Genomic DNA, 111,732 nt, shown 5'->3' with positions numbered 1-111,732 from the left:
GGGCGCGCGGCCTCCCCCAGACCCAGGGGCGCATGGCCTCACCCGGGCACAGGACCCAGCGTCATCCGGGTCCAGGGGCACATGGCCTCACCCGGACCCGGAATCCGGCCTCACCCGGACCCAGGGGCACGTGGCCTCACCCAGACCCAGGGACGTGAGGCCTCACCTAGACCCAGAGGCGTGTGACCACACCCGAGCCCAGAGGCGCGCAACCCCGCCCACACCCGGGTCCCAGCGGGGCCCCGTCCTCCCGATCCCAATTCCTGCCGGTCAACCCCCCCTCAGCAATTCCCCCGGCCATCCTCCCAGAGCTCCAGGACGGCCGCTGCAGAACTCGTCGGGCGGTGGCTCGGCGAAGCTCCGGTGTGCCTGGTGCACGGCGGCGGGCCGGTCCGGCGTCGCTGCGTCGGCCCTTGGGTCCGCAGCGGTGGCCGGTCGCCGAGCATGCGCACCTGGCTGCTTCCGGGGCATTGAGATTCTTGAAGGACTCGGAGGTCAGCAAGCGCGGAGTCTCCCACCCCATGTCTCATAGGGGCTCATCTGTCCGTGCTCGGCAGCCAGTGGAGCCGTCCCCTCAGCTGGAGACCGCCGGGGGAACTGCGCCGAGCACGTTCCAGGCCGCCATTGTGTCGCCTGAGCCGTAGTTCTTAAAGTGTGGTCTTTGGGTCACCGGCATCAGCATCATCCCGCATACCCCTCTTTTATTCTAGTTGTAGAGCATCCACTCAGCCAGCCCTCTGGTGGTCCTGGATGGTGTCTGCTCTGCTCTCCTGTCGTAGTCTCAAAGTTGTTGTGGTAGGCAACAATCAGGCTTCCGCCCTATGCCTCCATCTTGGTCCTCCTTTGTATAGTTAAGTCTTGATTGTTGTTGGTGTCACTGGGAGGGCCCTCTTTGTCTATAAAGGAAGAGTTGCTGTGCAGGAGACACGTTTATGGGCCGGGTCTTGGTGCAGCAAGGCTTTGGCGCTCACTGAATCTGCCTGTTGAATGTGTCCCTTATGCGCGTGGTTGAAATCTGGTGTCATCTCCCACAGACCACTAGATGCCCTCGTTTCTGGGTCTCCAATGGGGTGTAGATCAGCTACTGCCTTAGGCACTCAGCAGGGATTACAGCAAAAACTGTAGTTTCCTCCTCCTGTCTGAGTGGCCCTGGAGCAGTCCGACTAGAACAGCAGTTCATCTGGTCAAGCTGCCAGAGGGCAGGCCACCCACATGCATAAGCCGTTGCTTGGAGCGCAGGTGCGCCTGCAAGACTTGCGGGGCGGGTCTTCAAAACGTGCTAGGCGGGTCCCAGGGCGGGGCGGGTCCCCGGGCGGGGTGGGGTCTCAGGGCGGGGCGGGGTCTCAGGGCGCCAACAGGCCATGGCGCGGCGAACTGCAATGGCTGCGAGTCTGCTCCTTCTGCCTTCCACGTTTCTAAGCCCCCTCGTTCCGCACTCCAGCGCAGCAAACACTGATTGCTGGGCGCACCTCCGCAAGAGTCCCGCCTCTCCCCGCAGGCATCTGGGTCTCCTCCGCGTCCCCAGAAGCTGGATTTCAGGGTGATGGGGAGCTAATCTCCCCTAGGTTTGGAACAAAAGCCCCCTTCCCCCGCCACCAGCCCGACCCACGCGCCTCCGCACCTCATCCCCTCTGATTTCGCTGGTTTCCTCTTCCCTCTTAGCTGTAAATCTACCATTCAGCCATCTCTCCTGTAGTTCTGGGTGGCAGAAGCTCTGTCCTCCAGTCGTGCCCCTGAAATTGCTGTGTGCGGCGCAGTTCGCAGTTCCTTTGTTTAACTTTGCCGCCTTCTTGGTTCTCCTCTGTCAAAATGGCTAAAGGACTTGAATGTAAGATGGGAAATCCTAAGAATCCTCCAAATCGGTGTTGGCGGCCTCCGGGGCCCCGAGGATCTCCCTGGGCAGCTCGGCCAGGTCGGTGGTGCGGATGAGCCCCTCCTGCAGAAAGATGGTCTCTTCCTTCACCGAGAGCCGCTGCGCCGAGTCCGCGGCCACCGCCACAGCAGCTGCCGCAGCGCCCACGAGCCCATGGCCCCGACTGCGGTGCTGACTGAGAGGAGCAGCCGCCCGGTCTGGGGAGACGCGAGCAGCAGTCGCCACCCTCACCAGTCCATGTTTCAGTTGTATTTCCGAAACTGCCATGCGAGGCAACAGATCAGCCTTTCACCTCCGCCGCCATCTTTCTCAGTCTCGTGATTCTTATAATTGGTTTGAATATTGGTAAATACTTTTTCAACCAATTCTTCTTTTGACGTCACTAAATTGCAGAAGTTATGAGGCAATGAAATTCGTCCTGAGGTCAGATCAACCGGCACCTTTCCGTTCCCAATTTCCAGCAATTGATGTGAGAATATCTCAGCTGATCGATTGTTTTGCAGCTGGACATGCATATTTGTAGTTAATTTTAACATCTTTACGTGTGGCCACAAAGTAGAGTATTTCAGGCAAGCATTTATTTCGTCTGCTGGTGTCGATCGAGGAATTACAGGTAATGTTTGCCTGAAATCTCCTGCAAGCAATATTAATGCGGTCCCAAATGGTCTGATGTTTCCACGCAAATCTTGCAATGATCGATCAAGAGCCTCGAGCGATTTTTTGTGCACCATTGTGCATTTATCCCAAACAATAAGTTTGCATTTCTGCAATACTTTTGCCATGCCGGATGCTTTGGAAATGTTGCAAGTGGGAGTTTCAATGAATTGCATGTTCAATGGCAATTTCAAAGCGGAATGAGCAGTTCTTCCACCTGGTAGCAATGTCGCAGCTATTCCAGATGACGCAAGAGCTAAGGCTATGTCACTTTGGAATCAAATTGCTGCCAGAATCAATCTAATTAGGAACGTTTTACCAGTTCCTCCTGGCACATCTAAGAAGATTTCTCCAACCCCATAATCGACAGTTTGCATTATTTGATCGTAAATGCCTTTTTGCTCAAGCGTTAGCTTAGGAATATTTCATTGCACATACGACAAAAGATCACCGTGTTGTAATTTTGTTCACGACACAATTCTACATCAAACGAAGCAGCAGCAGATCGATTCGGTGATGGCATTCCCAATTGATTGAGAACTTTGTTCGTGATTTCTAAGCACAAATCTTCAATCATTATCAACATTGAAATGGAATCGTAAAATTGGAAATTTGGAAATCGTAAATGGATTGTAAATCAGAAACATTGAAATGGAATCGTAAAATATGTATAGTGTGTGTTGCTTTTACGTCCAATAGATGGGGCTGTTTTAAAAAAAAAAAAGCATGTATTTACCTGTCACAGGTGTGACATCTATATAATAGTATTTATAAAGTATATAAAAACACGCGCATATTCGAATGCAATGTTGTGTCAAAATTTCAAAGCAATCAGTGAAGAACTTTCGGAGATTTAAGATTTTGAACAAACAAACATTTACATTTTTATTTATATAGACTAAAGGCCCAGTGCACAAAATTCATACAAGGGGCATGGCACCCACTACCTTGGCAGTTGCCTCAGTCCCCTGCCACTGCGGCTTTGTCCGGAAGGTCATCCAGTCTAATTAGCATATTATGCTTTTATTATTATGGACTAGAGGCCTGATGCACGAAATTCATGCTGCCTTGCGGCCCTGTGGCCTTGACCCCCACCCACTGGTCATTTCGGAAGGTCATTCCAGAAGGTTGTTCTGCCGTCTGGTCTAATTAGCATATTAGCTCTTTATTATATAGGATAATGAATTCTCAGAAAGAGAAACTAAACAAACAATCCCATTTACCATTGCAACAGAAATTAAAATATTGGGAAATAAGCGTAACCAAGGAGGTAAAAGACTTGTACTCGGAAAACTACAGGGCATTGAAAAAAGAGATAGAGGAAGATATAAACAAGTGGAAGAATATACCATGTTCATGGATTAGTAATTAGCATCATTAAAATGTCCATACTACCCAAAGCAATCCATAGATTCAATGCAATCCCTATTAAAATACCAACAGCATATTTCACAGATCTAGAACAAATACTTCAAAAATTTATATGGAAGCAAAAAAGATCCTGAATAGCTGAAGCAATCTTGAGAAAGAACAAAGTTGGACAGATCACAATACCAGATATGAAGTAATACTACAAAACCACTGTAATCAAAACAGCCTGGTACTGGCACAAGAACATGCACATAGAGCAATGGAAAAAACAGAGACCCCAGAAATTAACCCAACCCATTACACTCAATTAATATTTGATAAAGGAGGCAAGCACTTACAATGAGGTCAAGACAGTCTCTTCAAAAAATGGTGTTGAGAAAATTGGACAGATACTTGCAAAAAAATGAAACTAGACCACCAACTTGTACCATGCACAAGAATAAACTCAAAATGGATAAAAGACTTAAATGTAAGTCATGAAACAATAAAAATCCTATAAGAAGCCATAAGCAGCAAAATTTCAGACATCTCTTGTAGCAATATGTTTACAGATACATCTCCTAGGGCAAAGGAAACTAAGAGAAAATAAACAAATGGAACTACATCAAAATAAAAAGCTTCTGCACAGCAAAAGAAACCATCAACAAAACGAAAAGGGAGCTCACTGTATGGGAGAACATATTTGGCAAAGATACATCTGATAAAAGGTTAATATCCAAAATATATAAGGCACTCATACAGCTTAACAAAAGGAAGACAAGTAATCCAATTAAAAAATGGGCAAAGGTCCTACATAGACACTTCTCCAAAATGGACATACAGATGGCCAAAACACATATAAAAAACCTTAGAGGCCCGGTGCACAGGATTTGTGCACTGGTGGGGGCGTGGCCTGTGGGGAGCGGCCTGCTGTGGGAGCGCTGCTCATCCCAGTCAGCCAAGCAGCTGTGGACCCGCCCTCTGAGCAGCTGCTCCCTGGTCCGGCATCTTCCGTGGAGCCGGAGCACTCGCCTCTCCAGGGTACCCGGTCGGGGCCAGGCCCAGGGACAATAGCACCGAGAGGTGGTGGAGTAGGCCTCAGTCCCACGGCAGCCACAAACCCGCCTCCCAGCCTCCAGGGTCAGCTCTGCAAGCCCAGCAGCGGGGCTGCCCAGCCTGTGGGCATCCGGAGGAGGAGGAGCCTGGGGCGAGGAGGCAATGACCGGTTGGATCATTCAGGAGTGAATTGAGTGGATCCAGGTTCCTGCCCATCAGCCTGGGGTTCGCAGTGGGAGCAGCTGCTCATCATGGTCAGCTGAATGGTGTACCCACTGTGGTAGCTCACTGACCACCAGAGGGCAGCTCCTGCATTGAGCACCTGCCCCCCTGGTGGTCAGTGCGTGTCAGAGCAACTGGTCGACCGGTCGTTCTGGTTGTTCCGCCATTCGGTCGCTGGGCTTTTATTATATAGGATGCTCAAAGTCACTGATCATCAGAGAGATGCAAATTAAAATGACAATGAGGTATCACCTCATATCTGTCAGAATGGCTATCATCAACAAGTTAACAAATGACAAGTGCTGGCGAGGATGTGGAAAAAAGGGAACCCTAGTGCACTGCTGGTGGGAATGCAGACTGGTGCAGCCATTATGCAAAACAGTATGGAGTTCCCTCAAAAAATTAAATATGGAACTGCCATTGGACCCAGTGATCCCACTTGTAGGAATATATCCTAAGAAACCTGAAACACCAATCAGAAAGAATGTATGCACTCCTATGTTCCCAGCAGCACTATTTACAATAGCTAAGATCTGGAAACAGCCCAAGTGCCCATCAGTAGACGAGTGGATAAAGAAGCTGTGGTACATTTACACCACAGAATACTATGCAGCAGTAAAAAAGAAGGATCTCTTACCCTATTAGACAGCATGGATGGACCTGGAGAACATCATGGTAAGTGAAATAAGTCAGTCAAAGACAAGTATCACATGATCACACTCAGATGTGGAATCTAATTAACAAAGTAACCTGGTGAATGGAGTGGATCCAGAGACATGGAAGCATGGAACAGAGTGTGGAATCTCGGAGGGAAGGTGGGGGAGGGTGGGTGGGTGGGAGTTAATCAACCAAAGACCTTGTAGGCATATGTGCATAGCCCACGGACACAGACGATAGGGTGGTGAAGGCCTTTGGGTGCGGGGTGGGGGTGGGCTAGAAGGAGTCAGTGGGGGTAAGGGGACATATGTAATACTTTCAACAAGAAAGTTTAATTTAAATACATATAATAATGTAGCCAACTGTAATTGAAAAATAAAAAATGCTTACAAATAAAAAATTAGTGGCTGAAAGAATTACTTAAGATGATATTTGTTGGATAAGAAATGAGGTCATTGGAGTTGGGCCCTAACCCAACATATTTTACTTTAATGTTTCCATAATTAATATTTATTGCTTTGGGAAATGGATTATCTTTAAACACCTGAGATAATTCCATTCATATATGTTAGTATATTCATCCCTATCATGAATTTTCCCCTTATTTCATTTTTAAAGGTTTACGAGTACTCTGAAGCACAGTAAACTAATAAAACATTGGTAGGTTGAGAAGTCAATCGCATTACAATATTTTTGCACAAAAGTGAAAGTCAAACTCCTGAATTTCAGAACCCATCTGTATATCTCATTAACGTACAGCCCTTTAGACATTGGTTGCACAAAACCATATTTCCCTCCTCTGTTTGCTGAGGGCAGTGCAGACTGGGGTAACTCCTTTGAAAAACCCACCTGGCCTAGTGAAATGATAGCAATAGGAAAGAAGGCAAAAGATTAAACACACACACACACACACACACACACACACACACACACACACACACACACAGAGGTAATTACTAGATTAAAAAAAATAAACGTCAGATACTCTGAATACTCTGAGACAGTAACCGTTTGACTAGTAATGCTAACTCCATGGGAATGTGTGAAGGGGGCCACCTTGGGATTCCAGGGGGCGTTGCCGGCTCACCTTCCTGTCCGCCGCCCGGACTTACTGAACCGACTGAGACCAGCCCGCAGGTCAGCTGCGGGCGGAAAACAGAGGGTCGTGGCCAGGCCCGGCCTGCGGAACGGGGGCTCAAGTCCCGGTTTCTGGTTAAGGTCGGTCTGGGGTTCTGGGGAGGGAAGAGCGCGGGGTGGGCGGTCGCCGGTTCCCTCCCGGGTCCTCCCGCCCCCGGACGCCCTGGAGGCAGAGTGGACGGGGCGGGCGGCTCAGGCGCGGAGCCGCTCGAACCCGGAGCGGGAGGGGAAGGGACGCGCGGCCGCCCGGTGCTGCCCGAAGCCCCAGCCTCCGGCGGGCGCTGCTGAGGCCGGAGCGGTTCCGGGGCCCGGGGGTCGCCGAGCCCCTCGGCCGGGAAGCGTCCCGGGCGCGCGTCCTGCCCGCGGGCCTGGCGCCCTCTGCGCTCGGCCGTTCTGGCCGCGCCTCGCACGTGGCCCTGCGCCGTCAACGGAAACCCCAGCCCGGACTCCGGTGGACCGGCCCGACGGCGCCGCGCCGCGCCATGGGCAGTTACCTGAGCTGGCCTCGCCCCCGGCCGCCGCCCTCCGCTCCGCCCGGCCGGGACCCGCCCGGGAAGCCCGAGAGCCCGGGGCCCGCGCCCGCCGGCCGCTGCGCTAACCGGGTTCACTCGGGGGCCCCGCTCCCGGGCGTGGCCCGCAGGCTGTCGTACGAGGACCTCGTGGCCTCGCCGCGGCGGCGGCGGCAGCACCGGAGGCTGCAGGCCGTGCACCAGCGGCGGTACCCCGCCCGGCAGGCCCGCTGCCTGCTCCTGGGGCTGCTCTCCGCGGCGCCCCGCGGGGCCGCGCCGCCCGGGCTGCCCGCCGGCGGCTCCAGGCTGTTCTGCGCCGCGGGCGTCCTGAGGATGGCCTCCGCCCGGGGCAAGCCGACCCTCCGCCTGGCGCTGAAGCGCACCGTCGTCTGCATGTGGTCCTCGCTGTCCGGGCACCTCGCCGGCCCCGGCGCGAAGGCGGCCCCGGCCCTCGGACCGGGCTGCCAGCCGGGGGCCGAGGAGGAGAAGGGCCCGACCGCCCCGGGGGCCGGCGGCCCGGGCCGGGGCCGGCGCGGCAGGAGGAAGGGCGCCGGGCCCCCGAGAGGCGGGAGCCTGGGAGGAGGGGCTCCGACGGCGGCGGCGGTGCGCGGTCCGCGTTCCGGCGCCTGGTGGTCAACGGAGTCCCGTGCTCCTTCGTGCCCAGGCCGGGGCCCCTTCGGAGAGATTTCGGCCCCAGGGCCCCGCACGGCAGCTCGGGGAGCCCGTCCCGGACCAGCCTGCTGAGCTCGTGCAGCAAACGCAATGCCATCACCAGCTCCTACAGCTCCACCCGAGGGCTCCCGGCGCCGCAGCGGCTCCCGGGCCGGGCGGCCGCCCTGCCCCACGCGCCCGCGCAGAAAGCCGGCGGGGAGAGCCGCCCGCCCGGCTCCCGCGTCTCGGCGGAACCGCCCGGGAGGGGCGCGCAGGAGAAGGTGGCAGGTGTCGCCGAGGGGCAGAAGCAGGGCGGGCGTTGCTCCCGCGCAGCCGACGACGGCAGGCCCCGCAAGCGCAGGATTCCGCTGCTGCCCCGGAGGGGAGGCGCCGGGCGGCTCCTGCCCTCGCCCCCGCAGTTAGGCTATCGGGTCACCGCGGAAGACCTGGACCGAGAGAAGAGAGCGGGGCTGCAGTGGATCCGCAGGGTCTTGGAAGGGTAAGACGGGTCCCTTCACTGCCGCGCCCTCAGCTCACACGTGCTATGTGCGTAAGTATGATCACATAAGTATGTGATTCACATGTAACCAGTATATAATAATACAATGAACACGCAACACATGCCTGTTATACGCATGTGTCACATACATGTTATACATAATATGTATCACTCTGCATGTTACATATATGTGCATACAGCATATACATGTGTGTGTATGCTGTGTTACATATACAGTACATAGTATGTATTATATTACATATAATAATACATACTGAGCCCTAGCTGCTTTGGCTCAGTGGATAGAGCATCAGCCCATGGACTGAAGGGTTCCAGGTTGAATTCGGGTCAAGGGCACATGCCAGGGTTGTGGGCTGGATCCCCAGAGGGGGGCATGCAGGAGGCAGCCGATCAATGATTCTCTGATCGTTGATGTTTCTGTTTCTCTCCCTCTCCCTCTCTGAAATCCGTCTGTGTGTGTGTGTGTGTGTGTATATATATATATATATATATATATATATATATATATATATTGCTCTTTGAATCCACAGTGGAGGAGCAATTGGCTTGTGCCCAGACTTACCTTGCGTTTTCTGTGGCCCAGCTAATGGGAAAGCGGCACCACTTCATGCCTGTGGATGCGGACTGCCGATATCTGTGTGAGTCTGCTAGTGGCCCGGTGCATGAAATTCGTGCACATAAAAGGGAATTAATTTGAAGAAATATTTTAATATTCCTATTTGTCCTTTCTCTATAATAGAAGTGTCAGAAATGAAAGATTAGTAAAATGTATATAAAATCTCCCTCCTGTCAGTTCTGGGGCGGGCCGCAGGATCTAGAGTCAAGTTCCCGCCCACCACCCGCACACACTTCCAACACGCAGGAGACCCTGACCCGGCCGGCCCCACCCACGTCAAGCCCCTCCCGGCGGGGGGCACAGCCTCAGGTCCCCCGTCAAGCCCAGTCCCCCGCCCCCGCCCCTGCCCCTGCCCCTGCCCCCGCCCCCGCAGCATCACATCAGCGCTGATGTTCCAGGGGCGTTTTGGGCTCACGTACCTTCCCCGGGGATGCAGGCAGGCAGCTTCACCTCAGCGCCGGCAGGGACACACACAGGCAGCCGGACGTTAGCGCTGGGGGCAGAAGTCCCCGCCCCCGTCCCGCCCACAGACTGGTCCTGACTGGGGCACCGTAATGGACAAACTAGCACATTACCTCTTTATACGTATAGATTATACGTATAGATGGGATGGCAACCTATGCACTTACTTTTCCCTCTTCTTCTCACCTGCCCACTGGCCTCACTTTGAGCCAGATCATACATACCTACTGTATGTTAGGAAACGACTCGTGATAACTTTATTCTTTAAATTTTTTTCTAGTTTTCTATATATTTAGATCAGATAATGCCATCTAGTTTTCACCAAGCTTTTTCTTATGGTAACATCTTATAGAACAATTACTGAAACCAGAAAATTAACACTGATAGAGTGCTATTAGCTAAACTTGGGGCTTTAATAATTAGATTTCCCGTTTTTCCAGTAAAGTTTTCTGTCTGCCCCAGTATCAATCTAGAATCTAACATTGCATGTTCTTCATGTCTCTTTAGTTTCCTCCACGCTGTGACCATTTCTCCACCTTAACATCTTGGGTGACCATCCATGTCTATACTTTAAGCTGATAGGCATTTAAGTTCAAACACATTCTTTCTTTCTTTTTCAAATATATATTTTATTGATTTCTGAGAGGAAGGGGGAAGGGAGAGAGATAGAAACATCAATGATGAGAGAGATTAATTGAGCGGCTGCCTCCTACATGCCCCCTAATGGGGATCGAGCCCTCAACCTGGGTATGTGCCCTTGACATGAATTGAACCTGGGACCCTTCAGTCCCCATGCCGACACTCTACCCACTGAGCTAAACTGGCTAGGGCCAAACACATTCTAAAAGCACTACGTTGTTATTCACCCCCATGCTTTATGTTTATGATGTCCTATTTTACATCTTTTTGTTTTGTGTATCTCCTGACTATTATTGTTATAGTTAATTTTGCTACTTTTGTTTTTTAACCTTCATACTAGCTTTTAAGTGGTTGGTTCACTATGTTTATTATATACTAGTGGCCTGGTGCATGGATTTGTGCACATTGAAAGGAAATTAATTATAAGAAATATTTTAATATTGCTATTCGCACTTCTCTATAATAGAAGTGTCAGCCAAATTCATGGTCAACAATGACAGATCGAAACACATATGTGCTATTGGCACCAGCGAGAGCTTTATATGTATTGCGCATGCGCAAGTCAACATTTATTTTTAAATTGCCAGTGTGCATCATATGTACCAGCCGGTCAGTCAGTCAGACTGTCAGACGGATGGTCAGTCACTTAGCCTTTTATGTGTATAGATTTGCCTTTACCGGTGAGATTTTTCTTTTCTGTATTTTATTATTTCTGGCTATGACCTTTTCTTTTCTACATAAAGAGGACCATTTAACATTTCTTGTAAAGCTGGTTTAATGGTGATGGACTCCTTTAGTTTTTGCTTTCTGTGAAAGCCTTTATCTCTCCTTCCATTCGGAATGATAACCTTGCCAGGTACTAGTATAGGGTTCTAGATTTTAGGTTCCCTTCTTTCAGCACTTTAAGTATTTCTTGCCACGCCCTTGTGGCCTGTAAAGTTGCTGCTTGACCCTGTTCCAATCTTATATTTATTCAGCAGTTTAGGGTTAGCCTATATTTTGTAAGCTTGAGTTTATCTCTCAGAGCCCTGAAATGCTCTCTGGCCGCCTCGTTCTCCTGGGGCCGCTGGGCTCCTGCTTTGTCCCCACTAGTGCTGTCCAGAGGGACAGAGAGGGCTCCCAGGCTGCCCGAGACCCCGGGGCCGGGGGCTGGCTCAGAAGCCATGGTGTCTGGGTCTCCTTATGGCACTGGGAGACCAAGGGCTATTATTGTTGTTGGGTTCTTTTCCTTTTCTTTCCTTTTCTTTCTTTCCTCTCCTTTCCCTTCCTTTTCCTCTTTCTTTCTTTTTCTTTTTGTATATGCCTGTTGGTAGTTCCAGACTGACCTGGCTGCAAGTCCTAGAGGTTTTTAAAATGCCCCACAGGGAACTCATGCCATGCCAAACCTCAAGTCCTAAGGTCCCCTAGTCAGCTGTCTTTCTTCTTTCCAGCCTTCAGTCACCTTTACTTCCTGCGTGATTGCTCCCGAGGCAGCCGAAGGGAGAAGCAGGGAGAAGTCCGCCTGCAGCATCTTGTGTGGAGCTGGTGCCTGGAGCGTTGCTTGTGAGGAGAGGCTGTGTGGGCCTCCCCGCTCTGCCATCCTGAAAGTGCCTCCTGAAATCAGCTTAGTTACAAATGCTCTAACAGAAGTTACATTTATTCCATATGCACCCTTTCAAGGGTCCTAGCACAGGCCAAATACCCACTGACTATTCCCATGAGTTCTTGTTATTTAGACATTTGTTTTTTAAATGGGTAAATAAACTAATTCTATTTCTATTCGATGAGTACACATTTCTGGGCCGTTTTTCATGCATCCCTGGTATATTCTCTAGGTTCACCTTGGTTCTTGCTGTAATTATTTTTCAGTAGTTCATCGAGTGAGGCTGTATGGAAGTAAGGTCTCTCAAACTTTCTGTATCTTTAATGACTCTCTTTAGCCCTCAGTTTTGAAAGATAATACAGATGGATAGGTGCAGAGTTTTTCGATTACTACGTAAATGTCCTTACCACCTTGATAGTAGTGTGTGATCATTTGACGACACGAAGTTGTGAGTGTGTTGGGCAAGTACACTTTCGTGGATGAGATTTTGTGTTTTGGTGTCAGGATCAGTCATTCAAATGTGGATGCTCGTACATCCGGTATGGGCCTTAGGGTAAGTCACCGATCCTGTTTACTTACAAATAAAACTGGGAGAATAAGGGAGAGTCACTCGGTGCTTAGATAAGTCCTCCGTGATGTCAGTGCTTTGTCTGTATTACCCCCTTTAGTTTTCACTACATAGTCACTGTCCTTCTTGTCTTTTCCAGGTGATGGAGCTTAGATCCAGAGCGAATAAATAACTTGAGGGTGGCAACATCGTGACTCATCCCTGTATGAGCTGACCCTTAAGCCTGAGGCTGTACTCTGTCTTCATAGTGCAATATCATATTCCATGTAGGGTCATTTGATACTTTAAAAATACAATCACCTAAAGAGCTAACTGTAGTGTCTGTCTTATACTTAAGTGCTCGTACATGTTATCTCTCATTACGACTTCCTCCCTGCTCCGCCCGCCACATGGGTGGCCCACATGGCCCTTTAGAGAGTCCCCCCTCCTCCCATGGCATCATGAGAACACTCACGGTCACCTGGCTCAGGTGCTCCTCAACCCTTTCCTCCTCAGTGCACCCCAGTGGGGCCAGTGTCCAGCAGAGCCTGGGCGAAGCCCCCTTCCTCCCCCTGGAGCCACTCCACGCCTCGTGCCACGGAAGCATCTGTGCCTGTGTCTTGAGCATCTTAAAAACCCTTCTCCAGTGGCAGCAGCAGCTTCAACCTCTGACCCCCTGTACCTAGTGCTCAACTCGGGTGTGTGGGACCAGGTGGAGGACAGATGCCAGTCCACTGTCCTGCACACACTCTCCTCCTCCTGTCTTGCCTCTTTCTCCAAACTTCCCCTGTCTTCCCAGGGCACTGTCCCACTCCCAGGCACCAATCTCATCAAGCTTTATCAATCTAATTTAGTTTCCTGCTCTAGGATAATGAGAACCACAGAGCTGAGCTTTAGTGGGGGGCTGAGGGGGGAGAGAGAGAGAGAGAGAGACCCCCAGGATCTGAGACCTGAATCAGAGATGAGTCCTGAAAGAGGAGGGGAAGGCTGAGGCCAGATGTGCCACCAACAGAGGGCTCCGTGAGACCAGTGCCAGAGGAGGGAGACTTTTCTAGATTTGGGGAGGTCAGGTCTGGTGAGGAGAGAAGCTAGCACAGTGATGGGCAACCTTTTGAGCTTGGTGTGTCAAACTTCGCCAAAAAACTGAGCATAACTCGAGTAGTGTGTCACTTTGAGGAAAAAACATTATTTCGCGATATTTATAGTTTAAATAACATAAATGTATAATTGTTATATATAATTGTATTTAATAAACCAAAAACTAAATATTTAACTTACCTGCTTAGTGACTTCTTTGTTCATCCGTCAGTCGGTTTCTTTTGTTGGTCTTGATATTATTTAGCTTGTGTGGGGTGCCGTGAACTAAGATAAGTGAGGGGGAGGGGGAATTCTTTAACTAACCTGCCTATTAGTGACTTTTTTGTTGCTGAATTTCATTGGCTAAATCTTCAGTTGAAGGTTGGTATTTTGTACACTTGAGGCCCAAGCAAGCGCTACTAACTTCATCTGTCAATCTATTTCTTTTGTTGGTTTTGATATTATTTAACGCTGAGAATAAGGCCTCACAAAAGTATGTAGAGGGAAAAATTGTGAGTAAAGCCATTGCTATACTTTTCAGGGTGCTAAAAGTGTCTGGTAGTCGGTTCCAGGCACTTCAAATTTCCTGTTCATAGTGGCACTCCTCTTGATTTTCCAAGCGGCACCTTTCCAGATTCTCAAGCTTTGACCTCAAGTCGACAAACACCTGAGCCCAGATACTGTCTTGAAATTCTGCAAGTTGCATCTCCAAATCATCAATTTGCATCCATTGGAAACGATTTAATTCCAAACTACTGTAGACTACTATATCAGGATACTTAATTATTTTCATGATCTGTTCTAGACTTCTAAATTGACTAAATCTATCACTAAACTGGTCAAGTAATGAGTCTAAAACATGCTGGTACTTCATATGCAAGAGTTACATTTCATTTTGTACAGCTGCACTGGCCTTCTCAAAATATTTTGTTACTCGAGGAAAATACTTATAAGTTTTAGTTCTACATCTCGCTTGAAAATTTTAACTTTACTTTCCAAAGCTTTTATGTATCCACATAATGTCAATACTTTTGCCAAAACCTTGTAACTTTAAGTTCAGTTCATTAATATGAACAGAGAGATCTGTAAAAAACATCAGGGTGTTGACCCACTTAACATCATTAAGCTGAGGAAAGTTTCCCAGATCCTTATCATCAAGAAATACCTTAATTTCTTCAAAGCACTCCACAAAGCGCTCAAGAACTTTGCCTCGGCTCAGCCATCTTACATTATTGTACATCAGCAGTCCACTGTAGGTGGAATCAACCTCCAGTAAAAGTGCCGAAAATTCTCGCTTGTGAAGGGGGCGAGCAGCTATTAAATTAACTGTTTTTGTAACAACTGACATTAAGTCGTTTAAGTCGGTGAATCCTGCCTTGGCACATAAAGCCTCCTGATGGATAATACAATGAAAAGGCACAATCGGATGTCCAATAGCTTCTGTAAACAATTTGACAAATCCGACTTTTTCCCCCACCATATTTGGTGCCACATCTGTTGTCACTGACACAACTTTAGAGATATCAATGCTTAGGTCATGAAATGTTTGTATAACAACCTTACATATTTCGCTTCCTGATTTACTTGTTGACACTGATACTAACTTTATCAACTCTTCTCTCATTGTGAGACCATCAGAATATCGACCAATAATGGCCAACTGAGCATGTGATGTGACATCAGTAGTTTCATCAAGAGAGATAAAAAAATATTTACACTTCCTTATGTCTCTCTTTAATTGATGTTGTACATTTGTGTTCAGTCTCATTATTTGGTCTTTTATGATATTTCTACTGAGTGGTAACTCAGATATTCTCTTAATAATTGCATCTTTATTGTGCATATCGTGAAATAGAACTGGTGCACATCTTAGGAGAGTTTCTTTAATAAATTCTCTCTCACTGAGCGCTTTTCCATGCTGAGCTATAGAGTGAGCAATGCTCAAACTTGCAGATGTTAAATTTGTAGAGCCTTTCATAAATTTAAGGATGGAATTAGATTGGCTCTTATAAAGGTGTAGCTGCCTGGAAATGTATTCTTTCCTTTCATCCTCACTTTTTTCCAAGAGCTGGGAATGATTAGTTTCAAAATGTCTATTTATATTCCACGTTCTGCTTACTACCGTTTCAGTACATAGAACGCAAAATGATCTGCCGTTTTTTTCTATAAAGCCATACATCTCGGTCCATGTCTCTTGAAAGGGTCGGCCACTGCTACTACCATTTCCTTTACTTAACCTTAGTTTTTTATTTTTTGGGTTCTCCAGCAGGGGGGCAGTGACAGAAGATAGAATTATAGATAGCTTGTTAGGCGTGCAGGCAATTAGGGGTTAACTAGCCTAACTAACCACAAAATGGTGCATATAACTGTCTTTTAGGAAAGGGCAGGGTTAATAAGCAGAAATAGGGGTTAATAAGGATGCACAACAGTAATAGTGGTGAAATGGAGTCTGCACTATGGAGCAAGATGGTGTTCCTTATGTGAATTAAAATGGCTGCCGCTATTTCTAATGGCGGGAAACGGCACCCATAGCACACCACAAACCCTTGCCTCTCCCAGCCTCCCCCTCACTTATCTCAGTAATGATGGATTAGAAATCCATGACACCCCAGAACAGTAGATAATGGTTGCTGTGGTTAACTGTTATTTGGTTACTGGTAATGGCAGGGCCCCCAGAGATGTGTCCCCCGCTGCGTTCCGCTGCTTCCTGCTCTGCCGGCGGAAGTGAGGGCAAAGATCCCGGCTTAACCGCAAGTCCCAGAACTAGACGCTCTGTGCCGGACTTCTGTTGTTTTGGCCTACAGACCTCCGGCACAGAGTGTCTAATAGGGGAGGATGAAACATTTGCGACTAGAGTCTTGGAGTTAGTCTAGTCGCAAATGTTTCATCCTCAGGAGCAGCAAATGTTTCATCCTCGGCATGCGGCCGCCTCAGCGGCCTTGTGTCATCAGAAATGGCTACGTGAGTCAGTGCTGACACGCATGTCATAGGTTCGCCATCACTGAGCTAGCATTAGGTAGAGAGGGGAGCTGCACCCTAAGTCACCCCCCTGCTCCCCTCCACAGGGCTGAGGAGTGGCGGTCCCATGGCAGCCTGTCTTGGGCTGGAGTCACTCGAATGACAGACACCAGAGAGGCAAATGTGAATGACCCTGCTGCGTGGGGTTGGAGCCGCATTTGTTTCCTGTCGCCAACGCTGAGCAGCAGGGACGGCAGCACCAGGGACTCACAACAGGACAGGGACTCAGGGGACACCTGGCAAACTCCACAGGCTGAACTGCAAGGGGAGTACTCGGGGCAGCAACTTCCCGGGCGAGCAAGTGCAGACGGGGACGTCCCCCTGCCGCTCCTCTGAATGGTCCCCTACAAAAACAAGACCTGGGCTCCTACAGGTGATCGGAGATGTTGCAATAAAAGATACATGTAATTTTTTATTGATTTCAGAGAGGCAGGGAGAGGAAGAGAGATAGAAATATCAATGATGAGAGAGAATCATTGATCAGCTGCCTCCTGCAGGTCCCCCATTGAGGATCAGCAGCAACCCGGGCATGTGCCCTGACCAGGAATCGAACCCGTGACCTCCTGGTTCAGAGGTTGATGCTCAACCACTGAGCCACGCTGGCCGGGCTGAGATGTTGCATTTTGTGTTGTATCTGTTTTGTCCGTTGTGGCCATGAGAGGCGGGTCTGGGTTGTTCCTGAAGGATGTGGATATCACTTGCATTCCTCACCTTGTGAATCAAGGTGCCCACAGACAGGTGACCGGACATGGAAAGGTGGGCGGAGTCAGGCAGAAGAGGGAAGGTGGGGACCAGTGGTTGCTTCCTGTGAGGTCAGTGAGGTCAAAAGAGTTGCGTGCCTCTTCTTTCAAAGTACAGCTTTGAAAAAATTTTTTACTCTCCTTGCCTTTTATCCAATATTAATGACATTCACATGTGAATGTATATGTATAAACATAACAGGGTGGGGCAAAAATAGGTTTATAGTTGTTTATAGGGAAATAGTACACTAATTAATAAATAATAATACAAGATAACCTATAATAATAAAAGCATAATATGCTTATTAGACCAGACGTCCTTCCAGACAACCTTCTGGACGAAGCTGGGGCTGCAAGAGAAGCCCAGGTCCCGGTTGCCTGCCAGCAGCCGGAGGGAAGCCCGGGTCCCGGGTGCCAGAGGGAAGCCGGTGCCAGCAGCCGGGGGAAGGAAGGCCTACTCTGGCACGAATTTTGTGCTTCAGGCCTCTAGTAACTAATAATAAAACAATAAATAATAAAACACTGTTTCATGTACTCAAAATTGTAAACTACTTTTGCCCAACCTTGTATGGCACACAGAAAAAGGTTGGTCACCATCTGTTTTACAAAAATGGGATGGTAGCCCAGCCAGTGTGGCTCAGTGGTTGAGCATCGACCTAGGAACCAAGAGGTCACAGTTCGATTCCATGTTTTTATCTATCCCTCTCCTTTCCTCTCTCTCTAAAAATCAATAAAAACATATTTTTAAAAATAGGATTGTAACATATGCATTTCTCTGTATCTTTTTTCCCCTTAACATCTAAGAGATCTGTATGAATCAGCACATTCCTTTTATGACCCTAATCCTGACAGTCACCTTAACCTAAGGTCCTGACCTTAAGGCAACAAGCCAAATCCTAACACCGAAATCCTAAATCCAATGCCCTAACAGTGAGGCCTTAGCCCAACCCTAAAAGTAGGGTCCTCAAACCCCACAAACCCTAGCACTGACCCTGAGGCCCTAAGCGCTGGCAGAGATGAACCACAGGGTGCTGGGCCCTCGGTACTGAGGAGCACCAGGAATGTTTGGCAATAGCATCCTTGTATGTGACCTTAGTGATTCTTTCCTTGGAATGGATATCCAGGAATGATTAAAAAATAAATAATATAAATAAATATATATATGTATATTTTTATTGATTTCAGAAAGGAAGGGAGAGGGAGAGAAATAGAAACATCAGTGATGAGAATCATGGATCAGCTGCCTCCTGCACGGCCCCTGCTGGGGATCAAGCCCGCAACCTGGGCATGTGACCTTGACCGGAATTGAACCCGGGACCCTTCAGTCGGCCAATGCTCTATCCACTGAGCCAAACTGGCCAGGGCCTATCAGGAGTGATTTAATTGGGTATTGGGTAGATATAGTCTCATGCGACTGGACGTGGCCAAATTGTTTTCTGAAAAAGACGGAGCGTTTCCTTCTGCAGCGGTGAGAACCGTTTGCTGCCTAACCACCAGAAGCAGGGTTTATCCCCTCGAGCTTCTATCCACTGGAAGTTAACCATCGACCAGGGGAGGCAAGTAGGGGGGCAGGTAGCCACCACTCATTCCTAAGCCTACAGGCTCAGGGGCCCAGGAGCCCCTCCCCAAATTCAAACCCACAGGAAGGAAGAAGGCTGGGGAAGAGGGGGCTCTGATCCGGCACTAGCGCGCTCAGCGGGTCCCTGGAGACCACCCCTGGAAGGAGGGCACAGGCCAGGACAGGTTGTGGGCTCACCACAGGGTAAGAAGGGGAGGAGGGGTCTCCTGGTGCCACTCGGGCAGGGCGCCGACCCAGCTCTCCTTGTCGCATGCCCAGAAGCCTCCAGGGCACACCGCTGGCGTCTGTGAGCCCCACCAGACAGGCCATGCCTGCTTCTCTGAGCCAGCCACCTGCACGTTAAAAACTGGAGCACATCGCCCTGACCGGTGGTTCAGTGGTTACAGCATCAGCCTGCACCGCAGGGTCGTCCAGGTTTGATTCCCCATCAAGAGTATTTTTGTGTGTCTCGGTTGCGGTTTGATGCCCGCCTGGTTGGGGCGGAGGCAGAAGCAACCAATCGAAGTGTCTCTCGCACGTGGATGTCTCTCTCCCTCTCCTCTCCTCCTCCTCCTCCTCCCACTCTGTTTGACAATCCATTAATGAAATCAAGTTGGTAGGTCACAGCAGCATTGAAATAAACTGGTGAATAGACACTCTAGGAATGCATTACACAATATGGGTGAATAGTTCCAGAAAACGTTAGCCAGTATGTACACTCTGAGTGGCAGTGTAAAAGGCATTCACACGGGGGCCCTGGTCACTGCCACAGCTTACCAGGAGGGCATGAAAAGTGCATACTAAACCTGACACGCTCTGAGGCCTGCATGGCAGCCTTAAAAACTCATAGAGACTCAAAGTAACCACATAGGATGGTCTGAAATGAAAACTTTTTTAAAAAATCCTCACCCGAGGATATTTTTTCCATTGATTTTTTTAGAGAGAGTGGAAGGAAAAAAGGAAGGAGAGGGAAAAAGAAGAAAATCTATGTGAGAGAGACACATTGATTGGTTGCCTCCTGCTCGTGCCCCAACCAGGGCTGGGTATCAAACATGCAACTGAGGTAGGTGCTCTTGACTGGGAATCGAACCCTTGACCCACAGACCACGTTCTAACTACTGAGCCAAACTGGCCAGGGCTGAAATGAAGCCTTTTAACTAAAAGCAGTTTATGGTGGTTAGTCATGTCCTAGGCTAGACTATTCCCTGACAAAGGTCAACTTTCACCTGGAGCCTATACCTTTGGAATGTCAGGCAGGGTAACTTGCCTTTTTCCTGACCGCTCAGGGCAGACACTACAGATCCTCTCATTGTTATAGTTAATTGCTGACGGTTAACTATCCTGCACCCACCTCAGTAAAAGAAGCACGTGTCTATCGTTTTACTCTTTATGCAGTCCCAGAGGTTTCCCGCTTTGCTTTCTCCCACCTCCCCTACTGTCACCAAGGATCTCATGTAACCCACCCACTCAGGTCCTCTCTTTTGATTGTAATGTATAAAATAACATGCAAACTGCCATTCTCTGGAGCATCATCTCAGTCCGTTGAGATTTTGCTTCCAGGCACTTGTCCGTTTGGCTCAAATAAACTCACAACAACTCTCTACAGGCCGGAATGTTTCCCGGCGGTCAGGGGCAGTCCCCAGGCCCAGAAACGCTGCCTGAGCCAGCAGAGGGCACCCTGCACACAGCACCCACTTGAGCTCTCCTCCCGCCCCAGGACTCACAGGAAGCCAAGCCCACTGAGGCCCCACAGCCCACCTCTAGAGAGGATTCTAGTCTTGGATCCTGTCCATATTCAGGCCTGGACTTTGTTGACAGCAGACTCCTCAGCTTTCCTGTGCTTTGCCCCGTCCTCGTCATCTGCTTTCCTTCCTTCAAACGATCCACTTCCTCTTGCCTGCTCAGCCCTTCCTGTAGTCTTCATTCTTCCCTCTTTTCCTTTCTTCCTCCACCCTTCACCTCCTTTTCCATCCCCTCCTCCTTTTCCAGGACACACACACACGTTTTTCAGACAATTCAGCCTTTTATTTTTGAAAATAATTCTGCAGCTTCAACTTTCTTCCATGAACTGAGGTCGGGCAAGAAACAAAAGCACAGACATTGCTCTCCAAGCCCCATCTGCATCCTAACCTGAACAGATACAGGGTGTTGGGGGCGGGGGGGGGAGGGGGGCAGGAAGGAGGGATGTCTGGGTCATCCTGTCCTGGCTGCTTTGCCTCACACTGAGGGGACCTCTAAAAGCCAAGGGCTCAGGGAGGGGCCTGTGCAGCAAACCCCAGGGGGAAAGCAACACAGGAGCTGACCTCCCTCCCACCAAGCCAGCTCAGAGCCCTCCTGGAACGACAGGAAAGGACCCGCTTGCAGAAAGGAGGGGCTGAGGGGCAGCTTGTTTCTTTGAGGCAGGATAAGAGAGGGTGCCCCTCACACCAAGCTTCCCCCATCCCTTCCCCCACTGCCAGGGATGAGCGGAGGAGGTCTTACTTTTCCCCTTCAATTTTCCATCTTAGAATCATAACTGTTAGGCTGCAGGGGAAGAAGAGCTGTGATAAGGAGAGAGGAAAAGGGGGAAAGAGGCGGGAGGCATAAACCCTGACAACCTAACAAACTCCGCCCAGACCTAGGTGACGAAACCCCTTTGCTTGGTCTCGTTCTGGCCACAAATCTGTCTGTTCTCTTCTCACCGGACCCAGCTCCCGCTCCAAAGGGGGACGGGGTCAGGCACAAGAGAAGGGCCCATACTGGCTGTGAGAGCCAGGACAGGGAACAGAGGCCTGGGCAAGAGAACTCCCGTTGCCAGCCTCTCTGCAGACGCCCCAGGAGAAAAGTTGGCACATACAAGCTTGTGGCCCCAACGAGCCCAGTCTCTGCCTACCACACATGACTTCTTGCTCAGTACCCCCCAACGTACCCCAGAAAGTTTCCCCTGATTTGAACCTCTCAAGAATGGGCGAATCATCTTCACCTTCTCATCTGTGCACTCGAATGCCACTCAAAAATAAAATAAAATAAAATAAAATAAAAAGATAAATGGACCCAAGAGAGACACAGAGAGGAGGGTGCAGCCAGGACCCGCAGTCTGTCTCAGCATGTGACGTGGCAAGGCAAGGGCCGGGAGAGACAGGCAGCGCTAATTCCAGCTAGGATCGTAGCCCTCCCAGGTTTGCGGGGGTGCCAGGTGGACACGGCGGCCCCGGAACAGAAAGCTGACGATGCCCCTGTAGCCGGCCCTCGGGACCCCCGACTTGAGGTCATCCATGACTCCTAGGGCCTTGGCAAAGGCTTTGAAGCTGTCCCTGCTGGTGTACTGCACCCGCACCTCCCCCAGTTCATTCCGCTCACTGGTCCTCACTTTCTCCACCTGCAACAGAGGGGCGCCATAGACGCGGGCAAGGAAATCCCTGTCATAGGCCTCCTGCCGCAGGTACGACAGATTCAGCTGGGTGAAGGGCACAAAGTGCTGGTTCAGCTTGATGAACTTGAGATGCTGGTCAAAAAACTGCCCGTGGCTCACCCCCTTGCGGCCGAAGGTCATGGTTCTGGAGATCTCGGGCCGCAGGCAGGCCCGGCCCTGCCGCTGCTCAGGCCGCCGCATCCAGTCGTCCCAGAAAGCCTTGGGCCACTTGGGCTCCAGCTCGGCCCACAGCTCGGCCAGCAGCAGCCAGCCCAGGCCGGGGAAGAAGTCGGTGCGGTAGAGCAGCTCCGGCTTGCTCGAGTCCACCATCTGCTCCTTGCCGTTGTCATTCCAGGCGGACACACACCACAGGGAGGAGTCAGCCCTCAGCAGCGGGTATGTGGCCTGGAAGTACTCGAAGAAGTCCGGGGCCACCTCCAGGTCATCCTCTACCACCACCACCGCGGGGAACTTGAACTTGTGGAAGACCTGGCCCAGCGCCCAGCGGTAGTGGCGCGCGATCTTGTAGTAGCCCTGGAACTTGCGGTGGTCGGGTGGCACCGCGATCGTACTCAGGTCGGGCTGTCGGATGTGTGTAATGGCGCTGCCATAGGAGGCTATAACCTGAGCTGTCTCCTCGTGCCCACAGTCCTGGCTGACGATGATGGGGAAGCGCTCAGCCGAGGGCCGATAGTGCAGCAGCTTGTCCAGACAGCGCCGGACAGTGCTGCGGTCACAGGCGATGACCAGGACGGGGATCACGGCTGGCGGCAAGGTCACAGGCCCTCGTGGCGGCACAGGTGGGACCGCAGTGGGCCCCCTCCACCGCTGGCCACGCCGCACAGAGTACTCCCAGATCTGCTGCAGCAGCCCCCGCTGCCGCTCCAGCTCCACCTCGGTGTCCTCGGCCAGGCGGATCACCTCGCGGGTGAGCCTGGTGGGGTCGTCATCCAGAGCGCTGTCTGAGGGCAGCCTGCTGGGCACAGGGCGCGTCCAGAAGAAGAGCAGCAGCAGGGCGTTCCAGGCCACAAAGAGGATGGCGCCCCACAGCACAAGACCTGCAGACTGCTTCTTCAGCATCCTGGCCCCCGCGGGGAGCCACGAGGGGGGCGCTCAAGCTGCCCTGCTGGCCGGTCTCACGCCCACCGTTCTAGGGATGTGTCCTCTGGGCTTTGGGATTAGGAAGCAGCATGCACCTAGGGAGAGAAGAGAGAACAGCAGCCATCATCACAAAGGCATGCGGCAGCATGGGGTGGGGTGAGGGGTATGCCAGGAGCAGGTGAAAAGCACAGGAGGCACGCACTGCAGGGCTCTTAGAAAAGAGCTGCCCATCCCCCAATCTGGGTGGGCATCTGAGTAAGAGAATAGGACTGGGACAACATGCTTCCCCATTCAAAAATGAGTTTGGCCCAGTCACGGTGGCTTAGTGGTTGAGTGTCGACCTATAAACCAGACCAATTCCTGGTCAGGACACATGCCCAAGTTGCAGGAGGCAGCCAGTCAGTGATTCTCTCCCATCATTGGTGTTTCTGTCTCCCTCTCCCTCTCCATTCCTCTCTGAAATCAATCAAAATACATATATATATATATATACTAGAGGCCCGATGTATGAAATTCGTGCAAGAGTAGGCCTTCCTTCCCCCGGCTGCCGGCACCAGCTTCCCTCTGGCACCCAGGACCCAGCTTCCCTCGCAGCCCCGGCTTTGTCCAGAAGGACATCCAGTCTAATTAGCATATTACGCTTTTATTATTATAGATATTTTTTTAAATGAGTTCGTGAGTCCTCAGAAAAGCAATACCTGTATACATTTGAAGGGTAAAGTGATATCGGTGAAGAAAAGAAGCAAAGGAACCCCACCTCCCCCTTCCCTACAGGACAGATTTCATTTCCCACATTCTAGCCAGAGCTTAGGGGAAGGGTGGGTGGGACCAGCTGCCTCCCATTAGCAAATGAAAATGCTCCAAGAGCCGAAACCGGTTTGGCTCAGTGGATAGAGCGTCGGCCAGCGGACTGAAAGGTCCCAGGTTCGATTCTGGTCGAGGGCATGTACCTTGGTTGTGGCACATCCCCAGTAGGGGGTGTGCAGGAGGCAGCTGATCGATGTTTCTCTCTCATCAATGTTTCTAACTCTCTGTCCCTCTCTCTTCCTCTCTGTAAAAAATCAATAAAATACATTTTTTTAAAAGAAAATGCCCAAATATTACTGAATTAATCAAAGTCAAATATCACACTTCAGGACTAAAGCCAGCACCTTACTCAGTAAGGAAAGACCGGGGCATTCCCATCAGCAATGCCAAGCACATGCGATCTACATGGCTATTTAACATTCTGTTGGAGGGATCAGCGGTGCAACTGGAACGCAGAACATAATTAAAAGGGAAGGTGTGGGAAAGAGGCAAACTATCCTATTTGCTGATTCTGTGAGAATATGCCTGGAAAATTCTAAGAGAATCAATGATAAAACCAACCCAAACAATCAAAGAAATGACCAAGGTTTCAGGATATAAAAATTAACATACAAAAATCAATAGCCTTCATACCCACAAATAACTCATTAGAAGAAACCATACATGAGAAAACCCTATTTCAACAGCCAGGAAGATAATAAACTATTTAGGAATAAATTTAACAAGGAATATTCAAAACTTATATGAACAAAACTATATCTCCTAAAAGACACAAAAGATTTAAAAATCCCTTGTTCTTAAACAGGACATCTCAGCATAATAAAAATTCTCAATAAGGATACCTTTCTATGGAGCTAGATAGACAGATACTAAAGTTCACATGAAAAAATTAACCTGCAACAATATCTAGAAAAATAATGCAAACAAGTAGGGGAGGGACTAGCTCTACCAGATATTAAAATGCTACACATTACAAAGCCTCTATCATTAAAACTACGTAGCCCTGCTTTGGCCTGTGTGCTCGGTGGTTAGAATGTTGGCCTGCGCACTGAAGGGTGGTGGGTTCGATGTCTAGTCAAGGGCACATACCTGGGTTGCAGGTTTGATCCCCGGGCCCCGGTTGTGACGTGTGTGGGAGGCAACCAATTGATGTGTCTCTCACATCAATGTTTCTCTCTTTCTCCTCCTCCTCCCCGCTCCCTTTCACTCTCTCTAAAAATCAAGGGAAAAAATATCCTCTAGTGAGGATTAACAATAACAAAACAAAGAAATTATGTAGTGCTGGTATGTAAATAAACAGATCATTCAATGGAATAGAATTTAAACTCCAGAAATAGACCCAACTACACACAGAAATCTAATGTTTAGAAATCCTGGGGCAAAATATGGCCTTATTACTAATAACAACTATATAGATATTTGGAAAAAATAAAATTAGATCTGTATGCAAGAATAACTTCCAAGTAGCTCAGAGATTTAAGTATAAAAAACAACAACGATAGCCCAGCAGGTGTGGCTCTGGTTGAGCACTGATCCATGAACCAGGAGTCACAATTCCATTCCCAGGCAGGGCTCATGCTCAGGTTATGGACTTGATCCCCAGTAGGGGGCATGCAGGAGGCAGCCAATTCTCTCTCATCATTAATATTTCTATCTCTCTCCCTTTCCCTTCCTCTCTGAAATCAATAAAAATATATTTTTAAAATAAAATTAAAAGTAATATTAAAGATAAAGTACTAGAAGAAAACATGGATCAAAACCTCTAAAATTTGGGTATAGGGAAAGGTTTTTCTAAACATGATTCAAAGTCCTGATGCAATAATAAATAAAATACTTTCGCACGGCTAAAAACACATAAGCCAGTGTGGCTCAGTGGGTAAGAGCGTCATCCTGTACACCAAAGGGTGCGGATTCGATTCCTGGTCAGGGCAGGTGCAGGAGGCAACCAATTGATGTTTCTCTCTCACAGTGATATCTATATCTCTATGTCTCTCTCTCTCTCTCTCTCTCTCTCTCTCTCTCTCAAATCAATGAAAAATATCCTCAAAAAACAAACACACACATAAGCCAAGTAAAAAGTCAAATGACAAACCAGAAGAGAATATTTGCAATATACATCATAAAGAACACCTTATAAAAAACTTAAAAAAAAAAACCAAACACCTGAGAGCAAAAATGGCTAAAAATATTTGTCTAAAAAACAAGGGCAAAGACACTAAAAGGTCCCTAGACATATGAAAAGATGATCCATAATAAGAAAAATGTAAATTAAAACCAACTGAGATAACATTCCTCACCCATCAGACTGATACAAATGCAGAAACTTGTCCTTCCATTCTCTTAAGCGTCAACAGAGAAAGGAAATTCTTAAGTTTGATGATGTCCAACTATTAGGGGCTTTTTCTTTTATGGATTATGCATTGTATCTAAAATCTCTGTCTAACCCAAAGTCACAAAGACTTTTCCCTGTTTTCTTTTTTTTTAATTTTATAGTTTTAGGTTTCACACTTAGGTTCATGATTCATTTTGATTTAATTTTTGTATATACTAATAGTGTGAGGTATGAAACTAATATCCTTTTATAGCAGTTTGTCAGTTTGTCAAAATGCTAAACAAGAGAATTACCATATGACCCAGCAAGTCTACTCCTAGATATATACCCAAGAGAAATGAAAACATATGCCCATACAAAACCTATATGGAATGTTTATAGCAGCTTTATTCATAATCACCAAAATCTGGGAACAACCCAAAAATCCATCAACAAGGCACTATGAATAAACAAATTGTGATTTACCCATACAATGGAATAATATTCAGCAATAAAAAGGAAGAAGCTACCGATATACACAATACATGGATGAATCTCAAGTAATTAAGCAAGATGTGAAAGCCAAAAAAAAAAGTACATACACTATGAATCCACTTATATAAATCTCAAAAAATACAAAGTAACCTATAATGATAAAGAAAATCAGTGGTTGCCTGGGGATGGGGGCAGTGAGGACAGCGGGGGAGGAAACTGGGGGGTGGATATGTGACAAGAGTTTCATGGGTATATATACACGTCCACACTTATCATATTGTACTTTTTAAATACGTATGTGCAGTTTACTATATGTCAATTACACCTCAATTAAATTGTGGGTGTTTTTTTTTTAATGACATATTTGGGCCAAATGACAAAACTGGAATATGGCGTGGGCAACAGTAGGTTTACAATTGTGATGATTGAAAAGCACAGAGTTTATTCTTTTATTCTTTTTTAAAAATTATTTTATTCTCAATTAATTATTGTATTTTCCAAACAAACAACTGTAAACCTACTTTTGCCCACCCCTGGGCACAGCAGTTAAGGGCAATGGGATAATCCCTTTGTCCTGAATTCCTCAATCACTCAACGACATGCAACACACACAAGCTCTGGAAAGGGGCTGGGACACACACCCAACAAGAAAAACGCAGTCCCACTAACCCCTCACCCTGCCAGAGCCCATGGCCTGAAAGGATCTACTACACCCTCCAACTCCTGGACAGCGGCCATTCCTGACCACGTGAACTCTCTCGTTGGCCTTCCTGCCTCTGGTCTTGCTCCTTTACACCCCAAACAGTCAGGTATGTGCCTTCCTATGCCAGCTTCTCTGCCAGAGACCCTCCTTCCCACAGCCCAGTTCTCTAATCCTAGTCAAAACCTTGGTCCCAGATGCAATCTCTGCTCCTGGGCTCTCAAGCAGGCTCAGTACCAAGGGGGCTGATCCTGAAGAGCCTCTAAGGGACCTGGAGACTCCCTCAGTGCCTGCCAGCACCCAACACCTGTCCTTCCTCCCAGAAACCATCCACCTGCGGCTCCACACCCCCAGTCTTCTCAGAAACCTCAAGTCCATTTCCGTTTCACGGGGTCATTAACTTCCTATTTTATCAGTGATCATACACCAATCAGGCTTTCCTACAAGAGACAGACACATGGATTTCCAGTTTCTTCCTCTCCCCCCTCAGGATGTGGTCCATGTTTGAACCTTCACCATGCAGATCAAAGCAATTTCTGAAGGCCCTCAGCAGACCGGATTCTTAGCAAGTCCGTAAACATGACAGTGGCCCCATGGCCAACAGGAAACAGCTGCCACAGTACAGCCAGGCCTCCGCCTTAGCACTCCGGCCCTTGTTCGCCAGCCCAGGACCCTTTTCTCTAACTTCCCAAACAGAACTTGCTCCTCTTGCCATAAAAGAACACAACACACCCACCCCCAGACCCCACAGCTTCCCCACACAGGCTGTTCCAGAGTCCCAGTGCCGTTTCCTACTGCTTGTCCACATATTCTCCAGAGCAAGACTGCCCACCCTCTGGTTGTGGTGCATGCACACACGTGGGTGCATGCACTTCTAGTAGCTGGCTGTACCGTAGGGATGAGCAGGCCCAGAAGGCCAGGCTTTTGGCCAGCAGAGCCCACATACTCCTCCAGGAAGCACTGCTCTGAGCCCTAGCATCAGGAAGATATGGGAGTAACAAGGGCAAGCCGGAGAGCCTGGGGCCATGCTTGGCATCACCCCACATTTCTTCACATCTCAGAGACTCAATTTTCTCACCTCATCAATACCCCATTGGATTGCTGTGGGGATTGGGTGAGATAATCCCTACCAGGTGTTTAGAACAGTGCCTGGCACATGACAATATACACACCAGCCAGTCACTCATTTGTCCCCTGTCTGCGGGCTCGCTTTGCTCCACTCGACTAGTTTCCTTCCAGGCCCCAAACACCCACGCCCACCTCAGGGCCTCTGCATGTGCCTGATGCCTGATCTGCTCTTCCTTGTCTTCGCCTGGTGCGCTCTGACTCGTATTATCTACCAGGACAACTTTCCTGATGTCTAAAGACTAGGTGAGCTCCCCTAGTCTTCAAACCATCAGCACCAGCACCTCTAACTCAACATCTGTCAAATCTCCTCTTGGCTACAAGCTACTTGGGGATGAGGATCAGCTGCCCCAGTGTGCCAAACTGCTGTGCTGGGATCCTCAACATTCAAGAGATATGCCTGTGACCTAAACACTGGCCACACACCCACAATCCCTTAACTGCAATTCCCAAGTCCACAAAGAGCTGAAAAACAGAAGTTTTCTACACTCATTTGGCAGTAAAATCCAACTTACCTTCATTTGGTGAAATCTGATCTAATCTAATGTGAGGCTATTTATAGTCTTTATTAATCCCACTTAGTGTGACTAGTCATGCATTTTGCTACAGAAATAAATATGTTGGATTATGGTGTGCTGCTCCAGACCTTACATCATAAATGCACCAGATTGTTATTTATTTATTTATTTACACACATGGGGGTGACATTGGTTAATAGGATCATATAGGTTTCAGGTGCAGATTTCTGATACAAGATCTATATATTATGCCCTGTGTCCCTCACTTAAATTCAAATCATCTTCTGTCACCACATATTAAGCCCACTTCACCCTCTCCCTTGCCACTGGCAACCACCACACTGTTGTGTCCATGAGTTTCAGTTTTATATCTCACATATAAGTGAAATCCTATGGTTCTCAGATCATCTTTTTTTTTTTTCAATTTAATATGTTTTTATTGATTTTCAGAGAGGAAGGGAGAGGGAGAGAGATAGAAACATCAATGATAAGAGAATCATTGATCGGTTGCCTCCTGCACACCCCTACTGGGGATTGAGCCAGCAACCCAGGTATGTGCCCTTGGCCAGAATCAAATCTGGGACTCTTCAGTCCGCAGGCCGATGCTCTATCCACTGAGACAAATTGGGTAGGGCTCAGATCATTTTTTTAAAATCCAAAAAATTCTAAATTCTGAAACACATTCAGCCCCAAGAATTTCAGAATTATGAAAATAAAAGCAAGTTACTCACTGCCATCATCCCATTTGAAGGCCTCAAACCCTTTAATCTGAACTGTTTTTTCCTATTATAAAACTAGAGGCCCGGTGCATGAATTCATGCACAGGTGGAGTCCCTCGGCCTGGCTGGAGATCGGGGCTGTCACGCCCAGTCCCGGGGTCTGCTGGCCAGAGGGGAGGGACCAAGGGAGGTTAGCCGGCCGTCGGAGGTTGAGCATCTGCCCCCTGGTGGTCAGTGCACATCACAGCTACGGGCCAGTTGTCCGGTTGTAACAGTAACTTAGGCTTTTATGTATATACGAGAGGCCCAGTGCACGAAATTTGTGCAGGGGGGAGGGTGTGTGTCCCTCAGCCCAGCCTGCACCCTGTCTAATCTGGGACCCCTTGAGGAATGTCCAACTGCCCGTTTAGGCCCAATCCTAGTAGGATCGGGCCTAAACGGGCAGTCGGACATCCCTCTCACAATCCAGGACTGCTGGCTCCCAATTGCTCACCTGCCTGCCTTCCTGATTGCCCCTAACCGCTTCTGCCTGCCAGCCTGATCACCCCCTAACCACTCCCCTTCCAGCCTGATTGATGCCTAACTGCTCCCCTGCTGGCCCGATTGCCCCTAACTGCCCACCCCTGCAGGCCTGGTCACCCCTAACTGCCCTCCCCTGCAGGCCTGGTCCCCCCCAACTTCTCTCCCCTGCAGGCCTGAGTCCCCCCCCAACTGCCCTTCCCTGAAGGCCCGGTCACCCCCAACTTCCCTCCTCTACCAGCCTGGTCACCCCTAACTGCCCTCCCCTGCAGGCTTGATCACCCCCAACTGCCCTCTCCTGCTGGCCATCTTGTGTGTTGGGAGTGATGGTCAATCTGCATATTACTCTTTTATTAGATAGGAATAGAGGCCTGGTGCACGGGTGGGGGCCAGCTGGTTTGCCCTGAAGGGTGTCCCGGATCAGGTGGGGGTTCCCTTGGGGCGTGGGCCACATGGACAGGACACCTTTAGGTATTCCAGTTGACTAGACATGGAGGAAGCCTTTCAGATGACCCCAGCTCAGCCACATCTGATTGCAACTTCACCAAAGACCAGGAGCAAGAACCACGTAGCTGAAGTAGGAATAAAATGATTCTGTTGTTTTAAGTCACTAAGTTTTGGGGTGAGTAAAACAGAATTTATGCAGCCTTGACAAGCAGGGCAAGAGTTCTTCCTGCCTCTGTGCTCAGGCTCCACGACCAAACTCTGAAGGCCTGCGTCTACTCACATCCCCTTCCTTATTAGATATCTACTGCTGAATGGAAACACTGACTGGCTTAAAACAAGAGCAATCATGTATTCCCTCTCACAGTGTCCATCGGTCAGGAATTTGGACAGTGGGACACAGAGGGCATGACCTGCCTCTGCTCCACAATGTCTGAAATCTCAGCTAGAAAACTCAAAAGCTGGGGATGAGCTCCCCTAAATGCTTATTCTCTCATGTCTGCAGATTGATGTTGGTGTTGGCTAAGACAGTAGCTTGGAGCACTGGCTGGAACCCTCCACGGGCCTCTCCATGTGGCCTAGGCTTCCTCTGAACGTGATGGCTGAGTTCCAAAGGTGCGAGTCCCAAGAAAGACAGCAAGCTAAGGATCGTTTTCAGGATCCAGCCTTGGGGCATGTCTGCCTTACTCACAGGTCAGCAGAATCACAAGTCCCTGCCCACAAACCCCACCACCGGGTGGCAGGAGGACAATGTCTGATTGTAACACGTGGAATGGGATATTTATGGGTGTGCCATTCTGGGAAAATACAATCTGCCACACCTTCCTTTCTAAAATAGATCAACTGTCTATAGCACTGACTTGAGTCTCTCATGTTCTGTAATTAATGACACTTGTCTACAAGGCACAGACTCAAAACTGTTTTTGACTTGCTAGAGTTTTTCTTTAGGGAAGTAACACACAGCTGGTCCACACCACCAAGTACAAAGACACCTGCACCATAGTGGGAGCCTTTTTAGTTTATAAAACCCTCAGCCAAAGCCCAGGAAGCACTGGGCAAGCCCCACCATCCCTTATGGGTCTCCCTTTCTTCATCTGAAGGGCTGCCTAGGAGCTGTGAGATCCCTTTCTAACACTCTAATTCCACGGCATTCTCCAGCCAGTTCCCTCTTTCTGGTAAAAATGTTTCTTAAATAGCAAGAGAACCCCAGAGAGTCAACTTCCCATTGTAGGCAATAATGGAGAAGTCAGATTTAGTTTTTTAAAAGTAGAGGAGTTGAAGGGATATTGACAGACTTTCCCTTCTATTTCTGCCTTGCTTAGTATGTTAAAAAGCACTACCTAGCTCTAGACAGTTTGGCTCAGTGGACAGGGCATCAGCCTGTGGACTGAAGGGTCCCGGGTTCAATTCCAGTCAAGGGCACATGCCTAGGTTGTGGGCTCAATGTAGGGGAAATGCAGTAGGCAGCCGCTCAATGATTCTCTCTCATCATTGATGTTTCTATCTCTCTCTCGCTCTCCCTTCCCCTCTGAAATCAATAAAAAAATCTTAAAAAAGCACTACCTAAAATATCCAGAAAACAGAGAACATGGCACAGGTAATGAAGACCTAACTGAATTACTTCTTGTTCATTATTAGACCGCCACTAGACTCCTGTATCGCATACCAGGCTCCATAATTTCAGAAGGATGGAAGAACTGAAAGGGAGTCAGAGAAGATACACTAAATAATTCAAGGGCTTAGAAAATAAGACCTAGGACAGAAAGGGTGCAGGTTATTATCCTGGGAAAGAAAAGGCAAGGGGGAAGTATGATGCTAGCCCAGTGGTCGGCAAACTCATTAGTCAACAGAGCCAAATATAAACAGTACAACGATTGAAATTTCTTTGGAGAGCCAAATTTTTTAAACTTAAACTTCTTCTAGTGTCACTTCTTCAAAATAGACTCGCCTAGGCTGTGGTATTTTGTGGAAGAGCCACACTCAAGGGGCCAAAGAGCAGCATGTGGCTTGCGAGCCGCAGTTTGCCCACCAGTGTCTAGCCCAACAAAACCGGGAAGGCCTGGGATTCAGGCCATCCAGCACCAGCAAACAGGTAACCCTGGGCAAGTCACTTGACCCCCTTGTGACCTGGTTCCCTCATTTGAAGAGAGAGAGGGTTGATTTGGATCACCAAAGTCCCTGATCTCTGATAATGAAGAGAAAGTGAGTTTGACCTGTCACACATACCACTGAGGTTAGACAATGCGTTCTAACTATAAGAAAAAGGACACAGAAGTGGGGACCCAGAGCTCAATGGTCTCCAGGAATGGGGTCAGGCAGCAATGATTCACCCCGGGAGGCAGGTCCTGGTGGATATGACATCTAAGAGAAAAGGCTACATATTCTGAAGTGCGCTGCAAGAATTTTTAACACATGCAATACCTCGCTATGTAGTCAGAGGCACTGACCTCTTTTCCTTAGATTGTCAAATACAAAAAGGACAACAGCCACCACAACAATAACCATCTGGTGTGAATGAATCAAAATGATACCTACTTTTTTTGTCGGATCATAAACATTTTTGGAAATTAGTTTATGTGTGCCATGAGATGGAAGAAGATTGAAAATCGCTGTTCTAAAGCAAGACTAATTAAACACACCCCAGGAGCAAGGGTTAACCCCGGTGGAGCCTCGCCCGGGCTTCGCGGCTCCGTGGAGATGCAAACCAGCCCGCACGGTCCCTCCTGCTCCAGTTTACAAGATGGGACCTCGCACGTCTCAGGAGCCCCTACTCTACACCCAGCAGCAAACAGGAAAAAAGTTTTCTTGCCAATTTACATATTTTCACATTAAGTTCATTCTTCCTTACGGCTGAGAAGAAAGAACCCCTGTAACTTGTGGACAGGATGCTGGGGTGGGTTTGGGGAAAGGCCACCTCGCATTCTGGCTCCCCAAACCCTCCCCGGCGACCCCACCTCTCCGGCCCGCACCCCCGGACGCCCTGCGACCGAGTTTCACAACCGCCTCCGTCCAGCAGCTGGAGGCCCGCCTCCCAAAGCGGAACCACGGCGCGACTTCCAGCTCGGGAGGGGCGGCGGCCGGGCCCCCGGCGGGGCTCGCGAGCACCGTAGCTGTCGGGGCCACGAAGGGCTCGGAAAGGGGCAGCTGCTCCAGCCGGGACCGGAGACCAGAGGCGCCCTCTCCACTCCCGCGGGGCCTCCCTTAGTCGGACTCCGTCACCTCCCGGGACAAGCTCCCGAGCTGCCGAACGCCGGCTTCCCGGCCCCTACTCACCAGGTCCTCCCAACTTCCCGGTTCTCAGCTCGGCCCGCCTCGGGTGCGGGGAGCGAGCCTGGCGCCCGGCGCCTTCCGCCTGCCCGGGCCGCCGACGGGCAACGTGGCCCTTCCCCGGGGGCGGGGTTGTCCGGGGGCGGGGCCAGAGGGCGGGGCTGGCCGCCCCGACTCGCCCAGGCCGCTCCTTCCCCGCCCCTTCTCGCCCTGACAGCCGTTTCCCCGGGGCCCCCATTCCGGGAGGCGCTGTGGAGGCAGCTGTTAGACTGGGCCCTTCCCTGCTCGCAAATGCAACTGCACCGGTCGCTACCCGACCCCTCCAGGCCAGACTTCTCCCGCCCCTCTCCCTCCCCAGCCCCGGAGTTGGGGAGCAGAGCCCTGCCTGAGATGCGGGGCAGTCCTGGGTAGTGCGTTTGCCAAACTCTAGGCCAATAGTCTGGGGTCCAGCTCTCCTGAACCCGCAAACGCTAGCTGGCTAGCTTCCGGGAAGGAGTCAGGGACAACAGAGGGGCCCTCGAACAATGTTAGAAGAGGAACCAGGGCGCCAAAAGGGAAGGGGGGGGAGGGGCGGGTATGACACCTGTTGCCCAAAGCAGGAGAGGGCCAACTGTGGTTTCTTTCTTTCTTTTCGGTGGGGATTGGGGGTGGACGAGAGCTGTTAGTCTGAGTGAAAGCAGAGACAGACATGTCCCTAGGGTAGAACCACCCACCCAGCTAGGGAGGAAAGGACTCCATCACAGGATTTTGTGAGAGCCCTGTGAAAGGGGGTGGGGGCAGCATCCAGAAAAGCCTACATGCCTGTGTCTGACATGAGAAGTGAGGGTGGGGAGCTGAGTACTGACTGCTCTGTAGACTTTCCTGGGAAGGGCCAGTCCAGGGCAGCCCTAACATGTGGTCAGGACATACTGCACTGGCACCTCCCTCCCCACCCGCTTCCCTCCCTGCGGTGCAGGGCAGAGCAGGCTGACCTTTGTGGTGCTGGTTACTCACTGACTACTTGTTTCGACATGAAACGTGGATTTTGCAGGGTTCTAAAGAAACAAAAGGCACGGCATGCCCTAAAGGCCCTACATGGACTAGAGGTGCTAAAACAGAAGTACACAGAGGCCTCCACAGGCCAGACCCCTCCCTCAGCCTCTCTCCTTTAACCCTCCTAGCCGCTCTGCATTATCATCCTGTTCCACAGATGAGGAATTTGAGGCTCAGGGTGAAAGTGCCAAATGATGAAGGTCATAAGACCTAGTAGGGACCTGGCTGAGTTTTAGACCCAGGCACCCCTGCCTCCAAAGCTGGAGTCCTCATGCACCCTTTCACGCAAGTGCTCTCTGAGATGTCTGTGTGTCCAGCATGATGGGCGCAGAGTGGGCAGCAGGGAAATCTTGGTAGAAGTAGTTCGAGCTCAGCCCTGAGAGAGCAGAGTGAGAGAAGAGCTGACACATCAGTGAGGCTGAACTGTGTGTGTGTCCCAGGTCTCCAGCTTAGCTGACTATGTGGACTATGGCAGGAGATGTGAGCCCATGCTCATGTGCCAGCCAGTGGCCAGTGTCTGCACCTCTGCCCTCTCTAAGCTTTCCTCCTTAAGGGTTAGGGGAGGTCTACACACTCACACTCCATGTCAGAGCAATCTATCTATACCTAATAAAAGGGTAATATGCTAATTAGGGCGGATGTCTTCCAGACAAAGCCGAAGTGGCTGCTCGAGGCTTAGGCAAGCCACAGACAGGCGGCTGCCACTGCAAGGGCCCAAGGCTCAGGCAACGAGGGCCGAGGCTCAGGCAGCCGCAGCGGCCGGCAGTGGCTGCAGCAGAGGCCTGATGAGGGCATCGCCTTTCCCTGTTTGGCCAGTTGCCTCCCGCAAGGGAGGCCAGACTGTGGCTTAGGACATCCCCTGAGGGCTCCCAGTGAGAGGGGCAGGCCAGGCTGAAGAACCCCCCACTCCAGTACATGAATTTTCATGCACTGGGCCTCTAGTAGTTTCATAAAAGTGCAAAACGTTGGGAAACAATGGTTTATAGATCCAAGATATCACTCTTCAGGACAAAGGATATAGTGGGATGCTGAAAGGTGGGGAGACCAACCAACCCATGAGATGTCAGATTCCCACCTCTAACAATAATTCTCCATCTAAGGCAGTTCAATGGGGAATAAGACGGAGGACTGTCTGTGCACCAACACTCACACCTCATCACTACTGTCCTTTGTTTAAATTCCCAGGCTCACAGGAGGACCTAAGTAGAAACCAGCCACCTGCAAGAGGACTGTCCCAGACAGAAAAGGTTGTTAGACAACTGCGATGGGCTGATGGAGGTTCATGGGGCGGGGTTTTGGGGGAATGGGACAGAAGAAACAAGGAGCCTGATTCCAGGGATGAAACTCAGAATTGATTATGTGAAAATGGAAGGACTAGAAGAATCTGCTTAGAGGATAAGATAGCACAGAAGGGGCAATACTGTATCCTGTTCACCCCTACCACTTCTAAAAGATGACTGGAGGGATAAGGTGAAGGAAGTGAGAATTATTCCAGGAAACTGCCCTCCTCAAATCATGCCCAAGATCACCTGAATTTTTTTACAATTTGGAAAGAATTCATGCTCTGAACTTCAGACAGATCTTGGCTTGAAACCATCAGAAGTAAAAGAAACGTTTTAAATCAATGTTATTTCTACTTTCCTCCTTCCTTCCTCCCAACATTTCCCACTCCCATGGAGAACCAGAAACTCAGCTCCTCAAGATCAAAGAAAGGAGAAAAGGTTAACACAATTGTTACTGAGTAATGTGTGTGAAGTGGAACTTTTCACCAGCCACCTACAATTCCTTTTGGAAAAAAGGATATAAATAAGTTCAGGTAACACACACTCACATTTGGTCAAATCGGTCACTGGTCCTGGCCAATTGGCCTAAGTGAAAGCAGAGACAGACAGACACCATCCTTCCTGGTGCCTATGTGGGAAGGCCGACGGCTGTCTTGAGGGGACTGTCTTGTGGAAGGGTCAGGCAGAGGGCAGGACTAGTGCTTTCTATGGAAATGACAGGGGAGAGGAATTCTGGCTCACTCCAAAGAAGAAAGCTTACCAGAGAGGCTGCATGGCCAAGTTCCCCTCCTGGGGATTTACAGCAGAATCCAGCCGGCCCTTGGCAGGTCAGATGCTACAGAAGCAGCGTAGTACTGGGCAGGCACCCCCAGGCCTGACATTCCACACTCAGGCAAGCCTTTCTTGCTCAGAGCTTCTGTAGCTTCCCTTCACATATCAAACTAGGGAAATAATCCCTCTTTCCTCCTCACATGTGGTGACAAGAACTGACACAGCACAACAGCCTGGACACTTCATATAATGTAAGCACTAGGTAAATACAGCACAACTCCATGGTACTTCACGTGTTCTGAAGTACTCACAGGGCCACAGAGGCATCCTGGGAACAACATCTACCCGAGGGATTGTTGTGATCCCAGTTCTAAGCAATAAGTGACACAAGAATTTGCTGGGCGAAGCTGGGAGAGATGGCATCCCTTCCTGAAATCTGGACCTTCTATAGTAGAAACCTGGCCTCAAAGAGAGCTCCCCAGGCATCAGACCACAAAAGGAACAACTCAGGACCAGTGACTCCACCCAGACCTGCCTGCCCCGCCCTCGGGCCATTAGGGAAGTCAGGGACTCCTATGGCAGGGAAGGATGGAGGGGTAAAAAGAAACTGAATCACAGGTACAGGATTTTCAGCTTGCAAATGACCGTATTATTGTGCCACTGAATGTGAGGCCCAGATGTTTACACAGCTAGTTGGATGGAGGGATTCTCTAGTAGAGGGATGCTAGAAGCCAAGCTTCCTGCCCCTCACCCAGGCCACTATACCCCACTGTCTGTCAAACTTCCCAATGCCTCTCCTTTCTCCCAATACTTTCTCCTTTGCTGTCACTGAGAAAAGCATCTGGGCCCAGGTAAACTGGAGTTCCAAGAAGGAACAGGCAGGAGATGAGAAGGTAACTCTGAACAGGTCTTCTTTAGGCGGGTACAGAGCCTGTGAAGACATAAAGGGCTAAGAGATGGCAGTTAGAAAAAAACTGTCATCTTAAAGGGCAGGAGAGAAGACTAGGAAGGAAAGGCCCAGTGCTCACTCCAAGAAATGGAGCTCCATCTCCTAACCAGACACCTGGCCCTAGAGGCCTTGGGACTTAGACATTCCTCCCCGCTCTTGAAGAGCCACACTGCACACTGGCTGGAGAACCTGAGGGCTAGAATCCCTCCATCTAAGTTCTTGGACCCATATACCTTTCCACAACTTGATGACCCCCGGTATTATTTAATAACAACAAGATGAGACAAATTCAGGGTAGGATTTTAATTGAGGCCATTAAGGCTTTGCCAGCACGCTAATTCAATCAAAGAACAGAGCTTTTCTCTATGTAACAATTATACAAGCATATCAAACTATGTCAGTGTTACTGTGTTATATGTACATGGCCCTGGACACTTGTCAAAAGCTATCATTTCCTTTGCTCCTTGTAACCACCTATGAGGGAGGGACTTGGAAAGCTAGTTATTCCCATGTTGCAAGTGAAGAGAGCATGGCAGAGATGAACCAACATATGTAGCTAGGGTTGTACAATAAGAAAGCAAGAGCTAGAACACAAATCCTGTCTGTTCCTCTGCTCTTTCCATGAGGTTTCATAGCCTAAACTCCCTTGTAGGGGAAGGAGGAGAGGCAATTTAGGAGGTTACAGAGACCATCTCCAACCCTCTCTCAAGGCAGTTCTACTCAGCTCCTCAAAACATAACAGCCTGCCTCTGCCTGGGTAATCCACACCAGCCTCTTAGTTTGGCCCCAACAGACTTGGAATCCTACTACCTCAGTGTTGGAAAGGTCCTTACAGGTAATCTAACCCGACCTCCCTTCAGAGGGCTCAATTCTTTTCATGTTCTCCTTGGCCTAACCTCATAATTGCTGTTGCTCACAACCCCTTACAGGTCCTCCTTCCTCCGGGAGGAGTGGCTGGGAACAAGTCTGCACCCCAAGAGTGAGGGAGAGGTGAAGCTTCCTGTTACCCAGCGGGGCAAGGGTACTCATCGGGGCACTTCCTGAACGGCAGCATCCCCAGACTTGCCCCACTCTACACTTTCTGCAAACGAGCAGCAAGACACACAAGTGGAAAAGGAGACAGGAACCTTACCTTTCTTCTCTTCTCTTAGCTGCTCCCCTGGAGATCATCAAACCCCATCCAGCACTCCATTTCCAAAACTGAGAATCCCAAACCAGAGACACCAAACAAAGTGCAGCTTCTCTCCTCTTATCCGAGTCCAAAGTCCATGGCTGAGTGTACTCTGAGGGGGAGGAGTCTGGGGGGGAAGGGGTATGTCCAGACCCCTCCCCCCCCTCGGCAGGCTTCAGTGTCCCTCCCAGGCGTCTGTTATAGCCCTTCATTCAGCTGGCTTATTAAGCCCAGATTCTGGTGATAGGCAGAGCCCAGGTACTATCCCATCTCTTGCTCAGTGAGGGGAGGTCATCCACTGTGAAGACTGGCCCATCTGTCTTCTGCTGGGGTTCGTGAGGAGAAACAGGCCTTAGAACCGGCATGGCCCAGGAGGCTGACTTCTGTGTTAACCTGCAGAATATTTAAACATTACGACACTTTCTAATCTATTCTATTCCCAAATGGATTCCCAAGAGTTCCTACCTAAATTAGAGCCCTTTATTATGCTCTACCATGAAAAGCCCATCCTTACACACTCAAGATACACAACGTATCTTTTTCACTCACATGTGACCCCACTGTCACCCCATCAGTATGGCTCGGGATAAAGGAAGGACTGCACCTGCTCTCACAACAGAAAAGTAGCCAAAAGCACTGACGGTGTGTGGAGACTGTCTTCTAAGAAACGTGGAAAAGAGCATGCCCCTCCTGTCCTGTCCTGTCAGTGCTGCACTAATCGCCCTACATCTCCCAAGCTCCTTAAGGTGTTCAGTGCTCTAATCGCCGGCTCTCCTCGACGGAACTACATCCATTCAGACCTTCCACATGCTTTCTTTGCAACCGTCCCTTCACCCTCACCTCCCCCTCTGCTTCCAAAACTGTGCCAGGGATGTAATTCCTAATCGCTGTCAAACTCCTTCCCGGGGCCACTCCCAAGAGTGCTGGAGGCCCGCCCCAGCCTGCAGTAACCCCACAGTGTTCCCATCCCTCAGTCCCGGAGCCCACCCGCTCGCCCCTCCCCTCTAAGTTTATTCTAAACACACACACAAACACACACTCTCAGTTCCTTCCTGCAGGGGCGTGGCGTCCACAAGACCCCCACCCACACCCCCCGCCAAGAACTTAACTCCTCCCACTCCTCTTCTCGGAAACGCGGGCTCTGGGTTCACCGGAAAGGGGGGTGACAGCGACCCTCCCTAGACCGACCCCCACCCCTCTACCGCCGGGGCGACCCTCGCCCTATCTGCGCGGGGTCGTTACCTCGGTCCCGCCCGACCAGTCTCGGCAGGAAGCCGCGTCCCGCCCCGGGTCCGACCACAGGCCCCATTCCGGGTCCCCAAGGCCGGCCCAGGCCCCACCCCCTCGACCCTCGGCAGCCCGGCCCTCCCCTCGCGCTCCTCCCCGCCCCTCCCCATCCACCGCAGCCACTTCCGCTTGTCCTCCGGAAGTGAGCCCAAGGCAACTGCCGCCTCCCCTCTTCCCGCCTTATCTACCCCACAACCCCTGCCCATCACCACCGCCAACACGGGAGCATGAGACGTGGGTCTGCAGGGCCTGAGGTGGTTCTACAGTCACTGTTCACAGGACTGACGGCCAGGTGTGGACGCGGCGGGGCCTGGGTGGGGACAGAGCTGGGGGGCTCAGGTGCTGCCGCGCCAGGAGGGGCGGAGCAGAGTGTGGCGAGAGCCGGCGGAGGCTTCTCGTCCAGCGGCGCGGGAAGAAGGGCGCATGCGTCACGAGCCTCAGCCTGTCGCGAGTGTTGATGCTAGGACGGCGTGGCTCGGCGGGACGTTGGCGGGGAGGGGGCGGGGCGAGGAGGGCGGAAGTTGGGGCGGGGCCTGCGCGCTGCCTCCTAGTCCCTTTCCCCGACCTGACATCACCTAGCGACCCTCCGCTGGACCTGGGTTCTGGAAAAGGCTCCGGCTGCTGCTCTCCCGGACGGCGGTCTCCCGGCGAAAAGCAACGCAGAAATTATTAAGGCCGTGCTGACCGCTGTCGTGCTGAGAACTTCGTGGCAGTGCCAGAGGAAAGTTACCTTTTGTTCATCACTTGCTTTCTCGCTGCGCCCCGCGGACCTTCCTCGAGTATGAAGAGAGAGAGAAAAGGGTGAGAGGACTCAAAGCCCCTTGTCCCCGCGCGCACTGTGCGAGCTGCAGAGAGATTTGCGGGCGGTGACGCGACTCGAAAGCCCTACAGGCTGGACGCCAATCTCCCGAGGGGGCCGACCACGCCGGAAGCACCAGCCAGTGGTGCCGCTGTTGCATGCCACCTGAGACGTGTCTCCTCCAAAAAACCTCTCTCTCCATCAAACGTTATGTAACTGGACAACCCAGGGCTTGGGGCCGCCTGTCACTGCTTGAGCCAGTGAAGCAGAGACAGGGTTGAATCATATTCGAGCGCCGGCCGTATGGGAGAGCAGCAGGTCTTCCACAGAATCTGCTCTCCCCTCCCCATAAGCCAGCTGCTTATATTGCGCAGAAGGGCAAAGATGAGGTGAAAGTAAGAATTATAGGCCTGGGACAGTAGACAAGGTATAATGGTTGCAGGCAGTGGGGCTGGGGTTGCCTGTGACCGTTCTACCTCCGGGACTACAAGGTTGTAAATATTTCCATAATGACAGGCAGCTCTGGGAAAAGGAGGATGGATTGCATTCCGATGTTAGCTCCCATGTCCCAGGGTGTACGGCTCTCAGCCAGGTTAGAATGTGCTTTTTCTAATCCGAACAAAACAGTCACGGTTAACAGAGCATGATGAAATATTTTTGTAATTATAGCTAGTCCCCACTAGTCTATTTCTGCCCCTAACAATTAGACTTACAAGTTCCGAAACTGCCCTGGTTGCATTTTTTCTAAATCTATTGAGCTGACTTGACCCTGACTTACCACTGAATCCAAGAGGAGTTACTGCTAAATTTTGGAGTTTATTATGTCATCCATTTAATGGCATGTTCTAGAATCTTGCCAGGACTCTGGATAGATTTGCAGGCTGTTATTTTTTGTTTGTTTGTTTTCAGGGGGGGTTACCCTTTTTGAAAACTGGAACCTAGAGCACCCCTTTTGGCATATCTTCTGTGATGTTGTGATGAATTTGTGGATGAAAAAGGGGCCACATACTAAACCTGACAACTTCAGGGGAGGCCTGCAAACTCAGAGACCTAACGTAACCATGTAGGATGGTCGGAAATGAAAACTTTCTAACTAAAAGCAGTTCATAGCAAGTAGTCATGTCCTAGGCTGGTGTTTCCCCTAACAAAGGTCAGTCTTCACATTAACTGAGCCTGTCTGGGTGTGTGTGTGTTTTTTCATCTCTGAAAACATACCTTTTGAATATCAAAGTAATTTCCTTTCCCCACCCCTCAAAGCCTGAGCCAGGGAAAAAAACACAAATTCCCCCCCCCCCCCCCGCCTTTTTAAAAAATATATATATTTGTATTGATTTCAGGGAGGAAGAAAGAGGGAGAGAGATAAAAACATCAATGATGAGAGAGAATCATTGATTGGCTGCCTCCTGCACGCCCCACACTGGGGATCGAGCCCACAACCACCGGGAATCAACCCTAACCTCCTAGTTCATAGGTCAACGCTTAACCACTGAGCCACACCGGTCCGGCAATCCCCTCATTCTTATCATGTTGATTGTTAACTGTTAACTGTCTCATACCTACCTTTGTAAAAGAAGGATATGTCTATTCCTTATCCAATCCCAGAGATTTCCCCGCTTTGCTTTCTCCCACCTCCCTAATCTATCATCAGTGAATTTCATGTAACCCCATTACATGTCTTCCCCTTTGATTCTGATGTATAAAATAAGTGGTAAAACTGCCATTTTTGGGATCACTTTCTCAATCCGTTGAGATTTTGCTTCCCAGCAATTGTCAGTTTGGCTCAAATAAACTCATAAAAAATTCTTACAGGTTTGGGCAATTTTAAGAAATATGTATTTGGCCTTCACCCACCCCTCCCACCCTCCCTGTTTCTGGCACAGAACCCCTAAACCCTTGGAATTTCCTAAGTGATAAGAGCACTAGGAGCCTCTTTTGTTTTAATATTTGGTCTTAACTGCTGTTCCTGACACGCTCCTTAGACTCTCGTGAGTTCTGGGTGATAAGAGTGTTTTTGTTGTAATGAGCTTCTGGATGAGGCCTGGTCACCAGAAAGACCAAGCGGTGATTGCAAGCTTGGATTTCTCAGCCCTCCTTTCCCCCTTCCCCTCCCCCCCATTCTCTTGAGAAGGGAGAAGTGTGGACAGTGGAGTCAATGATCAAGCATGCCTATTGTGACGCCTCCATTAAAATCCCAATAGTACGGGGCTCAGAGATCTTCGAAGTTAGTGAACACTTCAACTTCCTAGGAGGGTGTGCACCTCCAACTCAGCCGGGAAGGATGCTCCAGTGCTCAGGACTCCCAGACCTCGCCGTATATATATCTTCATCTGGCTGTTCACCCTTTGATAAACCTGAGTTTTGTGAGCTGTTTTAGCAGATAATCAGGTCTAAGGGGGAGGGCGTCATGGGAAACAGATTTGTACAGAAGTTGTGGATAACCTGGAGACCTGCTACTTGGGATTAGCAGCTGAAGTCGGGGGAGTGGGAGCCAATCTCATGGGACTGATGCTTACCCGGTGGGATCTGATGCTCGATGTTTCTAAGTAGATAGTGTCAGACTTGAGTTAAATTGTAGGACAACCAGCTGGTGTCACAGAGAATTGGTTGACACCCCACATATTTGGTGTCGGAAGTGAAGTATTCGTATAGTAAAGGAGGTGCACAGGTGGAAAAATTGGTTTTTTTGTTGTTGTTTTTGGTTAATCCTCACTTGAGGATATTTTTTCCATTGATTTTTAGAGAGAATGGGAGAGAAGGAGGAAGAGTCAGAGAAAGAGAGAGAGAGAAACACCGAAGTGAGAGAGACACATCTATCAGTTGCCTCCTGCATGCACCCTGGCTGGGACCAGGATCAAACCTACAACCTAGGTACATACCCTTGACTTTGAATCAAACTTGAGACCCTTTTATGCACAGGTCAACACTAACCACTGAGCAACACCAGATAGGGTAACACTAGGTTTTTCTAGTACATACAGGGTGGGACAAAAGTAGGTTTACAGTTGAGTATGTGAAATAGTTTATTCTTGTGTTATTTATTACTGTATTATTTTCCATATGATCAACTGTAAACCTACTTTTGCCTCATCCTGTATATTGGTCTCACTCTTTTTTTTTTTTATTAATATATTTTATTGATTTTTTACAGAGAGGAAGGGAGAGGTATAGAGAGTTAGAAACATCAATGAGAGAGAAACATCGGTCAGCTGCCTCCTGCACACTCCCTACTGGGGATGTGCCCGCAACCAAGGTACATGCCCTTGACCGGAATCGAACCTGGGACCCTTCAGTCCGCAGGCCGACGCTCTATCACTGAGCCAAACCGGTTAGGGCATGGTCTCACTTACTCTTGACTTCTAACTGAATCCTAAAGGAGCTACTGCTAATTTCTGGACTTCATATGTCAACCATTACTGATAGGTGTGTTCTGGGCTGCAAACATTGTACAGCTCCTCCGTTGCCTGGAGGCAGGATGTCTTGGGACAGAGGGAGGTAGAGTAGGTCACTGAACAATGGGCTGGTTGGAGTTTAGAGGGAGTTAGAGGTTCAAGCTCCGGCCAAGCGTGCCCAGGCGTTGCACCTGTGCCCTGAGTTCCTTGGAAACGGCTGGAATAACTTTGTAACCTTGGAATTGTCATTGTGAATGTCCTAACTCCCTCTTGTGGTTTCTGAGGATAAATTTGCTGTAACACCTGTGGTCTGCACTGCAGTTCGGCCTTTACCGCGGTGAAGTGCTGCAGCTGCAGTCACTGCCAGTTTATTAAAGGCTCATACATTTTGATCTCTGTCTCTGGTGGCCGTCTCTTGCGGGTCGCCCCACAACATGTGGAATCTTAGGACTGTGGAAGGATGTGCAGCCTGTCTCCTCACCTCCCTCCACCCTTGAAAACTGGAGCCTGGCTCTAGTGTGTTCTGGCATATCTTCTATCCCTGTGATTTCTTCATATTCCTAGAAGTGACTAACTTGCATATTTTCCGTACTGGGAATATAATAGTTGCTGGGTCAGGAGTCTTGAAATTACCTTTTTATTTGGAAAGATGTCATCATTAGAAACGGTTGAACAAACTCAGAGCCTGGAGGCTTTGGATAAAAATAAATGATAAATTTATTCAAGGGTCTTAGTTTGCACACTGAGAACACAGCTATGCAAAAACCCAGAAGTGTTCTGAAGAAGAAAGAAAAGTTAAGATCTTTTATAGTACAAAGTGCATTCTGGAGAATAGTCAGCCCTCACTCTTAGCCCTAGGAGTGGTCCAGGACGGTTGTCAGTCAGATGTCAGGCTGTCTGGGTGATGGGTGCCAGGTGGTCTAGAGGATGGGCGCCAGGGGGTCTGGTCACATCGATGGTCTGGATGATAGATGTCAGGTGACCTGGATATGTGGGTCCTTCAGGGGGTAATCAGAGGGTTACCTGGAGGGGGTAATCAGAGGGTTATCTGGAGGGGGTAATCAGAGGGTTATCTGGAGGGGGTAATCAGAGGGTTATCTGGAGGGGGGTAATCAGAGGGTTATCTGGAGGGGGTAATCAGAGGGTTACCTGGAGGGGTAATCAGAGGGTTATCTGGAGGGGGGTAATCAGAGGGTTATCTGGAGGGGGTAATCAGAGGGTTACCTGGAGGGGTAATCAGAGGGTTATCTGGAGGGGGGTAATCAGAGGGTTATCTGGAGGTGGGTAATCAGAGGGTTATCTGGAGGGGGTAATCAGAGGGTTATCTGGAGGGGGTAATCAGAGGGTTATCTGGAGGGGGTAATCAGAGGGTTATCTGGAGGGGGTAATCAGAGGGTTACCTGGAGGGGGTAATCAGAGGGTTACCTAGAGGGGGTAATCAAAGGGTTATCTGGAGGGGGTAATCAGAGTTATCTGGAGGGGATTAATCGGGGGGTTATCTGGAGGGGGGGTAATCAGAGGGTTATCTGGAGGGGGTAATCAGAGGGTTATCTGGAGGGGGTAATCAGAGGGCTATCTGGAGGGGGTAATCAGAGGGTTATCTGGAGGGGGGTAATCAGAGGGTTATCTGGAGGGGAGTAATCAGGGGGTTATCTGGAGGGGGGTAATCAGAGGGTTATCTGGAGGGGGTAATCAGAGGGTTATCTGGAGGGGGTAATCAGAGGGTTATCTGGAGGGGGTCATCAGAGGGTTATCTGGAGGTCTAGTGTCTGTCCAGATATATGTCTAAGCATTGACACAGGACTGGAAAGTACAACAAAGCTGAAGTTCAAAAAAAGAAAGAAAAAGCTGAAGTTCCCAGGCTACTTAGAACAAGAATAGAGTCCTTGTGCCTCTGTCTTCATGATGTTAACAATTTTAGAAACTTGGTTAAAGTGATTCCATTTTACATATTCCCTACTTTACTCTTTCCTCAAAACGTTCTGCAAACAAAATTGATATTGCTGCTACATCCAAACATAACACGTCCACAGAGAAGTTCCTAATCCTTCCCCAACTCCAATACCTACTCCACCCAGTTGTCTTTCTTACCCTAATTCAGTGATGGGCAACCTTTTGACCTTGGTGTGTCAAACTTCGCCAAAAAACTGAGCATAACTCGGGTAGTGTGTCACTTTGAGGAAAAAACTAACTCCAAGACTCTAGTCGCAAATGTTTCATCCTCAGGAGCAGCAAATGTTTCATCCTCGGCATGCGGCCGCGTGTCATCAGAAATAGCTACACGTGTCAGTGCTGACACGCGTGTCATAGGTTCGCCATCACTGCCCTAATTAATAGCAACTCCACTTCACTTACTCAGGCCAGAGCCCCAAGAGCCATCCTTGTTCTCCTCTTTCTCACATTCTCCACCCAATCTATCTGGAAACCCTGATGGCTCTACTTTCAAAGCTATGCTTAGAATCCTACACCTCAGCATCCCCTCAGCCACCTTAATCCCTCACCTGAAAACCAGATCTCTCTGCCCTCCTTCAACCCCAACCCCAGTAGTCTAGTCACAGCAGCCAGAGAGATTCTGGAATTTCTATGCTCAAAACCCACAGTGACTCCCCACTTCCCTTGCAATAAAAAGCCAAAGTTCATACAGTAGTCTACAGAACCCAACACTGATTAACTAGCTGCTTACCTCTGACTTGCTCTGTCCTTGCTAACTCTGTCTCAGCCTCACTGCCTCATTGCTGTTCCTTGAACTCACCTCAGGGCCTTTGCACTGGCTTATCCCTCTGGTCAGAAAACTCCTCCAGATATTTGCATAACTCTCTCTTTTTTCAAATGTTACCTTCTCAGTGAGGCCTTCCATTGCATTTACTACTTAACTACCTATCTCTCCCTGCTGGAATGTAAGTGTCACTAGGGGGTGTGTATTTGGTTGTTTTATTTCTTGCTGACTCCCAAGTGCCTGGAACAGGGCCATGTGCCTGGCCTATAGTAGGTGCTCAATAAACATTTGTGGGGAAAATGAATGAACTTGAACAACTATTTTCATGATAGAGTATTCCCATGCAGGCCTCCCATCCAGTCCTCTCTCACATGCAGATCCATGAATATAGTCATAAGCATGATATACATATTTTGCATTATGATTTTGTATCATCAAGCCATGGATACTATCTGTGTTTCTAAATATTTCTATAGTTATAACCATTTTTGCTTTTTAATTATACTTAGATTTTTGCATGCTTGTTATAACAAGTCCAACAATACAGAGTTGTGTAAAGAAAAATGGTCTTCCCTCTCCCTCGAATCTCACTCTGCTGAAGGGAACCATTTTAAAATTTAGTGGAGTTCAGCTGGTGTGGCTCAGTGGTTGAGCATCACCCAGGAACCAGAAAGTCAGTTTGATTACTGGTCAGGGCACATGCCCAAGTTGTAGGCTGGGTCCCCAGTAGGGGGCGTGCAGGAGGCAGCTGATCAATGATTCTCTGTCATCGTTGATGTTTCTATCTGCCTCTCCCTTTCTCTCTCTGAAATTAATCATGTGTGTGTGTGTGTGTGTGTGTGTGTGTGTGTATCTATCTTAGTGAATATCCTTCCAAATATTTTCTACACATATGTATACATATGTAACAGGTATAAATTTCACAGTTAAAAAACAGGTATGTCTGAATTGTAACTTTATTTTCTATAACTCAAGTCAGTTTCTGTTTTAGGCCTTAATCCCTCTGATGGCAAAAACTAAATCTAGTTAATTCAAGCGATTTGCTTCTTTATTAGTGATCAAGTTGTTTAATTCCAGTGAATTCAGAATTTATTAATTGTCCTTTCTTCTCTCCTATCAACTTCATGTAATTGCCAGTTTTTAAAACTTATTATAAAAGAAATAGACATTCATTACAGAAGAATATTAAACCATAAATAAGAGAAATGAAAAAATAAAAATCATCTGTAAACCCAGCAGCCAGAAATAATCAAACCTTCCAAATTTATCCTCTTTATATATTTGCATTTTGGGGGTCATATTATAACTAGTTATTACTGCTTAATAAGAGCCAACCTTTTTCCATGTTGCAAAATACAGCATTTTTAATGATTGCATTGTATCCCATTATGCAAATGCACCATAATTAGTGTCTCTGTTTTTGTATATTTGGGTTGTTTCCAACCTTTCACTTTCACAGAATTACTTGTAGACAAATCTCTGTGCACGTCGCTACTTCCTTCCTCACAATATGATTCTGGAACTGGTGTTGCGGCGCACTTGTTGCAGGGTTTTGCATCGCGCTGTCAGCAGACCTGCAGAAAGGTGGCACTGCCTTGATACCGCGGGCAGGATGGTCCTTTCTCCACGCCCTGCCGGCACCATCTCACTCACTTTTTGTCATCTTTGTTAATTTGATGGAACAGTGGTTTGCATTGTTGTTTCAAGTTATATTCCTTCAATAACTAGTCAGTAAAACCTGTTTTTAGGCAGCACTTATGTGAATGGCCTACTCCTATCTTGCCCATTTAGACTTATGTTTGTCTCCTTCATTTGCAAGAACTCTTTGTTAACTGTGTTGCATGTGTTTTCCCAGGTTGTTACTTGACTTAATTATGTCTGTGTGCTCCTTTGAGATTGTAAGAGGCCAAGCCACTGGGCCAGAAGTCTGGTCTTTCACAAATGCTCTGCCTTTGAATTAACTTAGAACACATAGAGATTTTGTATCAGTGACTCCAGCTGGAGGACCGGCAGGCAGCCTCCTGGGCAGTCATCTGGATTGGGGGTGGCAAGAGGCTGTTTACACCTTGTGGGTCCTGCCTCCCCATGGGAGCCCCACGTTTCCATCAGAAGCAGCAGGGAAATGGCCTCCACCTTTCGTCTGCCTTCCAGATCTCACTTAAGGGCCAAACCTAATTGCAAGGGGGTTAGCTTTCCAAGCTCCCCAACTAGAAGGAAGGTAGTCAGAGACCAGGGAGCTAATACACATTCTCACTAATGTATCGGGGCGTCCCATTCTGGTTTGGTAGTTACCTATTCTGGAACCTGGCAGGAAGAGTCTTCCCCCGTTGCCTTGTTTTTCCATGTTTTCTTGACTGTTTTCACAGATATATTTTTTAGATTTTTTTCAGGCATGTTTTTCAGATGATAGTTACTTTGAATTAAAAAACACACCTAGATACTATTTTGTAATTTACTGGGCCTCTCCGTACCCTGGTTAGTATTCTTTGTGCTGTTTTTAGTCCCAAGTCTGACAGGTACAGAGGCAGTTTGTATATTTGCCACTTGTCATGTGCTGTTTTATCCTTGGACGTATTTTAAAATGCTGACCCATAAGGAAACAGCACCACTCATTTTCCCCCCTTGTCTTATTGTACTTAGCATCTGAGGGGGAGCTTCTCCTTCCAGAGCTCTCACCCACTCCTCCTCAGCCTTCCCATCTAGCTTTCCCTCCTCCCTCTTTCTCTCTCCCCAACTTTCTTTCTGTGTGACCCACAGAAGCCACAGGGCTTCCATTGTCACCTCTGTGCCAGACACCCAAGTAAGTCCCCCAGCTGCCTGCTTGGTCCTCTTGAAACCAAAAGGTGGTGTTTGAGTCTGAGTTCATTGTCCCACAAAACTGAAGAATGGATTCACGGACAAAAACAGTTTACGGAAGCAAAGTTTATTGGGAGAAGGCAGTCCTGGAAAATGTGCAGCTGGGGTTCCAAAAGCAGGCCGGTGTCCAGAGCTTCCATTCCAGCTGCAGTTGATGTCGTTCAGCATCCAAGCTAATTAAGGTCTATCAGTCCATGGCCATGTGGGCGGAGGGGAATGCACCCCCGGTGCCAGAGAGTGAGGGAGAGGGGGCATGAGCTTTTATCTAGGGTAGGTACATGCCTTGCTAGCTCCTGAAAGCTCCTCTCAAAGAATTCGGCCTTAGCATCACCCTTGGGATTGGTTTACTGTATACGCCTCCCTGCCTTGTGATTGGTTATCTGAAGCTGCCTGTCTCAGCAACATCCCAACGTTTTAAAGCTAGTGGGCCCCTCTTTGCCCAGCTGGGTTTTCTTAGTAACTCTGCCTAGCTGGGTTCCCTGGTTCTACTCCCTACCCCCCCCCCCCCCCCCATATACCTAGCTTCCCTCTGTCTCCTCACTCGCACAGGTATTTCTAATTAAGGTGTCTTAAGGTGTCCAAACTTAATTTCAGAGAGGAAGGGAGAGGGAAAGAGAGAGAAACATCAATGATGAGAGAGACGGCTGCCTCCTTCATGCCCCACACTGGGGATCGGGCCTGCAACCCGGGCATGTGCCCTGACTGGGAATCGAGCTGTGACCTCCTGGTTCAGAGGTCTATGCTCAACCACTGAGCCACACTGGCTGGGCTTGGTGGATTGATTTTTAAATTTGCTTTTAACCCAGGCGCATTTGCTCAGCTCAGTATTTCCTTAGATCAGCTCTGTCAAGTAGGGGTTGTCAGTTACCTACTGAGCATTTGACACCTTGGATCCTATGTTTCCTGTACTGGGCCTCCAGTAGCGGGGGATGGTGGGGAGAGGGGAGAAGAGGGAGAAGGGAGCAGTGGAGAGAGCACACTCCAAAACCGAAGTGTCTGTTGCCTTCAGGATATATCCAGTCACAGGAAGAAAGACTCATTCTCAACAAAGAACAAAGAAATTTGCAAGCAAAAAAAATGAAGACAGTCCAGAAGTGCTGATGAAAAGAATCCTTTAGACGGGCTGGAAGAGGCTAATGGAAGAAAAAGGAGGACCCATGTAATACTTTCAGCAATAAAGATTTTAAAAAAAGAAGAAGAATCGTTTAGAGGAATATAAAGTTAATTAGGAATACCTCCGGGGTAGGTGGATCAATGTGAACCTAAAAATAAAAAGCCAGAGTGAGAGACAGCAAGCTTTTCTTTGAGATCCCAAAGATTCATGTAGGAACCCAAACTGTGTCCCGAGTATGAGGTAAAGAAGGGGTTTTAGGAGACTAGGAAGGGAAATAATCACATGAATAGGATAACTCCCGTTGCTGCTGACCAGCTGTTACTCAAGCTCTACGTGGCTGGTTACTGATTCTATCTTAGAAAAAGATTCTGTAATCAACAGTCCTTGTGTCAGGATGTCAGCTATCCTGTTAGTTTTACAAATAGTTGTTTGGCCCAGTCCAAAGGTTATTTTGTCCAGTTCAAACATTCCAAAGGTTCAAGGAGCAAGACATGCAAGCAATTCCTCTGGAATGGATCCCCTTATGTCAGCTTTTCACCCCAGGAAGGTCTTGCAGGGAAGCCCTGCTGGGAGTAGTAAGTCCTTCACTTCCAGCGGAACCCAGCTGCAGTAGGAATATGTATGGTTCTCCTTATGCTCTGAGCTGGGTCTGGAGCGGGGCACTTGGATGCTGGTCTGGCTGCGTGACCCGCTTTCACAGACCCTGTCAGTCCTTACAGCAGCGCCTCGAGTAGGAACACTGAAGAGCTTTGGAGAAAAAAGTACAACTGTTACCCCCAAACCATAAGTATAACTTTATCATAACGAAACACGTACATTAATGTTTTAAAGAGCCACCTCTGGTCTCTTGTTAGATTCACTGTTTTCCACCTTATTTTGGGACAATCGGTTGCCTCCCACATAAGCCCCCACCAGGGCCAGGGGTTGAGCCTGCAACCTGCAACCGAGGTATGTGCTCTTGACCAGAATTGAACCTGGGACTTTTCATTCCGAGGGCTGAAGCTTTATCCACTGAGTCAAACCAGCTAGGGTGGCAATTTGGTGTGTTTTTTTTTGGTTTTTTTTTTTTAATAAATCTTTATTGTTCAGATTATTACAATTGTTCCTTTTTCCCCCCATAGCTCCCCTCCACCCGGTTCCCACCCCACCCTCTGCCCTTACCTGCCCCCCCCCGTCACTGTCCTCATCCATAGGTGTACGATTTTTGTCCAGTCCCTTACTGCACCCCCCACACCTCTTTCCCCCTGAGAATTGTCAGTCCACTCCCTTTCTATGCCCCTGATTCTATTATATTCACCAGTTTATTCTGTTCATCAGATTTTTTATTCACTTGATTTTTAGATTCACTTGTTGATAGATATGTATTTGTTCATAATTTTTATCTTTACCTTTTTCTTCTTCCTCTTCTTAAAGAATATCTTTCAGCATTTCATGTAATACTGGTTTGGTGGTGATGAACTCCTTTAGCTTTTTCATATCTGTGAAGCTCTTTATCTGACCTTCAATTCTGAATGATAGCTTTGCTGGGTAGAGTACTCTTGGTTGTAGGTTCTTGCTATTCATCACTTTGAATATTTCTTGCCACTCCCGTCTGGCCTGCATAGTTTCTGTTGAGAAATCAGCTGACAGTCGTATGGGTGCTCCCTTGTAGGTAACTAACTGTTTTTCTCTTGCTGCTTTTAATATTCTCTCTTTGTCTTTTGCTCTTGGCATTTTAATTATGATGTGTCTTGGTGTGGTCCTCTTTGGATTCTTTTTGTTTGGGGTTCTCTGTGCTTCCTGGACTTGTAAGTCTATTTCTTTCACCAGGTGGGGGAAGTTTTCTGTCATTATTTCTTCAAATAGGTTTTCAGTATCTTGCTCTCTCTCTTCTTCTGGCACCCCCATAATTCGGATGTTGGTACGCTTGAAGTTGTCCCAGAGACTCCTTACACTATCCTCATATTTTTGGATTCTTTTTTCTTTTTGCTTTTCCGGTTGGGTGTTTATTGCTTCTTTGTATTTCAAATCTTTTTACTTGATTCTTGCAATCCTCTTGTCTGCTGTTAGATCTCTGTATATTATTTTTTATTTCAGTCAGTGTATGCTTAATTTCTAGTTGGTCCTTTTTCATATCCTTGAGGGTCTCGCTAAATTTATCAGCCTTTTCTAGAAAATTCTTGAAAAACCTTATAACCGTGGTTTTTTTTTTGTTTTTTTTTTTAAATATATTTTATTGATTTTTTACAGAGAGGAAGGAAGAGGGATAGAAAGCTAGAAACATCGAAGAGAGAGAAACATCAACCAGCTGCCTCCTGCACATCCCCCACTGGGGACGTGCCCGCAACGAATGTACATGCCCTTGACCGGAATCGAACCTGGGACCTTTCAGTCCGCAGGCCGACGCTCTATCCACTGAGCCAAACCGGTTTCGGCATAACCGTGGTTTTGAACTCTATATCCAGTTGTTTATTTTCCTCCATTTCTTTCATTTGTGACCTGTTTCTTTGTCTCCGCATTTTCGCTGCTTCCCTGAGTTGATAGGGTAGCTTTGTGTGCTAGGTGTCCTATAGGGCCCAGTGGCTCGGCCTCCCCAGTTACCTGAGGTGGACACCCTTGGTGCACCCCTTTGTGTGCTGTGTGCACAGCCTTGTTGTAGTTAAGTCTTGATTGTTGTTGGTATCACTGGGAGGAATTGACCTACAGGCCAATTGGCTGTGAGGATCAGCTGTGTCTATGCTGGGAGAACTTCTGTGCTGGAGACACCCTTATGAGACAAGACTTGCAAAAGCCTCTGTGCTCAGCTTGGGTGGGGCAGAGTCTCAGGGTGGAGCAGACAGCATTGGCTTCCCATCAGCCCTGCCCTAAGAGGCCCCTGGGTCTCAGTGTCCCGTGGTAATCGCTGCAAGCACCTCTGAGATAAAGCTGCCCTCGAGTTCCGCCCACTGCCAGACAGTCCAGTTTCTCCTCAAATGAGTCTGGGTCCCCAGAATCTGCCCCTTAACTGAGTTCAGCGCAGTCGGGAGCTTTTGTCTCCCTCCCACTTGAGAAAGCCAGCCGCGTACTCAGTTGCCCGTCCTCTCCACATACGCGCCTTGGTACCTCTGCCTTCCACAGTTCCTCTGAGTCTCAGTGTGCTTTTCTCTTTCCTGACAGTCCAGTTTCACCCGTATGAGTCTGGGTCCCCAGAGTCTTGCCTGGAACTGGAGTTCAGCTCAGTCGGGAGCTTTTGTCTCCCTCCCGCTTGAGAAAGCCAGCTATGCACTCAGTTGCCAGTCCTCTCCGCGCACGCATCTCAGTACCTCTGCCTCCTGCAGTTCCTCTGAGTCTCAGTGTGCTTTTCTCTTTCCTTCTAGTTGTAGAATTTCCACTCAGCCAGCCTTCCTGTGGTTCTGGATGATGTCCGTTTTGTCTTTTAGTTGTAGTTTTGAAATTGTTGTGCTAGGCATCAATTTAGGTGTTTACCTGTGATGCCATCTTGGTTCCCCCCCAGGCAATTTGTTTTTTAAAGAGGCCACCGGCTTTGGGGGTTAATAAACCTTCCCATGCCTGCTAGCTCCAGGTTGCTCAGTGCTCTGTGGCAATCACCTATGTGTTGTGTCACTGGGTCATTCCTAATGATTGTTAAGGGACTGACTTTTTCCCATGATTTACTCTTCTAAATAAATCAGACCCAGCCCTAACCGGTTTGGCTCAGTGGACAGAGCGTCGGCCTGCGGACTAAAAGGTCCCAGGTTCGATTCCGGTCAAGGGTATGTACCTTGGTTGCAGGCACATCCCCAGTAGGGGGTGTGCAGGAGGCAGCTGATTGGTGTTTCGTTCTCATCAGTGTTTCTCTCTATCCTTTTCCCTTCCTCTCTGTAAAAAATCAATAAAATATATTTTTAAAAAAATAAATAAATCAGACCCATATGGGGACTTCTCTGGAGAAATACCAAGCTTAATTACTTGCATTGACACACCTTCTTGAGTGGGTGAAAAACTATTGGAATTTCAGCAGAGAACTGGTGTGATTTATGAAATGGATCCGATTATTCATCTACAACCCAGAGTGAAGAGAATATTCCAAGAAAAAATTTTACTTACTTTTTTCTTTGCCAATGCCTGGAACACCACAGGTACTTCATTCTAGGGAAGAGGTCAGGGACGGGTGCTCCCCCCTCTTAGCCTGGGGTGCCACCTCTTCCTTCTCCACCAGAAAGTCCTCCGAAGTCTTTTATCACCAGCTCAAATGCCACTCCCTCCTGGGAGCCTCAGTAGCTGTCAGCACCGGTTCTTTGCCTTGTGTTAGAATTCACTGTCAGTAGCTGTCCTAGGCCTACTCCTTCGTGGACTCTTCAACTCCACACCACCCCGACATTATCCTGAGAGACTCAAGTGGAGTGTGAATAGCTGCAGAGTGGAGTAGACAGAACCACCACGGAGGAAACCAAAGCTTTAGTGAAGCACTATATGTGAATCCTCCTAGCAAGGCTGTGCAGTCAGAATTAAGAAAGAGGGGTAGAAAAGAGGGATATAAAATGTAGATTTCTTCTGATAAATTTTTGGGAAACCAAGAAAGCAATGTGATACAGTGGAGGCAGGACTTTGGGCTAAACTCTGAGTGAAATGGATAGACTCCAGTAATCTATATCCCTAGAGAAGAGATAACAGCCAAGAACATATTAAAAACTTGGTTGCATGAAGTAATGGAAAATAGGATAGGCATTCCAAGGATGCTATATTGTTTTCCCATTTGAAAAGGTAAGGAAGTACAACCTGGAAAGTAAATGTGGGAAAGTGGGAGTTCGCACAGAGAGACACCATGGCATAGCCACTGTGCACACAGTGCCTGCCACCAGGGCTCCAAAGTGCCAGCTCCTACAGCTCTGTGCCCATGGGCACTCCCTTAGCTCTCCATGCCTGTTTCCCCCGCTGCCAAGTGGGAAATGAATAATGGCCGCCTCGTAGTATCTTGTAAGACTAGAAGTGTTGCTGGCAATGATGGCTGGTAAAAGTGAACACCAGATGGCGTTATTATATAAAGTTTCTAAGATTTAGTGGGTAATTTATTTGGAACAAATAAACTTTAGGGATAACCTGATTAAGTCCTGGGTGATTCCACAGATGATAAAACGCAGTGTCATTATATGACCTTTATAAGTCACTTCAAACACATTTTATTATCTACCAGTCTCTTCGGGTCATTCTTAAATGGCTTTTTATGTACTTAAATCTTGTCTTCCAGTCTGATTCTTGAGTGTAAGAACTATGTCTTAATCTTATATGACCTAACAGTGTTCAGAACACATAGCAGGGCTAATAAATACCTGTGTGTTTTTTAATACAAAATTTCAAATTTGTCCCAATAGCAACCATTTACATATTAGCAATGATTTTTTTTTAATCAAAGTGGTGTGGGTTTGTTTGTTTTTTAATATTTTTATTGATTTTTTTACAGAAAGGAAGGGAAAGGGATAGAGTTAGAAACATAAGAAACATCGATCAGCTGCCTCCTGCACAACTCCTACTGGGGATGTGCTACAACCAAGGTACATGCCCTTGACCGGAATCGAATCGGGGACCCCTCAGTCCGAAGGCCGATGCTCTATCTACTGAGCCAAACTGGCCAGACCATTGGTCGGCAAACTGCGGCTTGTGAGCCACATGTGGCTCTTTGGCCCCTTGAGTGTGGCTCTTCCACAAAATACCACGTGCGGGCGCGCACATCCAGTGCGATTGAAACCTCGTGGCCCATGCGCAGAAGTCGGTTTTCGGCTCTCAAAAGAAATTTCAATCTTTGTACTGTTGATGTTTGGCTCTGTTGACTAATGAGTTTGCAGACCACTGGGCCAGGCCAATGATTTTTTTTTTTTTTAATGCCACTTTCTAAGACCGAGATGGCCCTGGGAGAAAGGTCTAGATACATAAGTTTTTGCCAAGGGAGAGAAGGCCCCAGGAGGCGTGGCCTAGGCAGTGAGAGGGAAACCTTGGATGAAAGCAGAAGGAAGAGCCCACAGGGTTCACAGCCGGTACTTATCAGCAGCCCCTCCCTGTCCCGCTGCAGCAGCTGATTCCACAATAGGGAGGCCCTCTCCGTGCTGCTCACAGGCAGCGGGAGAAACAGACATGCCAACAGCCTCCCAACAGAGCCCAGGCCATGGAGGGAGACCCGCAAGGCCCCTGTGCTCAGCCCGGACCCGAGTGCCCGGCTGCCAGGGGCCTTTGAAGAGCCTTGACCAGGAGCTGACATTTATTTTTTGCTATTGACTAAATGTTAAGGGACCCACCTGAAAAGGAAAGATGCACTAAGCCATTTGTCAGCGATTTTAGCGGTGGGGTAGGGGAGGCTGTGGGGAGGAAGGGAGAATAAGAACAACCAAGTCCAAAGGTCCCAAGTCTGAGAGATGAGCAGACTTGGCCTATGTGGGCAGAGCGCTTAATGCAAAGGCAAGACTGTCCTTTGGGAGGCATAGAATAGGAGGCAGGAGGGAGGCTAGGGACGTAGATTGTCCTCCCAGAGACCCCTTCCTCACGGACAGGTCACCTGTAGAGCCCAGAGTGACTGCAGTGGGGAGGAACAGAGTTCTGTGCAACAGCTGGAGCGGCTGGCCCCCTGGCATTTGCCTCTGAGCCAGGGATGGCAGTGGCACAGCCTGCACCCCTGAGATTTGCCTGCCATGGTTGCAGGAGGCTCCCAGGTCAAGTGGACAGATCAGGAGGAGGGTTTGGGTCACCTTGCCAACCCAATTCCCTGTGGGAGAGGATACCCACCAGATGAGGGGGCTACAGTGTGTGCAGCCAGGAATGAAAACAGAGAAGGAGCAGAAAGAGGCCCAGCCAGACGTCTCCCTTCCTCCCAGCAGCATCCAGTCCTGTCCAGCCTGGACCCACCCATGGATTCAGGACCTGCAAAGAAAAGGGATAGGGCATGCAACCAGCTGGGTTGCCAGATAAAATACAGGACACCCAGTTAAATTTGAACTTCAGAAGCATGGATCAGAGTGTGGAATCTCAGAGGGAAGGCATGGGAGGATGGATGGGTGGGAGGTGATCAACCAGAGAACTTGTATGCATATACTAGTATGCATAACCCATGGACACAGACAATAGGGTGGTGAAGGCCTGGAGGGAGAGAGGGCTGGAGGGGGTCAATGGGGGAAAGGGGGACATATGTAATGCTTTCAACACTAAAATATATTTTTTAAAATATATTTTTTATTTATTTCAGAGGATAAGGAAGAGAGATAGAAACATCAATGATGAGAGAATCATTGATCCGCTGCCTCCTGCACACCCCCTACTGGGGATCGTAACCTGGACATGTGCCATTGAGTGGAATCAAACCCGAGACCCTTCAGTCCGCAGGCCGATGCTCTATTCATTGGACCAAACTGGCTATGGCTCAACAATACTAATTTTTTTTTTTTTAATTTGGTGTTGAGCCCTAACCGGTTTTGCTCAGTGGATAGAGCATTGGCCTGCGGACTCAAGGGTCCCAGGTTTGATTCCGATCAAAGGCCTGTACCTTTGGTTGCGGATATATACCCAGTAGGGAGTGTGCAGGAGGCAGCTAATCGATGTTTCTAACTCTCTATCTCTCCCTTCCTCTCTGTAAAAAATCAATAAAATATATATTTTTAAAAATTTGGTGTTGAAAACAGTAATAATGTATTACAAATGGATCTTTTGATTCCTCAGCCATTAAAAGAAGAGATAAAGTATATAACTTCTGAACCAATTTAGGGAAAATAGAATAGTAGGATAATTTTAACAGAATTCTAATAGAATAATCCTAACTGATCTGAAAAAAGGCAAGAAAAGAGATAACAGAACTTGGATCAGATGGGGCAGTGAATAAGATTTAAGCTTAAACATATCAGAAATTATACATTAAAGGCCTAATGATCCTGTTAAAAGAAGTTATCATACTGAGTTAAAACAACTATATGTTATTTCCAAGAGACACATCTAAACAGAAATACAGAAAGGTTGAAAGTAAAAGGATGGGCCCAGATAGTGTGGCTCAGTGGATTGAGCATCATCCCATGGACCAGAGGTCCCAGGTTCAATTCCAGGTCGGGGCACATGCCTGGGTTACAGGCTTGATCTCCAGTAGAGGGCATGCAGGAGGCAGTTGTTCCATGAGTCTCTCTCATAGATTTTTCTATTTCTGTCTTCCTCTCCCTCTTTATCTAAAAATCAATAAAAACATATTCTTTAAAAAGTAAAAGGATGGAAAGAGATATGCCATGTAACAATAAAAAGTAAGCTTATGTTATTAATACCAGAAAAATAAAAGTTTAAGTAAACAAAAGGCATTACCAGATAGATGTTTACTGCTTTTTTAAAGATATATATTTTTATTGATTTCAGAGAGGAAGGAAGAGGAAGAGAGAGAGAGAAACATCAATGATGAGAGAGAATCATTGATTGGCTGTCTCCCGTATGCCCCCTACTGGGGATTGAGCCCGAAACCCAGGCATGTGCCCTTGACCAGAATCGAACCTGGGTCCCTTCAGTCTGCAGGCTGATGCTCTATCCACTGAGCCCAACAGGCTAGGGCAGTGGTTGGCAAACTGCGGCTCTGTTGACTAATGAGTTTGCCTACCACTGTGTAAGGCATTACCCTTATCCAGAAGTTTTGACTTCAGGTTAAAGACATTAGTACATTATTAAAATGTTTTTAAAGTGTTTTTCCCTAAGGCAGTGGTTGGCAAACTCATTGGTCAACAGAGCGGCAAACGAGAGCTGCAGTTTGCCGACCACTGGGCTAGGGCAGATATTTACCTCTTAAAGTTTCCATCATCAGGAAGATACAACAATTCTATACTGATATGCACCTAATAACAAGGCCTTTAATATATAAAGCAAAATTCACAGAATTATAGTAGAAATGAATGTCAACAATTATCTCATTAAAAATCTGAACAATACATTACAAACTTGATCTACTGGCTTTATCTAGGTGGCTGCACCTAGGATCTGCAAAACACATTCTTCTCACATGCCCAGGGAACCTTCCCTGAGAAACACGGGCTGAGCCATGAGCAAGTCTCAACTCATTTCAAAGGATAGAAATCAGATACAGTATGTTTTCAGAGTAATAAAAAAAATAAAACAAGGAAGTCCCTGTATGTTTAGAAATTTAAAAACCCCACAAACTTCTAAAAATCCTATGGGATCTGTTATTATTTGTGCTTTCTGTTCTTTCTTGTTTTTCACACCAGAGGTTTATCAATTTTAATATTCTTTTTCAAAGTATCAAACAACTTTTGATCATTTCTCCTGTGTTGTTTTATGTTTTAATTTTTGATCTCATCTTCATTATCTTGTTCATTTAACATTTTAAAATTAGACAGATCTTTAGTCAACTTAACAATAAAGTTTTGTATGAAGATTTACAAAATACTAAATGCTTTTTAATTATTCTTTAAAATAAGCTTGTGAGACCCTAGCCGATTTGGCTTAGTGGATAGAGCATTGGCCTGTAGACTGAAGGGTCCTGAGTTCGATTCCAGTCAAGGGCACATACCTTGGTTGTAGGTTCTCTGGCCCTGGTCGGAGTGCGTGCAGGAGGCAACCAATCGATGTTTCTCTCTGTCTCTCCCTCTCCCTTCCATTCTCTCTAAAAATCAATGGAAAAATATCCTCAAGTGAGAATTAACAACAAAAATAAACTTGTGAGTTGGGTCTTTCCCCTCATTTTCAGATGGAGAAATTACAGGCAGGAAAAGAAATAAGTTCATAATTGCATTCACTGAAATACTGACCCTAAGTTTTGCATCTGAGACCAGAGGAACTTCTGCCCTCCTCCCGAGCTTTACCCTGCCCACCTCACGGCCTCTATCTTTTGAGACCTTAAGGGACACTCTCCCAAAACAGTCCTCGTTCAGATGGTGGGAGCTTGGCTCTCAGCACCCTTGCCTGCATTCATCTCCAGCACACCTGTTGCCAAGAAGGACTGGGGAGGGAAATGCCAAAAGCCTGAGCGGGCAGGCTGCCTAAGCTGGAGAAGCAAGTGGGAAGCAGCTGCACCCCACCCAGCACTCCTGGGTCAACGAAGGGAGACGGAGGCCCCTCCTGCTGACCCCTCTCCAGTCTGACAAAGCAAAGCAAGTTTGTTTAGAAACAATGGATTGCTTGCTTACAAGCAAGGTACTACTGAGTAACCAGATCAAAAAGTTATCTTCTCAAATCTTGTCTCAGGTTGTGTCTGTGTGGGGTGGTCCTTGGGGAATTAGCCTGGCTTCCAGATGGGGCTCCTTCCACTGCCCGAGTGTCCAGAGGCTAGTCCTGGGATGGAGGCCACCACAGCGCAGACTGACCTACCACGCCCACCCACAAACGCTTCTCATCCCCGGCACACTTCCAAGGACTCGAATGAACACCAGCTTCTCCAGCCTGCCTTACAACCCACGAGGGCCAACTACTATCATCCTTGTGAGACAGATAAGGACACGCATAGACAGGGTTCGTTACTTGTGTAAAGTCACCTGCGAGTGAGTCTTCATTTGAACCCCAGCGGAGAGTCGGTGATCTTGGCACTCCTCTGTCGCCCCTACACAGGGTTCACACCAGCTCCTTCCTGAGCGTAACTGATACTATGCGCGGCCTGAGAAAAACTTCCAAAGCTAAAGGGAAATACTCGGGGAAAATGACTTGGGTTAAAGCACTGTGACCTCCTCCTCTGTGACTCCAGGCTGAGGCCGGGAAAGAGGCCTGGAGAACTTCAGCCCAGGGAACCGCCGGGGGCCGGTGCAACCAACTCCTCAAGGTCCCGATGCAGGCAGACTTCAGGTTCCCCTGTCTGTCCTCAGCTAACCCTCATTTTTCAATCCCACGAGGAAGAATTCCCTTAAATTGCATGACTGGTCCTCAGTACCCTTTCATACCTAGTCTCTGCAGACAAACCCAGATTAAAATTATTTCTCAAGCTTTCATTTTCACATTCACCAGAAGAAATAGAGAGTGCGTGCCTGCGGAAGGCTTTGCTGTTGATCAAGGTTTCCCTCCCTGCTTTCTTTCCCCTCCCTCCCCTCTCCCCTTCTCCTCTTGTTCCTTTAGTTTTTAATATTTTTATTATTTTTAATCCTCACCTGAGGATATGTTTATTGACTTTAGAGAGGAAGGGAGAGAGATAAACATAGATGTAAGAGAGAAACATCAATCTATTGCCCTTAAAAAAAATTGATTTTTAGAGAGAGGGAGAGAACGAAACATGGATTGGCTGCCTCCTGGACACCCCCTATCGGGGATCGAGCCCACAACTCAGGCGTGTGTCCTGACCAGAAGTTGAACCAGCAACCTTTCCATGCATCGCTCCACAAACTTTTGGGGTACTGGACAGTGCTCCAACCCTCGATCCCCCTTTTCATGCCATAAGAGCTGAACTCATCCTCTACACTCCTCATCCTCCCCACATCCATGTCATGAGACCCTTAGTAAAGTTTTGGTAAGTTTTATTTCTAGGAATGTTCTCTTTTCACCTAAATTTCTAACTTAATAGCATAAAATTGTAAAATAACATCAAACTTTAGAAATTCTGTGAGACTTCAACTACAAGGGAATGAGTGCTTTATTCAAACTGTTACAACAAGATCTCAGACAATGTCTACAACCATGAGGATGTGAGGGGCTTTACAGGGTAAACAAAGTAGCAGTGCCCACTGCAACTTGGTGGGCTTTGGTCAGGTGGGTATCACAATCTTACAGAAATGAGTTGTTTCTTTGTGATTTGGCTCATCTTGTTGCGTCCTATTCTCGGACTTACTGACTCAAGGAATTAGGAATGGGTTCTTCTCTCAGTATTAGCAGGCTAGAAGGTCAGTGAATGTCCAAAGGAAAACATTTTACAGTGCTCCATTTTTCCCTTTTATCCACACTTTAGTTATTTATGAGTTCTCTTTTTTTATTAATTTCACCGAGGTTTGTCAATGTTATTAGTCTTTTCTAACACACACACACACACACACACACACACACACTTGGCTTAACTGAGCCTCTGTATTGTATGTTTTTCTATTTCATGTCTGCCATTTGTTACTTCCTTATTTTAACTTTTTTGGGACTTATTTTGATTGTGGTGCTAGGTTTTCTGATTTTTCTAAAATATCTTTTTAGAAAATATTTTTTCTTTTACTTGCTTTATTTATCAATGTCTAAAGACTGCTTAAGCAATATCCTTCTGGTCTTGATATGTAGTATTTTCATTTTTTGTTCAAAATACTTTCTTTTTTGAACTATGATTAAGAAATGTATACCCAGCCACAGTGGCTCTGTGGTTGAGTGTCCACCTATGAACCAGGAGGTCACAATTCAATTTCCGGTCAGGGCACATGCCCAGGTTGTGGGCTTGCTCCCCAGTAGGGGTTGTGCAAGAGGCAGCCAATTAATGATTCTCTCTCATCACTGCTATTTCTCTCTCTCTCTTCCTCTCTGAAATAAACAAAAATACATCTACTAAAAAGAAATGTATTTATAAGTTTCTGAATATAATGGGATGCCCAAGGTATCTTTATTACTAATTTCTAATTTAATTATGCAGAGAACATACTCTATAAAATTTCAATTTTATAAAGTTTGAGATTTACTTAATGGGCCAGCATATGGCTCATCATTTCTTCTAGCTTTAATGAGACATAATTGATATGAAAATCTTTGTGATCAAATTTTGAAAATGTTTCATATTCTTGAGAAAAAAATATTTATCCTTGATACATTGGTGCAGTGTTCCATAGTTATCAGTTAGATTGCTTGCTAATTACATTGTTCAAATTTATATCTATAATTTTTATCCTAGTTGTCCTATTAATTAGTGAGAAAGGTGTCAAGTCGACTGTGAATTTTATATTTCTCCTTTGTTTGAATATATCTGCCAACTCTTAAGCTATGTTATTAGGTAGATACTAACTTAAAATTATGTCTTCCCACTGTTTTTCTTTTCTGAACCTTTTGTTTTAATGATTCCCTTTGTCTCTAGAAATGGTTTGTGCCTCAAAGTCTCTATTTGATCTAATATTAGAGCTACATACCCGTTTTCAGATACTATTTGCTTTATTTTTTTTGTTTGTTTTCCTTTTTTTTTCAAATATATTTTATTGATTTTTTTACAGAGAGGAAGAGAGAGGGATAGAGTTAGAAACATCGATGAGAGAGAAACATCGATCAGCTACCTCCTGCACACCTCCTACCGGGAATGTGCCCGAAACCAAGGTACATGCCCTTGACCGTAATTGAACCTGGGACCTTTCAGTCCGCACGCCGACACTCTATCCACTGAGCCAAACCGGTTAGGGCGAGTTTTTTTTTTTTTTTAAGGCAAGTCTTTTGTATGCAGCATCTAGTGGGGTTTTGTACTTTCGTCCTGTTATGATGAGAATGTTTGTATTCCCCCATCACACGTTGGAATCCTAATGCCAGTGTGATGGTGTTAGAAAGTGAGGCCTTTCAGAAGTGGTTAGGTCAGGAGGGTGGAATCCTCATGAATGGGATTAGTGCTCTTATAAAACCCACAGAACATCTCAGCCCTTTCCACCGTGTGAGGATACAATTAGAAATCTGAAAACTGGAAAAGAGCCCTTATCCAATCATGCTGATCTTCAACCACTCTGATCACGGGCTTACTCCCAGCCTCTGGAACTGTGAGAAACACAGTTTATTGTTTATAAGCCACCCAGTCTGTGGTATTTTAGTAGAGCAGACTAACAGACTAAGACATTGACTGACCATCTTTATCATTTAATGAAATTAAATAGAGTATAAATACTGGTATGTTTGACTTAAGATCTACCACCTTTTTGGTTTATTTCTTTGTCCCACCCATTTTTTCTTTTACTTGCTTTATTTTTAAAAATCCATTTTTAATCTACTAGTATTGAAATTATATATTCTATTTTATTATTTCCCTGAACTTTACAATATGCATGAGATTAACCAAGCCTTTATCCTTATAATACAATCCTTTTTTCTTTTGACTTATAAGTTATTGTTGTCTGGTATTCTAAGTCTCTTATTTTCACAACTCCAGATTTTTATTGTTTTATATAAAACATTCATTTACATTTGCCAACATAGTCTTTATTCTCTTTGCTCATCTCTTTTTATATCTCAGACCCCATCTGGGATCACTGTCCTTCTGTATCACAACGGATTCTTTAGAATTTTCTTTATTGGTGGATAATAAAACAAATCATTTGTCTTAAAATGTGCTTATTTGTATCCTCATTCTTGAAATATATTTCCACTGGGTATAAAATTCTAGGTTGACAATTATTTTCTATCTTTATGCTGATGTTTTCACTCCACTCTTTTGGCTCACATTGTTGCTGCTGAGAAGTCTATTTTCCCTTTAAAAGGATTTTGTGTGTGTTTAGCTGTTAATTTTTTTCTCTTGGATTTTCTGCAATTACAATATGAAGTGTGTAGGTGTGACTTTCATAAAGTTATCTTCCTTTGTATTCTTTGGGCTTTTAAATCTGTAGGCTTATATTTTTTTTCATCAGCTCTGGAAAATTCTCAGCCCCATTCTCTTTGCCCCTTTTATTGTGTCCTTGCCTTCTATGATTAAACATACATCAAACTTCTTTTCTATCTCCATGCTGCATTCTGGATAATTTCTTCACCAACATCTTTCATGTTTTCACCAATTCTTTTGTTCCTGGCACAAACTGTTGCCAAATACATCTTCAAATATTTTGAGGACAGTTCCTCCCCCAACCCCAATGGAACCAATAATTCAGTATGTGAAGTCTATGTATGTCCTTTTCACCTGGCTTTCAGTTATGTTGCCTTTTTTTCCTTATGTACCTGATTATCTTGAATTGTCCCTGAAAAAATTGTCTATAAGGGTTACTTGAGGTCGAAATTGAAGGAGTCTTATCCCAAAGTTTTGTGTTGCTTCTACCAGGTGTGTTTATCTAGTAAGGTTGGCCAATGACCACGGGGCATTAAGGATGTTTTTTCCCTTACTTTTTCTTCTCTTGCTTGGCTTAGTAATAGCACTGCTATCTCTACAGTCCCAAAGGCTGGGGATGGGTTTAGACCTGGTCTACCTTATCCTGAGGATAAAGCCCTTTGGGAAGCTAGTTTAACTTTGGAAAGGTCTGCTGTAAGATTCATCACCTCAGGTGGACCTGGCCCTGACCTCCTGTCTCCCGGTGACTGTGTAGCATCAGTGAACAGTTTAGAGAATAAGCTGCTTTGGAGTTCCCCTCTCTGATGACAGGACCCCATTTTCAAACTGCGCTGCTTATTTAAACTAGTGTCTTCTCACTCTCAATGCTCTTGAAGCAGGAGGCATCTCAACTACATTTTAGTCTTTTTTTAGCTTAGATGGGAAGTTAACACAAATAAACTAGCCCATCTTTACCAGAAGGCATTGCCCCACCTTTTTAATGTTTTTCTTTTCTAGACTTTGAGGTTTTCCAGGAGAGATTTTTAGCTTTATATTGTTTATTTCTATAATTCTAGTGCCCGTCCATGACCATTTATCATAGTTAATGTCATAAAATCTACATTTAAACAGCATTTTGACCCTCTTCCATGCAAATCTTCCATCTCCCAATTTACCTACTATTGTCCAAGATTTCCATTCTATTTTAAGACTTGAATTAAAGTTATTTTTAGACACTGCTTTTTTTTTTAAGTGTTTTGATTTACCTACATGTTGGAAATTTTACTTTTCTTCTCACATATCAGAATTTTTCTATGAAAAGAGGTGGGAGATGGTAGTCCCTAAACCAGCTCAAGTCCTAAGAGCCTGAACAGATGCAGTCAGACCGCCTCTGCACCAGTCTGCCTGGAATGGGTGGAGACCCAAAGACCCCTTCTTGTCTGGGATCATCCTGAGCTGCACGTATCTATCCTTAGATAGGCTCAAGGCCAAGAGGCCCCAGGACCCACTTCTTGTGGATGAGTCAATGGAGGTCTCGTAGTAATGTGTCCCAGTGCTCAGTAGGCAAGGGCTCTCAGAATCCCCATTTGAGTGGTGCCTCTCCTGAAAGCAGGCAGTGCCTTATGGGGGCCTCAAGCCACTGGCACACTGACAGCCCTGGCTACACAGAAACCTCAGGTAACCCAGTGATCTAAAACCATACTGGTTTTATCTTCAGTAAATGAAGATGAACCAGTGACTCCTGAAGATTGATACTCTATGGCCTCCCTTCTTTCTGTCCACTGGGCGCAGCCCTGCCAGAGACTGGCCACTCTGAAGGATGTGAGCTTTTCTGATGATGCCTTTCATCAGGTCAACCCATTTACCAATCCTCCCACTTTATAAAAAATAAAATTAAACTGCCTGGCCCAAATAGCAATGGTGCTCACTTTCTTCTGAACGCTGCATTTTAGTTCAGCATCCATTGGGATAGCTTTGCTTATGGACTTTCTCTGTTATATATCCTTCATTTACTCCTCCTGCCCAGTGCCTAGGACAGTGGACTGTGCCTAGCACATCCTCAACAAGAATTTGCTGAATATATTAACCCAAGTCTATGGAATCATGTTTGCCAGTATTGCATGTGGAGAGGACAAAGAGCAAGTGTGGTAGAGACATTCCTAAGTGAGAGTTGAGTAATAGAAATGCTTTATCTATCCCTTTCCTAGTTCTATCCCTACCCGCCCTGTCAAAATTTACTGATGAAGGTTTGGAGACAAAGTGAAAAAATTATACTCCTAGAGAGAGGCATGTAAACTTTGTGGCTAGATACATGAAGTCCTAGAGAGAGCAGGGACATTATCTGGCTAGAGATTTTTCTCTAGTGAAAGAGTGAATTTTGGAACCAGAGAGACCTGACAGGGAATTCAGCCTCTATAGATTGGCCCCACACAGACTATTCTTGGACAGGTTACTTAACTCTCAGAAGACTCTCATTTCACCCTTTGAGTTACCTAGTTAACAGCTTCATACAAAGTTAATATTTTGTTAAATTTTATCAGTCCCTAACAGAACTGTTTGTGTGGTGACTACCATTAAGAGATCCAGCACCAGTATGTGAGGTTCAATCCATTTTGCACTTCTCCTGGTGGAGGTACCACCTAACTTCTAGTGAGACCTGAGCTGCTAGCCCTGGGGGATGAGCCCCTGCTGCCCTCCGAGGTTTGTATCTGCCATAACGTACCCCACAAAGATGTGACACAAATGGCTTTCCCTGCATACTGCTCCATCTGAAGTCCAGGCACAGCCTGTTTACTTTGAGGAATTTCTTTATTGGAGTTCCACCTTACCTTGCCACAATTATCTGTCTCTTCATGGCCAAGAGAGAGTAAGCCCTGAACAACATATTCATAATATTTTACAAAAGACGATAGATACATGTAGTGCATGAAAGCTTTACAATAACAATCCAAAACAATCATTTTACAAGATTAAGAAGCATAAATTTCCTATGCCCTGATTATTAGTACTTACTTAGTTTTTTTCACTTCTACAATAAAATGCCCTCCTTCTCAGCATTCCTATTCATAGGAATCCCTGAATCAATTCTTTTTGTGCAAATTCATAATGAAGATGTGTTCTGTTAGTTCCTGAATGTGCTGTATTTCTCTCCATGGCAGAACCTTTTATTTGTAGGTTTTCACTCACTACACATTTATCATTCATTGAGGAGGTTTATTTGAATTTTAAAAAAACCTTTCACCCACTCAACTAGTGTATCATATTATAATAGCATAATCCAATCAACCTGCCTTTTTTTAAAGAGGTTCTCTCTTATTTTACACTTTTTACTTTCCCAAAAAAATTCAAATTTTATTTCAGAATTTGTCATCACCTCCTTCCCAAACCATTCAATTATATTAACTTTTTATTTCATGATCACTACTATTAAATAAATTTATATTCCCTGAAGCCTCTCTCTCCCTGAATTTGCCTGTTGGAGGACCTTCTTGGGATTTTTCCACTGACCAATCTATAATTGGGACTCAAAGCTATACCCGAATGTCCCACACTGAGATTTACAGAATTTACCTAAATATGAGCTCTCTAATGGTGACTGTGTGACTTCTAATTGAAACCCTTTCCTCATGCATGTGTTTGTCCAGAAATGTCTGCTTATTTTGAAGGTTTTATTTGAACATTCTTATCATTTTGATAACTTCTATCCCCGGTATGAAACATAGGACTCAACTACCTTGACATTGGAGGCTTCCTTGCTGGCTATGACTGAAACATAGAAAAGATTACTCATGGTTTCGTTTATACTGTGTAAATTATAAGCCATGAACAAGGACCTCAGATATTCTTACATTCATAAGATTTTTCTTCCATTTGAGTTGAGACTCAGTAAGCTTTGCCTCCTACAGAGACAAGCTCATCCTGGTCCCATCCAGAACATTCCCACCCTCATGAGTTCTCTTTTGTGATGTGCCACTGTAACTTCCCACATGTGGCACATTTAAATATTCTTCTCCTGTATGGATTCTTTTATGCTTGGTTAGATCTGATCTGATATTAAAAGCCTTCCCACACTCACTACACTTGAATGGCTTCTTTCCAGTGTGGATCCTTTTGTGTTGGTCAAGGACTGATCTATAATTAAATGATTTACCACACTCACAATTATAGGGCTGCTGCCCACGATGGATGCTTTTATGGTTGATAAGACTCGAATGTGAGATGTATGCCTTCCCACACTCATCACATCCATAGGGTTTCTCGCCTGTGTGGATCCTTTTATGCACTGTGAGGCCTGAACTGTTCCGGAATGCCTTTCCACAACCATCACATACATAGGGTTTCTCCCCTGTGTGGATCCTCTTGTGTTGAGAAAGAAGTGAGCTGTAACTAAAAGATTTCCCACACTCAACACATTTGAAGGGTTTCTCCCCAAGATGAACTCTTTTATGGCTTATAAGAGTTCTACTTGAGAAAAAAGCTTTTCCACATTCATCACATGTATAGGGTGTCTTGCCAGGGTGGGTACTTTTATGGTTAATAAGGCTTGAGTGTGAGATGTAGGCTTTTCCACACACATCACATTCATAGGGTTTCTCCCCAGTATGAATTCTTTTATGCACCTTAAGGCTTGAGTTGTTTCTGAAGACTTTCTCACACCTGTCGCATTCATAGGGCTTTTCTCTAGTGTGAACCCTTTTGTGTTGAGAAAGGAGTGAGGTGTAATTAAAAGATTTCTCACACACATCACATTTGTAGGGCTTCTCCCCAAGATGAATTTTTTTGTGGTTTATAAGGGTTCGGTATGTGATAAAGGCCTTTTCACACTCCTCACACTTATAGGGCTTTTCCCCAGGGTGTACACTTTTATGATTTATAAGGCTTGAGAGTGAGATGTAGGCTTTCCCACATTCTTCACATTTGTAAGGTCTCTCCCCAGTATGGATCCGTTTATGTACTTTAAGACCTGAATTATTTCTGAAGGCTTTTCCACACTCATCACACCCAAAAGGTTTCTCCCTTGTATGAATCCTTTTATGTTGCTCAAGAGCAGAGCTATAATTGAAAGATTTCTCACAATAGCTACATTTATAGGGCTTCTCCCCAAGATGGATTCCTTTGTGGTTTTTAAGGCTAGAACGTGAGATATAGGCTTTCCCACACACATCACACTTGTATGGTTTTTCCCCAGTGTGGAGCCTCCTGTGGACTTTGAGGCCTGAATTGTTTCTGAAGGTTTTGCCACACACATCACATACATAAGGTCTCTCTCCAGTGTGAATAGTCTTATGTTGAAGAAGAAGTGAGTTATAGCTAAAAGATTTTCCACACTCCTTACATTCATGAGCTTTCTTCCCAGGGTGAATGCTTTTATGGACTGCAAGGCCTGAGCTATAGCTGAACGCTTTGCCACAGACATCACACTTGTAAGGTTTCTCTCCCGTGTGGATTCTTTTATGTACAATAAGGCCCGAGCTATTTCTGAAGGCCTTCCCACATTCATCACATTCATAAGGTTTTTCTCCAGTGTGGATGACTTTATGCTGAATGAGGAGAGAGCTATAATTAAATGATTTCTCACACTCATCACATTTGTAAGGTTTATCTCCAAAGTGGATGCTTTTATGGTTTAGGAGTGTCCTGCAAGTAATGAAGGCCTTCCCACACTCATCACATTCATAGGGCTTTTCGCCTGTGTGGATCCTTTTGTGAACCCTGAGGCCAGAGCTATTACTAAAAGTCTTCCCACAGATGTCGCATTCATAAGGCTTCTCCCCTGTGTGGATTCTTTTGTGGACTCTGAGACCAGAGCTGTTCCTGAAGGCTTTTCCACACTCGCCACATTCATAGGGCTTCTCCCCAGTGTGGATCCTCTTATGCTGGTCTAAAACAGAGCTATAATTGAAAGATTTTCCACACTCATCACATTTACAGTTCTTCTCCCCAGAATGGGTGCTTTTATGGTTTATAAGACTGGAATAGGACATGTAGGCTTTCCCACATTCCTCACACTTATACGGCTTCTCCCCAGTATGGATCCGTTTGTGGACTCGAAGGCTCGAACTGCTCCGGAAAGTCCCTCCACAGTCTTCACACTCATAGCGTTTTTCCCCAGTGTGCATAATTTTATGTTGAATAAGGCGGGAATTATATTTGAAGAATTTCCCACACTCATCACATTTATGGGATTTCCTAAAAGCACTGGTTTCCTGCTTTAGATGGGGATGAGAATTTCCATTGATGTTCTCCACATATTTGCCTTGTTCACTGCTTCTCTGTTCTATAGGGATGGTGTGGTGTGTAACATGCCTTGAGCTCAGAGGTAAGTTTTCCTCAGGTGCCTTGTCTTTCTGTTCTGTATTTATATTTGCTGTGTTCTTGGCTTTTCCAATCTTTTCCCTGATGCCACTTTTGTCTTCCATCATTCTTTTCCCTCAGGCTTTTCCAATTGGTTCTCTACCTTGCTATCCCAATCACACGTTTCACCAACCTTAGATTCCTGCATATGATCCTTGTGAAGACCTTCCACTTTTAGCCACAGAGATTCTGCATTTCCAACATTTTCACACTTTTCAGTTGATTCCTCATCCTCAGTGCCCCTCGTCTTGAAATGTGACACTAAATCAAGAAAATGAAAATACTTATTCACTTTGTTTAGAAGAAACTGGAAGAATTACATCCAAATTCACTCATTCACTCAAGTGTTTAATGACTACAGACTGCGTGGTAGCTACCATTTTTTAACTGCTGGGATACAATTGGGGACATGCCAAAATTTCTGCTGTTGTAGGGCTAATGTTGAAATGCTAGAGCCATGGATTTTCAATAAATCAGAGAGCTTTTCTATTCTTGCATAACATCTTAGCATAGGAGTGGGGATGGTCCAGCCCACAGGCCATGTAAGGCCCAGAAATCATTTGGTCTGGCCCTCTCAAGGCATTAGGGATGAGTTAATTAAATGTTTGACTAAATATAGCAAGCTAATTTTTAAGTTGATAATTCTGTATGGCCCACAAATGATGTTAAAAATATCCAAATGATACTTGGCAGAAAAAAGGTTCCCCACCCCTGGTGAGGGTAAGTTAAAATGGGTTGAAATGATGTACAAAACTGGGGGCAACATTGATCAATTTTTTTAAAATGACACCAAGTCATGGAAAAACAAACAGAGGGTAGAAGAAATCTCTAAAGAAGAGGAGACAGATTAATAAGACAAAAGTTAAGAAGACAGGCAAAACTAAAGAAGAGGAGAAATCGTTAAGTGGAAGTATTAGGGAGATGGTTATAAAATCATGAAAGATACATGTTAGAGAGGATACAGAAAACAAGCCTGTTGGTTTGGCCTCCTGGACTTTCCCTCCAAGGAAAACTCTGACCCTGGAAAATGGCTAGTTAGGGTAGCCAGGGAGGAACTCTACATGGAAGAGGACACTCTGTCCTGCCAGACAAAAAGACTTTCACTCCTACTTTATAAAGAGGCTAAATACAGTCAGAGATATAAAAAAGCAAAAACACAAACCACTAGGCAAAGAACATCATTCTGCCTGGGTTCAAATACCTGGCTGTGTGTCTTTGAGAAAGTTATTTAATCTCTCTGTGCCACAGGGTCCTCATTGGTGAATATTAAATTAGAACATATGTAAAGTGTTGAGAATAATGTCTATCACTTGGTGAAGTGTCATATACTATTAATACTTATTTTGATATTTATTTAATGTCAGGTCATTAGATCATATTTGGAACCTGAAAATAAAAGCACAGGACTCGGGAAAGGTAAATTCCTTTCCAAAGTTTAGGAGCCAGACAGTGTAACTTTGTCCTTGTGAAGGTACTCTACACATAGCTGGCACTCCATCAGTATCCACCTACTGACAAACTGACGCCTAAGAAACAGTTCTAAGTTCCTTATCCCCAACATTAGACAATTAAACATTTGTGATCAGACTTGGTTAAAATATGGATCTCTCCTCTTACCCTGGGTATCAGACTCTTGGGTCAGTACTCTGGACTTCTTGTCAATCCTACTAAGAAACTCTATCCTCCTATATAATAAAGAGGTAATATGCAAATTGACCCTCACACAAGATGGCCACCCCATGTGGACACAATATGGCTGGCAGGGAAGGGCAGTTGTGGGCAATCAGGCCAGCAGGGGAGGGCAGTTGGGGGAATCAGGCCTGCAGGGGAGGGCAGTTGGGGGAGACCAGGCCAGCAGGGGAGGGTAGTTGGAGGAACCAGGCCAGCAGGGGAGGGCAGTTGGGGGGGACCAGGCTGGCAGGGGAGGGCAGTTGCGGGGTGAGCAGGCCTGCAGGGGAGGGCAGTTAGGGGCAATCGGCCGGCAGGGGAGCAGTCAGGGGCAATCAGGCTGGCAGGGGAGGGCAGTTAGGGGCAACCAGGCTGGCAGGCAGAAGCAGTTAGGGGCAATCAGGCAGGCAGTCAGGTGAGCAGTTGAGAGCCAGCAGTCCTGGATTGTGAGAGGGATGTCCCAGATTGGAGAGGGTGCAAGCTGGGCTGAGGGACACCCCCCTCCCCCCTGTGCACGAATTTCTTGCACCAAGCCTTTAGTATATAAACATAAGGAGGAAGCAGGGGCAATAAAAGTGGAGATGTATAAAGAATGACACTTGTGATTCAACTTATGCTTATGTGACTGTAATGGTGAACTCAATTAAAATTAACAGAAAAGGAAAAGAAGCTAGGAACTCAGAATATCACTAAAGTAATTTAAAGAAAAAACATCACTCAGCAGACAGTAAACCAAAGGTGGTTCAGCTGAGAAAGCTTCACAAAATGACACATGATATTTGGTAAAAACCTTCAGAGGCTCCTGAGAAATGGTGGCACAGCCTAGTTGCTTGCTCCATCCTATATAATAAAGAGGGAATATGCTAACTGACCCTCATGCCATCACAAATATGGCAGCACCCACAGCCAATAAGGAGGGAATATGCTAATTGACTGCCACGCCCTCAAATATGGCGGTGCTCACAGCCACAAGATGGCAGCGCCCAGTCCCCTCAACCCCCATCTACCCAGGGCCAGCCCAAGGCACAGGCAAGCCTCAGATGGCGACTGCCCAGCCGCCCAGGGCCGCCCAAGGCTCAGGTAACCAGGGCCGGCCGAGGCTTACGCTGCCACAGTGGCAGCAGCAGAGGTGTGATGGGGCGTCTCCTTCCCAATTGCCGGGTCGCCTCCCACCCCTGAGGACTCCCGGACTGTGAGAGGGGGCAGGCCGGGCTGAGGGACCCCTCCTCCAGTGCATGAATTTTCATGCACCGGGCCTCTAGTTTCTTTATACTTTGGGCAGAACAATCCATGTCACTGGGTGAGCAGGGAAATTCCAGAATCATCAGCACCAACACACCTTTGAGCTGTGCTCTGAATCCTGCCTGCACATACATCAGGGACTCTGCTCTACCCATTCCTTTTGGCCTTTATGTTTCTACAGGCATAAAACCAAATCCCCTAAAATAAACACACAAAAATTGCTAGAGAGAAAAACAGAAAAGGAAGAGCGCTGAGGGGGAACTAGCCATACTAGATATTAAAGTATATCACACGGACCTGCATTACCACCATTTGTCCACCAGCCAGAACTGAAATATCATTGCTGACACGTACACATAAGGAACTGTTTTACATTGAAACCGGGTCTCAAAAGAACTGTTGGCCCAGAAAGAAACTCACTACAGACTGATTCATTTGCCTCTCAGCATAACCATTATTGCTTGTCTCATTTTCGGTTCCTATAAGTGTATTCCTAGTATCACATGAGCTCACTCATCTAGGGGAAAAGATGAACAACATAGACTGAAGAACAAGAACAGCATTGATCAGACTGTCAGACCTCAGAGGGAAGGTAGGGGAGGGTGGGGACAAGGGAGATAGATCAACCAAAGGACTTGTGTGCTTGCATATGAGCCTAACCAGTGATCACGGACAACAGGGGCATGGGGGCATGAGTGTGGGGGGGGTTTGGGATGGGAAGGGGGGAAGGGGGTGATGACAAATATGTGATACCTTAATCAATAAAGTAAATTAAAAATTAATTAATTAATTAACATTTTAAAAAAAAGTATATCACAGCCCTAGTTGGTTTGGCTCAGTGTATAGAGTGTCGGCCTGTGGACTGAAGGGTCCCAGCTTCAATTCCGATCAAGGGCACATGCCAGGGTTGTGGACTCGGCAGTGTGGCTCAGTGGTTGAGCGTCAACCCATAAACCAGGAGGTCACAGTTTGACTCCCATTTGGGGGCATTCAGGAGGCAGCCAATCAATGATTCTCTCTCATCATTGATGTTTTTTTTTTTTCTCTCTCTCTCCCTCTCCCTTCTGCTATGCAATCAATAAAGATATATTAAAAAACAAAAAATAAATGTCTCTTTAAAAAAATAAAGTGTGTGCCACATATCCTCTATAACCAAAACAGCAAGGTACTGCTTCAGCTGACAAATGGAATAAAATAGAAAGTCCAGAAATAGCCCTAATTACATAATGAAATAAAATATATTTTGCTCAGTGAATAGAGCGTTGGCCTGTAGACTGAAAGGTCCCAGGTTCGATTCCGGTCAAGGGCATGTAACTTGGTTGCAGGCACATCCCCAGTAGGAGGTGTGCAGGAGGCAACTGATTGGTGTTTCTCTCTCATTGATGTTTCTAACTCTCTATCCCTCTCCCTTCCTCTCTGTAAAAAATAAATAAAATGTATTTAAAAAATAAAATAAAATATATGATAAAGACAATATATCAAATTAGTGGGGGAAAGATGGCCTTTTGATTAGTGTTAGAGCAACTATAAGGCCATTTGGAAAAATATAAAATTAGATCCATTGTTTACATCATACACAGGAATAAACTCCAAATGGAAGAGAGCTGTAAATATAAAAAAGGAACACTACAAAAATACTAGAATAAAATATGGGTGATTGCTTTTATAACCTGGGTATAGAGAAAGTTTTCTTTTTTAAAATATATTTGTTATTGATTTCAAAGAGGAAGGGAGAGGGAGAGATAGAAACATCAATGATGAGAGAGAATCATTGATCGGCTGCCTCCTACATGGCCCCATCGGGGATCGAGCCTGCAACCCAGGCATGTGCCGTGTCTGTGAATCAAACTGTGACCTCCTGGTGCCTAGGTTGCCGGCCGGGTGAGAGCTTTCTAACTATGACCCAGATGCAAAAAAAAAAAAAGACTGATATTTTTTACTGTATAAATATAAACTGCATGTCAAAAATACCATAAGCAAGTCCTAGTCAGTTTGGCTCAGTGGATAGAGTCGGCCACGGATTGAAAGGTCCTGGGTTTGATTCTGGTCAAGGGTATGTACCTCAGTTGCAGTCTCAGATCCTTGGCCCTGTTCGGGGCACATGCAGGAGGCAATCAATCAATGTGTCTTTCTCACTTCTTTCTCTCTCTCTCTCTCTTCCTCTCTCTCTCTCTCTCACTCCCCCCCCCTTCCTTCTATTCTCTCTAAAAATCAATGGAAAAATATCCTCAGATGAGGATTAACGACAACAACAAATACCATAAGCAAAATCAAGAAATGAATGACAAAGAGGAAGAAAACATTTACAACATACATCATATGTAAAGGCTAATACCCTTAACATATAAAGAATTTTCAAAAGCTGAAGAAAAACAGACTAAAAATCCTCCAGAAAAATGGGCAAAAGATCCAAAAGAAATATTAAAATGGCCTTAAATGTGTTTTTAATTTCACTCAATAATAGAGGAATACAAATAACTAGACTAAAATACTAATTCTCCTGTTAGATTGGCAAATATTCCAAAATTTGACAATCTATTCAGTTGGTGAGGCTGTGAGGAAACAGGCACTCTTATACATGACTGGGAATACAAACTGGCAAAACCTCTGTTGAAGGAAATTTGCCAATCTCAAACACAAGTATGTATGCATTTACACTTCAATCCAAATATCCCATATAGGAATTTATAGTGAAGATACACTTCCAACAATACAAAAGTATATATGCATAGACTTATTCATTGTAGGATTGTTTGTAACTACAAAATATGGAAAACTACCTACATGTCCACACACAGAAGAGTGGTTAAATAAGCTATGGTGCAAATACAAAACGAACAGAAAACAAAGAATATCTTTATAATTGACCAATAAGGAGCAATTTCAAGGATATATTGTATAGTGATGTTACAGGATTCCAGGGCAGGAGGAATAGAGAAACTGAGACAGGAAAATTAAAAGAAGGCCAAATGGTGTGGGCAATTTGCAGCCAGCTTATAAATAAGCCATTTCTTCCCCAGCCAAGGACACTTGAAGGCAAATGGTTAAAAACCTCCCTAACGAAAGAATGCAGAAAGGGGGGGACAAAGAGGAAGGGAAAAAAAGAGGCTATTTTACTCCCAAAGCAGAAAAGCCAGCAGTCTTAGGCTTGGCAAGATGAAGTTGCCAGGTGCTTCTCATGAATTCTGGGAAGGCCACAACAAAGTAAAAAGGGGCCTTGAGAATTACTCTGTACCAAAATATTCAGCAGAAGAAATTTGAGACCTATAGACAGGAGGCTATATAACACCTTGGACCCCCACCCACTCGCTCTTCAGATGAGCTGAGAGCCTCTCTGCGCTTCATAAGCCAGATGAATAGGTTTGCTTGCTTTGCTTCTTAATAAAGGTGCATGCTTTAATAAACTGGCTTTTCACATGCAATGATCTCTTGTATAAATTCACTTATATGAGAAAAGGATCAAAGTTGGGGACAGCCTTCTCCCACTGACTGAAGGGGCTGTCTGGTAATAACTCTCTAATGTCTGTGAGAAGTGCCTCTAACAGTAAAAACGCATATATGTTAACGTTTTGTTTAAGAAAAGTAAGAAAACAAGCACGTATCTGTTGGTATGTTGTTGTTTACAGGAATGACAGAAGCCAGAAAACAATAAAGCCATTACCGCTAAGGGTTGGAGAGGGTGGAACAGAGCAGAAGGGATAGGGGAGGAAAACTGTACACAGCTTTTTGTACAGTTTTTACTTAAATTTTATATTTATTTATTTATTTTTGGTTAATTCTCACCTGCGGATATTTTCCCATGATTTTTAGAGAGAGTGGAAGGGAGAGGGAGACAGAAAGAGAGAGAATCATCAATGTGAGAGAAACACATTGATTGGCTGCCTCCATATGCGTTCCCTGACTGAGGATTGAGCCTGCAACTGAGGTACGTGCCCTTGACCGGAATAGAACCCAGGACCCTTCAGTCCATGAGCCAATGCTCTACCCATTGAGCCAAACCAGCTAGGGCAATTTCAACTTCAGACTTGTTAAATTGAAGGAATTCTAATGCTTCTTATAGGGAGGACCCCCAGAAAATGACTGACTTAATTACATTCATTTTTGCTACCCATCATCCTAACTGGGGAGATATCCAGGCTCTCTTGAATATCTTGCAAACAGCAGATGAAAGATTAGTAATAGATAAGGCTACAGAGGAAGCCTACTGACTCCAAATGGGACTCCAAACCCGGCAGGGACTAAGCCTCTCATTGAGCCAGACTGGGACCAAATAATAGAGGCCCGGTATATTTGGAGCATTAGAAGAGATGCATACTAGAAGTTTGGGAAAGGTTTCAATATTATACAGGATGTATAACAAAAGCCTAATGAGGACCTCCCTGAGTTTTTAGAGGCTCTATCAGGCTTACCACAAGTACAGAGATGTAAATCCCCAGGATGCTGAAAATTCTCGAATGGTTAACATCACTTTTATTGGACAGAAAGCCCTGGACATTAGGAGAAAGCTCCAGCGGATAGATGGAGTTGTAGGAATGAATCAGTCACAACTGGTGGATATAGCCTTTGAGGCATTCCATGGAGGAGAAGCTAAAAAGCAAAAGCAAATGATGGTTTTCCTAGAAACTGTCCAGGGAAATCAGAAAAGAAATCAGTGGCAGGGAGGAAGGCAAGCAGACCACTGGGCTCCAACCAATGCACTTCTTGTAGGGAAGGACACTGAAAAAGGACTGTCCAAAGAAAGAAGAAAAGAATGCTCCTAGAAAGGGAAAGGGGGATGATCCCCAATGGATGATGGCTGCACACAAGAGAAACTCGGATGAGGAATGAGGCGGCCCAGGAGCTCCTTTAGATACCTCCCCACCTGTTATCATTTCCCCACAGGAGCTCTGGGTACAACTGACAGAGGGGAACGTGACTTTCTTCTAGGCATAGGGCAACTTAGTCTTCAATTCTAAACCAACAAAAAAAGGTCCAGCTACCACTGCAGTTACTGACAGCAGACCTTCCTTAAGCCTCTTGCATGTCAACTCGGAGGTCTGAAGTTGTCACACAACTTCCTTTACAAGCCAGACTGCCCCATTCCTCTACTGGGGCAGGACCCGCTCTGCAAACTCCGCCCAAGTGACTTTTTCTCCTGAAAAGCAACAGTTCCACCCGAGCATGCTCTCAGATTGCAGATGTTCCTTGTGGAAGCCAAGGGACCTGAAAAGGAACTATCCCCTCAGATCTATGAGCAAGTAAGTAAGATTTTATGGGCAGACAGAACCCAGGGGCAGGCAGTTAATGTTCCACCAGTAGTTAAAAAACTCAAAGACAAGGCTTCAGTGCCACACAAGAAACTATAACCCTTAAAGAAGGAAATCTTAGAGGGGATACAACCCATTTTGCAAAAGTTTTTAAAATTTGTTATTGAGTTGGCCTTGCAGGTGACCATATTACTCCCATTCTGCCTGTAAAAAGCTGAATTTAAGTGAATATTGTTTAGTCCAAGATCTCCAGGCCATTAATAAAGTTACCCAGGACATCCATGCAACTGTTCCTAACCCCTACACTTTGCTGAAGGGTGTGCCTGGGGACAGCACATGATTTACCATTTGAAGAATACTTTCTCTTTTGTGTTCCAATGGATGAGCAGGCACAGCTACTATTTGCATTTGAATGGCAGGAACTCTCAATATTGTTGGGACTGTGTTGCCCCAAGGTTTCAAAAACTCCCCATAAGAAAATTATTGGCCTAAGAAACCTCCAGTCAGACTCTGGGATACTCTTGAAATATGTTGATGACATTTGACCACCACACACCCTTATTTGAAGGGGCCAGAGATTGATTCAGTTCTCTTCTCTTGAATACTGCAAAGTTTCATTCTATCCTATGGGAATTAGCAAAGCTTGAGCTAACCCTTCTATACTTCTACTAACCCTTCTATTGTACTCAGGAATAAAATTAGTATAAGCCTGTATTATACCTATAGGAAAATGTATGTCTTCCTGAATACTAATCCTTAAGCAGCTACCTACCTTTAATCCTCAAAGGTTTGCCTTACAGCAGGTACATTTCTTCCATCAGATGTTAGAACCTGTCAACCAGATGCCATAGAGATGGAGTAAAAATTGACAGTGGAGAGCTACTACCTCCAAGCTAACCTTGAAATCCTGGCAAAAGTTAACTAACAACAAAGCAGGAATTTATATGCTTGAGAAATTACATATTTTTGCTTAAGTGTCTTGGCAGAGCACACTGTTCCTGTTTCCAGCCACAACCAGATGTGCCAATTCACCCACTTCAGCCAACCACAGGAGCCTAACTAGTATCAGGAACAGGATGACCAGGGGAGTCAAGTTGCACATCCACAGAAAAATCTTTCCTGCCACACCTCTCAACTTCAATGTCCCTTTTGCCCTATATAATTAGCTGCCTTGACAATAGCTATTAAGATGGTTTTGAGGAGTCCTCCATCTTCTCAAATAGCCTGACCTTGACACTTTCCTTCCAACCAGCACCTGTCTCACGAGTTTGCTTTTGTTGCAGCAAGCAGCTGAACTTGGGATCAGTTTCAAGGAGATGCTAAAAAAAAGAAAAAAGAAAAAATGATGGGGGCATGTCATAAGACAAGAGCCAGCTTGAATATCCAATTAAGGGCAATTAAGTACAATAATGAATTATAAGCCATTAATTTATTAAGTGATCATCCCAAAAAATCTCATACCCATCTGACACCATAGTTATTAGAATATTACTGACTATATTCTCCTTACTGCACATTACCCACCCATAAGTACACTATAACTACCAATTTCTACTTCTAAATCCCCTCACCTTTTTCACCCATTCTCCCAACCCCCCTCCCATCTGGCAACTGTCAAAATGTTTTCTGTATCTTTGAGTCTGTTTCTGTTCTGCTTGTTCATTTATTCTTATTTTAGATTCAACTGTTGATATAAATTTATTGCCATTTTATTGTTGATATTTTTCATCGCTTTTCTTCTGCTGCTTAAAGAAGACCCTTTAACATTTCATGTAATACTGGTTTGGTGGTGGTGAATTCCTTTAGCTTTTTCTTATCTGGGAAGGTCTTTATTTGATCTTCACCTCTAAATGATAGCTTTGCTGGGTAATCTTGGTTGTAGGTCTTTGCTTTTCATCACTTTGAATATTTATTGCCATTCTCTTCTAGCTCGCAATGTTGAGAAATCGGTTGACAGTATTATGGGCATTGCCTTGTAGGTAACTTACTGCTTTTCTCCTGCTGCTTTTAAGATTCTTTGCCTTTAACTTTTGGCATTTTAATTATGATGTCTTGGTGTGGTCCTCTTTGGATTCCTCTTGTTTGGAACTCTCTGTGCTTCCTAGACTTGTATGTCTGTTTCTTTCACCAATAAGGGAAGTTTAGTCATTATTTTTTCAAATAAGTGTTCTATATCTTGCTCCCTTTTCTTCCGACATATCCATGATGCAAATGTTGGTACAGTTGAAGTTGTCCCAGAGGTTCCTTACACTATTTTCATAACTTTGCTCTTTTTTCTTTTTGCTCTTCTCATTTGGGTCTTCTTTGTTTCTTCATATTCCAAATTGCTTATTTGATTCTCACCATCCTCTACTCTACAATTGATTCCCTGTAAATTATTCTTCAGTCTGCAGGCCAACACTCTATCCACTAAGTCAAACTGGCTGGAGCTCCTGTAAATTATGCATTTCAGTTAGTGTGTCCTTCATTTCTGACTGGTCCTTTTTTATATTGTTGATGATCTAAGTTCCTTGAGCATCCTTTTAATCATTGAACTCTGTATCTGGTAGTTTGCTTCCTTTCATTTCATTTAGTTCTTTTTCTGGAGATTTCTCCTGTTCTTTCATTTGTGACATGTTTGTCTCTACATTTTGACTGCTTCCCTTTGCTTGTTTCTATGTATTAGGTAAAGCTGCTATGTCTTTCAGACTTGGTAGAGTGGCCTTGTGTAGCAGGTGTCCTATAGGGCCCAGTGGCTCAGCCTCCTGTTACTTGAGCTGGGCACTCCAGGTGCACCCGTGAGGGTTCTGTACACTGTCCTGTTGTAGTTGAATCTTGACTGTTGTTGGCATCACTGGGAGGAATTGACCTCTAGGCCAATCAGCTGTGAGGAGCAGCTGCAACCATAGCAGAAACACTGTTGTGCAGAAGCCAACCCTATGAAGCAGGACTTGTTGCAGTAGAATTTTGGTGCTGAGTCCACCCCTTGCATGTGTCACTCATGGAGGTAGTAGGGTTGTAATCTGGTGTGGTCTGAAGCTGGCCACCATGTGCACTGGCTCTGGGGCCTACCAGGTGGTACAAAGTCAGCTACTACCTGTGCCCTGCCTGGGATCTTCCAGCACGAACTACAGAGGGATCTGTAAATGGCTGCTACTTGTGTTGGGCTTAGAGGTGCCCGTGAGGCCAAGCTGTGAACCAAGGCAGGCTGCCACTAGTGCCAGGCCTGGGGCCACTTATCAAGAGGAACAGGTGCATGCTGAGGCCAGCTGCTGCTTGTTTGAGAGATTTTAGGAAAGTCTGAAGCATGAACCAAGGCACATCATTCCTATGGAAAAGCCACTGGAAACAGCTTGGGTGGGCTTTCCAATTAGGTGGGGTGGGGTCTCAGGGAATCACTAGGGTGGGGTGTACAGTATGAGCCAGATGGATGGAGACTCAGATATGGTGTCTGCCTGTTAACTTTGTCAGCAAACGAACAATGGCCTCTCCCAGTACTTTTGTCTGGGAGAAAGATGCCCCCCAGCTCTTGCCCTGATGCCAGACAATTTAGTTCCTCCCTGTATGTCCCCGGTTCCTTTCAAGTTGCTGTCCCAATGCTGGAGCTCAGAAGGAATGAATCCCAGTAAGTCTGTGCATAGGTCCTTTAAGAGGATTGCCTGGGAGTCCACCAGCCTCTGTCTTTCGCAGCCATAATCCCTGCTGGGTTTTACAGCCTGAAGATATGGGCACTTCTCTTTGTGGCAATGAAATTCTGGGCAGAAGGGTCTGGTATGGAGCTGGAAACCCTCACTCCTCATGGGTGACCTCTACAGCCAAGATAGCCCTCTTGATTAAAATCTGCCACAAATTGGTGTAGGACCAGCCTGGTCCATGCCTTGGCTCCTCCTACCATGTTCAATGTGGCTTTTTTAATTCCATAGTTGTAGGACTTTCATACAGTCAGACGTCAGGCGGTTCTGAATGATGGCTGTTCCGTAGTTTAGTTGTAATTTTGATATGATGTGGGGGGAGGCGAGTACTGTGTTTACCTATGCCGCCATCTTGACTAGTCAGAAACCTCTTCACTATTCTTATTCTTGAAACTTTTCTGTATATTTGAAATGATTTCCAAATAAGAATTTAATAAAAATGTAAAATGTAAATTTAAAATTCCCTCAATTCTCTTTCCCTCCAGGTACTGCTCTCACTATCTGCCTCCTGTTCATAGTTGTCTTAAAAGAAAAAGTGATCTTGCCTCAACCAGTGTGGCTCAGTGATTGAGCGTCGACCTATGAACCAGGAGGTTACGATTTGATTCCCGGTCAGGGCACGTGCCCAGGTTGCAGGCTCAATCCCCAGTATGGGGCGTGCAGAAGGCAGCCTAGTGATGATTCTCTCTTAATTGATGTTTCTCTCTCTCTCTCCCTCTCGCTCCTATGAGCTACCTCACAGAGCCTCATCTCTGGCCCAGACCCCCCTCTTCAATAACAGACCCTCATATCTATTCATGTCCTCCCCCCAGTTACCTAAATCTAAAGGACTCTTCTCTTTCTCTCACTCCTATACAGTTCTCAAGTCCCCATGCCCAACTTCATTCCCACTGCTGAGGCCTTAGTTTAGGCCCTCCTAAATTTGTGAACTTCTGCTGTAGTCTCCCTACCTTCATTCTTACCCCTATCCAATTCTTCCTCCAACAGCTGTCAAGAGTTTTTAAAAGTGCACACCTGGTCATTCCCCAATGCCAAATCTTCTCAAGCTACTTAGTGTGGCACTTGAGTGATTTGCTTGACACTAACGGGCCATGCTAAAGAATCCCTCTCTGCTACCGCACTCACTGGTCCTCAGCCCTGATGGACCCTTTTCCTTGACTCTCTCCGACAGGTTAATTCTTAATCCCCTCCATGTCCTCTGGGAGTCTCCATTTAACTGACTGCTGACTAGCTGGTGTACATGATCACAAATACCTCACTGATTACCCCTCAGAAATAATCCAGCATTCTCCTGTCCCAGCTCTATTTAACCTTCTCTGTTTGGGTGGGGACACAGTGTTCCATTACCCAACATCGTTCACCCAATCCTCTTAATGACTGAAATCAAAACACATCAATTTAAAAGTATATCTTCACTGGAAAGAGATGCTTTGCAATGAGATTCATACTTATCAATACTGAGACTAAGAAAAGCACCAAGACATATAAAACTAGCACTAAAGTAAATGCTGACACTATGGCTTGAATTTCTGTGCCTCCCCACCACCATCAATTCCTATGCTGAAACCCTAATCCCCAAAGATGAAGGCATTAAGAAGGAACCCTGTGGGAGATATTAGGACTTGAGGATGGAGCCCTCATGAATGGGATTAGTGTTCTCTCCTACATAGATCCCTTGGTGCCTTGATCTTGGGCTTCCCAACCTCCAGAACTGTGAGAAATAAATTTGTTGTTTATAAGACACTAAATCCACAATATTTTTTAAAATATATTTTTATTGATTTCAGAGAGGAAAGAAGAGGGAGAGATAGAAACATCAGTGATGAGAATCATTGATCGGCTGCCTCCTACATGCCCCCTGTTCAGGATTGAGCCTGCAACCTGGACCTGTGCCCTTGACTGGAATCAAACCTGGGACCCTTCAGTCAGCAGGCCAACACTCTATCCACTGAGCCAAACTTGCTAGGGCAAATACATGATATTTTATTATAGCTAAGGACTAAGCTGCTAAAATGCAAAGGCAATGAAGAGAATTTAATAATTATTCTTATACACAATACTGAAGATGTAATCTAATATGTTATCTCAGAGACTGAGTGTTGCCCAAGGAACTTAGATTACGATCTATAGCCTGCTTTTCCCTAGGCACTGGGCTAGTCCTGGGGACTCAAAGATGGATACGACAAGGAAGGCCCTGTCATCAAGGAGCTTGCAGACTAGGTGAGTTTAGCAGAAAAATAACTAACACATGATAAAAATGGAAGATGCACACAGAGAGCAGATGAGGGAGGAAGCAGAAGGGATGGAATTGCTTAAAGGACTAGGAAGAGCTTCAGGAAAAGAATAGTTCCAGCAGAGGGAAAAGCTAGAATAAAGGAAGTGGTGTTTACCATCCTCAGGCATCTGGAACAGAGGGCACAGGCACAAACAGGTAGGTGGGCAAAAACAAGGGCTGGGAAGGATGAAGAGTTAGACCCAATGGACCCCAGCGCATACTCAGATGCGCCCCGGGGCACCTGGTCAACAGGACTCCCCAAGCGGAACGAGGCTAAGACGGGTGCAGACACGACGGCCGCCGGGCCCCTCTTCCAGCAGCGTCCCTACCCGTCCCCAGGGGCTGTGCTCCGGGCCAACGCCGAGGCCTCCCGAACCAAGCAGCAGGACTGAACCGAACCCAGGCAGCAGGACTGAACCGAACCCTCGTGGTTTTTTTAATAAAAGCTTTACAGTGGCTCGAAAAAAAAAAAAACAAGGGCTGTACCATGGTCTGCCCATCATACTAAGGAGTCCAGATTCAATCCTGAGGAGTTTAAGGCAAAGAAGTAGCAAACTCATATATGCATGTTGGACAATCACTTACTCCATTAAATCAGGAGTTGGTAAACTTTTCCATAAAGGACCAGATAGAAAATATTGTAGATTTTGTGGGCCACATTTGATTCTGTCTTGTATTTATTTATTTATTCATTTAATCCTCACACCTGAGGATATTTTTTCCATTGCTTTTCAGAGAGAGGGAGGGGGGAGGGAGGGAGGGAGAAACATGGGTGAGATAAGATACATCAATTGGCTGCCTCCTGCTTGCACCTCGACTGCAGCTGGGGACGAACCTGCAACCCAGGTACATGCCCTTGACCAGGAATCTAACCCATGACACTTTGGTGTGTGGGCCAACTTTCTAATAACTGAGCCACAATGGCAAGAGCTGTCCTTTATTGTTTTGTTTGCTTCTTAATATCCCTTTAAAAAAAAAAATATATATATATATATATATATATATATATATATATATTATTTTTATTGATTTTAGAGAGGAAGGGAGAGATAGAAACATCAATGAGAATCACTGATAGGCTGCCTCCTGCACACTCCCTACTGGGGATCAAGCCCGGGCATGTGCCCTTGACCAAAAACGAACCGGCCACTCTTCAGTCTGCAGGCCGATGCTCTATCCACTGAACCAAACCAGCTAGTGCTTAATATCCCTTTAAAAATGTAAAAATCATCCTTAGCTTGCAGGCCATATAAAAACAGACCACAGGCACAGCAGTTTGACAACCTGTAAGAAATCAGAGTTAATTTAAGATGGTATGATAATGGCATTTTGGTTGTTAAAAATATCTTTTTGTAGATTGAAGCATGCTAGGGTAAAATGGTATTATGTCTATAAATTCCTTTAAAGTATTTCAATAAATCAAAAATAAAAAAAGACGAAACAAATGTAGCAGAATCCTGACAACTGTTGCATCTGAGCTATGGGTATATAAAGGTCATTGTACCATTCTACCATCCTGCATGTTTAAATTTTTTCATAATAAAAAAATTAAGAGATCACTCATACTAGGTGCAGTGGGAGAATGGAGTGAGGGGACAGAGAACTGAGTTCTAGTGTCTGAGAGATTAAAATCCAATCAAGATAACTGATGTTGTCTCACCATCCCAGAATTGCTAAAACCCACTAACTGAAAACTTTTAGACAGTGGTTTAGAAGAGTCATAATTACATATCAATCATGTCAGATTTGCCCCACACATTTATAGTAAAAAGTATGATATATTATTTAAGAAACTAAGCCAGCAAAACTTAACTTTATATTTAAATGGGAAAACTTTAGAGATATTCATGAATATCTTTCTCATTTAAATTGTAACTGCTACTAAAACTGTTATTCCATAAAAATTTTTTGAGCAAGGTACCATGAAGCATGAAAAGCTTTTTCAAATAAGAACTCCAAGTTCAAGGTACAATGAAATAAAGATGTACTACATCTTCACAAGACGACTTATTTATGTGTGTACATGCAAGTATTTGGGTATTTTTATTCATGCTTTACCTTGTTAAAAAAATAAAATTAAGGAAGCTTACCAAAATAAATATAACAACATAAAGTGTGTGTGTGGGGGGGAGACAACTGATGTGGTTGCTGAGTCATGTGACCCCCATGACACAAAAAAAGAATCATTCCAAAAGCACAAGTCATGCATATGAAGAGCCAGAAAAGTTTTAATTTCTTGAACAAGTTCTAAAGACTGGATTGGAAATTCCTCTCTAACCAGTTCTCAACAGGGAGCATGGCCCAACAGCCTGATGATGTAAGTCAAAAGTGCCACAGAAATCGATCTACTCCTTCCAAATGACACATGACCTCTGGGCACCTCTGTACTTGTTCATTCATTTCTACCACCAATGCCTAGAGGAGCTCGTGCAGATAGTATGAACTTGCCCTATTCTTGCCATTCCTGCTCCAAAGAGTCAGGAGCCACTTCTCAAGAGCCTAGACAACTCACCAGAGAGCAACTATGGCTACCTCTGGTGTAAACTGCTGCCTATTAACCACTTCCGGCAGCAAGCTACAGCTGCAACATGCCAGCAGCTAATCTGATTCCCAGAGTACCAACCTCATTTCCCAGGTCAATCTACCATCAAGTGTCACATTTGGATTCTGTATCTTAGGTAGTGTATTTTGACTTGGAGATGACCAAGCCAGCTAGCTCTTCTTTCTTCAGAGAGAAAAGAGAAAACCAGAGGGAATGTGTACAAAATGTTTACCCAGAAGAGAATACTTAGGAAGTGGGAGCATTGGATAAATAAAACCTGGGACTAAGGAGTGAGTGAGAAGTAATATGCATAGGGTAAGAGAAAAATATAGTTTGTGCTTTAGTTATTACTGCATTTATAGTTTATGAATATCAGAACAGTAAATGGTTAACATGAGTTGGTTCTATTACTTAAAAGTGGACATAAGGATTCAAGATAATTTTTCCTCAAAGTAAAACATGAAATAGAACATTCTCATAATGGTAGTGGAGAAGAAATCTAGTCATTCTTGGGAATAAGTTAAGCAAAGGAGGTTCTGAAAGAGAGGCTGAGAGATTTTATGAAGCTAAAAGAGTCAAGACTTGACTTGAAGAGAGTCGTTTTCAGAATTAGTTTATGAGGCTACTGTCAGACTAAATATCATAAACACAAGTCTCAGGAGGGAAAAACTGCTTGGTTGTTTTTTAAACACTACATGTGCTATAATAATTTGGTATATTTAACAATCTACCAATAACTGGCTTAACTGATGTAAAAGATTATTTTATGATTGCTTAATTACTTCTTTAAAAACCCTTGATCAGATATGCCATAGTATGTCACTGAATGGGCCATTATGGGGCAATAAAAATTAGGGGGGGGGAGGGGGGACAATGTCCCTGACTAGATCTAAAAAATTATAGAACATCCAAAGGATGGCTAATCCAATACCACAGCACTACAGCACTGCAAAAAAGAAAAAGAAAAAAAGCTCTTTGTGTTGTGATGATCTCAAAGACAGATTAAGTGAAAGAAGCAAGGGGCAGAACTTTTAAGAGCGACCTACCACCTGTGTGGAAAGAAACGGGAACTAACTACATTCACATTTGCAGGTATTTGCATAAAGAAATCCTAGAAGGATACATTCAAATAAATTACACGTGATTATTTAATAAGGTTGGGCCTAGGAAAATGGCTGCACGGGAGGAAACCTTTTCGCTAATAACTTTTTATATTTAAAATATGTGAACCATATGGATATATTACATATTCAAACATTAAAAAAACACCACAAACCCTTGTGCTTTCAAAAAGAAAACACGCCCACTGGCCAGCTAGTCCAAACATCTTAGAGCAGCACACCCAGGCCTGGCACCCCACTCATCTTCACACCTCACCGCGGGCTCCCCTTGCCCTGCTCCCCAGCCAACTCCCAGCGGGCGGCGCGCGCAACTGGCCGCCGCCTCCGGGCACACCCCAGTCTATGCAGGTGGAGCTTCCCCAGGAAAAGGGAACGGAGCCCCTCCCCCAGGCCCGACCTGCACTGAACCAGGAGAATCAACATCATCCCTCCTTCGAAGAAAAAGATGGGGGAGGGGAGGGAGGACGAGTCTGGTGGCCCCTGGGGGCCCCTCTAAGGCTTGCATTCACTCTCAAGTCCCACGGCAAACTTAACTGCAAGGGGACACGACAAACGGGGGGAGGCTAATTTTCACGATTCCCCTCCCGCCCGAGACAGCAGGGAAGAGGTGAGAAACAGGAGAGCGGGGCGTTTCTCCGGACGCGGGGCAGCCCCAGGCCCAGGCCGGCCGAACAGCCGGAGCTGGCGTCCTCGGGGAGTCCAGCGTGTCCCAGGGGCGCGCCCCACGCGCCTCGCCGCCCGCGGTCTTCCCTCCCCTCCACGCCCGCCGGCGCGCCTCCTGAGTGTGGGGACAGGGCACGCTTCCGCCCAGATCCCGCCGCGCCTCGAGGGACAGCCAGGACCGCCCGGCAGGGAAGAGCGGGGTCGGCGAGGGCCGGGCGGAAGCGGGGCGGCCGCGTACTCACGTACAGGCTGAGGCCGCGCCGCGGGAGTCCACCGCCAGCGGGACAAAAGCGCAGACCGCCCGGCCGGAAGCACCCGTGCGGCGCCGGGGCACTTCCGAGTCCTCTCTGGGAGGCTGGAGGACTGACTCGATGGTACCCCGACCCCCACCTCCCGTTTGGCCCGCCGGCGGGGGTGCGCTGGGCGGCGGGTTGTTTATTCAGTGCTGGCCCGGTGGCGTGCGCTGAGGGGCGGCGGAGGAACTGCAGGCGAAGCTTCTCTTTTTCGTGGTCGTTACATTCCGCGGTGGGGCAGACAATAAAGCAAATAAGTGGCCATTTAGAATAAACACCTAACGACCTCTGTACCTAAACAGAGAGCTCGTTACAAAGTGAGGCCGCTGGGCGCCACTCTTTCCCCTGGTAGGGAGGGGAGGAGGCGGAGCAGAGCTCGGCCTCCGACAGCGCCTGGCGGGCGGGGAGCAGGGGAGGGGGCAGCCGCCAGGGACAAGACCCTGCCAAATATCATTGGCATAAAATGACTGAAACGCTATTCTTTCTTTTGTAGTTCTTATCTATATGTTTTTTGGCATCTATCCTATATAATAAAAGGCTAATAAGCAAATCGACCAAACGGCTGAACGACCAGTTGCTATGACGCACACTGACCACCAGGGGGCAGACACTTAAAGCAGGAGCTGCCCCCTGGTGGTCAGTGCACTCCCATGGGAGCAGGCCTAATCCATCAGTTGGACATTCCCCAAGGGCTCCCAGACTGTGAGAGGGTGCAGGCCAGGCTGAGGGCCCCCCCCCCCAGGGCATGAATTTTGTGCACCAGGCCTCTAGTATAGGTATATTAAAGGCTAAGTGACCTACCATCCGACCAACCAACCAACTGGTACATACTACACACACTGGCAATTTAAAAATAAACATTGACTCGTGCATGTTGCAGTAGTACGAATCTTTCTTCTAATCAATTTCCTTTCAATGTGCATGAATCCGTGCACTGGGCTACTAGTACTATTAATATTGACATTTAACAAAACGGGCTATCATTCTCCCAAGTGTATCTAATGGAATCTAAATCCACAGTGGTTTGACCATGATCCACTTTTAAAAGGTCAGATATAATTGGCATAACATTATGTTAGTTTCAGGTGTAAAACATGGTTCAATATTTGTTTATTTTGTGAAATAGTCACAGTAAGTCTAGTTAACAATTATCACACACACACTTTTTTCTTGTAAAGAGAACGTTTAAGATCTATTCTCTTAGCAACTTTCAAATATACAATACAGTATTATTAACTATAGTTGGCATGCTGTACATTCCATCCCCGGGACTCCTGGCAACCACCAACCACCAGTCTGTTCTCTGTATCTGAGTTTGTTTTTAAAATTCCACCTATAAATGAGGTCACCGGTTATTTGTCATTCTCTAACTTATTTCACTTAGCATAATGTTCTCAAGGTCCATCCATGTTGTCACAAATGGAAGGATTTCCTTCTGTTATATGGCTGAGTTATAGTGCATTATATATAATTTTCCTTATCCATTCATCCATGATAAACACTTAGGTTGTTTTCATGTCTCAGCTCCCCATAAATAATGTTCACCGTCCACTTTTCACAGTCAGAAATTTTACATCTTTTCGGGATATTTTCCTTGAACCTATAGTTTCATTTTATGTCCCTCACAGGATTTTTATCCTAATCTAAAAGTTCATTCTACATGTATCACTGGGTTTCATCCTAATGTAAAATAGTTTTATGCTTTAGGTTTTATTATTCACCCTAGCATACATCTCTGTAAAGAAATTACAATTTTTTTCTTACACTCAGATGTTAATTATTCTCTAGATTATTAGAAAAATTATACAAACATAATTCAAAATTTTATTGTCCGTAGTTACACAAAATGTGAAATTTATTAGAAGCATAACTTAATACAATGGATTTTTTAATAGTCAAGTTACGCAAATTACTTGGATGCATTTTACTTATCACCAGAGTGAGCCACTATTCAGCATCAACTCTATGTAGATTTTCCATTTTTTATAGATGCAGGTGCTGGGTAAATAAAGGAAATAGAAGGGGTTTCCTTGTAGCAATCCCTCCTTGACCTCACTTGACTCCATACCAGAATTCTAGGCACCTCCAAGAAAGTATTACCAGTGAGACAACAAGACCTTGGTTCTTGTCTTCTTGAAGAAAAGATTTCAACCAAGAGATAAAGTGTAACAAAGTAAGTAAGAATGTATTGGCCACAGCAAAAACATACTTAGGACAGTGAAACAAGGAAGAGCTTAGCATAGAAGAAATAACAGGAGAGCCTAGGCAGGGCTGCTTTGGTTCACTAAGAAGTCAGAGAAGCCCTAGCTGGTTTTGCTCAGTGGATAGAGCCACGGACTGAAGGGTCCCAGGTTCGATTCCAGTCAAGGGCATGTGCTTGGGTTGCAGGCTCAATCTCCAGTAGGGGGCATGCAGGAGGCAGCCAATCAATGATTCTCTCTCATCATTGATGTTTCTATCTCTCTCTCCCTCTCCCTTCCTCTCTGAAATGAATAAAAATATATTTTTTAAAAATAGTAGGACAGCATAAGAGAGCTGTGGGACATCATGAAATGTATTTGCAATATTTGCATAATAGGTGTGCCAGAAGGGGAAGAAAGTGAGAAAGGGATAGAGAAGTTGCTTGAAGAAGTAATGGCAGAAAACTTCCCTAACCTGGTGAAGGAAAAAGTCACACAAGTCCAGGAGGCACAGAGTCCCAAGCAAGAAGAACCCAAACAGGCCCACACCCAGACACATCCTAATTAAAATGCCAAAAATTAAAGACAAAGAGAGAATCTTAAAGGCAGCAAGAGAAAAGCAATTTGTAACCTACAAAGGAGCTCCCATAAGGCTGTCAACTGATTTCTCATCAGAAACTCTACAGGCCAGAAGGGAATGGCATGAAGCATTCAAGGTAATGAAAAGCAAGAATCTGAAACCAAGATTATTATATCCAGCAAAGCTATCATTCAAAATAGAAGGTGAAGTAAAGTGGTTCACAAACAAACAAACAAAAGGCTAAAGAAGCTTATCACTGCCAAACCATAACTGTAAGAAATGCCAAAGGAACTGCTGTAATGAGAAGAAATATATATAGAGAGAAACAAAGGCATACAGAATTAAACTGGCAATAAATAAGTACCCATCTATCTATATAATAGATGAATATGCAAATTAGCTGTAACTTCACAACAGAACAGCAGGGACCTGAGGCTGCATGGTGCGGGGCGAGGGACCTCAGGCTGCGACCCCCGCCCCAGAGCCGGGCCTGGAGACCTCAGGCCACGACCCTCCTACCCCAGCACTGGGCCTGGAGACCTCAGGCCACGACCCCCCTGCCCCAGCGCCGGGCTGGAAGACCTCAGGGCTTGATGGGGGACCTCAGGCTGCACCCCTTGCCTGGCAGGGCTTGACGAGGGACCTCAGGCCACACCCCCTGCCCAGTGGGACTTGATGGGGGACCTCAGGCCATGCCCCTCACACAGTGGGGTTTGATGGGGGACCTCAGGCTGTGCCCCCTGCCCTGAGGGGCTTGATGGGGGTGGGGCCAGCCGGGTCTGGGTCTCACCCAATGGGTTTGGGGCCAGCTGGGTCTGGGTCTCCTGCGTTTTCGAAGCACATGTGGGTGGTGGGCAGGGACTTGACTCTAGGTCCCGCAGTGTGCCCCAGACTCTGACAGGAGGGAGATTTTACTAATTTTCTTTCATCTCTGACACTTCTATTATAGAGAAAGGGCAAATAGCAATATTAAAATATTTCCTCTAATTAATTCCCTTTTAATGTGCACGAATTTCATGCACTGGGCCATTAGTCTATATATGTATAAAAGGCTAATATGCTAAGTGTCCAACTGGCTGACCAATTGCTATGATGTGCACTGACCACCAGGGGGCAAAGGCTCAACACAGGAGCTGCCATGATACGTACTGGCCATTTACAGGGAAATGACACCACGGACCTAGTGCCCACAAAGCAACACTTGGCTTCCCCCAAGTGGGACACAGGCCCCACCACCACCCCATGATGCAAAATGCGACCCACAGCCCAGCTTAGCCCAGAAATGGTGGCTGTGGCACTGGGTAATGACGTCACATAGCAACACCCGGCTTCCTCTCCCTAGTGACTAGTCTCCTTGGAGTTTCTTCAGCCCAGATCATGACTTGCTTTATAGCCAGGTGCAAACATTTTACACTTTAACCAGATGTCTGTGTTTTCCCATGCCTCATCTCATTTGATCCTCACAGAAGTCCTGGAGTAGGTAGATAGGAGACTCGGTGGAATCCTATTTTCTTTTCATTAGCCAGAAAACAGAGATTTAGAAAACTTAGAAACTTGACCCAACTGAAAAGAAGTAAGAAATGGTGGACCTTGAAAATGACTTCATGTTTTCTCACTGCTCATAATATAGTCAAACACTGCTACAGTTAAATATTTTACCCATTGTTATCCCTGAGTGATCTACAATAATAATCTGCTTCATGTTGATACTTACTGCTGTGTTGCTGACAATTACCTGAAAGAGAAGTTGGGGTGCTTCACTGGGCTGGAAAAAGTTTAGCTAAATCAGAAAGCATGTCTAATTAAGCAAGTTTATTCTATATATATAAAAGGCTAAGTTGACTTGTGCATGTGCAATACATATAAAGCTCTCGCTGGCGCCAGTCGCACATGTGTGTTTCCACATGTGTGTCATTGTTGATTGTGAATTTGGTTGACACTTCTATTATAGAGAAAGGGCAAATAGAAATATTAAAATATTTCTTCTAATTAATTTCCTTCAATGTGAACGAATTCATGCATTGGGCCACTAGTCAATAATAACCTTAAATGTAAATGGATTAAATGCTCCAATCAAAAGACATAGGGCAGCTGACTGGATACAAAAACATGACCAAATTATATGCTGTCTACAAGAGACCCACCTCAGAACAAAAGACTCACACAGGATAAGAGTGAAGTGATGGAAAAATATTTTTCATGCAAATAGAAACAAACAAAAAAAAACCTAGGGTAGCAATCCTCATATCTGACAAAATAGACTTCAAAATAAAGGCCATCACAAGAGATAACAAAGGTCACTACATAATATTAAAGGGATTGATCCAACAAGAGGATATAACCCTGGTAAACATATATGCACCCAATATAGCAGCACCTAAATATATATATTTTTTAAAACTTCTAGAGGACTTTAATGGAAATATTGACAACAATAGCCATAGTAAGGGACTTTAACACTCTGATGACTTCATTGGATAGATCTTCCAGACAAAAAATTAACAAGGAAACAGTGACCCTAAATGACACACTGGATCAGATGGATTTAATTGACATTTATAGAAGATTTCACCCCAAAGCTGCAGAATATACATTCTTCTCAAGTACACATGGCTCATTCACAAAGATAGACCACACATCAGGAAACAACACAAGTCTCTACTAGTTCAAGACAATTGAAATCATATCAAGCATCTTTTCAGATCACAATGGAATGAAATTAGAAATCAACTACAGTAAAAATACCCCAAAACATTCAAACATATGGAGGCTAATAACATGTTTTTAAACAATGAATGGGTTACAAATAAGATCAAGAAAGAAATTTAAAAGTTCCTGGAAAAATAATGAAAATGAGCACACAACAACCTAACATCTATGGGACACAGCAAACACAGTCTGAGAGGGGAGTTTATAGAACAACAGGCCTACCTCAAAAAATAAGAAAAATTAATAACAAACTATTTAACCCTACAACTTAAAGAATTAGAAAGATAACAACAAGAAAAGCCCAGAGTAAGTAGAAGGATGGAAATAATAAAGGTTATAGCAGAAATAAATGACATAGAGAGTTTAAAAAAAAAATACAAAGTCAATGAAGCCAACAGCTGGTTCTTTGAAAAGATGAACAAGATTGATGAACCTTTAACCAGACTCATCAAGAAACGGAGAAGGACCCAAATAAATAAAACCAGGAACTAAAGCGGAGAAGTAACAACTCACACCACAGAAATACAAAGGATTGTAAGAAAAATCCTATGAATAACTATATGACAACAAGATGGACAATGTGCATGAAATGGACAAATTCCTAGAAAAATACAATCTCCCAAAACTGAATCAGAAAGAATCAGAAAACCTGAATAGGCCAATAACAACTGAGAAAATAGAGGCAGTAATTAAAAAAACTCTCAGCCCTAGCCAGTTTGGCTCAGTGGATAGACCTGTCAGCCTGTAGACCGAAGGGTCCCAGGTTTGATTCCAGTAAAGGGCACGTACCTCAGTTGCAGGCTCCTCCCCAGCCAGGGCATGTGCAGGAGGCAATCAATCTATGTGTTTCTCTCACATGGATATTTCTCTCTGTCTTTCCCTATCGTTTCCACTCTCTCTAAAAATCAATGGAAAAATATCTTGGGGTGAGGATTAAACACACACACAAACACACACACACAACTCGCAGCAAACAAAAGCTCCAGTCTGGATGGCTTCACAGGGGAGTTTTACCAAACATTCAAAGAAGTAACACCTATACTCCTCAAACTAACACAAAAAATCCAAGAGGAAGAAATACTTCCAAAACCAGATAAAGACACTACAAAGAGAATTACAGGCCAATATCCCTGATGAACATAGATGCTAAATTCCTCAACAAAATTTTAGCAAATTGGATCCAGCAACATATTTAAAAGATCATACACCATTACCAAGTGGGATTTATTCCAAGGATGCAAGGCTGGTACAATATTTGCAAATCAATAAACGTGATACATCACATAAACAAATTGAAAGACAAAAATCACATGATCATAATGAGAGGGGGGAATAATAGGGGGAACTTATAATTTGATAAAGCACCTGAATTAATCTAAAAAATAATCATATTATTTTAAATCTTAGAACACATATATACTTCTGTGAATCGGGGATTAAGTTTTTCTTACGTTTCCTTTTCAAGGCCTGTGCTAAGTGATTAGGGAGGTGACTCAGCTGTGAATCCACCAAGCAAAACTGATAAGCATGGTCAGACTGACCCACCAGGTGTCAAAACATCAACTCATTGTAGAAGAATGGGGCCACAAGCTGACCTGACAAGCTCAGGGGAGGCCTGCATGGCGGTCTTGCAAACTCAGAGACCTAAAGTAACCACCAAGGATGGTCTGAAATTAAACTTTAACTAAAAGCAGTGATGGTGGGTAGTCACCTCCTAGGCCGGTATCTTCACTGACAAGGTCAACCTTTACCTTAACGGAGCCTATCTGTCTTTTTGCATCTATGGTAATATACCCTTGAAATGTCTGGGTAACTTGTAACTTCCCTTTTTCTGGACCCCTTGGGGCACAACCTAATATGCTTGGCCAGCAGGACAGAGACCACAAATTCCTTCATTGTTATCATGTTAATTGTCGACTGTTGGCTATCCTGCAACCACATAAGTATGTGTCTATCATTTTACTTTTTATCCAATCCCAGAGGTTTCCTGTTGTAGTAATATATAGAAATGTTTAAAAATGCCTTAAAAATGTTAAGAAGGTTTTTAAATATTTAAATTAACTTCCTTGAAACTTAAAGTGTGATATTAAGAACACATTCCCCACTGCCCTGAAGCGTGTGTACCTCATAGATGAGGATTTGAACTTCAGTTACTGACTCAGAGTGACTTGTCAAGATAACCATTTGTGTGAGTGATGTACTCTCCCTAGATAACCACATGTAGCCCCTGGCCCTGTTTGAGATTAACATGTGTGCATTGACGTAATTCATGGATAGCCACCTGGACTGCTGTGGGTTCGGTGTAATTTTTAAAAATGGGGTCCAGACCAGCCAACGTGATCGCCTGCCAAGACAGCCACAAAGGCACATCCTTTTATCGCCGCTCCAGCTCCTCTTCCTGCCAGACGACAGAAGAACAGCTAGTACCTCCTGATCGAGACACGACTGAGCTTCGGGTGAGGAACACCGGCCCCCTGCATCCGGACCAGCACAGCCCAGCTGCCGGACCCCAGAGGACAGCACACTGGGATCCCATTTAAGCCTGTACTGAAGCACCAGGAATTGTGTAAGTAATAAAGTGCTGTGTGATTTGCAACTGCATATGTTTCATGTGGTGTAATTCCTCTGGCAGTTAATTGAATTATTTTGCGTATGCTTAAAATTTAAATTAAAACTTCTGGTCTTTTCGGTCCTAAGCCTGCCCTTGGTCCTGCTTGCGTAGAGTAGCCTCTTTGCTAGCAACTACTTGAATGTCCCACACCTGCACCATTAAAGTTTATCTCAAAGGACACCTTAAATAAACACCCCAGATCCTTTCCCGGGATCTATGTGGAACATTTTCCCACTTTGCTTTCTCCCACCTCTCTAATCTATCACCAAAGGATTTCATGTAACCCACCTACATCCCCTTCTTTGATTGCAATGTATAAAAATAGATGAAAAAAAACTCCATTCTCTGGAGCATTATCCCAATACATTGAGATTTTGCTTCCCGACAATTGTCGACAGTTTGGCTCAAATAAACTCACAAAAATTCTTTACAGGTTTGAATGTTTTTACATTAACATCATCAACATCATCTCATTGCCTGGTTATTAAATGACAGTGGCTGACATCTGCAGACCTCCAGGGCTCACCTAGCTGCACTTCATTCCCAGCCTCCCCCCAGCTCCTTCTCCTTTATAATCCTGTCCCCTGCACCTGCTGTAAGATGGGATTTGAATGCTTATAAGTGCCCTGTCTTCTTGGTTGGCTAGCCTTCTCAATAAACGCTTTATATGATTCAAAAAAAAAAAATCACATGATCATATCAATAGACGCAGAAAAAGCATTTGAAAAAATCCAGCACCCATTTTTGGTAAAAACTCTCAGCAAAGTGACAATAGAGGGACCATATCTCAATATAATAAAGGCCATATATGACAAACCTACAGCCAGCATCATACTCAATGGCCAAAAACTAAATCCATTTCCCCTAAGAACAGGAAAAAGACAGGGATGTCTGCTTTCACCACTCTTATTCAACATGGAAGTCCTAGCCATAGTGATCAAACAAGAAGAAGAAATAAAAGGCATCCAAATTGGAAAGGAGGAAGTAAAACTCTCATTATTTACAGATGACATGACATTGTACATAGAAAATACTAAAGACTCCACCAAAAACTACTACATTTAATAAATGAATTTGGCAATGTAGCAGGATACAAAATCAACACCCCAAAATCGATGACTTTTTAATACATCAATAATGGATTCTCAGAAAGAAAAACTAAACAAACAATCCCATTTACCATTGCAACAACAACAAAAATTAAGATACTTAGGAATAAACTTAACCAAGGAGGTAAAAGACTTGTACTCAGAAAACTATAGGACATTGAAAAAAGAGATAGAGGAAGATATAAACAAGTTCATGGATTCATAGTGAAGCATAGTAATTTTTCCTTTGGAAAACTGCTGTTTGAACTACTCTGTTATTCTTTGACAGTCTCTTATTCTGTAGGTCTACTCTGTTATTTTTAGATAGTCTCTTATTCTGTAAAATAACTGTTTTAGTTTGAATAATAGAAAAGATAAACTTAACTGTCTGACCTTGAAGCTAGCCATCTAACATAAGGGGCTGATACACTGATACTGATGCCAGGTGTTTGTATAGATATGTACTCAAGGTTACAGGTGTCTGTATAGATATGATATGTACTCAAGGTTACAAGTTGTCTATATAGATATGACAGGTGTTTGTTAGATATGATATATACTCAAGGTTACAAACTGAAAAAAAAATAACTTACACAAAGAACTAGAAGGATATAAAAAGGAATACTCCTTCCTGTCTTTGTTCAGAATTTGACAGAGGTAATCTGCTCTGAACCCATGAGCAATAAAGATGACTCCTAACTAATTGGCTCATTAAGGCGTCTTGTCTAGCTCACTGATTTGCGATACAACAATATAATTAACATAATTAAAATGTCCAGCCGAAACCGGTTTGGCTCAGTGGATAGAGCGTTGGCCTGCGGACTTAAGGGTCCCAGGTTCAATTCCAGTCAACGGCATGTACCTTGGTTGCGGGCACATCCCCAGTAGGGAGGTGTGCAAGAGGCAGCTGATTGATGTTTCTCTCTCATCGATGTTTCTAACTCTCTATCCCTCTCTCTTCCTCTCTGTAAAAAATCAATAAAATATATATTTTAAAAAAACAAAATAAAATGTCCATACTACACAAGGCAATCTATAGATTCAATGCAATCCCTATTAAAATACCAAAGACATATTTCACAGGTCTAGAACAAATACTCCAAAAATTTAGATGGAACCAAAAAAGACCCCAAATAGCCACAGCAATCTCAAGAAAGAAGAACAAAGTTGGAGGAATCACAATACCAGATATCAAATTATACTACAAAGCCATCGTAATCAGAACAGCCTGGTACTGGCACAAGAATAGGCATATAGATCAATGGGACAGAACAGAGAACCCAGAAATTGACCCAAGCCATTATGCTCAATTAATATTTGACAAAGGAGGCAAGAGCATACAATGGAGTCAAGACAGTCTCCTCAATAAATGATGTTGGGAAAATTGGACAGATACATGCAAAGAAATGAAACTAGACCACCAACTTACACCAGACACAAAAATAAACTCAAAATGGATAAAGGACTTAACTCTAAATTGGGAAACCATAAGAATCCTAGAAGAAACCATAAGCAGCAAAATTTCAGACATCTCTTGTAGCAATATGTTTACAGATACATCTCCTAGGGCAGTGATCGGCAAACTCATTAGTCAACAGAGCCAAATATCAACAGTACAACGATTGAAATTTCAATGATTCTCTCTCGTCATTGATGTTTCTATTTCTCTCTCCTTCTCCCTTCCTCTCTGAAATCAATAAAAACATATATTTTTTAAAAAACTAAAAGATAAAAAAAACAACAGGAAAATAGTTAGACCTGTTAAAAATGTTAAAACCACAATAGCTTTTTCTTTCAGAATGTCAATGAAATGATCTAGTTTTAGCAAGACTTCAAAAGAAAAAAATGAAGGAAGAAGAAAAAAGAGGAATACATAAGTAATATCAGAAACAATAAAAGTAATAACAACAGTTGTAAGGTTTAAAGATTATGAGATTATCACGCATAGTTTAAACCAATAGATATGAAAATACAGATGAAATGAATATTTTTCCAGGAAAATATAAATGACCAAAATTGACTTGTTTGTCTACTTAAGTAGAGAACATGAATAGACAGCATCAGAATACATTTTTACACATCTATTCCCCACAAACGTCCAGGTGTGTCTTTCTCACATGGATGTTTCTCTCTCTCTCCCTCTCTCCCTCTCTCTCTCTCTCTCTCTCTCTCTCTCTCTCTCCCCTTTCTCTCTCCCTTTCCCACAATCTCCCTCCCTCCCTTCCATGCTCTCTAAAAATCAATGGAAAAAATATCCTTGGGTGAGGATTACAAAATAAAAAGTGTGTACAGAGATGGGCACCGTTAAACCCTGCTGCTCCAAGTACCAAACCCTTACACGCATGTTCCCTGTTACCCAGCAATCCCCATCTGTTCTAAGGAAATAAATGCATAAATGCACAGCACACATTCACTGCAGCGTTTTTTGTAACAGTGGATTTCTGCATATCAGAAAGTGCGCAAGACAGAAACAGTGCCCAGAGCAACAGGAGTGGAGCAATGTGGAGTGATCTGTGCAAGCTTCAGAGCCAAGTCTGAACAGGGACACTGTGCCATGGCTGGGCCTTGCTGGGCCCTCCTCCCCACCCCCAAGCATGTTCTCAGAACTGCACCCAGGTGTATGGTGTGCAACTTCCCAGGTGTGTGGCCACCTGGAAGCTCTGTCCCCCTTTAGGCCTGATTGTGCAATGGAGGGCTTGGTCTCCTTGTCCTATGTTCTTGGAGGAACTCACCACTCTTCTGGTCTTTTCCTCCCACCTCCCAGCTGTGGTTGTTGAGGACAGTGGCCCACGAGCAGAGGAAAGGGTCCTGGCTGGCCACCCATATCCACTGAGGGCTTCCCCACCTCCCAGCAGGCCCTCCTCTCCCAACCCAATCGTGGGCAAACATTTTAGTCATCATCAGACCAGGTCAACTCTAACTTACGTTCCCCTTGTGCTTCTTCCGGAGGCAGTCACTCACAATAGGGGTTGCACTGACTCTGTAGACGGCCTTAGTCTAAGGTGACCAGATTTTAACATTGGTAAAGTGGGACACCATTGACCGGGCCTGGGGGGGGGGGGGGGGTGTTGGGGGGGGGGGGGGGGGTTCTTCTTCTTTTTTTTTTTAAATATATTTTATTGATTTTTTACAGAGAGGAAGAGAGAGGGATAGAGAGCTAGAAACATCGATGAGAGAGAAACATGGATCAGCTGCCTCTTGCACACCCCCTACTGGGGATGTGCCCGCACCCAAGGTACATGCCATTGACTGGAATCGAACCTGGGACCCTTCAGTCCGCAGGCTGACGCTCTATCCACTGAGCCAAACCGGCCCGGGGGGCGGGGGCGGGGGGGGGTTCTTGATTTAAAATTTGGTCTATATTGTAATCGCTTTTTTTTTTTAATAAAAGGAAATTCACTTCTTAGATCATCTTTGAATTTGCATCCTCTTTTCTTACTCATTATGTTAAAAATCTAAAAAAAATAATTTAAAATTATATTATAAATTATTATATACATATTGCTTAAAAACACAGTAAGTAGGTACATAATTACATGAACATATTTTATTGTTAGTTTATAAATTAAATTAATTTGATTGTTATAAAGTAACTATATTTTAAAAATTATTTTAATCCTATATTTTTTTCTAAATAATAACAATACTAACTTGTATTATTTTTCCTCTGAATTTGCCGTAACGTAAGTCGTAAGTGTCACTCTCAAGGCCGGCGCTAGACTTTTTGCTGCCACTATAATATAAATAATACGAGTACTGTCTGCTAAATTCAAGAAAATTTATGTATTTATGAAATAAATAAATAAATTACTTACCTAAATTATCTGAATAGCTGATTTGTAATGACATCACTTGTTTAACTAGTTTACTAGCATGCAGTACGATGTGTATCGTCTGAGAGAAAGTTACAAAATGTTTTCGTCGTTGCCAATCCCAAAAAATGCCATTGTTCATTAAGTCCAAACAATGGTGGTCAAATTCTTTTTTTTTTTTTAAATAAATCTTTATTGTTCCGATTATTACAATTGTTTCTCCTTTTTTCCCCCCATATCTCCCCATCACCCGGTTCCCTCCCCGCCCGTTGTCCTTATCCATAGGTGTATGATTTTTGTCCAGTCTCTTCCCATACCCCACCACAGACACCCCTTTCCCCCTGAGAAATATTAATCCACTCCCATTCTATGCCTCTGATTCTATTATGTTCACCAATTTATTCTGTTCCTCAGATTTTTAATTCACTTGATTTTTAGAATCACTTGTTGATAGGTATGTATTTGTTGTTCATAATTTTTATCTTTACTTTTTTCTTCTTTTTAAAGAATACCTTTCAGCATTTCATATAATACTGGTTTGGTGGTGATGAACTCCTTTAGCTTTTTCTTATCTGTGAAGCTCTTTATCTGCCCTTCAATTCTGAATGATAACTTTGCTGGGTAGAGTAGTCTTGGTTGTAGGTTCTTGCTATTCATCACTTTGAATATTTCTTGCCACTCCCGTCTGGCCTGCATAGTTTCTGTTGAGAAATCAGCTGACAGTCGTATGGGTGCTCCCTTGTAGGTAACTAACTGTTTTTCTCTTGCTGCTTGTAAGATTCTCTCTTTGTCTTTTGCCCTTGGCATTTTAATTATGATGTGTCTTGGTGTGGTCCTCTTTGGATTCCTCTTGTTTGGGGTTCTGTGCGCTTCCTGAACCTGTAAGTCTATTTCTTTCACCAGGTGGGGGAAGTTTTCTGTCATTATTTCTTCAAATAGGTTTTCAGTATCTTGCTCTCTCTCTTCTTCTGGCACCCCAAAAATTCGGATATTGGTACGCTTAAAGCCATCCCGGAGGCTCCTTATGCTATCCTCACACTTTTGGATTCTTCTTTCTTTCCACCTCTCTGGTTGTGTGTTTTTTTCTTCCTCATATTCCAGATCTTTGGTTTGACTCTTCGGGTGTGGTGGTCTACTCTGTATATTCTTTATTTCAGACAGTGTATGCATAATTTCTGACTGGTCCTTTTCCATTTTTTTGGTATTCTCATTTAGGTCCTTGAAGGTCTCTTCAAGTTTCTCAGCGGTTTTTAGAAGATTCTTGAGTAACCTTATAAATATGGTTCTGAACACTGTGTCGTCCATTAGTTTGCTTTTATCTATCTCTCCTACTTGTGACATACTTTGATGTCTCCACATTTTGGCTGCCTCCCTGTGTTGATGGAGTGGCTTTGTGTGGTCGGTGACTCAGGGGCCAGTAGCTCAGCTTCCCCAATCAACCTAGGTGGTTGCTCTTGGTACTCCCCTTTGTGGGCTGAGTGGAAAGTCTTGGTGTAGTTAAAAGCCCTGATTGCTGTTGGTACACTGGGAGGAATTGACCTCCGGTCCAATTGGTTGTGAGGGCCTGCTGTGTCTATAACGGAAGAATTGCTGTGCTGGAGACACAGTAGGGCTTTGGTGCTCACTGAGTCTGCCTCTTGAATGTGTCCCTTATGAGAGTGGTTGAAATCTGGTGTCGTCCACACCAACAGAAAAGTCACTCTCACTCTCCGACTGATGGCCGAGAGTCCCCTAGGCGTCTGGGTCCCCCGCGTGTCCCCAGAAACTGGAGTTCAGAGTGGTTGGGATTGTTGGTATCACTGGCGGGAGTTGATCTCCAAGCCAGTTGGCTGTGAGGATCAGCAGTGTCTCCGCTGTGAGAGCTTCTGTGCTCAGCTTGGATGGGCGGAGTCTCAGGGTGGCGCAGACAAGCTTTGGTTTCCTGTCTGCTCCGCCCTAAGAGGGGCGGTTTCTCTGTGCCTGAATTAATGGCTGCGTGCCTCTGAGAGAAGGCAGCTTTCGAGCCTCTCCCGCTGCCTAACAGACCAGTTTCTCCCCAGCTGGGGCTGGATTTCAGTGCAGACCAGAGGTTTTGTTTTTCTCCCGAACGAGAAATCCAATCACTGGGAGGGCTGTGCTCAGCTTGGATGGGGCGGAGTCTCAGGGTGGCGCAGACAAACTTGGTTTCCGTCCACGCCGCCCTAAGAGGGCAGGTTTCTCCGTGCCCTAATCAATGGCTGCGCGCCTCTGAGAGAAGGCAGCTTTCGAGCCTCCCCCGCTGCCAAACAGACCAGTTTCTCCCCGACTGCAGCTGGATTTCAGTGCAGTCGGGAGGTTTTGTTTTTCTCCCAAATGAGAAAGCTAGCCATGCAGCGTCTGCTGCCCGCCCTCTCTGTGCCGCTGCGAGCAAGCCTGCCGCGTATTCAGCCGCCCGCCCTTTCCGCGCTCACGGATCTCCGCACCTCCACAGCTCCTGAGGCTCAGCGTCCCCCTCTCTTTTGTTCTCTAGTTGTAGGTTTTCCACTCTGCCAGCTTTCCAGTGGTTCTGGATGGTGTGCGCTCTGTTTTCCAGTTGTAGTTTCAAAATTGTTGTGGCAGGCAACAATTAGGTGTTTACCTTATGCCGCCATCTTGGTTTCTCCAATGGTGGTCGAATTCTAACAACTGATCAACAATTCGAACTTTGATAAGCAGTTCTCAATAATCAGTTCTCAACAATTATTTGTTATTATTAAAGTTTAACATTATAAAATTAACAAAAATAATATAAAACTCGTATCCTGGCTAAATAGCCACATGGCCGCCGAAAACCATATATTCCCTTCCCGTTCTCCCGCCGTTCCCTAGCTTGTCGTGCATTCTTTCCAAAAATCGGGACTTTTTTAAAACGCTGCGGGACGCGGGACAAATTGTTAAAAATCGGGACTGTCCCGCCAAAAGCGGGACGTCTGGTCACCTTACCTTAGTCTCAAACTTGGGAAGGGGCTGCTATTTGCCTCGTGGGCCTTGTGAAGAAGGAAACATACCTGTTCGCTTGTAGCTGGGAATTCGCATACTCGCCAGGTCCTAGGCCTGATTTAAGTACAGAGTTGGGTGGCCAACTCAGGCTCTGAATGTTCCTTTTAAAAAGCCTTTAGAGTGACACTGTCAATCTTACACACGTGGAAAGCCAATCCAGAAAGAACAAAGAGGAAGACAGAAGGGTCTCCTACAAAGGACCGCTAGAGAAAGAAGGTCCCTTGGCAGAAAAAGAAGCCCAATTTTTTTTGTTTTGTTTTTAGTAACTCTTTATTGTTGAAAGTATTACATATGTCTTCTCCCCCCCACACCATTCACCCCCTCCAGCCCGCCCCCGCCCCCACCCCACCCTGACCAGGCCTTCAGCACCCTCTTGTCTGTGTCCATGGGCTATGTGTATGTGCATAGAAGGTCTTTGGTTGATTTCCTCCCCGTCACCCACCCTCCCCCGCCTTCCCTCTGAGATTTTGCACTCTGTTCCATAAGGAAGCCCATTTTTTAAAAAAAGTCTTTTGCTCAATTTTTTCTGGCAGCATTTTCCCGATGACCCTTTACCTTGGCTCCATCAGGGATGGATTGGGACTCAAGGCAGTTGAACTCAGGATGCTGATGGGGCCAGCCTGGCAGCTCTTGTCAGGTCCTGTTAGGGCCAGGGTCGGGCCCTTTCAAGAAAAGCTGTTTCTAGCTAATGATTTGTCAAAGCATAATTTTGTTAAATTACAACATGAGCCCAGCCAGGGTGGCTCAGTGGTTGAGCGTCAACCTATGAACCAGGAGGTCACTGTTCAATTCCCAGTCAGAGCATATGCCCGGGGTTGTGGGCTTGATCCCCAGTAGGGGGCATGAAGGAAGCAGCCGATCAATGATTCTCTCCGAACATTGATGTTTCTATCTCTCTCTCCCTCTCCCCTTCTCTCTGAAATCAACAAAAACATATTTAAAAAATAAAGTAGCCCTAGCTGGTTTGGCTCAGTGGCTACAGCATCGGCCTGTGGACTGAAGGGTCCTGGGTTCAATTCTAGTCCAGAGCACATGCCAGGGTTGCAGGCTTGACCCCCAGTAGGGAATGTGCAGGAAGCCGCCAATCAATGATTCTCTCTCATCATTGATGTTTCTATCTCTCTCTCCCTCTCCCTTCTTCTCTGAAATCAATAAAAAAATATATAAATTTAAATAAATAAAATAAAATTACAACACAAGGCATTCAAATACAAAATAAACATGTATCAATGATTTTATTCAATCCATTAATTTATGAGGGAATCAATAATATGATAAAGACTGGCTCAGAAAGCACTTGAGGAATTGGAGATATAGGGGCAGCCTAATATAGAAATGTTGGGATAAGATTCCTGGCTTAAATATAGAAATGGTTAATGTCCTATGGGGCAATACATTTGGGACTATTTTTTCTATTAGACAGGAAATATTTTCAACTCTACTGGACAAAAATCTACAAGTTAGATATGCAAGTGCACTAAGCCTGGGACCTTCAAGTAATGGTAAAAGTGGTCAAAAATGTCCACTCAGCCCCAGCCGGCTTGGCTCAGTGGTAAAGAGTTGTCCTGTGGACTGAAGAGTCCCGGGTTCAATTCCGGCCAAGGGCGCATGCCCAGGTTTCGGGCTCAATCTCCAGTAGGGGCCATGTAGGAGGCTGCCGATCAATGATTCTCCCTCAGCATTGATGTTTCTATCTCTCTCTTCCTTTCCCTTCCTCTCTGAAATTGATAAAAATACATATTTTTAAAATGTCCACTGAAATAAATAAAGAATCCTTGTTTGTGCCAGTGGCCCCTCATTTTTTCCTCATTACAACCTCGTTATGTGTGAGTGCCCACTTTGGGCTGCCAGTTGCAAGTGTCTGTCCTCACTCCCCTCCCCCCCCCACGTCCTGCGTGGTTCAGGGTTCAGGTTCAGGGTTTGGGCTCCGGAGGAGGCTGCACACAAATGAAAGAGACTAGAAAATATAAATTTGAAAATATTGGGAGCCAAATGGGAGCCCAACTCAAGGGAAAGGACTCCACCCGCTCTGGCCTTGCTATCCCTTTTATTAAGACTATGGGATACACCCATAGCCCTTAGGCAGGCAATTCCAATAATAGCCAATCAGCAAGGATTTCCATAAAACTAAAAGGTGGAAGTTGCTTTAGCTACCATTGTCTCAACTAGACAGTGGGTGGTTGGCTCTGACCTTGCAGAGCTTCAAGGTTGACCAGCCTTCCGGGTTCCTTGTCCACACCTCTCTGCTGGTGAGGACAATGGGCGGCTTCCAACAGGTATGTAACTCAGTCTCTGGCAGATTCTGAGCTTGGGCTGGCTCTTTGCAAAAGTGTCATCAAGGAGCCCCCACCAAAGCCACCCACTGTCCCCTCCAACTGGGCAGGCTTCCCGTGGGGCTGTGCTCACCGGGCCTGCATCCAGCTGGTGGCGCCTTATTCTACAGGGCAGAAGGCATGTTGTGCAGGTTAGAGAGGGTGCGAAGGCGTTCCTGCGAGGTGGGGAATGCTTGTTGGCCTTGGAGAGCTCTTGCTGGCTGGGCAGGGGGAGGGTGTGTGCAGCATCCTCTGCCCCTTACGGACCCAGAGAGGTCAGTGGGCTTCCCTCTCTCTCAATGCGGGTGTGCGTTCACTGCCCGTGTGACAAAGGCACCATGGTGGGTGCCATGCCAGCTGCCAGCAAGGACTTCCGGCCTGACTTCCTTGGAGAACAAAGGAAGGTGTGTGAAGAGGCAGGTTCAGGGGCCCACACTTTGGTGCGGGGAAAGGTTTCGAAATCAGCAAATCAGTTCCTTCTGCTCCTGAACGGTCAGAACAACCACCACCTCCCTTCCTGGCGCTCTCCTCTTGTATGTGTCCACCCGTGGCTGCCCGCACTCTCCGTGAGGAGGGATTTCTGCTGGCGCCTGTGAGAAGGCGCCAAGGGCCAGGGAGACTTGGTTCCTGAACTCCAGGAGCCAGACTTGTAGCTGGAAAGAGCAGCACAGTCACAGGAAGACAGTTGCCAAGGTGTCCCACGAGACAGTTATGCAAGTTCCCGCTGCATTGGGCAGACGGAAGGGAAGAGGTGTCCCACCCATGACATGGGAAGAGGAATTTTGAGCAGGGTCTTGGGGAAAGAGCATGGATGGGCAGAGAGAAGAGGTGGGTAAGGCGCCACAGGCAAAAATGTGAGCGTGGAAGTGCCAGCTGCATGTGCTTTTCTGGTGACAACTTGGAGCCAAGAATAAAAAGAGAGAAGGTAGGAAAAGCTAGGATGAGCAGCGAGAGGTGGAGATTGAGGCGACAAAACCCCGGGATGGGTCTGAAGATGAGGGAAGACATTTTATTTTCAAACTCAGGAGCGGAGGTGGCTCTCCATTCTTCCAAGCCCACCTCTGTGCTCACTAGTGTTTTTCTTTCTAATATATTTTTATTGATTTCAGAGAGGAAGGGACAGGGAGAGATAGAAACATCAGTGATGAAAGAGAATCATTGACTGGCTGCCCCCTGCACGCCCCACAATGAGGATTCAGCTCCACAACCCATGCATGTGCCCTGACCGGGAATCAAACTGTGCCCTCCTGGTTCATAGGTCGACACTCAACCACTGAGCACACCAGCCTGGCTCTGTGCTCACAAGTTTATCTTAAGCTGCTCCAACTGCCCATTTCTTTTGCCACCTTTCCTTGGCAGAAGAGAAAGATTAAGCTCTGCACGGTATAGTTCAGTAGCCTCCTCCTTCCCTCACTCCCTCAGCACTCCGCCACCACCGCTGGTCCCCCGCCATGTTCCGCGCCGCCCCCTGGTGGTCAGTGCACGTCATAGCGAGGTCATGGCACATACCTAGCCCTTTGCACTCGCTTGCTTTTTTCTCTATTCCTTTATTCTAATGCTAACCGTGTTGAGTCACACTCGACATCCGAGTGCAAAAGGTTAAGTCAGGGGTTCGATCCCTGGTCAGAGCGTGTACAAAAGGCAACCAATTGATGTGTCTCTCTCACATAGATGTTTCTCTTTCTCCCCATCTCTCTAAAAAAATCAGTAAGCATGTCCTCAGGTGAGAATTAGAAAGAAAGAAAGAAAGAAAGAAAGAGAGAAGAGAGAGAGAAGAAGAAGAGAGAGAAAGAGAAAGAAAAGAAAAGAAAGAAAAGAGAAAGAAAGAGAAAGAAAGAAGAAAGAGAGAAAGATGAAGTCATCTACTTGTGAGTTTGGCATGACTATTCCGTCTCCACTGGTGCCCGTGCTGTGTGGAGATGGCCTTTACGCAGCCCCTGAATTCCCTCAAATGACCTCATTGTGAGGCTGATGGGCACCAAGGGGAACCGCCTAAAGGACCCAATGGAGAAGCTGTCACGGGCGGGTTCTCCATGGTCCAAGGGCAGGAGGGTCTTTCCCTTCCCTCCGAGAGCCCCCTGCTAGTCCAGCCTTCGTCGTTTCTGGATATAAACCTTTATGCGTCTCATGAGGCCTTGGATGGAGATGCCCTGACGTGCAGGCACTGGCAGGTGGGGTCCCTCCCACATCCCCCCAGGACTGTGTCTGGGGCCGCAGAATGGACTCTGCTGCTACCTTTGCAATCTTGCTTCGGCAGCCTCCCCTCTCCCCGGGAGGCCTGGAGGACCCCAATGAAAAGCCAGGATAACATTTCCAAACAGCCCCTCCACACCGTTGCCATCTTTCTTGGGCCTGAATTGCTTCCGGTCCCTCACGCTGTCCA

General features: G+C 45.8%; 2 protein-coding genes and 1 long non-coding RNA gene across 6 annotated transcripts; 1 reads left to right on the top strand and 2 right to left on the bottom strand.

The window, feature by feature from the left end:
- The first annotated feature begins 7,431 nt into the window (after positions 1–7,431).
- On the top strand, positions 7,432–11,853 carry LOC129149546 (nuclear envelope pore membrane protein POM 121-like). Its single transcript, XM_054718303.1, has 4 exons — positions 7,432–7,882; positions 7,927–8,608; positions 9,160–9,267; positions 11,777–11,853. The coding sequence occupies exons 1-4, from the start codon at positions 7,432–7,434 to the stop codon at positions 11,802–11,804; spliced, it is 1,269 nt and encodes a 422-aa protein (XP_054574278.1). The 3' UTR covers positions 11,805–11,853.
- A 9,000-nt stretch (positions 11,854–20,853) lies between these two features.
- Positions 20,854–40,818, bottom strand: MGAT1 (alpha-1,3-mannosyl-glycoprotein 2-beta-N-acetylglucosaminyltransferase). Of its 3 annotated transcripts, XM_028135426.2 has the most exons (3): positions 40,714–40,818; positions 39,433–39,864; positions 20,854–23,455 (listed from the first exon to the last, which is right to left on the bottom strand). In XM_028135426.2, exon 3 carries the CDS (start codon positions 23,337–23,339, stop codon positions 21,996–21,998), a length of 1,344 nt encoding a protein of 447 aa, XP_027991227.1. In that variant the 5' UTR covers positions 23,340–23,455; positions 39,433–39,864; positions 40,714–40,818; the 3' UTR covers positions 20,854–21,995. The 3 variants fall into 3 exon arrangements, with proteins under 3 accessions (XP_027991227.1, XP_027991228.1, XP_008156884.1); XM_028135427.2 differs by lacking the exons at positions 39,433–39,864; positions 40,714–40,818 and adding an exon at positions 37,129–37,148; XM_008158662.3 differs by lacking the exons at positions 39,433–39,864; positions 40,714–40,818 and adding an exon at positions 34,272–34,383.
- A 4,886-nt stretch (positions 40,819–45,704) lies between these two features.
- Positions 45,705–91,232, bottom strand: LOC114228738 (uncharacterized). Of its 2 annotated transcripts, none has more exons than XR_008556278.1 (3): positions 91,014–91,231; positions 72,473–72,600; positions 45,705–45,969 (listed from the first exon to the last, which is right to left on the bottom strand). It is a non-coding gene; the product is annotated as an uncharacterized LOC114228738 (long non-coding RNA). The 2 variants fall into 2 exon arrangements; XR_008556279.1 differs by lacking the exon at positions 45,705–45,969 and adding an exon at positions 51,692–52,379 and having other exon boundaries at positions 91,014–91,232.
- Between the last annotated feature and the right edge of the window lie 20,500 nt (positions 91,233–111,732).

Source organism: Eptesicus fuscus, chromosome 6 (assembly GCF_027574615.1).
Source record: "Eptesicus fuscus isolate TK198812 chromosome 6, DD_ASM_mEF_20220401, whole genome shotgun sequence".
Lineage (NCBI taxonomy): Eukaryota > Metazoa > Chordata > Mammalia > Chiroptera > Vespertilionidae > Eptesicus > Eptesicus fuscus.
The sequence above is the reverse complement of the archived record's forward strand: the minus strand, read 5'-3'. Positions and strand labels throughout refer to the sequence as shown.

What these genes read in the sequence shown, in the direction of transcription:
- MGAT1 (XM_028135426.2), bottom strand. Translation starts at nt 23,339, where the DNA reads ATGCTGAAGAAGCAGTCTGCAGGTCTTGTGCTGTGGGGCGCCATCCTC.
- LOC129149546 (XM_054718303.1), top strand. Translation starts at nt 7,432, where the DNA reads ATGGGCAGTTACCTGAGCTGGCCTCGCCCCCGGCCGCCGCCCTCCGCT. An exon ending in GCTGTCCGGGCACCTCGCCG is followed by an intron (nt 7,883 to 7,926) that starts GCCCCGGCGCGA and finishes CCGGGCTGCCAG; the next exon opens with CCGGGGGCCGAGGAGGAGAA. An exon ending in TGCGGACTGCCGATATCTGT is followed by an intron (nt 9,268 to 11,776) that starts GTGAGTCTGCTA and finishes TCTTCTTTCCAG; the next exon opens with CCTTCAGTCACCTTTACTTC.